We start from the raw sequence: 140,949 nt of genomic DNA, 5'->3' as shown, positions 1-140,949 counted from the left end.
TGGACCCAGGTGGGCTATGACTGAAAACACCCCCTGAATAAACAGCTGTAAGAACTCGAGAGCCTACACCTGACCATGGGTTAAATATATAAACGACCTCAATGAACCACAGGTGAGTTAACGTTCTTAAATTTAAACCTTAGGGCCTGCACCTGGATGTGTCCTAGGAGGGTCCCTCCTCAGCACACAGCCCCAGAAGATCCCGACCTGCAGGCAATGCCACTCAGAAACACCTCGCTGAGTACCCAGAGCCCCGCACACGCCTCCTGGTTGCCAGTCCTTCATCGAAAGCAGAGCAAATGAACACAACTTTTTGGGGGAGCGTGGGGGGGGGGTCGGTCTCATTAAAAAAACCCCACGCAATCTCGCAGCATCAGAAATCCTTCATTCCCGCCACTGGCTTGTGTTTCAGAACAAGCAAGCCAAGCAAATCCGCAAGTTCCACGTAAAACAGAAGCCCGGCAGCTCCCAAGTTCCGCGAGTCCGCGGCGCGGCCCGAGGTGAGGGACAAACCCCGCGGGGACAGCTCCGCCCGCGGGCTCCAGGCGGGGCGCGCCTCTGCCCCGCACGCGGCACGAGACAAAATAACAATCAAAATAATAAAAGAGGGCGGCAGCGGCACGATCCGCCCGGCAGCAAACCCCACCCGCGCCCACCCCCGCCGGGGTCTCAGCCTGCCAGACCGCGCAAATCCGGGCGGGGGCACCGAGGGAGGGACCCCGGAGCCCCGCACAGTCCCGGCCGTGCCCCGGGCCGCCCCCGCGGGAGGCAGCGGGAGGAGCCGGCCCCGCCGAGCCGCGCTGCGGATGGGGCAGAGCCCCTCGGGACCCCCCTCCCGCCGCCCGGAGCCGCTCCCTCGGCTCGGCGCTCCGCCCGCCCGCGGCCGCGTCTCTCCCGCCGCCGGAGCGGCAGGGCGCGCCGGGACAAACTTTCGCATCCCTCCTTCGCCGGGCGGGCTCCCCCGCGCCGGGCGGGTCCCCGCCGGTACCTGCCGGGGCTGCTGCGGCGGGGAGGGTGGGCGGCCCTGGGCGCTGCTCCTCCCGCGGGCCGGCGGCCCATGCGCCCGGGGCAGGGCGAGGGGCCGCCCTGCACACCCGGCTGCGGCTCCGGCTCCAGCGCCGCCGCTCCGCGCCGCCGCCACAACTCACTCTCCCGTCGCCAGGACAACGACCGCCCGCCCCCTCCGCCGAGCCCCCTCCTTCCCGGCAAACGCCGCGCCCACGTGGGGCCGGCACGCCAATGGATGGGCGGGGATGCGGCCGGCGGAGGCGAGGGGGGCCGTGCTCCGGGCGGCGGGAGCGCCCGCACAGCCCGCACAGCCCGCACAGCCCGCACAGCCCGCACAGCCCGCACAGCCCGCACAGCCCGCACCCTGCGTGCTGGGCTCATGTCATGCCAAGCCAAGCTGGGCCACGCCACGCCAAGCTCTGGGCTCCGGACCGGGCTGACAGCGCACGACCTTGACTAGAGAAGCAGCCACCGGCACCCTTTGGCTCTCCTGCGTCACCTGCCCCAAGAAAGAAGAGGCGATGTCGCTAGCGGAGCGGTGCGGGCAGGCTTTGGGACACATCAGGTCATGTCCCCTGTCTGCCCAGCCCGCTATCCTACATCCCATCCCACGCCTTGGGATGTAGGAGCATCGCTGCAAGGCCAGTACAAAGAAACAGGCACACAGACCTGGGGGATGCCAGTCAGGAGAAGCCACAAGGCCCTGTTGCACATACAGTATTATTAATGCAATATATTGTTGGTACCAAACACATCTCAATTAGGTATGTATTCCAAAAAAAACCGGTATGAACCCTCTCATTAGTGCAAATCCTTGTGTTGGACCCTGAGATTAGCTCAGCTGGTTGGAGCATGGTGTTAACAACACCAAGGTTGTGAGTTTAATCCTGTACAGGCCAATCACAAGTTGGACTTCAATGATCCTTGTGAGTCTCTTCTAACTCAGAATATTCTGTGAAATTACTTGGAGCAGGTCCACTCTGCTCTGGAGCCTCGCAGGCTTTAACAACCCAGGGCTAATAAGCCACACTGGGTGGAAGTTAATTCCTTACAGACCCTCTTTGGCAGCTCAAAAACAGTTCTGGAAATTACATGTACCCACACTCCAGAAGGTTCTGCAGAAGCCACCTGCAGTCCAGTATGACTCTCTGGCCTGTGGTGGTTTCGGTGCCAGCATGGGCCTGTGCCCCAGCAGACCTCAAGCAGCCACATATTCCCTTGGTCATTCCCATATCTGTGCTAACCTGGCCCCCACAACTTCTGTGGAGAAGTAAAAGAAGCACTACCAAATATCAGGACAGATGAGAAGTAAATGGGGTTTATATAGAAAGATTTAGCCTCAAACTGAAATACACTTTTTTACAGCAGGAGTACTGTAACACACTGTGTTTAGAGCAGAATTGTTACCATCAAAGTCAAGGCTGGTTGGAGGCCACAGAAACAGGTGGTGTTGAGGGGACTTTGGATTTCTGAAGGCAATCAGCTGGTCATGGTTCACTGCCTGCTCTGGCTACAGTCCAAGACACCCAGGATGGCCACTGCCAACCACTTTTTGGGAGTGGCCAGCGTGACGGGAAACGGTTCCTGTTCCTCAGGAGTTTATATTCAGGAGCAGTATCACCCTTCATCCTTCCTATCCTCGCACCAGTCCAGGTTTTCAAGGCATTTCCCTCATTTTCTGCTTAAACTCCCTAGTTAGTCCTATATGTGACTCCTTCTGTGGCACCTCATTCTTGAGCAAAGAAAAATCAATTCATTCCCAAATAAAATTATGGCTACAGTGTCACCTTGCTTTTAGCTTGATACTCAAGGCTGTTGATTTAGCAGAGCTACAGCTTTCCGCCCAATATTCAGTACATCTGCTGACATGGAACACCAGTAAACAAAATTTACATCTCATTTAGATCATTCTTTAGTTCTGTACTTTAAGTGTTAAAGAATGTGGCCTCTGTAAAAAATAGCCTATAAACTTAGGTTGCCTGAGGTTTTGTTTAAGCTTACCTGGAAACACAAGATGTCACAAGTGTCTGGGCTGCTGTGGCTCTTGGGACCTTTAAGGACAACGTGTCTTGCAGGAGGCTTCACCACCATGCTCAGCCTTGCCTGTGCTCCACGGCCTTTGCAAGCATTTGGTGCACTTGCTGAATGCCATCTCCTGTGGAAGATGAAATTTGTATCAATGTGTGATTCAGCTGCCACTTTTTGTGTAGATATTTCTCATGCAGACAACAAGAATGAAAAATTAAGCCAAACTGGTTCCTTGGTGAAATTCAGTTGGTGTTCTGGTATGGTAAGAGACGGTCTATAATACGTTAGTAAGAAACTCTGCTTCTACTGTAACATTTTTTATGTTTAGAAAATCTTCTTTTAAAATATGTGGCTAGAGGTAGAAAAGAAGATTAGAACAGCCTAGTCTGTGATAAAGGAAAATTTCAATTCAATGGGACTGCTGTAAAGGCCCTTATTTATTTTTCTCAGCAGTTGCATTTTGCCTTTCACTCCTTTGCCTGCAGCTTTAGTTGTTGTGGAGGTTTTCTTCTGTAAATTCTTCAAAGTGATAGATTTTCCCTTTGAAAGAACGCTCGACTGTAGAGAACTACAGAAGTGTAACCTTTTTTATTTTTTCCTGTGCACATGTGATGGTTTGAGCTTTGAAAAGATGTGTGTACTGCCACCTCTTTTGTTAATTTGCATACCAAGAGCCTGAAAATTTGCATTACTGGTTTCATACTCTCCAACTGAAAGGCAAGGACAGTGATCTCCTACTATTCCCAGTTAAAGGTCATCTGAAAAACTTGTTTCTCTAGCTCAGACTAGTGAGACATTCAGCATTTTATCAATCAAAGAAGCACAAGGCATATTTTTATTGATTAAATGTTGTGGTTGTAGCAAGGACCACTAACATACAAGGTGTTGCACATGTGTGCCCTCACCAGTGCTTACAATCTAGACAGATAAAAGGCAAGAGAAATGTCCTAGTTAGGACAGCTGAAACCAGTTCATCACTGGATGGGTGTAACCCAAAACTGTGTATTCTGTAGCCTTCCATGCCATTTCCCAGAAACTCTTATCAAGGAACCTCCCCCCCCCTACCCTGAGGGAGGTACTGAGCATTCCTGCCTGAACTGGAGAATATATAATCTTGGAGTCTTGGGACCTTTTTAACCACTTGTGGGATCCAGAGGAAGACTGCAGATCACCGCTCTCACCCAGACTGCAACAGCACTCTCAACTGGACTGCAACCACCACTTTTCAACCAGACTGCAACAGCACTCTCACCAACAGGCTTTCCCCTCTCCTTTTCCTTTGGACTCAGGGGGCCCAAAGAACACCACTCTGTTCATGCCCCAGGGTGCTGGGTTATATATTTGGGTTTTGTGGGTTAAAACCAATTGTTTGTCTGTATAATCGTACTTATTGTATTATTTTATTAAATTGTTATTCAGACTTATAATCTCTCTTTTGAGTTGAGTTCATTTCCCCTGCTGGTTTACCTTTAAACCAGCACAAGAAAATAAACCCCAACATTTTAATCTCTGTTTTAGAAACAGAAAGCTATGGCACAGAGCTGATGAGAGGAATTTGCCAAGATTGCACCTCTCAACTAACATCAGCATCTAAACCACAAGCTATTCCCCTTCTTCTTGGTTCTTATCCTTTTGATGTGTTCCAGCCTGTTAGATAGGTAAAAGTATCTCAGCATGGACAGCAGGATCTGGCCCAGTGCAGTTTAATTACCACAAGGCTATTAAAATGCTGTGAAAGCTATGATGCCATAATCTCACACTTTGCCATAAGCATTTGAAAATATGAGGCTTCCTTTGCAAGTGCCTTTTCCTCTGACACTCCAAAATGTCACAGAAAGTTCAGTTCTAAAACATTAAAAGATGCCTAAAAATACTGAATATTCATATTCTTAAGGAACCAGTTTTTATTGTATGTGAAAAATGTTTCATAATTAGAAAACAAAACATTCACGAAGAGCTACATGCAATTCATCATCTAAAGAATTTAAATCATTTAATTTCAGAAAATTCAGCTTTGATCCTAAGACTGTAAGAGTCAACATTTCCTGAGGTGTTTTCACAGCCTTTTCAGGACAATCTTGAATTCATTTGTTGGTGTGTCTGCTGCAGGGTCTGGTAAAACATTCTGTTACAAAACTGATGGTTGCAATGGTAGGAGTGTTAAGAGAGAAGAAAAACAGGGATGGTAAACTAAAATAGCAAAGCTTTCATTAATTTTTCAGGCTCTGTTATGTACCTTTTAGCTTTTGGCTGTAGCTAATCAATTTGAATGTTCATATGAGTTCTGACTTTAGGCAGTGAATTCTTAAAAATGTCTTATTTTGCGTTTTTAAGATGTTATTGTGTAATGCATGTGCATTAACAAAAGTTGTTGCTTTTGGGGATAGAATGCATCTTTAGAATCTATTTACCTCTCTGAATTCCAATATAATCTTTGAAAGACTAACTCTTGAGATAGCTAATAGGTTTTCTTAAGGACAGCCAGATGCTGTCATTCTTCGTTATATTCTTTGGCACGAGGGGGATTGTTTTGCTTTTTAAAAATGAAAGGTTTCTTTAAAAAATCATCTAAGTTTGGAAAATGAAATCAACTGCTGATCAATTGAATGAGACAGGTATATAATGTCTTAGGTGCTGTTTCACCCATTTACCTGTCCTATGATCTGAAAACCATTAGACTAAAGAGAAAGTTCAAACACCAAAATTTAAATTACAGTTTTAAAAGAAAAAGGACAGCAATTCTATAAGAATTATGTCCCCCCTGTACTTGTTAAAGGGTGGGTACCCCTCCTTCTTTGGTAAGAAATACATGGATTCCTCACTCATGGCTCATGAGGATAGCTGGGTAGATTCAGTGACCAATCACAAGAGCATGTCTAAGCAGTGGTTTACATGAACTAAGAATTTACTTCACAGTGCCTTATATTTTAGTTAAAATATTCTGAAACAACCAATTGTTGTTACCGTTATCTGGCATCTCCATCATCCTCAGAGCTGTCACTCTGTATTTCCATGGTTGGAATATGTACCTCTTCAAAGTAGGATGCATCCTCCAAGGCTTGTACCCATGGACAGCCAGCATCCTCCATGGTCACTCATTATTACAATGAAGCACCTTTGTCAGCATCAAGTTGGGATTTTGGTGAGCCACTGTCCCAAAACACTACCAGTGTTCCCATACAGCTGAAGCAACCTGCTCTCCTTTAACCAGTATGGATGTTCCCTCAGGATATCAGATTTTTTTTAATAAGGGGCATCATTCTATACTGTGATTCTGTCAAGTAGTTACTTTGCATCATGGCACCAAAATCTTGGAATTGGCTTGTGTAGTAGGAAGAAGCAATTTGATCACACTTGTTTAATCCTTGCTTTGGTAAGGGGGGCTCAGGGCAGGCCTCAGTTGTTTGTCTTCACTCCCAAGGTCTTCCCTGAACATCTGCCAGATGTGGTGGCATTCCTAAAATTCTCTCTGCTGTTTGTGTCTCCTTGGCCTCTGAAGCCTGGCTGCCTAATTGGAAACAAACCCTTCCCCGGGCTGCCAAAGGAAGTGGGATGTATGAACCCTCACACCGTGCTGGCCTCAGCCTGCAACTGGTGTGTAACAGGAGGATTCCTGCTTGGCAGCAGGGACACCACTAATATGGACACCTTCACAGGGCAAAGTGGTTATTATGTGTTATTCTGTGCAAAGTCCATCTAAGAGAAGCCAACCTGACCTGTTGTTACACATTTGTGCAGGTTTTGGCTGGGGTAGAGTTAATTTTCTTCACAGTAGCTGGCGTGGGGCCGTGTTTTGGATTCATGCTGAACACAGGGCTGATCATGTAGAGGTGTTTTTGTTGTTGTTGAGCAGGGCTTGCACAGAGCCAAGGCCTTTGCTGCTCCTTGTACTGCCATGCTGGCAAGGAATTTGAGGGTGCTTGGGAGGCTGGGAGGAGATACAGCTAGCACACGTGACCCCAAGTGACCAAAGAGATGTCCAGACCATGTGAAATCATGCTCAGTATATAGCGGGGGGAAGAAGGAGGAAGAGAGGGATGTTTGGAATGACGGTGTTTATCTTCCCAAGTAACTGTTGCACATGGTGCACTGCTCTCCGGGAGATGGCTGAACACCTGCCTGCCCATGGGAAGCAGTGAGTTAATTCCTTGGTTTGCTTTGCTTGTGAGTGTGGCTTTCGCTTTTCCTGTTAAACTGTCTTTATCTCAACCCAAGAGTTTTCCAGATTTTACCCTTCCGATTCTCTCCTCGATCCTCTTGGTGAGCGAGTGGCTGTGTGGGGTTGGGTGAAACCACGACAGCCCTTTTTCACCTCACGATTTTCAAGATTTGAGATCTTTTTTTTTTTGCTTGAATAGGACACCTTGAGAGTGTCTCAGGAGAGCTACATTCGAAGGAGTTCTCCAAAACATTTTCTATGTCTTCTTTTATCTGAGAGAAATGTGTCTTACAAGTTAGTCATGTACACTGCAGAAGGCTGTAAAAGACTGCGTATAAACATGTTTAATGAAGCTGAATACTGCAAGCATAAGCAGCAAAAACATTTTGTTTACTTAACATTTATACACAGTCAAGTGAAAGCTTGTTAAGTTTGGTTGGCTAAGCTTGTTTTCAAAAGGGACCTAGAAGGCTGAAAAAGTTGAATAAATCAACATATGCATAACAACACAATCATTCATATTAGCATTCTAGTTAAGTCAATGATTAATTCTCCTTTGAGGATGAAGTGCTGGTAAAACAACTCTAGTCTAATATCTAGTAACAATATTACAATCAAGTCAAAATTCCAGATTATATCAACACATGCTTATGTAACACAGGAGAAACTTTCAGAGCTAAAGTTTAAAGAGAAATCTGAATAACCATATGCTCATTTGAGTATTTAAATATAGACTGAAACTAGCTAGTCTCCACAACTGGCTTGTAGATATCTGCTCTGTCTGCAAATAAAGAGGCCACTAGAGTTTTCTACTGGCTTTAAATGGCTGAACTGGAAGAGCAGGATAATGTCATAGCAGCAGCAGAAAGGACAAGGTCTGAAATACATTGGCTGTTGTCAAAAATAAATATGAACTCCAGAAGGAAGATGAGAGACACTGCAATGGTACCTTTTTAGAAACATGATTAGCTGCTCTGTCTTGGACAACCAGGATACCAAGAATGTTGTAACTGAATGTTGAATAGATTGGTGGGGGTTTTCCCTGCTGATAAAGAGTTCCCCATCCTATTTGTCAGTAAAAATTGCAGTAACACAAAGCATTGCCCAGCTGGGGGCTGTAGGAACAGCACTGGAGAGAAAACTGAAACCTTCTGCTGCAGATTGGTCTTTTCACTCTGAAAAAGAAGACAGGAAACGGAGCCTTTCCTCTTGGAGACAGTGAAAGATAGTGTGGGATGCCCCATGTGGATTAAGAGGGAGATCCTGAATGCCTGAAAAAAGCAGTTCTCTACAGATATTAGTCAATGGCAACAGCAAAGAGGGAATATCTTATCAGGCCTGGAGAATGGGACTTCCAATATCCAAACCAAGAAGCTGAGGTGGCAACCCTTATTTCCTTGCTCTAAGTCTGTCCTTAGTGTGTACTCCAGGGTCTCAAAAAGGCTGTTGCCTTACCTCCCTTAGGCTCATTAGCAGTTCTTACCCTCCCTTCTCTCCAGTATTCTTTACAGGGGAAAAGAAGTTACTGGGAATGACCATGGGCAATCTTCTGGCTACAGAGATGGAATGAAAACAGAAGCAGCTGAGTTCATTGGGTGATCTAGTGGTTCCAGATAGAAGTTGGTGGGCGAAGAGATTCTCTGCCTGGATAAAGCCCTGAGAAACCTGATCTGATCTCATGGCTGACCTTGCTTGGAGCAGAAGGTTGGACTAGAGATCTTCTGAGGTCATTCTAACCTGAATTATCCTATCATACTGTGAATCTGCTGTACAGAAACCAGCACAGATGCTGAGATAGGGAAGATGGTTCCCATTTAGAGAACAAATGGTGCATTTTGAAAAGATTGTTTTATGCCAGTTATTTTACAGTCTGGTGACATAAACCTGATAGAGGAACTTCTGTTTCCTAATATAACCCTATGGAGAGAGCAGTATGAATCTTTTGGCATGGATGCAGTCCTACAAGATTCAGCTGAATATAACCAGGACCACATTTTAATTGGGAGAGCAGAGAATAGAAGATTAAAAACATTGCTAAGAAGTTTTTTACATTAACTTTCTTAATATGAAAAAGATTCTTTAAAAAATGGGCATTTGCAACCTCATGTTATCTGTACATCAACGGAAAATACATTTGCCTTGATTCTAAGGTAAGTTTATATGGTTACAAAGATCTTTATGAACAGGTGAGGTAAGAGAAGGAGGGATAGAGGTTGTGAGTTCACATTTTCCCTTTAATATTTTCCACTTCTATAATCTCTTTTATCTAAGGATTTCAAAGCACTCTACGGACATTAATGAATTAAGACTCACAGCAGTCCTGAGAGAAAAGGTAATGGTTTAAAGATTGAAATTCAAAGAGATGAATGGATATAAATGGGAAATAGCATTCCTAAAATATCAAATAGTATTCAGACCATATGGAAAATCCCCTATTTGCCTCTTTCTTTCTATCCTATGTGCCTTCAAGGCAATTCACAGTACTGGAAAAGATGGTAAGAAGTGTTTACAACTGTTTACATACAGACAGTTTGGATTCAGTGACAGCAGTGGTAGCAGAAATAAACAGGGAATAGATCAGATAGCAAAAAAAAAAAGGGTTGTTTTGAACATGTTAAACTTAATTTTGGTCTATAGAGGTAACAGATTTTATAGAATACTTTTGCATTGAAATGGATTTTCTTCACAAATTACAACGTTCAAGACTGTATGAAATCACTAAACAAGACAGTAGATTTGGAGAAAGGCTCTCCTGCTCAGAAACCCAGTCTCTGAACACAGAGGCCACAGCAGAGGGAAGGAGTCTTGGGGCTGACTGGAATGCACAGTGTACAGAACATTAAAATGCACTTACCTCTTTAACAACCAGCTGAATTCCTGGGCCTTTGATAACCTGACAGGTTTCATATTAAATAATTCTATTGATAGTTGGCAGAATTCATCCCAAAGGATGCAATATCATGTGCAATGATAAAAACAGCATCTTTCAGAGAGCAAGCAAAGTCTTCAATGCACAGGGATACAGCATTTAGGAGGTCTGTGAAGTCTTGCAACTTTTCTTCCCCTTTTATGTTTCCATTGGTCACAGATACACTTTCCTCTCAAACACATTTGTACTTCTCCAAGCTGTAAAAATTCATAAGCAGGATCCAAGGGCAAAGTGCCTTGTATCTTCCAAGGAGAATATGTGCTGTAATCATGTAATGAGAGATCTCTCTTGAATGTACAGCTTTCATTCAAGGGAATAGTCAACAATCATGTTAAGGGTATGTAATTTCCTAACTCAGAAGTCCTTGCTGTCCTGGGGCATTAGGAAATGAACCACTTTGCAAATCCATTTTATTTCCAAGTTGTTTTTTTTGATTCATACTCTGAACAAAGCAAGAAACTGAGAAGTGTCTGCTTACAGAGAAAATAGTTTCACATCAATCAAGAAAACGTGCAATTACAAGTGGAAGCTCATTTCACACTCTATAAAAAGCAAACAAGACCTCAGTTATAATACATGCATATTAGCCTTTATTTACAATTATAATAATCAAGCTTCAAGATAAAAATCTAGGAGCAAGTTTTCTTTCCTGTTGGAGGACACTATTCCAAGTGTTCAAGTATAGGAGCTCCTGAGTCACTTTGGCCAGCAGCCATTTGGTGCAGCATCATTTAAAGGCCATCCTCCCCTGTGCTTGGTGCTGCAGCCTATTTCCACCTCTGCAGAGAGAGTATGGCAAGCTCAAAAGATGTCCAACCCCTAAATCAACATCATTATGCAGATAAACCAGGAATAGCAGTACTGTAGCAAGCCAGCTCCATCTATCCCTCTAAAACTACTCTAAAGTCTCAGAAAGTAAAAGCAGATGTACCAAGCCACGCCAAACCCCAGTTTTGTTCAACATCCTATCACTAACAGAGCTCAGCAACCAAAGTCTGAGAGAAGATATAACAAACCAAGCACAGTTATATTTATGGACTGTATAGTCCCAGCTTGCAGCAATTTGTGGCTCATAGCCTTGTTCTTGTATTAGAAGAGAGAGTAAATGAATACTCCCAAATCTTCTTCTGAAAATAAACAGCTGGGCATCATAGGCACTCAGGCATCCCACACAATTTCCTCATCTCTTTCCATTAAGATAAGTAAAACTGTATGAATTCCCAGAGGGTTGTAAGGAGAAGACAAAACAAGACCCTTCTCATTGATGCCCAGTGAAAGGACAGGAAGAAATGGGCGCAAAGTGAAATACAGGAAATTCTGTTTAAATATTTTTAAAGTCTTGGTTTGGTTTTGGGCTTTTTTTTTGTGGGTTTGTTGGTTGGGGTTTTTGAACTTTAAAGGTGATCAAATGCTGGAGCAGGTTGCTGAGAGAGGTTGTGTAGTCTCTATCCTTGGAGAAAATCCTGGAGAACCTGCTGTGGCTGACTGGTTGAGCAGGAGGCTAAATTAGATGAACTCCAGAGATGCCTTCCAACCTCAGCTACTTTGTGATTGTGTGAAATAAAAGCAGCAGTGTGTTGCAAAATATCCAGACTCAAAGGATTTATACTGTTTCTGTCTTGAAGCAAAACTTGAAACTTCAACTTCTACAGCCCAAACTCTTGTATTCTGTATGAAAAACTGCTGTTAGGCCAGAAAGGCACATACACTTAATCATTCTCCATATCTTCACACTTAAGACATTCCCTCAACAGTTATCCAGTATATTTATCTTTAGTTGTCTTGTATGAGCAGATAACCATCTTTGAAATAGGGACTGTTTCAGCAAAAACTTATCTTTTTTTTAAACCTTTTGGGTAGCAGGTGCTTATGCAGTAGAAGTTCATCATCAACAGAACCCGAATTTTTCATCTACAAAATACAAGCAAAAACTTGAACTAACAGTTTTAATGACTGGTAATGAATATAAGGTCAAAACAGTCTCTCTGGTCCTGCACCATATGGATTGTAGGTAGGCAAAAGAACACATTGCATCTTATAGAGAAGGGAAGAAATTGAAGCATTTGAAAAGTCTGCAAAATGCAAGCTCCCAAACTGGAGTCATCACAAAAATCTTGTCTTGGATTTGCCTGTATTACTGGCTCAGAGTTCTGTCATAATTTAATTATTTCCATGCCCCTACTAAGTACTAATTCAAATACTGGTTCTAAAATACAACTGATACTAAAAGTTCCTCTCCTGTCTTGGGTGCCCCAAGCTGGCCAGGCAAACTCAAGAAAGCAAGAATAAGGCTGAGCTTAGAATTCCAGTGGTTCTTTTTCCAAGGAGAGGCATTCAGTGTCTCAGTGAGGGTTGCAGCTTGGCCACTGGATAACTGTGTGACTCTTCAATGGCACATACAAATAACAGCAATTTCAGATGCACATAAAAGACAGTTTTAATCAGATTTACAAAAATCCTATGAGGAATAAAGGAAATGTGTTTATTCCCAAGACAGGTTAGCAGGATATTTTCTTCTTGTTCACTTCTACTGTTGTCAAATCCACCTGCTGTGGTCTCTCCCTAGTTTGTAAACTGTAAAACTGTCAACGATTGCTTGTTATCACATCTCATCCTATTTAAACACCATACCATCAAATTTTCATTTCAGTTAACAGGAACTGTCTCTGTTTGCAAGTACTCAGTCCCACAAAATTAAAACTAATTTTAATCAGTTCAAGCAGTTATAGAAAATTAAAATCCATCCCAACCTTAACCAAAATTTACTTGAGTGCCAGACAAACATAATGCCTTTATTTTATACTGGCAGTCCTAACCTGGGACACTTTTAAACACATATTTTTAGGGGAAAGAGGAGGCGGGGGAAGGACAGTTGCAGATGAACCACAGCTGAGAAGTCTGCACCTAAAACACCTTTGTATGTAAAACAGTTGTTACCAAAACTGCTGAATGAACCAGGCAAGAAAGAGTGTGAGAAAGAGCAGGAGCCAGAGCATGAGCTGGCCCTGCCTCTCTGCAGTGCTGGGCTGCTGTGGATGGGCCAAAATAGGCATCAATTTGGTGGCAACATACACCTCAGCTGACCATCTTTTATAAACTGTTAGAATAAAGCTGACCATGAGCAGAAACAAAGCCTAAACAACCAATATCTAAGGTAACCACAACTGGATGGTGTTTATTTTGGCTAAGTTCTGCTTTACATTCAATATCTCCTAGACTTTTTGAAGCAATGAATTTTTTTTTTCTTTTTAAGGTTGCAATAAAATTAATACCAATTAAAGGTCCCTATATTTCTTTGGTAGTTTCACCTGAAACCTAGCTGCTAGGATAAATTTCCTAAGGCAATTGCATGCAAAGAACAGGTGCTTGAAAACAAAAAGAAGGGTCCATACCTTAAATCTCTGGATTAATCACGTAAATACACACATGCTTGCCTTTCCCACTTCCCAACTTAATTTGTTAATTTATTTTTTGTTTAATTTTATTACTTTTTCTCTCTGAGTGGGGAAAGAAGGAGTGAAGCAAGGAATGTTATGACCATTGACCTGAGACAGTCTCCTGGAAATAATCTAACAGCAGGGAACAGCAAGTCCTTTTCAAAACCAATGAAGCAAGAAAATGCTGTTGACCAAGCTATTGGGAGAGATTTGAGGGAGGAGAGGGGGGAAAATTATGGAAAAGAAGGAAGAGAAAGGATACAACTATGCCTTAGACCCATATTTACTATTTCCTTTAAAAGAAAACCACACATTTTCAAGGCCATCATTTTTATGCTACCTCTGTCATAACTAAACCTTGTTCCAAAAAGATGCAGTTTTTAGTGGCCACCAGATGCCATGATTAGGTTATGACTGCAGGAGTTTTGCTCACAGCATGTGGTGATATACAGCCTTGGATTTTCCTTGGATGTCTCTCCTTATAATGCCCTATGGTAGCTTGGAAAGACAAGACAGTATTTCCATAATGTCTGTTTATGTCCTTCTTCGGGGACTCTATGTTTTCTCACTGTCTGAGACTTAAGAATTCTCAAATCTTCACATATTTATTTAAATGCATTTTAAATGAGAATAAATAATAGGAAAACAAACAAACCAACCATATTCCCTGTCCTAATGAGACCAGCAGCAGCCAGCACTGCAGGACCACTTCCACTGTGAAATTATGGCCTTAGAGAGGCCCTGAGGGCAAGGAGGACCTTGCTTAGATACATTTTGTGTGTGTTACTTCAAGATGCTACTGCCAGTTCCAGTTGAGTCAAGCACCACAGCAAACTTGGCCCTAGGAACAGATAGTGTAGATTTTAACTATTTGTTTTCTACTGATGCTTTTTCTCTACAAACTCCCTTTTGTTTCAGGATTACACTGGGCAATATTGATATATTGCTGGATCCGCACCTAATGGTAGTTAAAAACATAATAAAGTGCCTAGATAAGCTCTCAAATAAACAATATTCACCATCTTAAGTAAGTTAGGAAAGACTGTAGATTATAGTTGTGTGAGAGAAACTTCCACTCAAGATTTGGGGGTTGTGTTTAATGATCTTTGGTTCTTTTTGCTGATCCTTCATTCCTTTTGTGCATGTGCACAGGCACATGGAGTAGTTTCTTAATGAAATACAAACCCCTCAATGTTAACTCATCTTTTGAGTTAATCCATTTATGATGAAAGCCAAGAGACTGAAATTATTATTGTTGGGGGCTGACAGCAGTGGACTTGACTTTCCTCATTCCTCATAATTTTCCCCACATCAAGCCCACTAATCAAAACTGTATCATAAACAAAGGGAGGTTACTGTTTGTGGGTGTTAGAAAAATTCAAAACTGAAGCTGTGTATGAACTCTGGCTTTTATTTATGGCATTTTTTGGTGAAACAGATGGTATTCTCCCACCACATGATAAAAGAAAGTGGAATCCTGCTCTAAACTTTCAGAAATCATCTATTCTTATTGCTCAGATATGTGGAGCCACTATTCACACAGAGCAACTTTGTGAACGAGTTAGCACATATTTACATTTTTAACCATGATATCACACTTCAGGATTCTTTCTTTATGGACAAATTCCCTGGTAATTTCAAGAAGCAAAAACATAAACAAAGCAGGCAGGTTTTAAGAACTTTGTATAGTCATCTATAAAAGAAACTTCCTCTACTGTATCAAAGGCAGATGATCTGCAGAAGCACCAACACTAATGTGCAAAAAAAAAATAAAATAAATCTGAACTATTGATGAAATAATGAAGATACTTTTTCACATATTATGGTATCAAATAAATAGCCAAGAAAACGTTATGAAAGAATACAGAAAAAGGCTAAACAAAAAAGCCACATACCACCTTTTGGGATGAAAGCAAGCATGTGTAATGGGAGCCCAAAAGGTAATATATTCAGAAAGCTGTAAGTGCTGAAAATGAAGGCTTAGAATGAAAGCAGATCTTCGGCCATAACTCTACTGTCACTAACAGAAAGCTATAATCTTTTTTTCCTATGTTCTCATTATTATCCAAGCACTAAGTGTCAGTTAAGAAGATGTAAGAGAGCAGGAATTTTCAGTGGGGTGGAAATTTTTCATTGCCTGTTTTTTTATATAAAGGAATGTTACAATTTTGTCATGGCTTTTAACTAATCTTTGGTTTACTGCTGCTGTGACAACCTCTTAAGGAGGTAGAATGTGCAATGGAATGATACTGTTACACTCTAATAGACTGAAAGTACTTTTTTTTTAACCCAAAATAGTGGTTTTGATATTAACACTGGAGAGGTTGAAGCCCATATCTGTGATGAAATTGTGAAAAAAACAGAAGCAGATTTATTAGCAAGCAGGAAGGGACACCAGGTCAAGCTTCTGATACCTTTTTTGTTGTATTTTGAGGGCTGGTAGATAAAATGCAACTGCCTGGAGTCAAAGAATTAATTTGTTTTACAAATTTTCTTATTAGTACCAGAAAGAATATGGTATTTTTACCTAATTATTTTACAGAAGAGAAAATGGAAGCGATGCAAAGGGAAATGATTTATGAAAAAGGTTCTCTTCATCCACAATCTGTCACTCTTTCATAATATAGCTCCTGTAAGTATAGTCTCAGTGGAGTTTGCAGCACAGTTTAAGGAATAAAATATTAATCAGAGCAAGAAAGAAAACAAAATATATCTATGAGTTAGCAGTCAATCTCAACCTGCTGTTTGTTTCACTTCATAACTGGATGTTTATAAGGTTTCAGAGTTGAGGTAGACTATGGATTTGAGTGGAATACCTGAATTTTGAATTGACTCACCCTCCAGAGAAGAAGCATGAAGAAATTTGGATTCACTGTATTCACTCAGTTCCTCCTGGAGTGAAAAGACTCTTTGGGTGCAATTTCTAGTATGTGTACAACATTTTATTCTCTTTAAAAAGAACTCATGGGAATGATAAATGTATATATTGAGGCACTTTAATTTAAATAGCATTCATTCACTGCTTCCATGAGACATAAATGTAGCTGACCAGACAGGGATAAAATATCTCTCCCTATCCTAGACAGATCATCATGGGTAGGCTTCGTGAATGAAGATTTAGAATCCTAGACAGATAAAAAACTGAGTTTACACAAAAAATTTGCAGCTCAAAATATATCATATGCTGCTTGTTTAAACAAGCAGCACTCACACAAGAAAAATTACACTACACGTCTCGGAGAGAAAGTGATTTAAAAATATCATCAGTACAGTTTCAGCTAAGCTAACAGCTGATTGTACCATTGATCAGTCTTACACAGGGCTGTGGGTTGGGGGTTTTTTAACAGTAAAATGAAGAAGTAAAGTTTAGGATTCAAAGTGTTCTCATCCCAAAGAGTTTCTGTGCTCTCCACTCTGAGGTAATCAGGCAATAAAACCCTTCGGTCACCCACAAGGAAAGCATTCAAAACTGCAGTCATGCATCTGTGCTTTTGGGTATTGTCTTCTAGTTCCTCAATTTCACACTTTGCTAGAAGCACAGTAACAGCAAGTTTCAATTACCCACATCTCAAACACTTACCAATATTGATGAGCCTGAACTGCAGCAATTTCAACCCACACTTCTGATATGGAGACAGTCTCCTTTTGAATTTTCTAACGCTGTCTGGGTATCATTATTTTGAACATAGCTTGCTGCATCCTAAAGAGACATAATAAAGCAGGAATATGGCAACAGACACATTACTAATTACAAATCATGCAAGTGTGGTAGCTTTTCCTAGAAAAGAAAAAGCATTTCTTCCTTTAACCTTAGAAGAAATGAAATACATCCCCTGCTGCCATAAGCAATGACAGAAAGCAACATTTTAAAATATTAAGTGGTTGTTCTATTTATTCATACCCATGGAAATTACACGCTAGCTTGCCATGTGCACAAATGGATTCACATCCATAAATTGCAAGTAATTCAGTAAAGTTTACTGCAGTACAGCTAACTCATTTGGGGGGCCTGTCAGTTCTGTTAGCATCACCCCCATGGCCTCAATAGGAAATGGGTATCAGTCCAAAGGATCATCTAAGGAAGCACAGTCGTGTAAAGTATTACTACAGCAATCCCTCAGTTGATACAGCAGCAGCTAACTAGTGCAGACTTCCACCCTGGAGCTATTTCTATCTGAATACAGCTCTGAGTTATTACAGCCTGAGTTAAACTCGCTCTTATCTCACCCAGAAATAGCTTAGTGACTGAGAATCCCAAGTCCAGGACTAACTTTTCTGTTACTTTACAGTCAGGAAAAAATAATAGCCATATTCAGTCTTTAATGGTCATCTATTCTCTCCCATATTCCCCCTTACTCCAGGAAAACAAAGAAATGTTGAAACATGTCTGCTGCTGGAGTTCACTCAACATTTCTGTAATTATCCCTGCTGAGAAACTCATTTTAGAGAGGGCTGGGTTTTTTCCTCAGAGAAGGGAAAACAGATTAATTCCTTGGCAACAAGATTCTAATTAATCAAAAATGTGGCTCTATTCATACTCAGATTCTTCATTACAATAAAATATCAGATGTTTACTGCTGAAATTATAGTCTTGATTCAATGCAAAATCAGGTGGCTCTTAAGATTTAATTATAAAAATAAAAATTAGTTTTATTGTCTCTGCATGAGTGTTTATCTCGATCTGTGATTCACTGATTATGGAGAGAAATGACTTAACATTAGGCAGGACTTTCTGCAAACAACTGGAGAAACATGTTTATCTCCAACCCAATAATCTGTCGATCACCCTGGGAAACCATTCCCATACTGATATGGGAGCAGAGAACTGGCCTTGTACTGCCTCAGATTCATTCCAGCAATTATGGGAAGGAAAGCAAAATTTTCAAGAGCAATCTGGCCTGTGTATAAAGACCACTCAGGCACTCACACTCCACCAAGGTCATTGCAGAGAGGTTTGCTTTTCAGGGCACACAAGTTTCCATCGTATCCTTTCCGACATAAGCAGCAGCTTTCCATGCCAAGACCCATCCATCACCCACTGCATTTTCTTTGGGAGCACATCTCTCTCCTGTTTAGCTCACAGAATAGGGAGCTTTTGTTTTTTCATGACTGAATGAACCTGACCCTGCCACTTGAGTCCACCCAAATCTGCCCTTCAAACCAAAACATGATTCTGATTTTGATTCATGTATTTAATTGCTTAAAACTGTCTGTCAATGCTACTTTGTGCATCCTGTAAATTCTAAAGGAAAAATATTGAACCTTACCTGATAGTGTCTCTCTTTGATCATGTTTTCAGATGAAATCCAGATGTTGAGAAGTGAACTAAGAATCAGCAGTGGTGCTGGCTTTTCTAGTCTTCCATGTGGTGCATCTGGTGAATGGGGAACAGAGATGTGTTTGAACCTTGCTTTTTCCTCCCCACTCCAGATTAAAAAATCCAAGAATTTACCTTTTTTTAAAGTAAAGATAATTATTTAAATAGACTAAGAAAGGAATGCATATCTGCCTAAATGCATAAAGGGGGCATATTCTTGCTCCCACAAGCTCAAGAGAGGGTGAAAAGCTGAGCTTTTAATATACTCAATAAGTTTCTCCCTCACCCCATCCAGGCCTCTGATTTCGATAAAACTAATTTAAAAAAAATTAAAGGTAGCACCTTCTTCCCCTCAGGATTTTTAAAGTCTACACTATCTTCTAGAATTAAGTAGCTTCCTCTGCTCCATCCCACAAAATTCATCTGGAAATCCTCCCTAGTAAGACAGTTGAATTTCCTCTCTACACAGGGACATTTGAACTTGTCTGTCCTATCTCCTCTTGGCATGGCCTTAACCACAGTAGAATACTCCCAATTCTTCTGTTGAAGCTCTTTCACTTGTAGAGCATAATGGACTTTTTATTGGGACAGAGAAAGAAAGACATTGCAATTGAAAACTGGGGGCAGCCACATGCCATTCTGGCCTTACATCAAACAATGTACAGGTATTTTGTGTGAAACACTGGAGGCACAGGAGCATCTTCTCACAGATGAAGGTGCTGTAACAGATTTTAATTCTTTTGCACTCTTTGGCCCAATAAATGTTGGCTTATCTATAATGCAGAAAATTTAAAATAATTCCAGGCATAGCCAGAGGCAGCTGTTTTTGTGCAGTCTGCAATCAACTGAATTGAGCAAGGATTTTAGAAAATCTAAGCCCAGTTTTGAAATAATGAGCACCCTAATTGCTGAAAAATCTATCATTGTGTATTTTGTGGTTGTGAACAGCATATCAAAACAGAGTCCTTGTTTCGGCTGATGCTCCTGGATGCTACTGTAACAAGAGACAAGAGACAGCAAAAGCAAACAGGTGTAAAAACCAACTGGTTGTTGCCCCAGCCTAGAGACAAACCTTCACCCTCAGTCTCGGGATGTGCTGGGTGCAGGTTCACACTTCACACCACAAAGTGTGGTATCACTTCACACCACAAAGTTCTCCAAAGAGGAGCTTCCCTTTCTTAAACTATCAGCAAGGAGCCCATCTCTTGCTGGTCAGGATGCACAGCAAGCTTCCCTCAGGATAAATGGTCCTTGAAAAAGGTGCCTGTGTGACTGCTAACAGCCCATTAGACCTCATCTCAGCAGTGCAGCCCGCCAAGTGGCTTTCCAGGCCCCTGTCATTTTAATGGACAACTCTCAGTTGGAGCTAAACACTGTATCAGTCCCTGCAGGGGGAAAAGGAGCAAATGCTGCACATAGTGTACACCTGACTGACAGGCCACAGTCTGGAGTGCAGCCAGGAGGGTATTCACAGTGAAAACCCCAGTTCATCATAATCTTCACTGGATGCAGAATTTTCCCATGTCAGATTATTCAGAAGAAAAAAAGGCTCTTTGTTAGAGTGCCACACATTTTCCTGCATTCTCCAAGGGGGAAAAAAACAAAACCGAACAAGATAGCTAAGAAATGAATATTCAAATGCATTTAAGTTGGGTTTTTTCCCCCTTTGTATCTCCACAAGAAAATATCCTCAGAGAATTATAATTTCTGTGAGGCTGCCAAGCAGAGCAAACCGGATTTTATTTTGATGGGCACACCACAGTGTGTATTTATCATCCTCTGTGCCTTCTTGGAGCACAAGTATTACTGCATTGCACCGTCTATGCCAACAACCTCATCTGGAATATTATAATGCCCAGAGAGCACCCTAAATGTATTTGTCTAGTTATTAGCTTTAATTGCCAGGCTTTCAGCAGGAATACAGTGAAAAGGTAATAAACACAAGTTTCCTTTAATAATAGAGGACTGTAAGTTATTTTCTCACACAGTTCTATATTAATGTATATTTGATGACATGCTTTTTTCCAATAAAAATATTTCAAAAGTGTGAAACGTGGCTTTAATATCAAAAAAAAAAGAAACACCCTTTAAAACCTGATGTTAACACAATTTTTTATTTCTCTTGACTTTTGTGGTATTTTTATCAAAACCTTCACTGCAAGGCTTTGGTAAATGACATTTTACAGTCATTTTAAGTAAGAAAACTTGTTCATTAATCACAACACGAAGCTAAACTTATTTTAACAATACAAATTACAAATAGGTTTTGAAAAACAGCACTTGAAATATTTTGTCTACAAAAAACTATTCAGTTATTTTATAAACTGAAACTCTCAGGAGCCCTTTCCTTGGGGGTGGGGTGTCTTTGAAAAGTCTATGAAACTTAAAGGTCAAGTTAGTCATTCTTCTTGCTTGCTCTCTTGTCCTCACTCACATCTGCCAGTTCTCTTTGGCAGCTCGACTGTCATTAGAATTTAAAGCACAAAGTATTTCATATTAATAAGACAAAGCTTTGCAAAAATTCTCAGTCCTCTTGTAGGTTAGAATCACTTTCTAGCAGCAGCCTAAGAGGCTTCCAAGCAGAGTGTAAGCTCTGCTGGGATTTTAACTGGAACAACACAGATTAGAATTTATGAGTAAAACCCTCCTGACCATCTTCTGTTTGCAAGAGTGGACAAATGTGTCAGCACTTGCTGTGCCAGCAAATGATACCTTGGTAGATTTATGCAGCAAGAGATTCAGTGAGAAAGTTATAATGAACCTCTGAGCATATTTAAGGAAAAGCAACTGCCAGAGATTAAGCCAAAGATAATTACTGTTGACATGTTTAATCCCTTTGTAGCAGATGAAATAATTCAGTTTGTTTGAGATGCTACATGCAGAATACAGAGGAGTGTTTCAATATAGGAGATGGCAGGTGCAAGTAAAGTCTGTTTCAGATGTTGTGGGCTTTGTGGTGGATTTACTGAACTCAAGCGGCATTTTTGTAGGGGAAAAAAGAAAAAGGTTATCTGTGCAGTGCTGAACAAATCTCTCTACACACAAAAGACGTGGACTACTAGCCAACAGACAGAAAAGTCTGTTTTCAACTCATAAAAGGATTTTGTGTTTAATTGCACACAGAAGAAGCTCAGAATCCCCTATTCCCTTTATATCATTATACTGCATGACATTTCCAAGAAGTAAGGAATTTTTATTACCCATTTCACAATGTGGAATCCACAGCACAGACAAGCTAAGAGTCTGCCTTTCCTATGGACTTATTACAAGGAAGACTGGTGTTGCTGGAACAGAGAGATTTCTTTGAACAATTTTTCCTGCCCTCTCTAGGCCTTGCTTGCCATGGAAGTGACAAGTGTGTGTTGTTTATACTTATAGACTGTGAAAATATGTGATGTTTATACTTGTTAGCTGTGTGTCTAATTATAAGGTTTGAGAACATAATATGTTTATAGAAAGAAAACCTTGAGAAACTAGAGATAAAGGTACACCTGCAGATTTAGGAAAACCTCTAAAAGCAGATTAATTAGAAAGAGCTTTTTATGCCAAGAATGATTTCAGGTCGCATGGACAGAGCTTCAGATCCAATAAACTGAGGGCATGAGACACATGCACAAACTGAGCTATCCAATCGTCTTGTTGTGAGCATGTACCCTGAGCAAACTAAACTGTATCAAAGGTAACTGATTGAAATAATAAATTGGACATTTTGCCTGATCACATGCATGTGTTCCTAAAGCTCTCCATCAACAGACTGGAAACAGGGCATGTGGTGCTGAATACCTTTGAAAAAAGCAGAAGGTCATTCAGGCGTAATCCTTTCAGCTGGGAACATGGTAGAAAGCAGGAAAGAGGAATGCTGAGTCCTTGTTTAATGTGTTCACCTGTACATCACAAACTTAGAGCTAATTACAATGTGCACTCACGTCCCAGTGCGGGTGCCTGTCATGTCCTTGTCACTGTGGTACTTGGCAGCCAGCAAGAACACACCTCTTGTGGATGGGATTACCCAGAGCAAGCTTAAGAGAGTTGATGTGAAACAAATGAGATATCAGAAGCTAGAGCAAGAGAACCTAAAAGCAAGAAGTCCCCTAAGATGAAAAGGTGGCCCAAGTTAGAAAGGCAGAGCTGGAGAGCAGGTTTAAAGCAAGACACGTGAAGAGCAAACTCAAAGAAACAGCTTTCAAATATGATACAGTACAAACATTCAGGAAAAGGAGAACTACACTGACATGGAGAAAAATCTTCAAATAGAAAATACTATTAACGTTCTCAAACTATATTAATTCCTGATGTAAATCCTCTGAAACCAGTCAGTTTACAGTAGAGGAAGATATCTTGATGTGAATGCAACATTATTCCAACTCGATGAGTTATGCCAAACAATTCAACATGAGAATATTGAGAATCTATTCAGTTGAGCCAGAGGAGTGAAGTATGTCTGTGCAATGTCAGTGTAGTCTGCTTAGTTAATCCCACAATGCAGAGTATTCTGCTATTGACATGCCATTTAAAATTGCATGTGCCATTTCTCAGTTAGAGCACTGAGGGAGGAAGGAATTGGTCTAAGAATCTGCAGTTTGAACAAACATTAACTTTTGAATGTGTCTGTGTAGTAGGAATCCTTTTGAATAAAAAAATTAGATGCTGCTTGTTGATAAGAACCTAATGAAATCACATCTTAAGAAAAATGCTTCAAAAGCTGCTTTAAGAATCCACACTGGATTCCACTACAAATACGTGACAGAATAAATACAAAATAAATGAAGCATTTTCAGTAGCACAATCACTTGGGGAAATAAGATCTTCCAAAGGCTCCTGCAAATAACAATATAATATCAAGCCCTTTTTTTTACACATAAAACATTTGGGTTGGGAATTAACTTCTTTTGTTGCATAGTCCTTCCAAGTTTTTGGTTGAACAGTAATATTAGATACTACCTAATGATATCACATGTGCTCAACCCATATTCAACAGTAACCTCTGTGATAGCACAGCAGAGCTTGTGACATTACCTATAATAACACCGCCTGATGCCCTCAAAGTAGCCCTAAAAAAGCACCTCTTTTCAGCAGATCCCAGCTGAAAATGAACCACCACAGCCCCTCCCAACTGCTTGGTTCATACACAAGCGCTACTGATACTTCTCATCTCTTAGACATTTATCCTCATCTTTATTGCTCCTGCCTCATCCTCTGAGCATTCATTTTCTCATCTTCCTTTCAATCATCAGTAAAAGGCAGTGCAGGGAGAATATCTAACACATAAAGCTTGGGCTGATGGGCACTGACACTTGCAGAGTAGATGCCTGTAAGACCAAGGCATACAATGTGCAATGGATCTGCAAGTTCTGTAGAAGTGCTGTTGTTTTCCTTATGTGTATATATATATACACATATATATACACATATATACATATATATTTATAAACAATGCGGGTTCTGTCACTGTTGTAAGAATTTTTTTTTCAGGAATAGAGTTGACCCCATATTTTAGCTGAGCTGTGAACTTCAGTGAGTTGGGTGGAAAGCATACAAAGTAATAAAAAAAGAATATAAATAATAAAGAATAAAAAATCTAATCCTCTAGTTCAAGGACATGAAGCAAGCAGGCTTTTGCTCCAACCTACCCTTCAGATTTGGATCATGAAATAACTCTGTGAAAGACCTGTCTGTATGTTTCTCCTTGGCAAGTAGAGTTCCTCTTAATTTCTCAAAAATATTGATTCATTTAAATGGCCATGAGTCTCAACTCTTAGTAGAGATAGCTCATCTCTGAAATGTTGAAACAACAAAATCTACAGTACACTAAAATATACCTGTGAAATGTTTGACTACAAAGAGTAGAATGCATTTGAAGTAGAAACATGCTCTTTACTGAGTACTCTAAACTCTTAGCTCTAGATGCTTAGCACCATTGCTAAGAAAGTGCCCTGTGTTTGATCTTGAATAAACACACATTTCTGGGCTGTTATCTTCTTTTTCTAATAATTCATCTTAGCAGAAAGAATATACCTACAGAAGTGAAGCACCCTAAATACTACATCTCTATTTCTCTTTGTACCATGCTATTAATATTCTTGCAGTGTAGTTTGTGGTGCATGCATTAAGTTTTAATTAGCATTCTCTGAAATTAGCATGCCTGAAAAAGGCATTTGTTTGTTTAGGAATCCAGGTTTCCATAATGTTTTGGTTTTGTTTCCTTCCCAGCCTTTGCCTCAGTTTGACCAGCTGATTTAATTTGCCTAATTTTAAAAGACAATGTAACAACTGAAAGCAAATAAACTCAAGTTAAATTGAATCAGCCTGTTCAATAATATGCCTTAATATGATTTAATTTTATGCAGACTAATGAATACAAAATTATGTAGGGCTGGCGCAAAGCACTCCACAGGGCCTTCTGGAGCAGGGACTGCCACCTCCTGATCCCTGTGCCCTGCACAGAGCACGGCTCCCTCACCCAGATTTGGGGCTGCCACTTATTTCTCCCCCATCACTTCTCCCAGCACACCAGTTCCTAGGCTGGCACATGGCAGCAGTGATTCCTTTGGGTTCCTGCATGCAACTAAGGCTGTGTATGTCAGCTGTGGAGCTGATCTCACTGACCACCTGGGCCATGCAGCTGCCCAGAGAAGCTGTGGATGCCCCATCCATGGGAATGTTCAAGGCCAAGCTGGATGAAGCATGGAGAAAACTGGTCTGCTGGAAGGTGTCCCTGCCAATGACAGTGGAACTGGATGATCTTTAAGGTCCCTTCCAACCCAAACCACTCTATGATTCTATGACTACATGTTGCTGTCTGCAGAGATAACAGATGGCAAAAATACCTGAGATCACTTTTAGACATTGTTTTTTCAGTCTGCCACATCATTTATTTGCCATCATTTCCCTACTACTTCCCTATTTAATCTTTGAAAAGTTTGGGGTTTTTTTAAAATCATTTAAAAGCCATTTAGTGCTGCTATACCCTGTACAAAATCACGTCTCCAGGATGCAGGACCACCGCCTCCCTAAGATCTTGCTTTACGGTGAACTTGGCTCCGGCTGCTGCAAGAGAGGAGCCCCAAAGAGAAGATACAAGGACTGCCTGAAACAACATCTCAGCCTTGGCCATATGGACCACCATAACTGGTCTGCTCTGGCCTCCAATCGGGAGGCCTGCAGACACACCATCTCTAACGCTGCTGATGCCTTTGAGAACGCAGCAGGATCACTCTCGAGGAGAAAAGACAATGCAGAAAGAATCGTGCCCTGCTGAACACACCACCTAAGGAGTCTTTCTGCTGTGCCTTTTGCAATCAGACATGTCTGTCTCGTATTGGCCTCATAAGCCACCAGCGTGCCTGTAACAAACGTGGACAGAGCCTTCCTAAATCCTCGTTCACAAAGCCCGGCCATGGTGATGATGACCCTGCACAAAATTACTCGTGTCATTTTGCTGGGTAAATAATATGACGTGAACACAGCCCGCAAGCACATCTCCAGGAGGAGCAGCAGACTGTCTTACAGAGGAGTAAATGAAGTGTGACCTCTAGTGAACTTGAGTGCTTATACCACTTCTGCAAGAGGCAGAGCCTGAAGTTATCTTCACACTCTGCAAAAGTTTACTCATAGCTCTGAAATTAAGGTAGATTTTTGTTGCAGCATAACCCAGAATGAAGACGAGGACAAAAAAGGATAATTATAAACCAAATTACTGCAGAATTTTGAACTGACTGGAGAGATTAACATTACAGAAGCATCTGAATAAGGGAAAAACTGTGGTTTCTGATTACTACCTTCTATTTCTGAAACTACTCTGCCTCCTTTTCATTTTTATTTAATACAATAATTTCATTATCTATACTTAAAATATATTGAATATTTAACGCAATCTACGGAGAGATTTCTGAAGTATTTTGGGGTCTGCTTATGTCATGAACTTGTTGACTAGAAGTACATACCTGCTGAATTCTGCAGTTTCTCCTAGATACCCATCAGACATTAGAATTAAGGTATAGTAAAAGAAGGGTGTCTATTGCCTTTAAAATTGACTTGAATAAAAGAAACGTTACAAGAAAACATGAGAATTGAAAGTGACCCCATGCAATAAACAGCAGCACTGACCACGATTGCCACAAGCAGTGTTTCAATAATGGAACTGGATGCTGAACTCGAGGCACTTCCCTGCAAAGCTCCTGCTGGCAGCCATGGAGTACAAATTCACAATTCCAGTCCTAGAGAGAGTAGTTACAAACTAGTTCCTTGAGGAAAGCAGCCTAAAATAGTCTGAACACTCAGACAGCAGGGCATGAAGTTACAGCAAGTTCAGTTTTCAGAAGGCTGTACAAACCACAGAAAGTTTTCAATACACCTACCAGCAGTGATTTTTGGGGTTTTTTTAACTTTACAACAGATTATGCTCAGAAATACAATGACTGTATATCTCAGAGATCCCAGACTGGCCGAGGTCAGAAGGAACCTCTGGAGGGCACCTTGTCCAACCCTCTGCTTGAGCAGGGCCACCTAAAGCCCCTTGCTCAGGACCATCTGGACAGCTTTTGAATATCTCTAAGGATGGAGATTCCACCACCTCCCTGGGTACTCTGTAAGTGATCTTATACATGGAATTACCTAATAAGAATGATTTCAGTAAAATTCTCTATGTATTTTGGCTTTATGTGAGCCATTAATTACAATTCCTCTTGACAGAAGTACAGCATCACATCCATGAAGCAAATGAGCACAAGATGCTGAACTTTACTGCCTTGTGATCTCACTAAAACCAATCCATTACTGACAACGTGTTCATACTAGAAATAAAACTCAGAGTAGAGCATGCAAAGCAAACCAGATTAGTGCTTTCTTTAGAACAGTTCATCACTAATGCTGTGACTGGAAGAGGAAAATGTCTATGGGCAGAGAAGGAGGGATGCTTAACTAGAATGCAGGCACTGGAAGCACTTAATTTTACATATTCTACACTTATTTACCACCTCATCGTTCCTTTGATTTGACCAAATCACTAGGATATGTCACACATTCTCTTTAATCCACTTGATGATGCTTCAAGTAACTCTTTAGCTGAACCAGCAGAGATAAAATTACCTATCACTCTCCAACACTGATTTCTGGCATCAGGTGGTGTCTTGATTCAGCACAATACTTGAAACCAGCAAACATCCCAGACAAGGATGATCACACAAGAGCCTTCAAGGTTAGACATTAAAAGACCTGCTATTAACTTGCTACAGGTGCCTTTGCTTGCCATGTCAGGGTCATACGATTTTTAATCCTTGTGCTTTTTTCTCTAGAAGGTACCTTAGCAGAGAATGGAATCATTGTTTCTTATGCCCAGGGCTGCAGAGAGCAACTCGAGCAAGAGCAAAGGAAAACACAAATACAAATACTACAAATACTTTAAATTGATGGCTGCAACAGAGCACACCCTTGACAGCTCCACATAATTCCCTAATCTCAAAAAGGCAAAGGCAGTATCATGCTAAGGAGGATCACAAAAGAGGCACACAAGTTACTAAAAGAAAAATTATTTCAATAATGGTAATAATGGTAGCAATTCTTTTAATCTCTGCTTTAAAATGTCTGATACTCTCAAAATGACCAGCTTTTAAGGCTAAATTTGAGACCAGGAAATATCTCCCCTGAACAAAGGTCACAAGAGATACTGTGGTGTTTGAACAGAGATAATGGCTTCTTGATTAGGGGATAGAGGTAATTTTCAAAGCTCAGCATAAATGAAATAAGTAATCAGGTGATACTTGAATGTAAAAGCCTGATTATTTTTTCCAGTTTGATTTTTGAAACATGTTGAATGCATTTTCTCCTCATTTAAGTAACTCAAATTCCATGCACGTTGCATGTGGTCATCCCTGGGGAAAAAAAAAAAGGAAAGATAACACATTATTTTTTTAGCATTTGTAATTGTACTTGGTATTTATAATTGTAATTAGTATGTATAATTGTAATTAGTATGCATAATTGTAATTCTTGTAAGTCACACAGCAGCTCTGGGTTACCAGGACACAACAATCACACCTTCTAGGGTGTCCTTTACATAAAGAAGCCAGTGCACAATCAGTGCAATTGGATCAAAGCACAAACAAGGGAAAAGAGCAAATGACCACTCAAATCCTACTCCTCCCTTTTTAAGGTGGGGCATGTATGCCCTGCCAGAGAATAAAACTTGGCTGCTACATGGCTGGTGATGCCAAGGAGTGAAGGTCACTCAGGGTCTTTTTTTTTTTCCTGAGTTTACAAGCTTTCAGATTTTCCTTTCAGAAAATTACACAGTTGCATTTAAAGGTTTGCCTTTATGCAATCCCAGCTCTGGTAAAAAGAACACCCAAGGCGAGGCGGGTTTGCATCCTAAACGCCTGCCTGCAGAGCAGGGGTGTTGTAACCCCTGTGATAAGGACAAAGGGGACCTTATCACTGCCTACAAGTCCCTGAAAGGAGGTCGGAGCCAGGTGGGGGTCGGGGTCTTCCAGGCAACAGGTGAGAGGAGGACGAGAGGACATAGTCTTAATCTGTGCCAGGGGAGGTTTAGGTTGGACAGTAGGAGGAATTTATTTACAGAAAGGGTGATTAGGTATATTGGAACGGGCTGCCCAGGGAGGTGGTGGAGTCACAGTTCCTGCAGTTGTTAAAGGAGGGACTGGACGTGACACCCAGTGCCACGGTCTGGTTGACACGGTGCTGTTGGGTCACAGGTTGGACTCGGTGATCTCAGAGGTCTTTTCCAACCTAAATGATTCTGTGACAGGCGGCACCAGACGGCTGCGGACCTTCATCCTGGGCACACTAATGCCTCTTGCCCAGAGGCTATCGCAAGCGCTCCCACCCACCGCGAGCCCCGCAATCGCTCAGCTATTCACATTTTTGTCCCCCCTTCTTGCTGAGCGAGGAGTGCAGGGGCGCGGCCGTCGGGGGGGCCCAGCCGGGAGCCTCCGGACAGGGGCGCGGCCACCATCAATGTATGGTGTTTCGAACACAGTGTGCGGGGTGTTTCGAACACGGCGTGCGGAGTGTTTCAAACGCGGCGTGTTAAACCACGGCGTGTTTCGAGGGGCGCGGCAACCGCGGGGGCCCCGCGGGCGGCACCCCGTGAGGGGGCGCGCGGCCGGCGGGGGAGGCGCGAGGGGCGCGCGCGGAGCCCGCGCGGGGCGCGCGGCCCCTGACGGACGGGGACCGGGCGAGGCGGCGGCGGGTAAATGGGCTCCGCTAAACCGCCTGGCGCCCCTCACGCCCGGGCCCGCCCGCTGGGCCCCGCGACCCTGCCGGCCGTTGGGGCGGGCGGGAGACAGGGAACCCGCCAAAGCCCCAGCCCGAGCCCCGCCGGCGCTCGCCCAGCGGCGGGAGGCGGGAGGAGGAGGAGGAGAAGGGAGGGAGGGAGCGGCCACGGCGGCGCCGCGCTCCCATTGGCCGCTTGGGGCGCAGCGCCGCGCGCTGATTGGCTGCCCCACCCGCCCCACCCGCCCGCGGCGGCTCCGCGCGGTGAATTCAAACCGGGCTCCGGGAGCGGCCCCGCGGCGCGGGCGGCGGCAGCGGCAGCGCCGCTCCCGTGGGCCGTCGGCGCTGCCGGCCCGTGGGGTGCGCGGCGGGAGCACAGGGCGGCGTGAGCGGCACCTTCCGGGTGTTCGAACGGGCTCCCGGGCGGGGCCCATGGGCGGCGCTGGGCCGGGCCGGGCCGGGCGGGGCGGGGCGGGGCCGAGCCGTTGGGCGGCGGGCGCGCGCGGGCTGGGGCGGAAGGCGACGGGACGAGCCCGGGGGCAGCGGGAGCCGACCCGGCACCGCCTCCCCCGCCATGCAACGCCTCCCTGCAGAGCCGGCAGGACCTGCGATGCGGAGCGGCGCGGCAGGACCGGCGGGTGTCGCCTGCTGAGGCGGCGGGAGGATGCGGCCGGCGGGCGGGGAGATGGGCACCGGCGACAAGGTAATTCCCAAGTCCCGGACGCCTTCCCCGGCGGCGGTGACAGCCCCGGTGTCCGTGCTCGGACCCTCGGGGGGCGAAGCCGCCTCAGCCCGAGCGATCGCGCGTAGAAACCGCGGGACGGCAGAAACCGGGCGCGTGTTACCTTCGCTTTAATCCTTGTCCGTAACGAAAGTTCCTAAAACTTCACCTCTGACGACCTTTATCCACCGAGTCCCTAAGGAGCACCATTTCTTCCCGGTTCCCCTCTCCTTTTCTTTTTTTCCTTGATGAGAGCTGTGTGGAGGAGCAGGTACGATAAGCAGGTCACGTCCGTCTTCAGCGTTCAGCGGTGCTGTGACAGGGAAGTTGCCGCTGGAAGAAGGTCCCGCGGAAGTGGGGCAGCGCTGGGCTGAGCCCGCTTCCCGTGCGGGTCCGGGCTTGCGAGCCCGCCGGGAACCCCGGGAACCTCCCTGAGGTGGGCTCTAGGAGCTCCAAAGAGCCCCGGGAACTCCAGAGCCCCCTGAGCCAGTCCTTGAGGGCTCCAGAGCGCGGACCGCGCATGCGCGAATGTACGGCGCCAAAAGCAAAGGGGTTCCAGCAGGGAAACCACACGAGGAAGTGGATCGGTTCCTGGTCCCACAGATCCTTCACTCTCTCCCTCTTCTCCGCCTTTATTCCCTCCTCTCTTGTTTTCTCTAGGCAAGCGCCGCAATCATATTCCACCCCTTACTCCGCACCGATTTTGGAGCTTGTTAAAGTTCGTTGTTAAAGTTCTTTGTAAAAGTTAAGGGCTTGTTAGCCAACACTTCTGTGGCTCTATAGTGGGCTGGCTGCCGGAGTTAAGGCGGCTTTATAATAAAGGATGAATTCCCTGACACATACGCTGATGTCTGTTCAGCCCAACAAGAATTTATAAGGAACATCACACCCACTGAAAATGTGTTTCAGCAGTTCTTTCATAGCTCTGCTATGCATTAACATTCGTTCTGACTGTATTTGCCCCAGAGGGAAAGAAAAGGAAAATTACCTAAGGAATAAATGCCACAGGCCCCGAGCCTTAAGCTCCAGGCACAGAAATGGTTTTCAGGGACAGGGCTTGTTGGTTCAGAGCAGGATTGGAACCATTGCACAAAAAATGCAATGGTCTCTGTGCCCCCTTTGGCTACTATTGATCAATGGATTGTTGGTTTTTAATCTCACCGTTGTTCTCTTTTTTGGTGTACAGGAAAATGAGCCTTCTGAGCCACACAGAAATGTACTGAAAACCCCTTTGAAACAAGCAGCTACCTCACAGGTGGTACTGACAGAGAGACAGCCTGACTGTCAGCCACTAACCACACCCCCAAAACCTAAGGAAACCTCTCCAGCAGAGCCATGGACACCTACTTCCAACTTGAAAATGCTGATTAGTGCGGCCAGTCCTGAGATTAGGAGCAGAGAACAGAAAAAGCAACTGTCAAACAGTTCAACTGAGGTTCTACAGGTGAAACACTGTTTGCAGGTATTTTTTTTTTCAAGTTAGCTGAAGGCTGTTTATTCAGTTTAAAAAGTTGTACATTGATGTAACAAAACTTTTTTTAAGTTTTGATTTTGGAGCATTTACCAAATATAAGTAAGGATATTGACTAGTTACATACAACAGGTAATGTTCTGGTTTAATTTCACAGCTGAGGACAAAGGGAGAACACTGGGCCTTTAACAGTGCTAACAATGAAGCTGTTAAATATCTGTGTTTACATATTGTCAAAAATCTCAAATTCTCTTTTTCTCATTCCCATGTAGGAGCACTTATTGGGAGATGAATATGAAAAATCTCAGCCAAGTCGCAAAGAGAAAAGCCTGGGGTTGCTGTGTCATAAATTCTTAGCTCGATACCCCGATTACCCCAGCGCGGCACAGAAAAGTTACATCTGCCTGGACGAAGTCACTGAAGAGCTCCGTAAGTTGCTGTACATGCTGCTAAAGATTTCTTCGTGCAAGTGTGCCAGTAACTTGCCGTTTGTGTTAGTTCGTTTTTGCTCCATAAAATGTTGAATGCTTACTGTATTCTCTCAAACTTATTTAAATCCAGTTTTAAACTCCTCATTCTTAGAACAATCTTTTTAAAATGCTAAAGTTTCTTCAATGAACCGAACTGAGAAACTCTGAATTCTGTTTCATATTAAACATCTACATTATTGCTGATACCATGAGTAATCAGTTGCAATTTTTTGGATCTAGAGATGATGGCTAAGATTAGTGGTTGGGATTTGGCAGCAGGAATTTGCATTTCTCAAACTGAATCCACAACTTCCTGTCCAACCATGACATCAAAGCAAGAAACTATTTTCTGCCTTTGATGATGCAATATAAAAACAGTGATATAAAATGAGAAAGTTAAATTATCAATGATTTTCAGAGACTCTAAGTTGCCAACATCAAGCTGAAGCTTTTGTAAGCTAAAAAGCTATGCAGTTACAGTATTCTACAGATTACAAACTGGTAATAGTTATAAAAATTTTAAAGCACTCTGATTTGTATTTTTTTGTACTTTGTACAAAAGAACATCTCTTTTAGAAAATGCCTACTCAAAACCAAGAATTTAACAGAAAAAAGAGAAAAGGACAGTGTGTTAGTTTCCAAGGTTATTTAAGGGGACAATCTAAAATCAATACAATGAATAATTAAAAATGCTCTGGTTTTTTTTAAAGCTGGATTCAAACCCATCTAATGGCTCTTCTGGCAACAGTAAGTTTTATTTCTTAAGGAATGCTGTAAGCCAAGTACGACTGTGGAGCAGCAAGTCTTTCCATATCTGAAGCAAGAATTATTTTCCTTGCTGGCAAGATCTATGAGGGCTATTTCCAGAAACTTTTCTAACAAGGAATTGGCAAAAATGGTTTAGAAGTGTATTAAGAGAGAAGGAAGGATAGGGACCTGTTGCAGGTAAATGTGTGATAAACATATTTCGTGTAGTAGAGGTGTCATGTTCATCTCTTCCTTTCCCAGATGTTGAACGCAGGCGCATCTACGATATTGTGAATGTGCTGGAGAGCCTGCACATGGTGAGCCGCCTGGCCAGAAACAGATATGTTTGGCACGGGAGACATAACCTCCCCCAGACCCTGCAGGCTCTGAAAAAAGTTGGAGAAGAGAACAAATACATACAGCAAATTCAGATGATCAAGAAAAGAGAGTACGAGCATGAATTTGATCCTGACGGTGAAAGGAATGAAGAAACGGCAAGTTCTCTTGGCTCAAGTGAACAGTCAGAAATGTCTTTTGTTGAGCTCCCAGGAGTGGAATTTCGTGCTGGTAATAATTCTCTATAGTGCCAAGAATAATATGTGTTTGTAAGGATAAATATCCATGAACTTTGAAAAAACATTTGTTGGCCTTTTTTTTCGGAGATGGTACTGCCCCAAAGGCACCACAGCTGTTTGTGGGGAGAAAAAGTGCTCTGCACTCTTTCACTTGTCTTATTCATTCAATTCTTGCACATGTAGTTTGTTTTTACAGGGCAAGAACAAGGGAGCATCAGGTGAAACTATCAAATATACCAACATACAATCCCAAAATACACCAAATGTATCAAATATACCAAAATACAAACAATTACCATTGAATTGTTATAAAGCCAGAAGTTACTATGGAATGTTATAGAAACAAAAAGCATAAATTAATTTTTTTTAATTTAGGTTTGAGTCATGGAAGAAATTTTAATTAAGGGTCGAGCGTCTTTAAGAGTACAAGTTGTCAGACAATAGGAAATGTATATGGGGGGTACATCACACTCTCTTCTGCTTAGTTAGACTTGGTATGCACCCAGTTATCTGGCTCTTGTCATGATTCTGGAGTTCACATTGGCCCTGTCTAGTCACTGTGTTGTTTGTTCTTGTAATTATTATTACTGACAAATTTTTTCAGTGTTTTAGAAATGTTTGTAGCTGGTGTGTCACTTAATACTTTAATCTTTTCTCCTGTCTGCTGCAGCATCAGTAAATGGCAGGAAATACAAATCTTTACGAGTGATGAGTCAGAAATTTGTGATGCTGTTTCTTGTTTCAACACCTCAAATAGTGAGCCTTGAAGTTGCTGCTAAAATCTTGATTGGAGAAGACCAGTTAGAAGACTTAGATAAAAGCAAGTTTAAAAGTAAGTAAATATAAAGCTTAAACTAAGTGAATGATTCCAGTATTAGTTCATATAACGTAAAATACTGTCATATTTTTCCTACCACAAATATATTTGAGCCTCCAAAAACTCACTAAACACCTTGTGCTGTTTATAAGAGGGACCCACTTGTATAGTCACTGATACCTAATGCCCACAAGAGGAAAAGTCCATTAAATTTTCTCTCCTGAAGTAATACCACAAGGCTCCTCATTGGTAACAATTTCTTTCCTCAAGAGACCTGTCAGAAGGTTTTCAGCATCATTTCACCAAAGATGCCCTACAATTATTCAAATCTATGTTCTGGTCATATAACTAACTTGGTGGAAATATAAAGAGATTCTGTAAAAGTCCTGCTAGTAGCTTAAATGTCAGAGGAAGTGAAACCAAAAGCTCTAACTGCCAGTTATTTCTTCATTCTTTTATCCTGCTCTCAGTTCCCTACACACTTCCTCTCCATTCAAATGGAAAGGTACTTCTAGGTCTAGGTCTGTACATGTATAATAATTAAAATAATTAAAAATGTGCCTGCTTTTGAAGGATCAAGAATTAATTGTGGATTTCATTAAAAATTAGACCCTTCCTTGATTATTTTTTTTTTGCTGGAATTGTATCTATGTAAAAAGTGATCCTCACTGATTTGAGTTCATAATTTCTTTTTCACTCCCTCCTGGCAACACAGAGAGGATGGATGGTTAGTCAGTGGGGTTTTTTGTTTGTTTTCAGTCTTCCTCCATAAAGCCTGTCTCACAATAAAAGCATTTTCAGGCCATTCCAGCCATGTGCCTGTATTTCAGGTATCACATATTTTACCATGTTCTTGGTTACAAAGCACAGTCCCAAGTTCCATAACTTGCTAGACTTTTAAATTTTCAGTAGCAGAAGCTTAGGCCTAAGCCCATTCACTTTACTTTCTAGAAATCCCTTGTAATTTGACTTCAGCCTAAAACTTTTCCCTAATAGCTTAACCTAGAGACAGTGAAGAACATGCAGGATGATTATCCTGTTGGATTTTAGTCTTTCTGCCCTCCAGTTCCCACATTTGCCATTGCATGTGTGTACCTCCCTTTTAATCTACTTATTTTTACTGCAGAATTTGTATAGATTTGATCATTGCACAGGAAAATGTTTTTTTTTTCCTGTATTTAGCATAATAAACTTTGCAGCATTTTCTTTTCCAGATCTATATCTAGGTCATTCTATTTTACATGTAAACTTTGTATCACAATATGTTATTTCATTGTATAAATACCTGTTCCACAAAATTGTTTTCACAAAAAAAATTATAAAGCTTTTTCCTTTTAGCCACCCTTTTTCATCTCATATATACTAACCTGTTAATTGGAATTGCCTTACTTTACATCTATTTATTTTTACTTCATTTCAGCCAAAATTAGGAGACTTTATGACATAGCAAATGTTCTCAGCAGCCTTAAGCTTATCAAGAAAGTTCATGTTACAGAGGAGAGAGGTAGAAAACCAGCATTCAAGTGGACAGGACCTGAGGTCTTGCCAAACATTCAGGGTAGGTGTATGTGTAATTTCCTTTTGTTCTGCTGATGATTTTTGATTTTTTCTTTTTTTTCTCTATTAGAATTTCTAGATCAAAAGACAGAATAACTAAGCAGAAAGTCTTTTACTAGTCACATCTCTGTCCTTAGTCCTTAACAGCACAGCACACCAGTATCTATTTCCACAAAGTAGATGTTCTCATACTGAGACTCTTGAATTCCATGTTTGCTGCTGCTAGTACTTCAGGAATTATAAGCCAGGCTCAAATAATTGCTTTTAATTACTGAATCTGCATATTATATATATTTTTTCTCCTTTTTTCCTGCATTTTAGATACAAAACTTGAAGCAACTTCTATAACCTGTTCCCCACCTGTTTCAGAATCTGTCCCTTCCAAAGAGCACTGCTCAAAAAACCTTTTTCCTTCAAAAGGAAAGCAAAACTTCACTCGGCATTCATCTCTAATAAAGTTAGTTAAGAGTATAGAAAATGACAGAAGAAAGATCCAGTCTGCTCCAACCAGCCCAGTTAAAATGAGTACAAGTACGTATCTTTTTGTAAGTTTGTTTTTAAGTCAGATCCAGTCTTGCATTAAATATGTGGGCTTGCTTTGTTGTGGAAACTCTGCTTTGGGCTATCCTCTCTAAACAGTTCTTCTATATTCCAGAAAATTGGCAGAAAATTACCTATCAATGTTCATGTTCTTGTTAAGGATCCTCTCTGGGGGCTTTAAAATTCATCCAATTGATCAAGTCAAGTCTGGTCTGCAGTTTGAGGATAATAGGTCTTAGTGCTTTGCTGTTGAATGTGTTTGCTACATTAAATAAAGAAGTCTCCTCAAATTAAAGTTAAATTTTAACTTCTACATTTGATGTACTAACAGTTTTGATTTGGTTTTCCTCTTCCCACCAGGTACTTATCAAAATTTACCAGTTTTCCCAAGTACAATAACTCAGCTTCCAGCAATCGCTAAACCGCAGCTGGAAGGACAATCCAAGTAAGTTTGCCCAAGTGTTAAGGTGAGAAGCTTTAGGATGGCACTGGCCATTAAGCTAAAGTTATGCTCAGTTTGAGTGGGGCAATAGTCTGCAAAAACAGCTAACCATTGGTACTGCAGGCTATTCATTCACTTACTTTCTGTTCAGTGGATTGAGAAGTACAAGTTCACGTTAAGTCTTTGTACTACAGAAAATAATTTGTCAGGGCATTCATTTCTGCCTGAAGGAATTAAAATGTTTGGGCTTTTTTTTTGTTTGTTTTGCTTAAGGACAGCAGAGGAGATGCAAATGAAATGTGTCCTGTCCTCACCTGAGGCAGTCCCCAAGCCTGAACCCCCTCAGCAGCCAACTCCCAGCCAGCCCCTGGGGGTCTGCCCTGCAAGCCACAGCTCAGTCTCACCAGTAATCCTACCTCATCCTCACTCTGGGATGTCATATGCAATATATCTGCATCCTTCTCAAGCCCACACTGTGACAACCTACAGCCCAGGTTTCATGTTGCAGCCTCTACCATGTGCTAATGTAACTGGAATTAAGAGTAATAATTCAAAAGTATTAAATAAAATAACCACTGAGGAAGGGGACAATCAGATCGCTACAGCTGAGTCAACAAAGCCTTTGGCAGCTGAAGAAAGACCAGAGATTAAATCAGAAGCTTCATCACAGAGGTGCCTTAAAAGATCACAAGCATTACAAGAGAATAATTTAATTAAAAGGCATAGAGGTGATGAGGAGAGCCTTGGTACTTCTTTGGTAAGTTAAATTAGTTTTAAAATGCCATTTTAGAGCTTAATGATGTTGCCACCTACTCATTTTCAAAGTGATTTAGAAGCCTGCCAGTGTGTGTAGGTGTTTTTAATAACATTATGTTTGAAGAGATGATGTTCATTTGTTCTACTTGCTGATGTTGGAGGGCTTGGTTTTGGCTCTAAGAACATGTGTCAAAGTGTACAGATGTTAGTCAAAACGACTCCCAAAACATGTCAAGACTTTACCTATTTATATTTTACCTATTTATACCTATTTTTCCTGATTAGGTCAGATCGAGAGTGGGGTTGGAAGGTCCCTTCTAACCCAAACCATTCTAGTACTCCATGAACTTGCTGGCACCCATTCTTGGCTTTAGAGGTGTTAGGAGGGAAAGTGGACACATAAAAGTCACTGGACAGGGAACATCCCCAAATCCTAATGCCTTCTAAATATTTCCACCCAATGTTGTGCACTGTTGGGTTGCTGTAAGCACAATAAAGTAGCACATTAAGAGAATAAGAGGTTCAGACAAATTTGATGCATATTGAGAAACTGGGGCTGGATTGCTTTCTACTCCTTGGTTGCTGAAAGTTTTAGGACCTCTGTAAATTATAACCCTGCTGTAAATTGTGCTTCTGAAACAGTCATCGTACGTTGTCACCATGTTGTGACAACATGTGATGTCAAACATCCACCAGCTGGGAAGGAGAAAGAAGGGATAACCTGGACCTGGTTATCTTAGTGATCAGAAATTTTTATTGCACAAACTTGGGATCAGGAGAAAGGAGAAAGCTTGCTTTCCAATTTTAAAAAATGTATAAATATCATTGTATGGCTGTAATTGAGAATGTTAAGCCTTACAATATCTGCCTTTCTTTTGGTGTGTACTTTTTTAAAGGGAAAATCCACTAAAAATGAAAAACCACCTTCTAATAATTCACAAGTGAATCATGAAATGGATAATGTCCAGGAAGATAAACAGAAGGAAACAGAAACATTAGATCAAAATGTGGATCAAAACATGGCAAGTTGCTGTGACCAATGTAAAAAGGAAAATATTCCAGAAGATGAGGATAAAAGCAAAACTAAACAAGACATACCTGTAGCATTTGCCATTCCTACTCCCGAGGTAAGCTTTGTCAGACACCACAGGAGATCTTGCCATTCCTAGGAAAACACCATTTGGAGTCTTTGCAAAAGAAACAAAACTATAACAAACTATACCTACATAGATTGTCTTTGGATGGAATCTTTTTAGAGTGCTTTAAAACTATTTTGTAGGAATGTAGAACTTCTGTTTCTGCATTAGCACACAAATAAGAGGACATAAAGTGGCTTTCAGGCTTCAATTGGAATGAAGATCACCCTAAGACTGAGGCTGAGAGCAATGTTGAGATCCCTCACCTCCCCAGTCCTTTGTTTGCACAGGCTTTGAAACAGAATCCCACAAAACTCTCTCCTTATCAGTAAAATCCAGTATTCTGCAGTTCAGACTTAACTGCTGAGGAGAACCTGAATAAAGAGCAGTTGACCAAAACGTGTAAATGCAAAAGGTTTGTCTTCCAATATATCTTGGATTGTGTTTTTCATAAAACAATGAGCTGATATGATGACTAATGAGTCCAGTAATTTCTTCTAGAAAAAAGTATTCAGTGTCAGGGTTTCTCTTTCGTCTTGTCTAATTGCATTGTGTTAATCCCAGGCGGATTTTTAGTTAATCACTGAGGATATCAGCTGGAAATGGAGCCAGCTGACTTGTATGTGGTCTTTTAAGAGCATGTCCTTGAGTTAGTTGTGTCTCGTTTCAGACAAAAGGTAGCAGGAGCATGGAATACAGGATCCTGGGGATGTGGAGGATAGAGAATAAGAACAGGGCAAGGGAGATGCAGCTTAGGAGAACATATTTGGGTTTTGTTTGTTACATGTTTGAGCTAAAGGTGTGTCGTCTTTTTCTTTGTCAGACTTTTTTTCCCTCTGGTTATCTTATTCCTCTTACTCACTGCACCCATGGCACAAAGGCAGACTGCTCCAATAAAGAGAAAGCTGGGATGTGTTCCTTACAGCACCCTACCTACAGCTCACCCATTACTGGTGAGTGTTTAATAAAACAGGCATAGACTTGTCTGGTTTAAGGAATTGCGGGCCAGATTCTTCCTACTGAGTTAATGAAGTCACAGCACAATGTCCTGAGCCTCAGTTCTTGATCCCCTTCAACACTCGATGTTTCTGTTTCAGGTGTCATTCCAATGACAGCCTCAGAGCTGAAAACAGTTAACATTCCTGCTTTTCATATAACACCCTTGAACATTATGCTGTCACCAAATTCCATAGCTGCTGCACCTGTACTGAGCAACTCCTGTCTCAATTCAAACAATGCCAGCTCTGCCCAAAATCCAAGTTCTTCAGCTCTGAACTTTATGCTGCAACACATAGGACTATTACCTGCTGGTGTGCAGGTTCCTGCAAATCCTGTTCTTCAGCACGTGCCGGTCTCTTCCCAAGCAGAAAACACCAGCCATAGCTCAGGAAACATGAACGTGCAAGAAGGGAAGGTAAGTACAAATATATTGCACCTTGGCCTTGGTGGGTTGAGTGGGAAGTACAGTGCAGCAATTCCTTTACGGCAGGTAAAGTTTTTAAATAAACATTTTCTTTTGATCTTTAGAAATCAGCAGTGCCCAAAAAGAGCTAGCAGTGAAGGCCAGCCTAAGTACGATAGAACTGAGAGGTTAGCAAGGAAGATAAGTCACTTATTTGTTGTGGAAGTGGAGCCACCTGGAAGATGACAAGATGTGAAGAGACAACTGTTTTAGAGGGAGGATTTTGCATAGATCTGAAATTATGCTTATCAAAAAATTGTCCCTTTGTTACTTTATCTTCTTGTTACTTGCCTAATATTCGCAAGTTCTTGTGTTTAATATTAGCTTTTTTTTTTTTTTTAATAGGATAGGATTGTAAAGGACTTTAAAGAATACTTTTTTCTTCCAGGAAGTTTTCCTGTATATTTTGTTTAATACTGTATTGCCTAATATCTGTTTATATTAAAAAAAAAGTTAGGAGGGGATTAGAAAAATCCCCTTATTGGAAAAATAACCCTTTTATTTACTTTATTTATATATATTTATATCAAGGAATACAGGTAAATTCTTTGTAAAAAGTTGTTAAGTTTTTAAATTTTGGGGGGGGAAAGAGTTTGCTAACATCCTGCAGAAACCTAGAGCTAGAATTCACCTTTATTCCCCTTAAATGAAAGTAACTTTTTCTCTTCAGCCTTCTGCTCCAAAGGAACCTCAGGAGCCTCAGGCAGTTACAGAAAGCTTTTTCCGCACACCAGGAGGCCCAAATTCTGGATCTTCGCTGTCTACAAACTCAGATGGTACCGAGAGAATCTCTCAAGGAACTCTTTATATTCCTCAACGAAAACTTGAAGTTTTGGAAGACTAATTTTGGGATATGGAATTGCTGAATGTGTTAACGGGCATAATTACTGCTAACACACTGCACACGTCTGGCATTGTCCAAAATACATTTTGGACATGTATTGGCAAAACCTCAATGCTGGAATAGCCTTAATTAATGCTTTAGAAATAAAATTGACTCTTAGTGAGAGTTAATACCTAATGAATTTTTCCAAAAGGCTTACCTGAAGTATTTTAACAACAAAGTTATGTATCTAGTGGGGGGTTTTTTGTGTGTGTGTGTTGATTTTCTTCTATGCAAAGTAAGCTGAAATTGTCTTTGTACAGAAAGGTACAGTCTATCAGTCAGTACCTATTTTGCACCAAAAAAAAAGTACTGTGAGTGTGTACATATTTTATGTCTTAACAAAAAGGCCATAGTTAAAATGTTTTGCTTCTATGTTTAATAATGCTCTTTTGTAAAGTTAGTAAAAAAAGCAAAAATCTCCCCAAATTTTCTTAATCGATTTTTATATAAGTTAAGAATTATTTATACTGTATTTTTAAATCAATTTGTTCAGATTAAACTTACATAAAACCCTGCATTGACTTTTTCTGTTTGATCAAATTAGATTACCTGAGTTAAGTAATACATTTTATATTCACCGGCAAAGAATCTTCATTCTTTTTTTGCCAAATAAGGGCATCTCTGTGTTCTGAAGGAAGGGGAAAATGGAATTTCATCAGAAAGGGACTTAAATAACTTGATGTAGCTTCTGAACTCTTGTCACAAGATATTATAGCTCCTAACAACAATAGTTAGAGGAAAACGTAGTTATGAAGTAAGGGATTCTGAGTATCTTTATGGAAAGTGTCCAAATGTCAAAAAAATTTCAAACAAGTTAAGTTAGACCATTTAATTTAAATGATTAATTTAAATTTAAATACATACAGCACCTCTTCTACACTGAAGGAAGAAAGATGAAGACTCCTCCCTCAGTTCACACTCAGATAACAAGGAATAACTAACAGATTAAATCAAAGTACAATGTATCTGCTTTTCCAGGTCAAATGTGCCTGGCAGACCAAATTGGGACAGGAGAAATGGTAGCAAAGCCTAAGATTCAGTCTTGGACTGAGGTAAAAAACCAGTCAAAACAGCTAACACAGTAAAACTATCTGGGCTGCTTTTTAATAATGCAAAATTATAATACAAAATAGACCTGACAGAATACGATCACTATGGAAATACTAAATGAGGGGGAGAAAAGAATAAAAGCTGCAAGATGGAGGAATTCTCACTGCAGCAGAGAGCAGATTTTTCTTCTCCAAAGGGATAACTGATTGATCTTCCTTACACCTGCTATTGACTTCATTCTAGAAATAAAAAGGCAAAGGTTTTAGAAACTTGCATTACTCATAGGAAACAAACTCCAAACCTTTCATTTTCAGACACCACATTTGACAGACTGATGAAACTACAGTAATGAGGGCTGGTGAAAGGGTCTCACAAATGGCTGTACCTGAAAAGCCGAGCATACATTCTGACATGCTGTCCAGCGTCCCCTGCCTCCTGTGACTACAGGTGCTTTTTCGCTGGGACCTTTCCTTTTGATTGTTCGTTTTGCAAGCTGAAAAGCTGCTCAAAGGGCCCCTTTTTCCACCTGCCTCACCTCCCTTTGAAGGTGGCCTGAGCACCTGGTGTCCTCCTGGAAAGTTCCTCTACTCCTCAGACTTGCTTTGCTTTTGATTCACTGAGTTCCACTTCTCTGAGCAGGGCTTCTTAATCCCTGCCTTTGATTTACATCTTTGACCCAGTTCATGCATGTGCAGCTCCAGTTGCATGTTTCAAGCCTGTTCTTCCAATCCCAGGTCCTGCTAATCACAGTTGAGCAGGAATTATATGAAATGCCAACTGCTCCTTGGAGCTATTAAGACCCTCTAAACAACGCACTTCCTCACAGGGGCACACAGTAGTACAGAAACTAAGCAACACCCAACACCAGGAAAACTAAAGGTTGTTCAACTGCATTTTCCCCCTTAAATCCTCTGCCAAATTCAAAGGGAAAAGACATATTTTGGGGGCAAAATCTTTCTCTGCAGATTTCCCTGCAGTTGGTTACGGTGCAAATCCATCCAAGGACACGATATATAAAACATGAGTGAAGGTTACAGAAGGTTCAGCACTCTCAAATGTTAGGGATCCCAACATGAATCACCAAGGGTGCAAAGCTTTTCAGAAGCTTCTCAGTGCTTCCCATGCACTCCAATAGTGAACTCAGTCCTGCCTCAACCCCTCCTCGCTGCCTTCTTAAAAGAAACCTTCCTCACTGTCATGGTTTGAAATTGGCCCCCCTGAGAGGCTGGGGGGCTCAGAGGTGTTTGGGTGCCAGGGCAGTGTTCCCTGGAGAGCCAGTCACCACTCCTGTTGTGTGCTTCTGCTCAAAATCATATATACACAGCACGGGAAGCTGTTGGCAGTCTCTGTTTTGCTGTTGGTGTCTGCTGTGTCTAGGTGTAGGAGGCCACGAGGGAGAAACTGGTTACTTCTCAGCCTGAAAAGGCTCTTCCTGGACTAAAGTTAAAGGGAGGGGCTTGAAAGGACTGGCAGAAATGTAATATATATGTATATAGTTGCTTTTAGTTTGTAAGTATATTTATTTGTGTAAATAAATGTATATACTTCCCCTTCCCCCTAGAGAAGCCTCTGGCCTGAAAGTTTCTCTCCGGTGTTAGGATAAATTGTGGGAAGGGGTGGGGGGAAGCCTGGAAATTGGATTTTTAGATTTCTAATTAGATTTCTAATTAGATTTCTAATTAGATTTTTAGATTTCTAATGTGGCTCAAACTGCCACAATCCCACACACACTGCACTGTCCCCTCTGCATTTGGAATTATCTGACACAGGCAGAAGAGTCCAATTAACTACCCAGGGGGAATGACCAAAAAGGGATGGACTCTGGCTCTCCTGCTTAGGAAAATACAGTCCTTCAACTTTACACCAAGGATCTGTCTCTGCATTATAAAATCCTTGCCTGACTCAAAAGCAAATGGATTTATAGGCTCCTAAGAGTTTGCACAGCAGCCTGAGCAAACAGACCCCTAAAATCCTAAAGTCTGTGATGTGGATTTGGTATTTAATTTCCTTACACTCCCATGAAATTCCCTGAGAATTTTGGCTTCAGAGTTCTGGTGTTTAACCCCTGGGCTGTAAAGGGCTTGGCCCTTTCACACGCAGTGAAGTCCATGATGCCAAACAAAGTTGCTAAATTCAGGCATCCCAATAGAAAATAAGAATTGGCATCTAAAGCTTTAAAGCCTGTAAAATAAAACCTTGTAAAAAGTGAATTTTAAGTGCTTCATACTTTATTGCTCACCTCTCTAACACATCTGTAGCATCATCCATTTCCAAGGGACTGATCAGGCATGGCAAATATAACTGCAGTTATCAGACAGACTAAATATTATACATATTAACAAACCATCTTAATGCCTAAAAACAGTAAAAAAATGAAAGATTACAGCGAAAAGCATAATTCCCTGTATCCTAGAAGGCAAACTAGTTGTATCTATCAAATCGTGAACTACAGAATTAAATGCTTTTTGGGTTACAAATGTTGTGTTCCAGGGGGTGCTGCAAACAGGTTTTGATTTATTATTATTTTTAACAATTTAATATTGGCAATGTGACCATTAATAACTAAATCCTCATTTCAAAGGACTGTTATTTCATGATTCACATTTAAGCAATGCAGGAGAGTAACTATAAAACTTTAATCTTTATTTCTGATCTGTTAGGCTGCAGTCAGGAATGTCCTTTAGGTGTAATCCAAGGGGCTGCATTGTTGTCCACCTACTCACAAGTGGACATGGGGGAACAAAATGCCAGGCTTTTGTCAGAGGTTATTTTCAGCTTGGTGATAGCAATGGCATTGCTCAGATCCCTGAAACTCTCATTCCCCTCCCCTCCCAGCTTATAGGGCTGACAGTGGTGGTCACTGCATTTAAGGAGGGCAGGGCCCCTCCTGTTCCAGCTCTTGGAGACCGAAGGGAAGAGGAGACACTCCAAGCACCTCTGGTAAGTTGTGCCCAGCGGGTTCTGCCAAGACTGTCTGATACAAGGGTTTGGGCAATTTTTTCCTAATAGGTGGTTGCTTAACAAAGAAAAATGTGCAGGCATAGTACAGAAACATGATTCCTGCAGAGCTGAGAGCAGTATTTTAGGTTTGGAGTAGCCACCTCATAAGAGATTCTTCTGGACTTTTCAGCCTGGGGAGTAGCTACTGGTGTTGCAAGAACAGAGTTGTGGGGATCCTCGTTACAGACACTCATTTTGACTATGAAAGGCTGGATAACAGAAGTTTCAGAAGTGCTTAAAAATTGTGTTTCAAAGCTACCGAATTATTTTTCCACAAACGATTTTAAAAAGCATATGTACAAAGCATATAAATTTGGGTGCTTTCATGACTTCTCAGTTAATAGGATTTTAGAAGTAAAAAAACAAAAACAGCATCCCCCAAAACTTCAAAATATTTAATATTAGTGACCAGCTGGTTTTATATCAAATAGGAAGAAAATTTCTATGCAGACTTGGAAGAAAATGGCTAGATAACTGGATGCAGGATGAAAGAATTATTCCCACATCATCACTCAAGCATTACAAGAGAGTGTGATTGGTCAAGTCTTCAGAAAAGCCCCAATAATTCAAATAAATAAATACATGTTTTTCCTTTGAAATAATTTTACCCTTAGGTAGAAAGCTTTTCAAAGAATAGGGCTTGTATGTGGATAAAATAATTCTGTGTCTTAATCATCACAGTGCTATTTCAAAGTAGGTAATAGCTTTACTTGGCACTTAAAAGACTTAGTGCACAGAAAAGGATTTAGAGAAGGATCTCATAGAATGAAAAGTGAAAGCTGATAGCCCAGGATTAGGTCTGAAAAAAGGAATGGGACATTTGTACAGCAGGATGCAGCTTTCCACAGCCACATGGATCAAACTGAACTCTAAGCACATATTTACAAATATGTGAGTGTGGGGTGTCACTGGTTTTTAAGTCAGAATGAAGTACCTTGTCCTACTTGTAGGATGAATGAAGTACCTTGTCAGGATACCATATTTTTTGGAGATGCAAACTTAAATTTCTGCAAAATTGTACATCAAGGAAGTTTCAAAAGAAATGTGGCATCCCTATGCTAGAAAATAATAGATAATTTGGAAGAACAGAGATGAAAGCAATGGGAAACTATCAGCTACACACAACACATGCCTCATATCATGCCAGTTAAAATCTTTTGTTTCAAAAGGAGTGTGTAACTTAGGGTGACCAGTGTCAATGCAAAATCAATTTTTACTTTCTGGTGTCAGTGTCGGAATTCCCACCCCTTGATTTCTATGTGTTGCTTTACTGCAGAAATGAAGGGAAAATGCTAATTGTTATGAGATCATGGTGGAAGCTCAAGGTATGACACCTAACTAATAAACTTAAAATTTACCTGTATCCAAAGTCCACTGAATGAATCAGAAGAAATAAGAGTATAAACAATACCACATCTTCATTAAAAGAGCTCAACTTTCAAACACAAATGTTTCCTCTGTTGTGAATCTGTCCTGCTGAGAGAGAACTCATTCTGCAAGGGATTGGATTTCGACAGAAACACCTTCAGGCTGTTCGAGATGCAGTGGCAGGAACTGTGCAGACCAACAGAGAGAGATAAAACTTCCCCATGAGTGTTAGTTGCAGTGAAAGAGAGAAACTAGAGCAGCATTTTATTGCTACTGTATAAAGGAAGAGATATATCGTTCCCCCCCCAGTGCTCGTGGGGGCATAGCACTGAGGATGTCAAATGAGTCACTGGTGGTCACAGGACAGGTCACAGCAAAGCTGTGATTAGATACCAGAGTGAAGTCCTGGTTGCATTGGCATCTCCCACAGACTTCAGTGGGGAAAAGAATTTCAAATGCAGCCTTAATACTTGTATTTCAGTGTAGACAGGGATATTTGGATTTGATACCATTACTGCTTATTCATTAGGTAAGGCATTGGTATTCTTTGAGACTAGACCAAGCATGTAGCTGAGACTAAAATGGAGAGAGATGGAAGGCATATCCTACCCACCAGTCCCCATTCAGCAATTCTGCTACCAGTGCTCACAAAGACCAATATTTCCCATTCTGTTTATCCCCTTCAAAGCCATCCTGTAGCATATGTGGCACCAGAGATAATCCTCCCAGCCACATAGTACACAACTTCTGCAGCCCATTCAGATAAGGCCTGAGCTCCAGTCTGTCAAATACATGAGCATGTAAAAGGGAAAACCTTGTGTTTAGAATGGAAGCACCAAAACTACTTTCAAGACTTTTTTCACCTGCAGCACTGTCTGGCACTTGCACTGCATTTTACTCCTCTACACAACTGCATCAGGCCAGTACTGTGTCCACCACCCACTGAGATCAGTGGATCTAAATATATTTTGGGGTTATATTCTTATCAATAGCACTTTGATTAGAGTAAGACACTCTGTGACAGTGATGTGACACCTAGATTTGTACAGTATGACTAACAGCCCAAAAGAAGACGGTTCACAATGTTTTCATGCCTGTGCAGAGCACACAAACACTTCAAAGGCTCCCTTGCTCCAAGTCTGGCCCATACAGCTGTGATATAAGCTCTAAATAACGGGAGGCACGTATCCCTGGCTGCCTATCTCGTGTATAAATTCTACTCCATATAGTAACTGCATTTTGAGGAACAATACAAGCTGCTGAATAGTAACAGAGCAAGTTCAAGAACACTCTTCCAGTTTGACAGTACCGTGAGTGCCTACGTGTTGCAGTACTAACACTCAAAAGTTTATTTAATAATAAATAAACACATTTATTACATTCAGGATGAGTCCACTCTACTTCCCACTAGATCACCAGAATATAAGCACCATGTGGTGAGCAGACACTGCAAGTTAATCAGATTAAGACAACTAAATTCAGGGAATTTCAAGGGGATTTAGATACTGACATCTAATGAAATTATGTGAAGTGAAGATTTTGGGTATATTTTTTTCTGATAACAAGTGGGAGACTGAGTTCTATTTGCACATTGTGAAGATGGAGATTTATCCACCATTTATAATTTAGACGAGTAGAAAACACTGAATGCCATGTACCTTGTGGACTTTATTTGCACAGGCACCATCCACAGGGATGGCACTGCAGTTCAGTGTCCAGAGAGATGGTCAAAGCAAGGACAGGACCTGCCCTGGTACCTCACCCAGCTGTTACTCCAGCCAGCACAGACATCGTGGCACACATGGCTGTTCTTCCCCTGGCATCCTTGTAGTTTTACTGTGACTTCTTCTTCCTCCTACAGCTTCCCATCAGGTGATGCCAAGAAAACATGGAAAATGTGTATGCATGCCCAGTCATGTTACTATAATTAGCCTCAGGGACAATGGTTCTTCTGAGAGCTCTAACCATGGCCCCTGACAGCACAAGGTTCACTATCACACATTATCAGACTTTTTAAGAGATTATTTTCCCCCCTTCAGCTAATGATGTAATTGGAGCTACTTTCCAACAACTATCCCATTGCCAAAGACAGAGATTCTTGGTGTGCCTTTGAGGGGAACTAACACAGCACAAATAGCTTTACAGAGACCAGAGGTACAAACCTCCCTGGCAGCTACCAGTGCTGCCTCAGCTGGGAAGGGATTCCACTGGCAACCTGATTTGAAAGGGAACACAAAAATCTCATTTTAATTTTCAAGAAAGTGTCACAAGACTGATTGTTATGCCCAGTCTCTCTTCCTTCTTTTAAAATGCTTGAAGCATCACTTGAACTATTTTCATAAGAGAAAATGGCACCAACATGAAAGTACTTTAAAAATAGAAGAAAATATAGAATGGTGGAATAAGATTCTATTTACATGAAAGATTTCTCTCTGTGCCTTTATCTCACATTTAAAATAAATGAAAAAAGAATTTAGCAGTGCTGTTCAGTAAAGGCTTCACTGAGTGAGAGGGATCAAATCCACTATATGTTTCTTGCATGCAATTAGTTTTGTTTCTTATTTCATCTACATTAGGTTTATGCTTCTTACTCATTACACCAGATAAACAGAATTAGAGGAAAGATGAGTTTTCTTTTCCTTTTTGCATCATTACTGTTTTGGAACTGCCACAGCAGTCCATGAGCAGCCTCCCAAGAGAGCTGAGAGGGTCTGGAAGAGATTAACAATGGTGCTGCTGTGTTACAGCAAAGGATGGGCTGACTGAGCTGGGGAGGGTGTTCAGCTGAGCACAAATCAGCCTCACAAAGAGGAGGGGAGACTGGACCCTGCATGAGGATGACAGGTGTGCTGTCTACTACAGGCACCAGTCACAATAGTGACTATTTAATTACATGGGGTTAAAGAGATACTAATCATTGCTGTGCTAAAGCAGAGAGGTTTAGATGTGCTGGTACCTGCACTGTTATCAAACACTGACTGTAAAACCTGCTCACATTGCCATGTCTCCAGTGCTGTGGCTTCAGTGTGTGCACACACTCTCATGCCACTTTCCTTTTGCTGGACAGATTCTTATACCATTGTAGGATTTTTGGTGTTAGTTGTCAGAAAGAATTCCCTTCAGGCTGCAGAGCTGGCATGTAGACATTGTTCATTTCATTCTGAAATTCAGAAGACTACAGAACAGAAGTCACTATGGTGATGATAAGCAGGGGACATTAGTGTCCAGTGTGAATATATAGTGAAATATTAGTCTAATATGCAAGTAATTGAAAATACTGGCTTATGTGACATCACCACTGTGACTTACAACACTCTAAACTCCCCTCTATCTCTCACTTGATCTTAGAAGAAAATTCTCAGGTGGCAGACCTGATTCAGTGTTCAAAACCCTTTTCTTAGTTGAAAGTATCTTATGGTGAATTTAATCAAACACAAATAGCACAAGCAGGCTTCAAAATAACTATAATAAGAAGGTGACTGGTTTTCCAAGAAGGAGAAGGAAGGTCTGTGCCAGGAGCTTGATAATATGATGTGCAGGTGACAAGATGACATCCCAGTCTTTCCAGAAACGATGACTCAAACAAGAAAACAGAAGGGCAGCCTGAGGGCTGGGCTTGTTTCTGATGTGTGATAGCACAATCATCAGGAAGGGCACTGAGCCATCAGGCCACCTGAGCTGGGCTCCTGCCCCTCACAGTGCCCTCCTGTGACCTTGGCCAAGTCACTTCAACAGTCACTGCAACAGCAACCAACAGCAACCACTGCTCTTCTTTTCCCTTATGTTTACATTTCAAAACAATTGAAAAAGAAAGAAAGAAACCTACCTTAGGAACCTATGTATTATTACCTTGCCATGGCTGTGCAGCACAGGGACCTTGCAGCTGGGGACCTTCTGAATTCTCATGAGAAATTCAGAAAAGCAACAAACAACTTGTTTCTATTGATGTGTCCTCTTAAAGTGCCCTTGTTAAATTTCAAGGTGGAATTATCCAGGTATGAATTGTATAAAAAAATATCATACTGGCAAAGAATGTGTGACCAAGGCAGCTTATGGGGTACTGGATGAAGTAGCACTTGCTTTGGAGAGGTATAACTAGTCTACCTGTTAACAGAGAGTCAAGGTAGGAAGCTGTTCTGTAGAAAATTTAATGCCAAATACTGACCAGACTTTTGCTTCACTCCAGTAAAGCTCCAAAGTATTTGCTAGCCTCCATTAAAATTTGCCTCAAAAACCAGATCAACACACACTAAGCAAAAACTGAGGGGAAAAGGCTACACTGGGGTACAGAGGAGGGCAGGACTAAAAGTAAATGGCTATTTGATGGAAAATAAATCCTAGATCCACTTCTCCAGAAGAAATTTCAGTGGTATTAGCACTTTTTCACTGATACACCTCACAATCATTTCACGTATTTACCATCACAATATACTAAGCTAAGGAATAGCCTTATTTACAAGAGAAGGTCACACAGGACAGAGGATTTGGACTGTCCATGCCCCTAAAGCACCAGGGTAGCTCCTTCACCCATGGGTAGTACATTGCAAGTATGCAAGAGCAATTGACTGGAGAGGGGGGGAAATACAATAACTTTTTAAAAAAAATCAAGCTGTTCTGTTTAAAATAATTCACTTTGCAATTTGATTTTCTAGGTTACCTCTCAGAGACAGGGATGCCAAACTGGGGGGGTGGAGCCAAATGTGGTGCCTGTGAAAAGACCGTGTACCACGCTGAGGAAATCCAGTGCAATGGAAGGAGCTTCCACAAGTCCTGCTTCCTCTGCAGTAAGCCGGGCTACACTGGTTCAACTTCACAACATCCCCATAGTCCTGTATAAATGTTGCATCAATTCTAGTACATTTGCTTTTGTATTACTTTGCAGGCAGTTTTCTAGCCCTTTACCCCAAGCAATCTGCATCTTGGGCTCCTGGCTTTTCTCTTTCCAAGCATTAGATGGCTTCTGTTAGGGACACTCAAGTGCTGCAGGATCATGGTATCGTGGCCCACCTCCAAGATACCCTTCCCCTCTGTCCCACAATTTGGCATATTACAGGTTTGCTTCAAGTTAAAAAGCCCAGCAGAACTAAACAAACACTCATCAGACAGAAGGATGTCTTATTAGGTTGTTAGAGGAGATTACTTTGACAGTGAGTCCTTACATTAATCCATTTTGCACAGAAAAGCTGGAAGACAGCAACCCGGGGGCATCAAAACCTCCAACCAACACTCTGTACTTACCTTAGTCTCTTCCCCCCCATATTTCATGTAGTTCACTTTCACTTGCTCTTTCCCTCCCACACTCCACTGTGATGTTTGGCAGATGGCTTCCAGAAATCTTGTTTTCTCTGCAGATGAGCTAGCACTTAAAAAATCAGAGAGAAGGTATCAATTCAGCTCTGTTTGCCCTTTGTGGAGGGCAATTTACTAAGAACTAAAAGTAGATGAAGAGTTTATTTTGCAGACAATGCTTGAGATTCAGTACCTTTGTAGGATGAATTCCATTGAAGCCACTGAATCCAATTTTTCACCCTCTTTTCCCAGATGGAAAGAGACTTCTTATTTGAGGCATGAGGCTATAACACACTTAGCTGACATGGTGCAGTCAATGCAGAACAAGTTCAAAGGACACACTGGAGTTTACTTGGCTTTCTCCAAGTGCCCTGCAATTGATGCCTAAAAGGCAGAATAAGAAAGAATTCCTTCAAAAGCTTTTCAGTTATATGACAACTTTCAGCCAATTCTTACAGAAAGGTAAAAGAAAACATCTCAGTCTCAACTAGTGCCTTCTTATTGCTTCCATGTGCTGCTTATAACAATTAATACTAAATATCAGAGAAACTAATAAAAATAAGCATCTGTCCTAACAGAACATAGTTAATAATATTTATCAAGTTTAAATTTCATTCTTAGTAAAAGTGATTTTTTTTTTAAATGATAAACATGATAAACATGATAAACAATATATATATGTTACATTCTGACAACAGTTTGGTTTGTTTTGGTGGCTTTTTTGGTTGGTTGGTTGGTTGTGTATTTTGTTGTGGATTTTTTATTTTACTTTATCTTCCCCTTGTGGTTGTAAGTCTGAGCTAACCTATTAATAGGTTAGATACCAAAAAAAGTATTCCCATAAGAAATATGTTTAAGGTCAAAAAGTAAAGACGCATCTAAGCCCAGCTGGCATATGAGAGGTATGTTAATTGGCTTTACTTTTACCATGATTCACACACACTATTCAGCAGCTCTGGATGCCTCAGGATCATGTATCACATTCATGGGCTTTTCTATGAACCAATTATAGGATTTCATTTCTTGACAGAAGGAAACCAATCCTCCCCAATGTAACCTCAGGTACAGAAAGAGTTAACCTGTTTAGCTGAGCTTTTCTATATTTCAATATTAAAAATATTTCAAATATATAATATATTTTACATAATATTTGACCAGACAAAACAGATCCGTAGTTTTCAACCAAAGAGTTCAATTTCAGCAAAATTATAAACAATTCAAAGCAATCTGTTAACACAGGAAGAATCAGACAAGCTAAACTATAAATCACACTCTCTTCGCTCCGTAGTTTTGCCCTACAAACATTATGAGAGAGAAACCTCTTTCCAACAATCTCTACTTCCCATGCTGCTCTTTACCTGCAGATTGTTGTTTCCCTGTCAGGTTTTACTCAAACTGCAGCTGTGAGGGACATTTGGCAGGATCTCACACTGTCAACCTGAGTCTCCTCGGTGCCAGAGGGTGACCAGGATCTGTTGGCAGATGACAGGTCTCAAAGTTATTTCAACAATAGCACTTCAAGGGCTTCTGCTCCATCTGTTGTGGTGAATTGATACTCTATCCCTGAGGTACCAGAAATAGAAACACTTTATCTGCTGCTAGAGTTTCCATCGGCCCTTAACTCCCCCTTAGCAAACTTAATTACTATCTCCAAGCAGAAGAGACTGTCGCAGGAGGAGATCAGATTCACACATTTACAGAAGCCCTTCATTTTATCTCTATTAACTATAAAGGTCTTTGCAAAACATTTTCCTCTCTATGCAGCACAGGGAGGAGGAAAGCCAAAGATAAGCAGAGGGCTGGGTACACATAAGTAGTACTTTATGCAGTCTGGTCTAGCAGAAGGTGTCTCTGTCCGTGGCAGGGGGTTGATCTTTAAAGTCCCTTCCAACCCAAACCATTCCAGGTATTCTATAATTAAAGCTGCAGAGATTCCAGTATTGGCTTAAATTACCTGAGGTGGATGAATTTGACCAACAGGAGGATACTTAAAATAAACAGATGGGCAAGGGACTAATCAAGCCCTCAGCTGGCTCCTCTAGAGCTTGCACTTCCAGCCACTTTCAATACTTCTGCATTTCACACCTTTCTGGTGCATACATGAACTAAGTAACTTGATTTTCCAAGCTATCCACAGTTCATGCATGACTGGTATGCCCTCTGCAGGACATGTACTTGCTCAAAGGAAGCTGGAGAGAAGGCTTTAGCTTTTTTTTCTTTTGCCTCTATCAACCACTGTTGACTTCGTAAGAAGTGTTGAAATATTAATTTTTTAGCATCCTAGAAAATCGTGGTTTTCTACAGGCTCTCTGAATTGAGAGCTTCTTCCTCTCTCAATGGGGTGGAGGTTTTCTCACACCAAGTTCCCAGAGTGGAACAAGCAGCTGACAAGCAGCTGAGGAGTGTAGCTACTGGATTTTTCTCCATTCATTATTGTCCCATTTCTGTGCATAAGCACCAAGGGGATCCACTCATCCAGTAACAGAATTTAAACTCTAAACACTGACCAGGTTTCAGATAAGCAAAGAACTGTGAGAGAGTAATTGAGCTTCCATGCCCACTCCATGAAAATAGCCACGCTTGGAGCTCATCTCAGCAACACCAGTTAGCTCTGGGTGTGCCTTGTATTTCTCAAAACATAGATACTCACTTACCAAGATCCCCAAATAAGCAGCTGTTAGCACTCAGTAGCTTCTAGTCTGTCCAAGTTGAGGCTTGGCTTAAAGTAGTGCTGCAGAGGACATAACTTGTATTCCCTGGTGAAAGCTGGGCATTCCTATGGCATCTTCAGTCCAAAAGTCTCTCAGATCTTTCCTAGTGAGCCAAGCCAAGCCGTATTTCTCTGTAACAAACACGACTTGTAAGAGGTCTCTGTTTTGGGAACGGCTTTAGTCATACTCCTGTCATCCCAGAGGAAGTCTAATGGAGCTGAGATTTACTTCCTTTGCCTTGGTGCCACAGCTTGAACAAACAAATAATATTAAAAAACCCCCAAACCAACATATCCTACCTGACTCTGGACATGGTAATATATTATAGCCTCTTTTAGAAACAAACGTCATCAAAATAGCTTGGGCTGAGCTGAGAAAGCCACCACAGACTCAGAAAGAATATTTTGAAAGGTCCAGATGCTCAGTGGAATCAACACCCCTGCAATCTCCTTTCCCCCCTTTTTTAAGGTTTGGGAGTTTAGGATGGTTATCTCGAATCCATCTTAACATCACAGATCTAGCCAATTATTTCCCTGGGGCTACAGTATAACTTCAGAGAGGCAAAAGAGGAACATGTTGTGTGCACACACCTATTTTAGGAACAGCCCAGTCAAGTTTTACACTGACCAACTCCTTTTCCTATATTTTTAAAGGTAAACAAAACATAACCACTAAACGTAACTACTCTGAATCACATGAATTCAACTTTGAAAACACAAATGTTGATAGATGCCTCTCTCTGCCTGTATCCAGTGGCCTGCAGGAAAGCTCTGGACAGCACCACAGTGGCAGCTCACGAATCCGAAATCTACTGCAAAACCTGTTACGGGAGAAAATACGGTCCCAAGGGTGTTGGCTTTGGGCAGGGGGCTGGATGCCTCAGCACTGACACTGGTGACCACCTGGGCTTGAACCTGCAACAGTGAGTCAAACCCCGCTGACAGCACCTTTCTCTGGTCCTACTTGTCTCTTAGCAGGGTATTTTAGACATTTTCTTCTGTTTCCATAACAACATCCAGCGTAAGTAGCAGATCAGACTTTCCTACACCCTTTCCTTCCTGGGACACAGTAATTTACCAGTTTTTAATGATGCTCAGTCTCTTTAAGCCTTCTTTACAAATTATTTTCTCCTTCAATAGGCAATTATTGTGCAGAAGTAGCCTTTATATGCCACCACAGCTGTAAATATCCACTGCAATTGTATGCTGCCATTTGTAGCACAGTGGTAAAGTCACATTCACTGTAGAAAACGAGAAAATATATTTTTTTTTTCCTGTCAGAGGCTAAAATCCAGTTTGGTTTTACTCTTAGAGAAATAATCACACTACCACATACTGCTAGCTCTCCTCTCAGTGGGGGAAATAACATTTCTAAATCCTTCCTGTGGCTTTAATAACACTCACAAACACACTGAGAATGTGTTTGAACAAAGGAATTCTAATGGGATACCATCTTCCAAAAACGCATAATTAGCTCTGACAATACATTTTTACAGGATTTTTTTTTTACGACTCTCAAAGCTGCACATTTCCAAATCAGCAATGCTTCCTCCTGGTATAACTATAAGGAAACCAATTAACCAATATGCCGTGTAGGGAATAAAAGCTTAAACAATGTATTCAAATGTGGCTCCTTGTGCCATATGAAGCCATTATTAGCAGAGTTCTGCATCAAAAACTGTCACATCCTGTAGATATAATGACCTGTTGCAGTCCAACAGTCCAGTAATTCAGAAATCATTCTGTGAAAGGTTTTAAGCATAAACTCATAATACACAATGTCCAGAAACACAAAGCAAAGCTACTTTTCTGACATGCTTTTGACCCTGGCCCAGGTAAAAACCCCAATTCCCTTGTCCAAATGTTTCACTGCCTAATGAAACATCTGTATGCAAAAATACGTGTTTTTATTTTCTACTCATTGAGTAACAGCAGACAGCCAGTTATAAAGGAGAGTGGTCTTCTGCTTGTATTTTCACTCTTGCTTTTCCATAAAACAAAGTTGTTTTTTACTTTCACTTTTCATTAAATGCAATCTTTTCTGCATTTGGCTGCTGTCAACTCTATGCACTCAGCCCAGAACAGGCAACATCAGAGCTTACAGTACCAGCTTTTCCATCACACAACACAGAATTCACTAGAATACTTTGATTTTCCCCTTTTTTATCCCCAGTTTGCACATCAGAGAACGGCAATTCAGTATTTTTCATCCCTTACCAAAAAAAACATTAAATACCTTTTCTAAGGTAGGTAACATTTGAAGTGGCATTTAAAAAGCACTGAAACCTTGTGTTTTAGGGGGTCACCAAAGCCTGCTCGCCCTTCTACACCAACTAATGCTTCAAAGTTTGCCAAAAAGATGGTAGATGTGGATAAATGTCCCCGTTGTGGCAAATCAGTGTATGCTGCAGAGAAGATCATGGGAGGAGGAAAAGTAAGTAGTTACTTCAGCACTAGAAACAAAACACAGTTTTATAATGGTGATAAACTGTAGCTAATAGGTCCTTGATCATTTAAATTTTCATTCCTAGTCTCGATGAAGAAAACATGAAGCAGCAAATTGCTTGAGGGGGATGTACTTTCAGGTCTAAAATCATGTGCCTTTTGTAAACCTTCTCCAACTTTTCCCTTCTTATTGATGTCTGAAGAACAACCCCTGACTACTGTACAGCCTGGCTCTTCCTCCACCTTTGGGGGATATTTATAAACATTTATTTGCAGTGGCAATTACAGATACATTAAAGAGATCCTGTAACTAGAAAAACAGAAGCCTTTCTCAAATGACATGCAAAGCTCTCTGCTCAAGGAACTCTCACTAGAATATGATCTCTGCACACTGAAGAAGTGCCCAAAATAAGGGCACTCCCTGCTCCCTGCTTTTTACTAGATCTCCATTAATAACTGTGCATCAATAACAAAGTCACTTGGTAACTCTTGACATGGCACAATAATGTAACTGAAATAAGACCAACCTGGAATGATTAAAAACGGAAGCCACGAGATCAACAAAAAGATTTTAACCTTTTCACACTGTAAAAAGTAGTAGTTCTTCATTTCTTGTACCTGTGCACTTTCTGTAATGTACAATGCATTGTCTCCATCTCCTCAGCCTTGGCACAAGATGTGTTTCCGCTGCGCTATCTGTGGGAAGAGTTTAGAGTCCACGAATGTTACAGACAAAGACGGAGAGCTCTACTGTAAAGGTGAGAGTTCCAGAGAGCTCAGCTGGGTTACTCAGTCAGTCTAAAATTAGTCTCTTTAGACCTAGGAAAACCAACTTCAGGAAATTTAATTTTATCTTTTTTTTAACAACTTTCTGAAAGCAAAGCAAAGAGCCGTGGTAACATCGCAATTGCAGCTTATACTACTAACATTTAAAGTTTAATGCTGTAATTTTTCTACAAATATCTCTCAGATCTTTTAACAGAACATTGGCCATCTCTGCTGGGCAGGCTCTTGTACCTGCACCATCTCACTCACTAAAATAAAAAATCCACATAGATACAGATCTGCAGAGGTCATCTGGAATTCCTGACAATTAAAGATACTTCCACTGTATTGGCAGCACAGAAGATAATGCATTGATGCTAAATTATACATCTAGATGTTCTCAAATTCTGAAAGTTCACAGACTTCACTTGACTCTCAGAAACACCTTATGGGGGAAAAACATGCCAAGGTTTTATATCCCAAGCTAAACTTTATAGAGAGCCCTAAAGAAGAATATTGAAGTTCTGTGACTTTGGGTACAGTTTGTCAGCCACAAGTGATCAAATCACCACATCAGGAGAAACATGCTGACCATTACTACTCCCTTAGCAGAGCTGTGATAAAAAACTATGCACACACTTACCAATACACAGTTCAAATGGAATGGCTTAAAAGCTCATCAATAGTTTCAGAACTATGCTCCAGTTCTTTTACCTCCTGGAAAACTACTGACTCATTACTCAGCCTGAATTACTCACCAGACCAAGTTTTACCCAGTATTTTCAGACAGGAAAGTAGCTTTAATGAAAACAGTTAGTTTCCTAATTTTTTTGAGATCACCAGATGTGACTTTTGTGTAATTCAAATATGTGATTTCAGTTTCACTACTAAAACCTGCCAACACTTGTAGGAAATAAGCTATTTCACATTTCCTTCCTTTTATTAACTTAAATTTGGTAGTGATCTAAAAACTAAAACCAAAAGACATTTGCCCCTACCTGGGAACATTTAGAATTCAAAAACATTTATCCTCCCCTCCTTCTTTTGCAGTTTGCTATGCAAAAAATTTCGGTCCCAAAGGAATTGGGTTTGGTGGCCTCACTCAAGTGGAAAAGAAAGAATGTGAATGAGAAGAAATGAATGCAACAGTCTCTAACTGATGTTGATGCCACCAAGTCATAGTAAAACATTAAACATCATATATTGCTAAGAACATAGGGCATTTGGGCAAGATTTTCTACCTTGCAGGAAGAATTTGTGAGCTTATATCTTAAATTCTTAGATTAGATCAAAAAGGTACAGTGATAAAAGAAGGTTCATGTCTGTTTTACAGTAAACAAAGACAAAAAACCCTTGTGTAATATTATTGCTTCTTAAACTAGTATTTAGCACATTTTAGACTGGAGTTTCAGATTCAGCTCAGTGTCCCATAGAGATACCTTATGGAGTGCAGGGTCTGAGTGTTCGAGTTAGACTGTATTTTCCTTTGCCCACCACGTTACTCTATTCCTACCAATCTCCTAGATGTGTTTTGAACGTGTTGGCATTTTGTGCTGTGACAAGGTAGAGGTTATTCACTTTGAGACAATTAAAAAGGGTTTGAAATTCTTTCTATCAAAGAAAAACAAAACTTTCCTAGAATGCAATGTTGTAAGTTTGGTTACTGTCTGTTTTCAAGCTACAATAAAGTACTTACTGCTTCACATTATTTCCATTTGAATTTGCTTGTGCTTTTACATTCTACAATGTTGCAGATTTCAAGATAAATGAAATCTCCCATTTCTTTACTACAAGAATGGTGTTTCATCGCACTACTTGACTCTTATGTTGTCAGTTCTAGATGGCATTTAATTTTCTGACCTTGCCCTCTTTCCCTGTTGGTTTTCATTGCTACCAACTCTGACTTCCATTCACACCACAGTGTCCAAATGGCCCTTCTGAACTGCCACTGTAGCCTTTTCTTGGCCGACATCAGCCATTAAAGATCTGTGCATGCAGCTGGGAATAATTCCCTCTTTTTATTTACATTGCTATTTTTCATCATGAACTTACCCATTTTCATACACTAACAGGGCATATACGTGGAAAACATAAGGCAGAGTCAGGCTTTCTCTTATGGTTTTGTGCCTGCTTGCTCTTAAAAACCTCACTGGTCACATGCCCCTTGAATCTATTTCAGTATGCAAAAATACACTTAGAAGTATGAAAGCTCTATTTTATTACATGTAAACCTTTCAAATACAAAGACTTAATGGAGGTTTTCACAGCATAAGAAACAAAATTACAATATAACCATAACATGAAGTTTTAAAATATGAACATTCACTTTAATTTTCAAATGTAATTGTCTTCTTATCTGCAAGGATAAAGCAGAGGGTACCAATGTGGTTTTGAAATTCTGCCTGCCCTAAAAACTTACTATTAAAAAATATATTCTTAGTGTCCTCTCATCACATAAAATTTTAAATAGTTTCAGCTCAAACTACATATACACACAGACACACAATGACTGTTCCATATACAAACCTGCTGTAGCTTATGCAAGATGAAGTTTAAGATTTGAAACAATAATAAAACCAAGCAACTTCAGAAGAATTTGGAAAAATTAACAAAATATACAGTTTTATTTAGCTTTCAGCTCAACCATTTTAGAAATTAAGCAAAACTTCACACAGAATGAACATTTTTCTCCTTTACCAGATGAAAAACATTGTATTGCTTGGTCCAGTCAATTATGTTGGGTTTGAACACACCAAAGCAACTGCACTGAAAAAAGTCTGCAAGATTCTGGAAGCATCCAAGACTGAAAAGGAGAAAAATATGCATTAATAAACCTAAAAAAGAAGACTGCAAGCATCAAAACTACACATTCACCACAAGACAGTACTTCAGATATAAACTTGTCAGTTTTAAAATTGTGGAGTTGGGTTTTTTTAATTAAACAGTTCTCTATTGAGCATTATTCCTTTGCTGAACTTTTACAACCTGTTTTACGTTAACAAATGAGAGTAGATGAAGTTGAACTCAACTGTTTAAAAGTTAGTCCTTAGTAAGATCCCATCTGTTAACACACAAGGAAACAAAGAAACAGGGAAACCTTGGTACCAATTTCTCTAAATACTACAAGAGAAGTTGTAAAGGGGCCAGTTCATGTGTTAGTTCTCTTTCTGATCCTACACAACAGACAGAGAGACTGATGAACAAATTAAAGGACAGCTCCCCCTCACTCCAAAATAGTGTCTACTGATTAGTGCTATGGACTGATTTTGGCACATCTTTTTCCTGTGCACACAGTCATGCACAAAAAAACCCACAGGTCTTGTGCTGGTTGTTTGTTTCCTAGAGAAAAGGAAGTTCCCAGTAAGGAAAACAAAGTCCACTTCCTCCTCTTAGCACAACTCTTAACAGGCATGACCAGCACATCATATTTTTGCATTTATAAAGCAGTGAAGCAAATCACTTCAAATACTCTGTTAATCAATACCCACTTGTATGGAGTTCTCCTGAGTGAAACAGGATGCTTAGAAGATTTTCTCTGTATCAGGAGATTCATTCTTTCATGAGAGGTCAGCCCCAAGAATGCAATCTTAGTGAAAGGAAAATGTAAGTAATGGTTACAACATGAACACCACAAATCAAAATTCTGGTGATGCAAAAAGATACTAATGAGAAAGGAGGTTGGCCATATCTAACTAATAACTAACCTCTGCTATAACTGATGACTGAGAAGTATGTTTTTAAATGTCACTTAGGCTAAAACAGAGCCCAGCAAGCTGTAACATGAATGCTTCCACTGACAAGGCAAGCTTAATTGGGTTGTCTATAAAGACTGCACTTCCACACATGTCTGCAGAAGTCTAAGATCCATCACAGCTAGGTACCAATCTCCTCAGATTTTGTCTATATTCTACCACACAAAAGGCAGAAAAAGATCCCGTGAAAAAAGGCCAAAATACTTGAGTAAAAAAGAAGTGCATATTAGAGATTCAACAATAACTTTTCCCTTTTCTTGACTCTGTGTTTTCTTTCACTGAGTTTCAACAATGAACTTAGATTTCTTTTCTGCATTTTTCCTTACCTATTCCATTTTTAAATTTTTTAATCAACACGAATCTTATAAACCCTCATAAATGGCTGCAAGGGACCTTCACCGAAGGACACACTAAATATCACAAAGCAGTACATTTGGAAATGACTGTGTAGGAAACACAGTAGTTAACTGTAAACATCCTTCCTAGATCCTGTTTTTTTTCCCCTAGCACAATATCTCAGTGACTTGGATACTGCAGGAATCTAGCAGTACACATTTCAATTGTGGAGTTGGTTTTTTTTTTATTAAACAAGATGTAAGACAAGTCTTTAGCTCAGTGTGCTTAACACATATTTCAGTGACATCTTTCCTAAAAGCTGCTAAATGAGCTGTTTCCCAGATGTTTTAGGACAGCTTTTCTTTCTTTGCATAGCCAAGCTCTCTCTGAGAAAAACATAAACAAGAAATTTGACAAGATAAAATCCAGGTTATGTACTTTTATTGTTGCAATGTGTCTAATGACACACTGTTGAGCTCTGCCACTGAATTTTAAACTCAGGACTAATTGTGCTATTGAACTTTCGTGTCATTTTTGGGGCACTAATACCGGTTCTATTTGTCAAATACATTTGTTTTCTTTAAATACTTTTTATAGGTTTGGAATTTTTGATGAGTAGTAAACCCAGAACTCAGCTGTAGGAATGATCTGCAGACTGTGATCCTGCTTTTAACAGGGTGCATTGAAGTACTGCCCTGAGATTTAAGAGAAGCTCCTTGCTGTGACAGAAGCCAGGCAAGGAAAGCAGACACAAGGTTTTCATGGGAGCAAATCATCTGGGGAAAAGTTCTGAGCATAAACTGAGGGAAAATAGTACCTGATAAAGCTGAACAGTGAGCCACAAGGAGGCCCAAACAGTGTGGAAACAGGCAACTGCAGAGATGTAGGAAACCCAGGGAGAGCAGTACATGACCTGTGTGAAGTATGTCCATGCTCCATCCTGGTGGTAACTTGTTGGACAATGGTTGGACCAATCTGAGAAGACATACAACCAGTTAACTATGTTTTTAAGCCCTTAAGAACTGAACAAGGATTATTTGCACAAAATGAATATTACATAGCAACGGGCTCTAGAAATACCGTGTTTAATGTATCCCATTCCCACTTAAAAGCACCCACATAGATACATGACTGCTTGTTATTCTGGCTGCATAATCTTTACATTCTGAGTTCATAATCCACAGAAAGAACATTCAAGGCACTGCCTAAGCACTTTTTACATTATATTGAAGTGTCATAATCTCCCATTGTCAAAACTTCTGGAATTTTGCTTCGTGCTTATCTGTAACTTTTAGGACAAGAATTTATCATTTCTCTTAAACACCATCATCAACAAAAGGAGACTTGATGGTGACAATTCCAAGAAAGCAGTATTCTACCACTATCAAACAGACATAAACTGGGATGTCCAATTCCTGCAAATTTCTTACAAGCTAATTAAGTCTAACACATACATATTTAATGTATTAGAAAAACCCCCGAACTACAAGGAAAGTACTCTTTTTTCTCTTCTCTGTATCAGTAGAGCAATAAAGAGGTTTTCTTCCCACATTCCTTCACATACAGGAAATGGAGAAAATAACATGCTTTTTTCATACACAAGATCCCCACCCAAACACAGGAACACTAACTCATGTTCACACAAGTGACCTGTGTCCTCCACTGCCATGGTTGGTTCATTGCACTCTATGTTGAATATTGCCTCATATCAACATAATGTGAAGCAGTATGAAATAAAATTAACTCCCTCTGCTTTTTTATTTAAAAGGTTAGTGCTGTGGTAATTCACCCTCAGGAATTACATTTTAATGTTTCTCCTCTCCCCTCTAAGAAATTTCCTAATTTTTAAAAGTAACAGTTCAGATCTGTTAATGAGATATACAGTTCTCTTCTCTTCAAAGTTATGACTACATTAAAACCAAAAAGAAATGCTTCCAGGTATTCAATACAGATATTTCCAAATAACAAAATCAATAAAGCTTTTGTAATAATGTATTTACAAACTTATTTTCTATTACAGTAAAGGGCATCCAGCTTAGAACCTGTAACCTTCCTCCACATGGCTTCTCTATTTCACCTCTAACAAAAATTCTTCCTGCTATTTCATTTTCCAATGGACATCCCACTAGAGTTGTATCTTATTATGTTTGTGTTGAGCAAGAACTATGATATTTGAGCAAAGACTCAGACATGATGTATTGTCACTTATTTACACAATAATGCCACTGCTGAAATATGGCATCACTTGTGCAGGTACAGTTACACTTGCTGGAAACAAAATGCTGAAAAATAAAGACCAGACACACCTGTACTTGAAAAGTAAAGTAAAATAAATTCATGGATACATACACAGAAGAGTTCCATAGAGCAGCCAGACACCTGTCATTGTTAGGAAAGTCAGGAACAACAGGTAATAACAATGGTTCCCAATACCTGAAATTAAGGCAAGGAAAAAAATAAAAAAAAAAAAGTTTGACAATTCAAAATTCAGCAGTATTTGCATTTCCCCTGAAGTTAAATAGGAATAAAAAGCAAGTCAAAACCATTTCTTGTTATTACCTCTGCCATCCACAAGAGAGCTTGACAAGGTTGATCTCTCTCTCAACTTTCTCCAGTAAGCCACTCCAATTTATACAATAGAATTAGTTTTGATAAAGTCAACCAGGATTTGTGTCTTCTTCAGAGCATGCCTTCAGCTGTTTTAGCTAGATGAGGATTAATTATGCAACCACAACTCTCCTCCATGCACAGTAAAATTGTCTCATATTGCTGAAAAGTCTATTCAATTTGATTGTTTGACCTCGTGTGCTTCAAAATTGCAAACATACACAAAACCACCCCAGACCTCTGTCAGAGAAACTGTTACATGAAGATATAAAAATATCTTTATTTAAATTACAATCATATCGCTCAGAGCCTCCAGACAATGCATCAGAAGGATGTCCTACCACCTTGTAAATGGCAAACACCATAAAAATATTTCCAAGGATTTAATATTACAAAAAAAAGCTACTAAAAAAAAAAAAAGCTAAAAATATATTGTTACAGATGAAAAGGTCTGACCTTAATATCTTGAGCATCACCAGTAATGAGCCAGGAAGGAAGAAAGAGGGCAAGAGGAAAGAACACAAGAGCATGAATAACGCCCTGCTGGGTTATCTCAGGGGTCCAGCTGCTCCTCTCACAACTGTCTCTAACAGTGAAGGAGGCAATGGAAGGTTGGGAGGACACCCAAGCCTGGCCAATTTCTGGAGTTCACCCTCCTCATCCACAGCTACTGCTTTAAAATGTCAGTGTGCGCACACTTGGCTAGTTCTTTCAGTATCTACTTTTGCACACATTGTCCAAAAAGTCAGTCTAACCCCTTTCTGAACCTCCTGACTCTGTCTGTATCTGCAAACCCTTACAGCAGCAAGCTCCAAAATTTCACTGCCTGCCATGTAAAGACAGGACTAATTTTAAATCCCTAGTTTTAGTATGATGTGCTTGTTGAGTAAGAGTTCTGCATTCACTTTAGCCACCATCTTCATATTTTTTCTCTTTCTTTCTTAACATCTCAATCATATCCCCTGTTCCTTCTTCTTTCAAAAGAAAGAGTTCCAGACTTTGTGGTTTTTATTCTTATGGTGACTACTCTATCCCTTTAATAGACTTTCTCTCATCTAACTAATTTCCCTCTGGCACCTACCAGAGCCCTTCAGTATCAACTGCATATTCTTGTGTCATGTGAGCTCTCTCTCTTTAAGGAGATAAATGTTACTTCTGCAACTTTTAAAACATGTGGCATTTGCAAATTTGATAAAACACACACTCTCACCTATGCACTGGCCAGTCCACAGAGAATGCTGGTCGTATCTGGCTACACATGCTTGGCAAGCAAGGCAATGCACAGATCTCAAAGGCTTCCTTACCTAGTTGAGGATGAAGGAAAAGAATACACTCATAGCAGAAGCATCTGTTTTGCTCAAAGTTTAAAGCATCATCTTATAGGTTGGGCACATTTTGCACAATTACTGTGTAACAGACCTCACAACAGAACATAGATGAGAGCCATACATCTTAAATTTACATTAAAAAAGAGATGGAAACAGTTGTGGGTTTTTTTTAAGATTACAGTCCAATCATCTCATATCATCTCTTGTCACTGTAAAAGATATAAAGAAATCCAAACAATACAGAAAAAAAGCCTTGTGTAACATTCAAATGACAATCAGAGAGGAAAATGCTTTTTACAGCAGCACTGAGTATAATGCAGGTTCCCAAAAAAAAAAATACCAAAGGCCCACTTACGAGACACGATGTGCAGAATGTTCTGAAGTCCAAGCAACCTGCTTCTGCAAGACCTACAATGTTCTGAAAGACAAAGTATTTTGGGCTTGCATTTGGATCACATTTTCATAGGTGCTGTGAAGCTTTTTACATTGTGACTTTTGCCATTTTTAAGTATTTTGAGTGCCAAGCACTGACAGAACTTCCTATTTAAAAAGGTCCACAAGAAAACACAAACCAGTAAAAATTAATGCAGCTTCACCAATACAAGATTACACAGAAAAGTATCTCTATGTTGCCAAAATTAATAAATAATGTGAACTAAATATTCTTTAAAGTGAGATGGTGTTTACATATAAGACAACTCTCATACAGTCAGCCAGACTTCAGGGAGATGAGGAGAGGTATGACTTATTCACACTGCTCTCCTACAGTTCTCCATGCTCATCTCTCTTTTTAGCCACAAACAACTGGAGCAGAAACCATACAGAATTTCCATTTTTAAGTGAAGTTCTATGTGAATTTATATCAGAGATAACATCAGCAGGTCTGTAAGATGTTTGGCCAAGCTCATACTTCAATGAAAAAAGATAGAGGCACAGAAATCGTAGCAGGATGATGAAGATAAGGAAACAAGCAGTAGGAGGAGAAATTATCTCGCTAAAAACTCTTAAAGGAAGAATATTGCACTGCTCTCAAGTTTACCAAAGCTGCACATAATGCCAAACAAATCAACCAGAAGTACATACATACTGCACCAAGTTACAGCCCTTCCATTTGCCAAAATCACCTACCTCTTTTCTTTCTTCTTCTGAAGTCTTTATATATCCAGGATCAGTACTCCAAGTTTTATAGAAATAATAAAGAAGACCCATCATGCTGAACATGACAGTGATTTCAAGAATTATATTTGTTATATGTAATTGTCAGGTTAAGGAATATATTCTTATACCACGTATCACCACTCTTTGTCAAACAAACAAAATATTCTAAAATTAGTTTATGTTATTTTACAAGCAACACGCAAAAAAGAAAAAAATTATCTTCACCCTTATAGCTGGATCTTCTCTGTCCTTCAGAGGCCATCATATCAGAGAAGTTGAGTATCTGTCCAGTTTGAGTGCTGGAGAAGATTTTTACAACTGTATAAATTTAAATCACAATATGGTTCCCTGTCATCCTCCCTACCAGAGTGCAGACTTTTGCCTTTCAATGTTCAACAGATACAAAATGAATTTGATTTCTTTTTTCCCTCCGAAGCTTCTCTATTTTATTTAAACAACTAGTCAGACATGCAGAGTTATAAAGCTTCCAGCAGCTTTGAGATTTGTTTGACTGCTGCACACACCCCTAAGTCATCAAACACTCAGTCTTACCTTCTGTTCATTTCAGCCAAAAGCAGTTAAATATACTCAGTCAGAAGAATGTAATAAAGCCATCCTGAAACTATTTTTGTCACTCAAAAAAACCCAAGCACACACTGCTAAATACTTCTGAAGGACATTAGGAACATAACTTTTATTCTATGGACTACAACCATCAGGCAAAAGGGGGAGAAAAACATGCCAAGATTAACTGTCTCTATACAGCAACAGGGGAACGTGGAGTGGGACAAGTTTCTTACCAATTAAATTCATGCACCCAGCTTGAGAGCTCGGGCTGCTAAGAACAGTCCCTGATGCTCCCAAGGAGCAGGCAGAGAGCCCAAGCCTGAAAAGCATCTCCAGTGACCCCTGTCACTCTACAAACTGTACTGCAAATAGCCCTTAAAAATCCAGCGCTGCAACCTCCAGGTTGCTTTGTCTTATGAACTAATGCCACTGCAAACAGTTCTAATTAAAATCAAGACGATAAATTATGAAATATTGGCACCATATATTACCAGCTGCTTGTTACAATGCAGGGTGCAGTTGCAGAAGTCAAATGATGGCACATTTCTTGTGGATACTGCTGGTCTATTTGCATTGCTATTGGTTTTTTGGAGCTGATTGAAATTCTGGATTTTCATTCAGTCCAGAGGAACAGTTTGACAGACAAATACAGGTAACTAAAATCCTGAAAACGTTTATAATACTCAGATCTGTGACCAGTTTCAGAAGGAAAACACATTAACAAGAAAAAGGGTTGGATAGTGAAATGGAAAACTGTCCACTGACCCACCTCACCAAGCCATGGTTAGACCTTCAAGGACACTGCTGTGCTTACTATCTTCAGCAAAGTGCCTGACTCAAATCCCTATCACTGGAATTATTTTTTTCCCCTTTTCATTTAGATGACACCAAGAAAACCTTAAAACTTCACAACAGAGCACTGAGTAACACAATTTTCATTTAGACAACCATGTGTGTATCCCCAGCAGGAATATACTTGATCAGTTCATCGAAGTTAATCCTGGTAATTCTATTATGGACATCTTAACTGGGAACAGTACAAAAGAAAATGCCATTTAAAGGCTGAACTAAAAATTAATTAAAACTGTGTAGCAATATATTATAGCTGGTTTAGTAAAACATTATTTACAGTTCTAAGTATCTTCCTAAATGCCTTCCCACAAAACTTTACCAATAAGTACATGTCCCCCGTGTAACAAAAGAGCAAGGCACTGAAAAGAGTGCAAACTACTAAAATGTTTTTGTACTCAACAGTGAAAAGCCTCTTCAGAGAAAGCAAATGAGAGGTAGAAATGAATCCACTGTATACTAAGGATTCAGAGTGAATAAAGACAAACAGGAGACTGGATGATCTATTTTACAGGAACACAAAGAAATTTGATCCTTTTTGGGGGTGTGTGTGGAGGGTGTTGTTTTTAAAGGCAGAAGCATGAACACCACTGTCAAATCCTTGTCATTTTAGAAAGACCAGTTGCTTTTAAAATTATTATTAATGCATGTGTTATCCAGTTATACCACATGCCAAAATACATACTGTATGAGAGGCTCAATGAGGAAGATTAAGAAGTCACATGGAGATGCTAACAGAAACAACTGGATTTATAACTGACATCTTCATTTTGATTTTCCAATAACATATGAAATAGTTCAGATTATAAAAAAACCAAAAATCTGCTAAAGACAAAAGAAGGTACACATTCTTAATCCATATATAACTTTAAATTAAAGTCGAAGTTACTCTGTCCCTCTCCAATGGAAGTAAACCAATCTTACCAGACATTAACAGTCACGTGGAATTATCTGGAACTGCTCATTAGTTTGCATGACCAGGTTTAGATTTACAAGGAACTACAGGGACAGTTCTATTGCATTTCCTCAGTATAAAGGATATCGGGCAGGAACCAGAAAAACCAGGTCATGGACATCCAAAAAACTGAACTTAGCAGAAATGCTGTGGGAAGATACCTTAGATTCTTGAGCCCCACGAGTTGCCTGAAAGAATATTAAAATAAAAAAAATAATATTTTTCAAAATATATTTAAAACACAAGTCCATAGAATATAAATCATCTGGTTTGTTATTGTAAAAACTTCACGCACGTGGTATATTTCAAGTCTCTCAAAGCAATCAAGAACTGTCACTCAAAAGGATTCTTTATCCAGACGGACAGGGGGTTATCAACGCAAAACCAGACCTACTAAGTGCTCTGTTCCAGCCTAATATTATATATGAGAAGTGTTGTAGCACTGGGGGAGAAGTACAGTCTCTGTCTACTTGCACACAGACAGCTTTGCCACATCAATGAATACTGACTGTTGCAGGAACTGTTGGAGAAAGCAGGAAAAGTACAAACCAGCTCAGGATAACACTGGGAGCTCTGGGGAGGCAGAAGGAGAGGGAATGGCTCACTAAAACCTATTCTCTGCCAAAATATAGCAGGAAAAGGTTGTGATAAAACACATTTCTGAGCACTGTGAATAGACATCTCAGTGTCTGCCAGATGCAAACCATCAATAACACTCTTTAACATTAAAATTAGCTAACAGACTGGGGTTTTTTAATCTTTCCGTGACAGGAAACTACTACTGTGTACACCTAAAGACATTCAATTTCTATGGTCATTCATTCTAAAAAGTACATATATTTAGATTCTTCACACACTCCGCAACCGTTTTTCGGGACGTATCTTCTAAGCTATGTGAAACTAAAGTTTGAAAATATATCATGTCTCTGACAATTAAATACACATACAGAGAGAAAAAAGCCACAAACCTGACAAACAGTGTCATTCCAAATAGCAGGCAGAGAAGCAAACATCCTTTCAAAAGCCAAGAATCAGAACTTAAGTTCACGACGTATCCTATGGCCCACATGAATGTCAAGGAAGATGCCAACATCAGGAAGAGCTGTTAAAATTATTATTGTGAAAATATTCAAGTTATTGTTTTATTGTTATTGTATTATTGTTAAAGTATTCAATCAGACTTACTTAAAAGTGTTCACTTCATGTAATAACAGATGCTGAAAGACTCAAGATAGAGAAGACAAGGTGACACATCAAAAGCAGAGGAGGAGGAATGACACAAAAAAACCCCACTCGAAACACTGCTATGTGCTTTTAAAGAATATTTTTTGTGCATCCAATTTCAGAAATCTCAGAAGTTGCTTGTTAGAATAGAGTTAATTTGCGTATCACTCTAAACACAGCATGTTGTAGTTTTATTTCCATTAGTTATCACTTGGGAAATTACCTCATATTTCTCTACTATTTTCAGCAACCTGTTATTTTTCCTGCTTCTCATTCTTCCTTCCTCTTTCATCATATAAACCATGAAGTGATTCTGACTTTGATAAGCAAGGTCAAGCGGTGTCTCTCCCTTTAAGAACAGAAGTAGTTATTTATTTATGCACTTAACACATAAATACTTTCCTTTTTAACAGAAGCAAGAAATTAATATAGTTAAAACAAGAATAACTGGGCAGTTACTTCCCAGTCCCACCTCCCCCCTCTTATTCTTTAAGGCAAAGTAAGCTAAACTCAGGGTTTTAATATGCTTAATTCAGTGCTTTGCAATTCTGAAAACTGACACTGGCAAACAGATTGCACCCATTTGAGTTATCTGCTGGACTGCCTCCAGTAACATATTTACATAGTCATGAGAATTGATACTTTCAACATTTATACTTCTCACTATCAGTTTTTACAAATATTAAGAGGAAGACTTTCATATGTGACCAACTCAGGCATTGCCAAACACTAGCTTCCACATGTATTTTGAAGTCTTTGTGAGTCTGACTGGACACTAAGGAACTGCTACTTTTTAAAATCTGCCAAAGGTCATCAGTCTCCATGACAACGTTCTGAAGTAGAAAGCAGCCAAATCAAGAAATGAAGAAACGAAACAAACCCCCAAGAAAATGAAAGGATGCTGAGGGAACACAAGGCTTGGCTGTTCATTAAAGAAATGTTGCAAAGAACCCCTGCATTCTTTGAGTCACACCTCAAGGAAGGCGCTAAGTCCTTTCCGCGAAGTCTAAGAACATCTGCTCTTAGCCACCTCCTGCTGCAGCTGACATCCAATGTGAAGAGGGCTCAGATTTTTCTTTACATTTATTTTACACATTTATGCCACATGGGATGAAATATCATGAAAGAAATTATACCTTGACATTTTTTATGTCGAGGCTGGCACCAGCTTCCAGCAACAGATCCACTGCACTGATATTTCCCGATGATATTGCCCAGTGCAGTGCAGTATTCTTTTGAACATTGTCTACAGCATTGAGAGAGGGGTTAAACTTTAAGAGAAACCTCGTGGGTTCCGGTCTAGATGAAAATAAAGTATAACAGTTAACGAACAGAAGAGAATCTAAGCTGGAAATGAAACTTTTGAACGCCCTATAAAAAAATCAGTAAACCAACAGGAGATATGCAACACCTCGTCTCAGAACAAGTTCATCAACAAGAGTTCCAAGTTTAGAATTCAGGACCCACCTTGAAGGTTTTGCTCCAGATTATGTAATTTTACCTTTTTAACAAATATGAGGTCTATAACACAGATTGTATCTTCTACAACGCCATGTGTAAGCTTATATCTCCACATTTAATTTGTTCTAAATGCATTTCACCATTTATTTTCATTTTGGGGAAAGCACAGTACGGCTGCAGATGATTCAGCCACAAACCTAAACTTCTTCTGGAAATTCTTTTGACTTTGCTATATCCAACGAGCTACTTCCTAACTCCTGATCTCTGAAATACTGGATATTTTAGTACAAATGACAGTGAAAGGAATGCCAGTTGAAAAAAAGAACCGTAAGAAAAAATTCGCCTCTCTGCTTCTTGGGTACAATAAAATAGACCCTTCTCAGTTATTCACTACTTACCCAATGGCTTTTTGTGCTGTTAACATTAAAGGTGTTTGTCCATTGAAGTCTGTTGTGTCTATGTTCTAAGAATAAGAAAAAAACAACAAGCAAGTGATTATCAGTAATTTCAGGAAACAGTGAGGTGGTCAGATTTGGAGCTATACAACTGGTTTAGCTTCACGAATGAAAAGAAAATGGAAAGAAACCAAATTACATAAGCCAAGAAGCCAACACTTCTTTAAACATTTTTCTTCCCTCTACAAGTCTTGCATGTCGTTCCTTCCAGAATATTCTGAGTTTCTGCTAAGGACACTTTTAAGGGAGAGTCTCCACAAAGGATATTTCCAAGTGAATCATGTTAACCATCTTCCTTGTGTAAACAGAATACATAACAGAATGTCCAAGTACATAAAACAGGTTTATTAAAACAAGAAAAGATTGGTTGGTTACGTATCTCAAAACATAAACACTTCACTTGTATTACCTAATTTTCTTCCTTCTTAACAATGAAGGTTTCCTTGTTCCCTGCTTCCACCTATCATTACATTAGAACAGATTTACTTAAAAGAAATTATTAAATACTCGGATTTTTTCAGCTGAAGATAGGTGAACTAACAGCTTTATTAAGTCTGTGATACACATCACTATACCTACACTCCAGAAGGCATTTATTCTACCAAAGAGAACTCTATAAGAAAGAAAATAAACTTAGAAAATCTTTAAATCCTAACACTCAATGTTTCTAAGAAACAGTCTTGATCATATAAGAACTCTTCTCTCATTTTTATTAGAAAACTGTTACACTTGTCATTAATTCTGATTATTTCAGATGTAAGTTGGGAGATATCAACTACCATGGATACAATATAAAATTAAAGAAAACACAGAAATTAATAAAAATTCAGACCTAGTCTGATGATCTATTCTGCATACTTCAATTGATGGACAATTCCATGGATGACTAGTTACAACACTGTAATCAAATCATAAATACTTCATGACGTATATCCATCATATACTTTTTGTTCTCAGGTTTAAATGTTTAGTTCTTTTGTTCTCATGTGTAAATGCCAGTTGTCATTTACACAGCACCACAAATCTGCATAGCCTTAGCAATGCTCTTTAAATACTCTGAAATGTAGGTGAATCTGGACATGTGGGGATGACAGGAACAAGGAGGACTATTAAAAAAAAGTTTTTTAAATATATATTAAAAAAATCTAAGTTTATCTGAACTTATAACACAGAAAAAAAGTTATAAAACACCTGCTTTTCATGTAGAAAACAAACCAGCTAATTCTGAAAGGTATCCTACACACAGACAGCTACTCACAAGTAGAACACAACAACTGGGACATCACCAACATACCTGGCCTTTTGATATGAGGTAAGCTATGATGGGCATGTGTTGGAAGAGCACTGCTAAATGAATGCTACTGAATCCTTCCCCATCAATAAGACTGGGATCCGCTCCACATTTCAACAATAATATGACCATGGGTAGGTGTCCTTGTCTACAACGATATATGAAATGAAACTATAGAGATGATGAAAAAAATGGGTATTTTAATGAAAGCATTGCCCTAATAATTCTCACAGAGACCCCACAAAAAACCAATTTTCTTTCAGATTCTCATGCTTTTATTCAGGAAAATACTTAAGCTACAAGTTTGTATCAGGAAATTTATATTAAATATACACCTTAATAAATCAGCCTAGGGCAAACTGTTAATTTAGAATACAGTGGTTATTCTACAGTAATCTCTCCTGTAAGCAGTCATCCAAGCATCCAACTCTGGCAGAAGACTGATAGTCCAGAAGAAAGCACTGATCTTCCAATGTGAGAACTGGCACTCAGAGGAGTTATCCCAGAATAATTATTTAAGGTTATGTTTTCTCCAGACAAGCAGTGCTTTGTTCTTTGTACCACACAAAATGCTACTATAGCTTTTAATATTAACAGATTTACACTTGCAAGCAACATACCTAATGGCCCAGTGAAGGGGAGTAGAATTCAAATCTCCACCCAGCTGATCCACTATCGCACCTTTGGAAATATAATATCTGTGTAATAACAACACAATAAGATTAAGAACATAATAAGATATAATAAATATATACTAATGATAACATAGCTCTAGTAATGTGGCAGTAGCTTACAATAAAAAAAAATCACTAGAGAAGAAAATCGACAAAAGTTTTTACGGTAAAGGACACTTTTCAAGAAAATGTTTGAGAAAAAATACAGTCATTAGCAAGGTGCTTATAAAATCAGCTGTCATGTTTGTTAAACAAACCAAACCCAGGAAAATGATTTCATGTACTACATGATTTCACATATAAAGAAACCAGGCTATCTTCACATTGCAGCGACATTTCCACAAAGGTTATTGGGTTAAAGTTTGAATTTCATGCTTTTCTTCTCAAGCAGCAGGTTCCTTTGTTTTCAAGTACAAAAGCAACAAAGAGATTATAAGTAACAGTGGCAGAATACTTGTGTTACTTTCACAGGGACTCTTGAACTTACTTAACCAGCTCCTGTCTGTTGTTTATTGCTGCCCAGTGAAGAAGAGTCACATTTTCTTTGTCTGGTTGTCGAACATCATATCCTGCTTCTACCAGTTCTCTGCATCGCTCTAGCATTCCATATCTTGAATGAGAAAAAAACCCATCAATTTATTTAACATTTGTTAAATATCCTCCAGTTTGGAGACAGCCACATTCTAAAGAAAGAATAAATCTCTGTGAGCATCACCCAGCAGTTCCTACTTGCGCAAATTCCACATTGCAATCAATGGAAGTCTTGCAAAAAGAGCTGGGCTCTTAACAAACCTTCTACTTAACAAACTTGCTTGAAATGAAATACCTTTGTTTATGATGAAAACATTTACAACAGTAGCTGTAAATGATCTTCCTTCACAGAATCACAGAATATGTCGAGTTGGAAGGGACCCACAAGGATCATCGAGTCCAGCTCTTAGCCCTACACAAGGAGCATCCCCAAGAGTCAGACCATGTGCCCCAGAGCATGATTAAAACTTCTTCCACTACAGGGAGAAAATGAAACTGAAAATGTTTCCTCTGTAAGAATATCCAGACTGGCTCACATTTGAGGACACTCCCATCTATTTCACCACTTGGCACACTCAGAATGTGTACTTACTGTGTAGCCTTGACAATATCACAGGTGCTGGGGTCTTCAACAATGGGATATGGTCCTGGTAAACCTTTATCCCCGTGGGTGCTGTGATTGTTGTGCATGTGAGGTCGATGAGGTCCATGGCAATGGCCTTTACACTGTCAGTTAACAAAGTATTTATCAGCCATTATTATTTATGGGTTCTACACCACATACACAGCAGTTCTGCCACACCAGAAATCACAGTCCACGGCCTTAGGAAAGGCTTTAAACGCGCTCGGGAGCCACAGCGCCACCCACACAGCCTGAAACCACACGCGATGGAACAGAAGAGGCACAGGCAGGGCAGGACACGGGCCGCTTGTTGCCGGGAGCCCTCGCCAGACACCCCCCGGCAGCCCTGCGGGGACCGCACGGCCGTCCCGCTCCGGCCCTCGGCGGCCGCGCTCCGCACCCACCGCCCGGGCAGCGCCGGCCCCTCCACCCCGCTCCCGGCCCGGCACTGTCCCCGGGCTCCCCGCTCCCGGCCCGGCACTGTCCCCGGGCTCCCCGCTCCCGGCCCGGCACTGTCCCCGGGCTCCCCGCTCCCGGCCCGGCACTGTCCCCGGGCTCCCCGCTCCCGGCCCGGCACTGTCCCCGGGCTCCCCGCTCCCGGCCCGGCACTGTCCCCGGGCTCCCCGCTCCCGGCCCGGCACTGTCCCCGGGCTCCCCGCTCCCGGCCCGGCACTGTCCCCGGGCTCCCCGCTCCCGGCCTGGCACTGTCCCCGGGCTCCCCGCTCACCGCCGGGCCGCTGCCCGCCATCCCCGCGCCCGCCGCAGCTTCCTGCTCCCGCTTCCTGGGACGGCTCCGGGGCGGGGCCCGCGCCGGGCACACACGGCCCGGGCGGGGCGGGACCGGCGCCGTGCGGGCGAGTGCGGGAGACTCGAGTCTGACCCCCCCGGCCGTGCAGGGAATGGCGGGGAAGCTGCCCCTGACGTTCCCCGGCTGTGCGGGGAACTGTCTCTGACGAGCCGCCGCTTCGGCTCGCGCGGGCAGATCAGCGGCTTCCAGCTTTCTTCGGTTGTGCCTGAAAAATGGTTCCTTCCCCTTTTGCAGGGCAGCCACACGGAAAAACTCTTTCAGTTTCGCACAGTATACCCCTCAAGGTCGGGGACAAGAAGCCTTTTCTGCCGGCGAAACTGCGGCAGTTGTGCCTCAGCAGCTGGAAGGGATCCCCTGGGGAAGGGTCTGGAGCGCGATTCTGATGAGGAGCGGCTTAGGGAGCTGGGGGGGCTCAGCCTGGAGGAAAGACCTTCTCGCTCTCTATAACTCCTTGAAAGGAGTAGTGCCACCACTTTGCTGGCATGGTTCCCTCAAGGATTCAGGGCCATTTGGAAGTCATACTTACAGCCCCCAGCCGAGCTCCGATGTCCCCTCATGACAACCAGGATGAGGGAGGAGCCGCCATTACGGGACAAGCCGTGAGTGGGAGCAGTCACCCCCTAAATAAACGGCGATAACCTGGGAAAACACCCACAGGTGTCAAACATCCACAACCTTCCCGGATGATGTGGGACCTGGTAGCCCTCAGAGCGACTCCATCTCCTCTGCCCTGAGAAGTCCCCCCCCTGCGTCGGGTGCGGTGATCACCAGCTCTCGATGGCGCTGGGTGTGGGCAGAGAGGGACAGGACAGTCTGTGGGGACCTGGGGACCTCCCGCTCCTGGGGGAAACGTGTGAATTAGCAGTTACCCGAAAAGGGAAAATTATAACGCCCAGCTCAGCCCCCTGCTTACGTCGGACTCAGGACTCTCGCAATCCCCTGAGGGTGGGGTCCTGGCTGGAAGGATCGTGGCTCCTGCCAAGCCTTCAGGTAGAGGCTTGGATAGGCATTCAGGGTCGGCAACTCGCAAAAAAGGGAAGAAAAATGAAAAAGCAGATGCATCTCTGAAAAAACCCCAAATCCTTATTTTGGGAGCACAGGGCAGTAGGCAGAAAGTGGCACAGGCTTGTTCTGGCACCTCACCACTGGACCTGGGCTGGCACCTGGGTGCTTTGCCTAAAAATTGGATTTTAGATTTCTAATGTAGCTCAAACTGCCACACCTGGCCATGTGCATCTTCAAGGATGAGCAAGTTCTGCTATTGATACCCGCAGCTCCAAGGGAGCAGGGAGACCTGTCCACAGGGTCTTGTTTGTCCGGAGTCCAGCAGGTCTCACTGAGGCTCCCAGAGAGACAGATGCTTACAGAAGAAGTAAGATGCTCAGAGGACTGTAGGATTTTGGAAGGATGGAGGATCGTATAGGAAGGGAGGTTTCTGGAAAGATGCAAGCTTTTAAAGGGAAAGGAAGCTCTCAGAAAGAAGGAGGATCTCCAGCAGAGGGAGATTCTTGGCTGGATGGAGGATCTCTGATGGAATGATTTCCTTGGAAGGGCAGAGGCTCTCCAAGGGATGAGGACTCTTGGTGGGAGCAGCCTCCCAGAGGGATGGAGGCTCCGAGGAGCTGGAGGAACTGGACAAGCTGTGGCAGGGCAGGTGGCCTCGCTTCACCAGCTCCTGCAGTTCCACCCACAATTGGTTCCACCAGTGTGTGGGGACACCTCTGTGATGTTACAGAACTGTGGGTGGGGACACCTATGTGATGTCAGAAACCCCATCCTGGTCCTCATGGCAGCACAAATGGAGGTGCTGGCTACTGCAAAATCTGAGGGTGGAATGGTGAGATCTTTGCAAGATTTAGTGAAGGCTTTGTAGGAAAAACCAGAAAAGGAATGCTCATAGGGATCTGTTAGATGGGAAGCAGTTTGGAGGGAGAGGGAGATGAATCCATTGCTGCAATTGGCCCTTCAGGAGGTGATGGAGAAAGATGAATCTCTGGGAAAGCAGCTGGAAAGAAAAAAATCCAACTGCCATAAGGTCACCTGGCTTATGTGTTATGGGAAGGCAGTGCATGTTCTTTTTGAGGATTTTAGTTGGAGTTTTGATCACGTCCCTCACAGAATCCTTTTGGAGAAGGCATCCAGCTTTGAGATGAGCAGGTACAGGGTGTGCTGGGTGAAGAACTGGCTGCTGTATTGCTTTTTGGTGGGATACTTTCTTCATAGTAGCTGGCACAGCCCTGGGTTTGGATTCAGGATGGGATAACAGCTGGATGGTTTGGTTGTTGCTGAGCAGCACTTGGCCTCCTCAAGGACTCTTCAGTGTCCCATGGGACAAGCCGTGTCCCATGCTCTGCCAGCGAGGCAGTGACAACATCCTCCTTCTCCTCCTCATGACTGTGTCCTACTTGGCCGAGAATGTTCCATCCAGTCTGTTCCAGAGGGGCCTCGAGTACCCACAGGGAGCCCCTTTCTCCCCCATGGAGCCCTGGTGAGCACTGGGGTGAGGCAGGGCCATGTTATGACACAGGTGTCCTCTCCCACAGGACTGACATCACTACACAAGAAGTGCCACCACCCCCTGGCTCCCAGTGTGGTCATGATGGGCCGTGTTGGAGCCATGAGCGATGGCAGCATCCTCCTCTCCTTGTTTGTCCTGCTGCTGGCCACTGCAGCTGTCTGGCTGGCCATCGGCCACTGGCAACAGCGGGTGCTGGGGACACCGAAGAACCCAGGGAGCCAGGCCAGGCCAGTTTCTGATTTGAGCCCCGAGTACATCCCCTGTGGCTGTGGCCCCAGCTGCACCTCCTGCATGGCAGTGGCCCAGGAGCTGCAGGATTTGGTCATGTTGGTGTGGGTTGGGAATGGGATGTCTTTCCCACTGGATTCTGAGGTGTGGCAGATGTTGTGGGAGAACCTGGAGGAGTTGGTGGAGCGAGGCCACCTGCCCTGCTGCAGCTCGTCCAGCTCCACCAAGAGCCCCCATTCCTCCAAGAGCCAGCTCCCATGGAGAACCTCTGTCCTTCCAAGAGCCCTCATCCGTCGGCAAGCCTCCGTCTTTTCAATATCCTCATTCCTGCCAAGAACTCGATTCCGTAAGAGATACTCCATCCTTACAAGAAGACCATGCCATAGGAGAGCCTTCATCCCTCTGAAAGCCTCCATTCCTTCCAAGAGCCTGCATTCCTCTGAGAGCTTCCACCTTCCAAGAGCCTGCATTCCTTCCCCAGGCCTCCGTTCCCCTGAGAGCGGGCACCTTTCAAGAGCTTCCACTAGTTCCACAAGGTTCCAGTCCTCTGAGAGCCTCACTTCTTCCCAGCCTTCAGCCCTACAAGAGCTTCAGTGAGAACTGCCAGACTCCAGATGGAGTGATTTGAGTAAGTCTTGGTGTCAGTTTTTGGGGTTTGGGGGTCAGTTTCTGGTCATTTTTGGGGGTGATTTTGTATCATTTTGGGTCAGTTTTGGTTTTTTTTTTTTTCATTTTTAGGTCAGATTTTGGGCCAATTGGGAGTTAGTTTTTGGGGTGATTTGGGCCAGTTTTGTGTCAGTTCTGGATCAATTTTTGGGGTGAATTGGATCAGGTTTTGTGTCATTTTTTGGGGTAATTTTGGGTGAGTTTCTGGCCATTTTTTGAGGAGATTTGTTTGAGTTTCTGGTCATTTTTTGGGGTGATTTGGGTGAGTTTTGGGTCATTTTTTGGTGTAATTTTGGGTAAGTTTCTGGTCATGTTTTGGAGTGATTTGGCTGACTTTTGTGTCATTTTTTGGGGAGATTTGGGTGAGTTCTGGGTAATTTTTTGGGGAAATTTTGGGTCAGTTTTGGGTCATTTCTGGGGAAGATTTGGGTGAGTTTTGGGGTCATTTTTTGGGGAGATTTGTGTGAATTTCTGGCCATTTTTGGGATAATTTTGGGTCAGTTTCTGGTCATTGTTTGGAGAGATTTGGGTGAGTTCTCGGTCATTTTTTGGGGTAATTTTGGGTCACTTTCTGGTCATTTTTGGGGGAGATTTGGGTGAATTTCTGGCCATTTTTGGGGAAGATTTGGGTGAGTTTTGGGTCATTTTTTGGGGAGATTTGGGTGAGTTTCTGGTCATTTTTTGGGGAGATTTGGGTGAGTTCTGGGCCATTTTTGGGGGCAATTTTGGGTCAGTTTCTGGTCATTTTTTGGGGTGATTTGTGTTAATTTTGTGTCATTTTTTTGGGTGATTTGAGTCAATTTCTGGTCATTTTTGGAGGTAGGTTTGAGTCAGTTTCTGGTCTTTTTTTGGGAAGATTTGGGTGAGTGTTGGATATTTTTTGGGGGAGATTTGGGTCAGTTTCTGGTCATTTTTTGTAGGAGATTTGAATAAGTTTTTGACCATTTTTTGGGGAGATTTGGGTCAGTTTCTGGTCATTTTGGGGGGAGATTTGGGTGAGTTTTGGGTCATTTTTTTGGGTGATTTTTTATCAGTTTCTGGTCATTTTCTGGGGAGATTTGGGTCAGTTTGGAGTAATTTTTTGGGGTGATTTGAGTCTGTTTTGGACCATTTTTTAGGGAGATTTTTGTAAGTTTTTGGGTCATTTTTTGGAGAGATTTGGGTCAGTTTGGTGTCATTTTCTGGGGTGATTTGGGTCAGTTTTGGGGTCATTTTCTAGGGAGATTTGGGTCAATTTCTGGTCATTTTTGGGGGAGATTTGGATCAATTTCTGGTCATTTTTTGGGGTGATTTTGGTCAGTGTTGGGCCTTTTTTGGGGGGTTATTTTTTGTCAGTTTCTGGTCCTTTTTTGGGGAGATTTGAGTGAGTTTTTGATCATTTTTTTAGGGTTATTTTTTGTCAGTTCCTGGTCATTTTTGGGGGAGATTTGGGTGAGTTTCTGGTCATTTTTTGGGGTGATTTAGGATAGTTTTGGGTCATTTTTTGGTGGTATTTTCTGTCAGCTTCTGCTCATGTTTTGGGGACAATAGGTTGAGTTTTTGGGGTTTTTCTGGTGCTATTTCGGTCAGTTCCTGGTCATTTTGGGGGGTTATTTTTTTTCAGTTTCTGGTCATTTTTTGGGGAGATTTTTTTCAGTTTTCTGATCATTTTTTGGGGTGATTAGTGTCAGTTTCTGGTCAGTTTTTGGGGTGATTTTGCTCAGTTTCTGGTCTTTTTTGGGGTGATTTAGTTGAGTTTCTGGTAATTTTTTGGGGGACAATTGAGTCAATTTTGGACCATTTTTTGGAGAGATTTTGGTCAGTTTCTGGCCATTTTCTGGGGGACATTTGGGTGAGTTTTGAGGTCATTTTTTGGGGTGATTTGAGTCAGTTTCTGGTTCTTTTTTGGGGAGATTTTGGTACATTTTTGGTGGTTTTTTTGAGTGATTTGAGTCTATTTCTGGTCATTTTTGGGGGAGTTTTGGATGAGTTTTTGGTTATTTTGTGGGGAGATTTTTGTCAGCTTTGTGTCAGTTTTGGGGGTTATTTTTTGTCAGTTTCTGGTCTTTTTTAGTGGAGATTTTTGTTTATTTTGTGTCATTTTTTTGGGGTGATTTGAGTCAATTTCTGGCCATTTTTGGGGGTAATTTGCATCAATTTCTGGTCATTTTTTGGGGGAGATTTGGGTGAGTTTTGGGTCATTTTTTGGGGAGATTTGTTTCAGTTTCTGGTCATTTTTGGGGGAGATTTTGGGTCATTTTCTGATCATTTTTTGAGGAGATTTTGGGTCATTTTTTGGTCATTGTTTGGAGAGATTTGGGTGAGTTTTTGCACCTTTTTTGGGGTGATTTGGCTGACTTTTGGGTCATTTTTTGGAGTAATTTTCGGTCAATTTCTGGTCATTTTTTGGGGAGATTAGTGTGAGTTTTGGGTCTATTTTTGGGGAGATTTGTTTGAATTTTTCATCATTTTTGGGGGGAGATTTGTGTCAGTTATGGGTCATTTTTTGGGGAATTGGGGTGAGTTTTGCGTCATTTTTTGGGGAGATTTGAGTCAGTTTTTGAGTCATTTTTTGGGGAGATTTGGGTGAGTTTTGGATAAAATTTTGGGGTGATTTGGGTGAGTTTTGGGGTTATTTTTTTGGGTGATTTGGGTGAGTTTCTGGTCATTTTTTGGGGTGATTTTGTGTCATTTTGGGTCAGTTTCGGGGGGGCTTTCATTTTTTGGGTCAGATTTTGGGCCAATTTGGGGGGTTTTTTTGGGTGATTTGGGCCAGTTTTGTGTCAGTTCTGGATCAATTTTGGGGGTGAATTTGATCAGGTTTTAGGTCAGTTTTGGGGCTGATTTGGGTCAGTTTCTGGTCAGTTTTTGGGGTGGTTTCAATCAGTTTCTGGTCATTTTTTTGGGTGATTTGTGTGAGTTGTACGTGAGTTTTGGGGGAGATTTGGGTCATTTTTGGGTCATTTTTTGGGGAGATTTGGGTGGGTTTCTTGTCCTTTTTTGGGGTAATTTTGTGTCAATTCAGGTCAGTTTTGGGGAGTTTTTTTGCATTTTTTGGCTCAGATTTTGGGCCAATTTGGAGTTAGTTTTTGGGGTGATTTGGTCCAGTTCTGTGTCAGTTGTGGATCAGTTTTGGGGGTGAATTGGATCAGTTTTGGGGGTGATTTGAGTCAGTTTTTGGAGGGTTTTTGCAGGTTTTGGGGTGATTTGGGCTGGTTTGGGGTCAGGTTTTAGAGTGTTTCGGGTCAGTTTTGGGTCAGTTTTTGGGGTGATTTGGGTCAGTTTATGATCACTTTTTGGGATGATTTGGGTGAGTTTTGGAGTCATTTTCTGGGGTGATTTTTGTGAGTTTCTGATCATCTTTTGGGGAGATTTGGGTCAGTTTTGGGTCATTTTTTGGGGAGATTTGTGCAAGTTTCTGGTCATTTTGGGGGTGATTTGGGTCGGTTTTGGGTCATTTTTGGTGGTGATTTTGGTCAGTTTCTGGTCATTTTTTGGGGTGATTTGGGTCAGTTTTGACAAGTGAATGAAATGACAAGTGAAATGAAAGAGAAAAACAACTCTTCTTGGGCACCCCGTTTCCTCCCCGCCCTCCGCCCCCTAACTTGGGGGTCCCCCCTAAAGTGTGAGAAGGGGACCCCAAAAGGTGGGCGGGGGAAGGCCGGGGAGCGGAAAAGGCAGTGGAGGGGGTGCCGCGAAATGTGAGAGGGGGGCCCCGGCGGAGCGGGCGAGGCGCGGGCAGTGAGAGAGAAGGAAGGCGGGCGGCGTGGAGGGGGGCAAACAAGATGGCGACGGCGGCGCATGCGCAGTCGTAAGCGAGACGCCGGCGATCACGTGGTAAGTGAGGGCGGGCGGGCGAGGGGAAGCGACGACGCATGCGCAGTGGCTCTTGTGCCGCTGCAGCGCTCCCCGCTCGACTTGAGGGCCGGTTCCGGCGGCACGGCGGGAGCTGCGGTCTCCCGTCTCTCCCGGGGTGTGCGCGGGGGGAATAACGTGAAGATTTTTGGGGGAAAGCGCAGAAACTGGCGAGGGTCGTTCTCCGGGTAAACCGGGGCACCGGAAGTAGAGAGCGGCCGGGCTGTTTTCGAGGGGGCACCACCCAAACCGGAAGTGCTGCGAGGCCGCCCCAAAACAAAGATGGCGGCGCCATGACCGGAAGTCCTTCAAGGCCCTTTACAAAGATGGCGGCCCCGGCCCGGAAGTTCGCCCCGAGGCCACACTCAAGACGGCGCCGCCAGGACCGGAACTTAGCCCAGGCCACACTCAAGACGGCGGCGAGAGGCCCCCTCGCCTCAGAGAGGCGTTTATCCTGTTGCCTGACCTCCGCCCCGACCCGGACCCCCGCCCCGCGCCCACAGCGCCGTCTCGCCGCGCCGCTTCCCGCTGTGGAGACGGGGCGGGGCGCTCGGCGGCGCCGGGCGCGGGCGGCAGGTTCGCGGGCGGCGGCAGGCACCGGCGCGGGCAGCCCCCTCTCGGCGCCGCTGCGCAGGCGCAGGCGCGGGACCCCAGGCAGTCGCCGCCCGCCCGCCCCGCCCCGCTCCGCCCCGCTCCGCTCCGCTCCGGTCTCGGTCGGTCCCGCCGTGCCCCAGAGATGCTGTCGGGGCTGCGCCGCCGCCTCCCCCCCCCGGAAGCGACCCACGGCGGCAGATCCGACGTCGGGCTCTGCAGGAGATCGTCGCCGGGGTAAGCGGGGGCCCGGCGGGGGGGCGGCGGCGGCAGCTCTTCTGCCGCGGCCAGCGGGGCCTGCAGGCAGGGGAAGCGACAGGCAGGTTTCTCGCCTCTGTGGAGACACTCGCACCTGCGTGCCGCCACCAGGAGAAGGGGCGGCGAGAGCGGCAGGCGGCAGGGCCGGGCTCGGATGTGCCCTGGCATCGCACCCCCCCGCGGGGAGGGTCTGTGCCGCCTCAGGGACAGACGAAGCGGATCTTGCAGAACCCCTTTGTTCGCTCGTTGAGCTCGCAAGAGACACGAGGGGCATGAAATCCCAGGGCAGCTGCGCCTGCCGGAGGGGTTGCAGGGAGAAGCAGCTGGGGGGGGGTTTGCTCTCAGCCCCTTTACCACCTTCCCCTCGGTTCCCTGGGACTCCAGGGAATCCCAGCTCCCCTTGGCTTCTCCGGGGGCCTCGCGGCAGGGTTTCGAAGTGTGGCCCTGAGATTTTCTGGCCTTGGAACTGATGGCTGTTTCGGGGCACGTCTCACCGGGCAGTCTCTCTTTTAACGCTTACCGGGGCAGGAGAATTGCGGGGGAAGAAAGCAAAGGAAGCCCAGAGCCTGGAGTAGGCAGGCCCGGGCCTCTGGCGAGCCCAGGCCTTGCTGCTCGGTGCCGATTGTGCCCGGGGCTTGTTCCTCACCGTTCGGTTCCAAATGAGAGGGGAGCAAGAGGCAGAACAGCTGCTGCTGCTGCTGCTGCTGCTGCTGCTGCTGCTGGGGCTGAACTGTCTGCGGTGCCCGGGGGCCGGGCAGGACTTGGCCCCGATACCTGCATTGCTCTGCAGCGGCCAGGGAGGGGTCCCAAAAGTCATCCCCCGCCTGCTGTGCTGCACAGCAGGGGCTGGCTGGGCCGGTTCCCGGCCGGGGGAGCCCGGGGGAGGCCGTGCTGGGGCTGAGGGGCTGCTGCTCTCTGGGCCTCTCGGGGTTTGCCTTGGAATCCCAAAGCCTGGGCCTGCACGGGGGGGAGGAGGCAAAGGGGACTGTAAATTGGTCTGTTGTGGAGTGTTTTGGGGCCGAGTTAATGCTCTTGGCTTGTTGTGTGTCAGTTCCCAGCCTCCGTCAGGGCTTCCCGGGGAGCGTTGCTGCTGCCGCCGCCGCCGCCGCCGGGAGAGAGAAGTCCTTTGGGAAGCCGGGATAAAAACAGCAACTCTGTGAATTGCTCAGCTTTTCCTAGGGAAGGGCAGGTTTTAGGGAAGAAAGGCCCGTCCTCGCGAAAGGCGCCGCGGGTCTCGCAAGGGGGGGGCGCGGCTGCAGTGCCGTTCCCGGCCGTGTCCGCCAGGCGGCGACCGCGAGGCAGCGCCCGGCGGTCGGGGCGGGCCGGGAAGCGGAGAGCGGGAGTGTTTTGGCACTGCCGGGCTTCTCCGAGCTTAAATCCGGAGCCGGAGCTTTTTGTGGGACTGCACAGCGCAGCTGCCTGTGGGAATGACCCGGCTATTGCTCGGTGTACTCCTAACGACAGTGTCTTTTACTCCGTGTTCCCAGGCTGCCTCTTTCCCTTCGGTCGCCGTGGGTGTGCCGGACGCCTCTGGCAGGACTAACCCTGTGGCTTTTATGTCCAGCGTGCTGTGCTGTGTGTGCCTGCAGGTAAGAAAAGCTGGGAGTGCAGTCCCTCTGCTTTGGTTGCTGTGTCTCTTTGGGAGTGATTTTGGAGGGGAATCCCAGAGCGATTTGGTTTGAAGGGGACCTTCAAAGGCCACCCTGTCTTCCGTGGGCAGGGGCACCTTCCACTCTCATCCCCGGTTGGATGCTGCGAGTCCCATCCTGCCTGGCCTGGAACACTTGCAGGGATCCAGGGGCAGCCTCGGCTTCCCTGTGCAGTGTGCTCTGATATCTCTCCACTGGCATCACGAAAAATGTTGTCAGCACGTTTTGTGCCATGATGGTGAGCGGGACCCGGGTGAAAATTGCGTTCTCTGAGGTGCAGAGGGAAATAATTCTCCTTTGAAGTCAAATGTATTGGGTTTGCATGAGTCTCGTCTGCTTGAATTGCTTTCTCTTCTCGGCAGTTGTTTTAAATTAAACTTTTATTTTGTGTCTCCCCCCCAGTATCCTGTCCAAGACCAAGCTACCTTTCCTCGTAGGAATGGACCGGCTGGGCTTTGGCAATCTGGCCCCTCGAAAGACTGTGTGACCTCTTCCAGTAGGGGAAGACTGAAGCAAGGGGTGCCAGGAAGAACTGGAGTTTCTGGAGAATAAAAGCTGGAAGCGTGCCCCCGAAAGTCCCCAGCCCCGGGTGGTCAGTGGTCTGACTTGCACGGACCGGTGGCCTTGGCCAGGAGCGGTCCTGCCGGCCTGTAATTTGAATTTCCTGCCCAGGCTGTAATTTGAATTTCCACTGGGTGCTGGCAAAGCCCCCCTGGGGGTGAGCCCCGGTGCCTGGCAGGAGCGGAGCGGGCTTGCGGGGCCCTCCTGGCAGGCGTTGTGTTTAAGGGAAGGGCAGGGGAGCCTTTCTGTGGCCCAGAGGAGCTGCAGTGTTCTTTCTTCCTCTCTGGAGGACTAAGAACTAAAAAAATAAAAACCAAACGAGAAAGAAAAGAAAAGAAAATGAAAAATAAAGAGAATAAAAAATTAAGGAAATAAAGAAGGAAATAGAAAAATACAAAAGAAAATTAAAGAAAAAAATAAAAGCGAGCAAACTAAGAAGGCAATAAAATAACAAGTGAAATGAAAGAGAAATACAACTCTTCTTGGGCACCCCGGGGTTTACTCCGCGTCCCGCCCTCCGCCCCGTCACTTGGGGGTCCCCCCTAAAGTGTGCGAAGGGGACCCCAAAAGGTGGGCGGGGGAACCCCAGGGAGCCGAAAAGGCAGCGGAGGGGGAGCGGCGAAATGTGAGGGAGGGCCCCGGAGAAGCGGGCGAGGCGCGCGCACTGCGAGAGCGAGGGCGGGCGGTGCGGGATCTTGCGGCGCTGGGATTAAATCTTGGCTCTCTGGGGTTCGAACTGGGGGCGAGGGGCGGTGCCCGAGCAGGACCAGCGGGGGCTGCGGCCGCTCCCGGCGCTGCCGAGGCTGCCGGGGAGGGACCGGCCTGTGCTGGGGGCACGGGGTTCGTTCCTTGGGCTCGAGGGCGGCAGCGGGAGCGGCGCTGCGGGGCGGGACGGGCGGGAGGGGCCGGGGGAGGGCGGGGAAGCCGCGGCGGGGCCCGGGGGCTGCAGCTCTGTGGCTTCCCCACTGGCTTTGCAGACATTTGCCACCTTCAGAGGAGGCACAAATCCCCGCGGAGCTGAGCGAGGGGTGCGGGGAGTGCAGCGAGCTGGGGCGGGGCTGTGACCAGGGCAGGGTGTGCGCAGTGCCCCAAAACCCGCACCCAAAACCAGCCCGGAACAGCCCCGGAGCCCAGAGCGAAGCGCCGCGGGATCGCGCCGGCCCCGCCCCTCGGCCCGCCCAGGCCCGCCCCCAAGCTCGCGCCGGCCACGCCCCTCGACCCGCCTAGGCCCGCCCCCCAGCTCGCGCCGGCCCCGCCCCCCGGCCCGCCCAGGCCCGCCCCCCGGCCCTCCCGGCCCGCCCCCAAGAAGGCCGCTGTCCCCGCAGGCCCCGCTCCCCTTGTCCCGGGAGAGCTCCCGGCCGGGCCGTGACCGCGGAGCTCCCACCCGCCCTTCCCCGGCCCCAGCAGCGCCCGCCGGGGCTGCGGCGGGAGCCGCGCGGAGGGAACGGGGGGCGGGGCCGCGCCGAGGGGCGGGGCCGGGCTGAGCGGGCGGGGCGGGGCCGCAGGGCCAGGCGGGCTGGGATTGGGCGGAGGCGCTCGAGTGCTGATTGGGCAGCGCTGCCGGCCCGCGGTATAAAGGGCCGGCGGGGCAGGTGGGGGCGGTTGTGTGTGGGGGCTGAGGGTGTGGCCCCGCTGCTGCCCGGGCTGCGGAGGGGAGAGCGCCTTGGCCGCTGGGTTTGTGCACCGGGGCAGCCGGGGGCGTTTAGGGGCGCCTTGTGCTGGGCGGTGGGGCCCGGGTAAGCCCCTTACCTGCCGGGTGCCCCCGGGGGGGGGCTGTGGCATGGCTGTGGGTCCTGTGCTCTCTGGGTGTTTCAGGGTTTGCTTTGGAATCCCAAAGCCTTTCCCCGTGCAGGGTTAGGAGGCAAAGACTGGTCTCACTTAGTTTCTTGGTGCTGCGTTAATGCTTTTTGCTCCTTTTCTGTCCAGTCGTGCCCTCCCTGGGGCTCAGCTCAGGTCCGTGCCCAGCGGCTGGTGGAGTGTGGCGAGTTGTGCTTCCTGCCGGGCGGGAGCTGCCTTGGGAAGCTGCTCTGTCCCCACGGCTGGGCCGAGCTGGGAACTTGGACAGGGAAGGGCAGGGCCCGTCCTGCCGGTGAGAATTGGGTTTGGCTGGGGGAGGATGGAATGGAGTGTGTGCCTGTTAACTCCAAGGAGAGCCAACAGCTGGGAGAGACCCCGAGCAGGTTTGGTGCCACGAGAGCAGCTTCAAAAGACCTTGAGTGTTGGAGAAATGTCCAGGAGACCTGGTTCCTCTTTTGCAAGGAGGCAGTTTGCAAGGACAGGGGTGTTGCTGTGCTCTCTAGCAAAAAAAGGTTTCCTTGCTCTCTCAGCAGGATGTCGAGTGCCACCGTGTCCCTGAGGTCACCCTTTCTGCTGTTGGGAGAGCACGAGGCGGATGGAGAGGATCCCCAGGCATCTGCAGGAACAAGGGACTTGTATGACTCCAACTTGCCTACTGCAGCTGTAGGATGGACTTGCAAGATACCATTGGGAATGTGCCAGCACTCCTGCTGGAGTTTTATTATGCTGTATTTGAACACAATGAGTAAAACTAAAGTCAGGTCTGTTCTGGAGTGTGTTACACTTGTCCTTCCCTCTGTTTATTTTCTGTTCTGGAAAGCACAGTCTTGGGTTCCTGGGCACTTCTTATTAAATGATACTATGAAAATAATTTTGTACTGAAAGGGGAAAGGAGCTGTCTGTGAAAGTTCAGATGTCCATGATAAAAGCCTTATGTGTTTTCTGTCAGCAAACTCTTAAAATACCTTAGTGTGTAGGAATGCCTGGCTTCTAAAAGTCACCAGCTGAGTCTTAGAGGCTCCTTTGAAGAGCTGTTTTCAGGCAGGCAAATTGCCCCCCGCCCAGGAGGGACTCTGTGCCTGCTCTCCCGTGGCTCCAAGGGATCTCTGGCCCTTCACGCCGGCACCGAGATTTTCTCGGGAAGGGCCTCAGATCCCCAGACCAGTCTGGGACACAGGCAAGATCCCCCTGCATTTTGGGACCAAATTGGCCCCTGGAGGGACAGTGCTGTTGGTGCCCCCCGGGTTGGGGCACCCCGAGGACTCCAGCGCGCACCGAAAGGATTATTCGGGGAGATCCTCGGGGTGCCCGGCCCTGGGGAGCTCAAAGCAAGGTCCCTGCCATGGATTCAGGCATTGCTGAGAGTATCCCAGGGGTCCCTGTCCCTGCTAGACAGGGAGCTCTCTAATGGGCTGTAATTGGGTTCTAAAAGTGGTGCTCCAAGTGCCAAACAAGTGTGGGATTGGGATTAAGAAATGAGCAGTGAGGGTGCAATTGGCTGTTTTCTCTGGAATGTGACTGTGAGAGCTGCAGGAGTGCCAGGTGTGTGTTCCAGTCCCCAGCATTTGGTTTGCACATGTCCTGCTCAGACACAAGTACAATTTCCTCAGTCCTGAACACAACAGAATGAGAATTATGGACTGGCAGTGTTAAGGTGATTGGTGTGACAGGGGTCAAACTGGGAAAACATTGGGGAATTCCTCAGTTTGTCTCTTTGCCAAACTCACCAAACCTCTGCTAGGAAGAGATTGGTTGGGAAAGTTGAGGCAGAAAGGAAATTGAAAACTGGGTCTATTGACACTGTAATTGCTGAAACTAAATGTGTCCAAGCAGCAGCTCTTGTTGTGCAGGGAATAACTCCTGTCAGCAGCAAGGCCCCCACTGAAGTGGCAGCTGCAGTTGTTCCTGTGGTGTGGGCCAGTGGAACTGCAGGAGAGTGGAAGAGGGCAGAACCTGTAGGTATTACCCCTGATGTGGGATCTCTCCAGGTAAGGCCAAGCCAGTGTCCTTTAAAATCAGAGTGCCAGACTGGATTGGTTGCAGGAACAGCTGAATTTGCTCGTGGAAGGTGAATGCAAGAAGCTGCCAAGAAAAGCAATGGCCAAGGGGATTGATTAGTGTAGGACCTGAGAGAACCCCCTGAAATGACAACCTGGAGTAGTTTGCAGCATTAGATTGCAACGATGACCTTTGCTGCATTTCCTTGAGCAAAGAAAGCCAAGAAAGCTTTGCTTTTGCAGGAGAAAATGGGGCAAGCAGGAAGGAAGAAGAGAAGCCCCGTGACTCCTCCCTGAGCCCCAGACAGCCCATGAACTGCCTTGCTGGGAATGGTGGGACGGGCTGGACTCTGCATTGCTCCCTCGGGATGTGTGGTAAGACTGTTATGGCAACTTTTTGAATAGATGGTGCAAGGGCAGCCTTTAAGCAGCTGAAGCCTTCCCTGAGGAGAGCTCTGGGTCTGCCAGATGTGTCAGAACTGTTGGAAGCATCTTTGGTGGGGAGGGCAAACAAAGGCCAAGGTGTGCAGTGACCCCCTGAGAAGGGACTTTGTGTTAATGGCATCCCTGCAAGTGAACTTTGTGGGCTGTTCCCCCTGTGGGGCAGGTGACAGTCCCAGCTGCAGTGATGTGAAGAACAGTTAAAAAAGAGCCACAAAAGCTGGAAATGCTCCTGGAGGCTCTTGGCAAAGAGAGTTTGCTGAGTTCCCCCTGACAGAAGGACAGTGATAGCTTTTGAGTGCTGGTAGATCCTTTGAGTAGGTAGCCTTGAGTGTGTCCTTGTTGCCCCAGTAGGCCTTGTCCACCTCCCCATCTCCCAGGAGATCTACATATTGAAGTTTCAAATGCTCTCCCTAACCCTTTGTTGGCTTGAGGCTCTCCCCTCAGGAACTGCAGGAACTCCTGGTGCCGCCTGGGCCGATGGATTGGACGCCCCAGCCCCTCCGTTCCTGCCCAGCCACTGGGGCCGTGTCCAGTGGTGGCACTGCCAGCCCTGCAGGTGAAGTGGGAAGGGCCTTTGCAGGTCTGGTGGGTCACATTTATAGCAGGTAAAGTTGCAGTAAAAGGACCTGGGGTCTGTTATTCTTGAGTTCAGAAAGCTCTTTTGGTTGGTGAGCAGGACAAAGTGGATCCTTCAGAGTTCCCATCCCTGTTTGTGTCTCAGCCTGTGTTAGGATTCAGGGCTGTAGCTGTTGTTGTCACTGAGGAGTCAAACTGTGCTTTAAATAATGAGACCCTGGCCTAATGGACAAGTGTCAGGTAAAAAGGGGGAATGCTCTCTGAGTGTTGAGATGTAACAAGGGCTAATCCTTTTTGCAGTGGGATGGAGCCTGGAAAGTGCACAGAGCTGAGCCCAGGGATTGAAAGGGACCAAGCAAGGGAGGTGAAGAAAGAAGGAAGAAGGGAGGTGAGGTAGCAGGCAAGCAGCACCAAGTTGCTGTGTAAGCAGGTGAGTTGTGTTGAGGTTCCTCAGGCAGGCACTGAGGACTTGGAGGGCTCCAGACAGAGCAGACCTGGGAAGGCCCTCGGTGAAGCCCCTTGGAAACCTTCTAAGGGTGGGTGTGTATGGTGATAAGTGTTGGGATTGTCCTGAATGTGGAACAGGAATGCAGGGAAGGAAAATGAACCCTCCTGTAATGCTGACCCCTCCCATCAGCTGCAGTGGAGACCCCTCCGTGTACCCTTTGGGAGCGGATTGCCAGGACCCCCGTGGGGCTGGGATCATGGCAGGGTGTTGTAAGCAAGGAATGCCTGGCTTCTAAAAGTCACCAGCTGAGTCTTAGAGGCTCCTTTGAAGAGCTGAGTTCAGGCAGCAGAATTGCCCCCCAGGAGGGACTCTGTGCCTGCTCTCCCGTGGCTCCAAGGGATCTCTGGCCCTTCACGCCGGCACCGAGATTTTCTCGGGAAGGGCCTCAGATCCCCGGACCAGTCTGGGACACAGGCAAGATCTCCCTGCAGTTTAGGACCAAATTGGCCCCCTGGAGGGACAGTGCTGTTGGTGCCCCCCGGGTTGGGGCACCCCGAGGACTCCAGCGCGCACCGAAAGGATTATTCGGGGAGATCCTCGGGGTGCCCGGCCCTGGGGAGCTCAAAGCAAGGTCCCTGCCATGGATTCAGGCATTGCTGAGAGTATCCCAGGGGTCCCTGTCCCTGCTAGACATGGAGCTCTCTAATGGGCTGTAATTGGGTTCTAAAAGTGGTGCTCCAAGTGCCAAACAAGTGTGGGATTGGGATTAAGAAATGAGCAGTGAGGGTGCAATTGGCTGTTTTCTCTGGAATGTGACTGTGAGAGCTGCAGGAGTGCCAGGTGTGTGTTCCAGTCCCCAGCATTTGGTTTGCACATGTCCTGGTCAGACACAGGTCCAACTTGCTCAGTCCTTAACCCAAGAGAGGGAGATTTAAGGACTGACACAGTTAAGGTGATTGGTGTGACAGGGGTTTAGCTTGGAAAACATTGAGTAGTCCTCAGTTTCTCTCTTTGCTAAACTCACCCAAACCTGTGCTAGGAAGAGATTGAGTGGAAAAGTTGAGGCAGAAATGCAGTTGAAAACTGGGTCTATTAAACTGTGATTGCTGAAACTGTGTCCAAGCAGCAGCTCCTGTTGTGCAGGGAATAACTCCTGTCAGCAGCAAGGCCCCCACTGAAGTGGCAGCTGCAGTTGTTCCTGTGGTGTGGGCCAGTGGAACTGCAGGAGAGTGGAAGAGGGCAGAACCTGTAGGTATTACCCCTGATGTGGGATCTCTATGGGTAAGGCCAACCCAGTATCCTTTAAAATCAGAATGCCAGACTGGATTGGTTGCAGGAACAGCTGAATTTGCTCCTCCTGGTTTGCTTGTGGAAGGTGAATGCAAGAACCTGCCAAGAAACCAATGGCCAAGGGGATTGATTAGTGTAGGACCTGAGAGAACCCCCTGAAATGACAACCTGGAGTAGTTTGCAGCATTAGATTGCAAAGATGACCTTTGCTGCATTTCCTTGAGCAAAGAAAGCCAAGAAAGCTTTGCTTTTGCAGGAGAAAATGGGGCAAGCGGGCAGGAAGAAGAGAAACCCCCTGACTCCTCCCTGAGTCCCAGACAGCCCATGAACTGCCTTGCTGGGAATGGTGGGACAGGCTGGACTCTGGATTGCTCCCTCGGGATGTGTGGTAAGACTGTTATGGCAACTTTTTGAATAGATGGTGCAAGGGCAGCCTTTAAGCAGCTGAAGCCTTCCCTGAGGAGAGCTCTGGGTCTGCCAGATGTGTCAGAACTGTTGGAAGCATCTTTGGTGGGGAGGGCAAACAAAGGCCAAGGTGTGCAGTGACCCCCTGAGAAGGGACTTTGAGTTAATGGCATCCCTGCAAGTGAACTTTGTGGGCTGTTCCCCCTGTGGGGCAGGTGATAGTCCCAGCTCCAGTTATGGGAAAAATGGTTAAAAGGGAGCCCCAAAAGCTGGAAATGCTCCTGGAGGCTCTTGGCAAAGAGAGTTTGCTGCGTTCCCCCTGACAGAAGGACAGTGATAGCTTTTGAGTGCTGGTAGATCCTTTTGATAACCTTGAGTGTGTCCTTGTTGCCCCAGTAGGCCTTGTCCACCTCTCCATCTCCCAGGAGATCTACATATTGAAGTTTCAAATGCTCTCCCTAACCCTTTGTTGGCTTGAGGCTCTCCCCTCAGGAACTGCAGGAACTCCTGGTGCCGCCTGGGCCGATGGATTGGACGCCCCAGCCCCTCCGTTCCTGCCCAGCCACTGGGGCCGTGTCCAGTGGTGGCACTGCCAGCCCTGCAGGTGAAGTGGGAAGGGCCTTTGCAGGTCTGGTGGGTCACATTTATAGCAGGTAAAGTTGCAGTAAAAGGACCTGGGGTCTGTTATTCTTGAGTTCAGAAAGCTCCTTTTGGTTGGTGAGCAGGACAAAGTGGATCCTTCAGAGTTCCCATCCGTGTTTGTGTCTCAGCCTGTGTTAGGATTCAGGGCTGTCAGTTGTTGTCACTGAGGAGTCAAACTGTGCTTTAAGTAATGGGACACTGGTAAGTGGACATGTGTCAGGAAAAAATGGGGAATGATATGTGCATGTTGAGATGTAACAAGGGCTAATCCTTTTTGCAGTGGGATGGAGCCTGGAAAGTGCACAGAGCTGAGCCCAGGGATTCAAAGGGACCAAGCAAGGGAGGTGAAGAAAGAAGGAAGAAGGGAAGTGAGGCAGCAGGCAAGCAGCACCAAGTTGCTGTGTAAGCAGGTGAGTTGTGTTGAGGTTCCTCAGGCAGGCACTGAGGACTTGGAGGGCTCCAGACAGAGCAGACCTGGGAAGGCCCTCGGTGAAGCCCCTCGGAAACCTGAAGCCCCTGGGCCTTTTGGGGAGCCTGAGCTATTGCAACCCTGGGGATGGCTTTGCTTTCCTTCTCTCCTCAGAGTAAAACTCTGTGGGGGAGTCTGTGATCTCCCTGATTTTTGTGTCATAACTGAAACTTGGAAGGAAGTTGACCTTGTGTCATTTCCCAACTGACTTGGCCGGGTTGAACCAGCAGTGCCAGATTGTTGTAGTGTGCAGGGTGTTGTTTGTGTCTGAGCAGTTTGGGGTTGATTTGCCAAGGGAGGCCGTGGAATGTTATGGTGTTTTTGTCCCAATATTTGGAGGCAGTGCCCTTGATGAGTTGATTTCTGCCTCACTCCCTGATATCTGAGTTAGGAGATGTACCAAGAACTGGTAGTTTTTGCAGTGGGATGTTCCCTAGAAAGTGCATGGAGCTGAGCCAAGGAACTTAAAGGGACTGAGCAAGCAAAGTCAAGAAAGAATGAAGAGGGGAACTGAGGCAGCAGCCAAGCAGCATCAGGCTCCTCTACAACCAGGTGAGTTGTCTTGAAGTTGATAAGGTGGTCACTGAGAACTTTGGGGGCTGCAGGCACAGGTGACCACCAGAGACCCCCGATGGAGCCCCTCAGAGACCTTATAAGGGTTTGTGTAGATGGGAACAGGTGTTGGGAATGTCCTGAATGTGCAACAGGAATGCAGGGAAGGAAAATGAGCCCTCCTGTAATGCTGACCCCTCCCATCAGCTGCAGTGGAGACCCCTCCGTGTGCCCTTTGGGAGCGGATTGCCAGGGCACCTGGAGGGCTGGGATCATGGCAGGGTGTTGTAAGCAAGGAATGCCTGGCTTCTAAACCTCACCAGCTGAGTCTTAGAGGCTCCTTTGAAGAGCTGATTTCAGGCAGCAGAATTGCCCCCCAGGAGGGACTCTGTGCCTGCTCTCCCGTGGCTCCAAGGGATCTCTGGCCCTTCACGCCGGCACCGAGATTTTCTCGGGAAGGGCCTCAGATCCCCGGACCAGTCTGGGACACAGGCAAGATCCCCCTGCATTTTGGGACCAAATTGGCCCCTGGAGGGACAGTGCTGTTGGTGCCCCCCGGGTTGGGGCACCCCGAGGACTCCAGCGCGCACCGAAAGGATTATTCGGGGAGATCCTCTGGGTGCCCGGCCCTGGGGAGCTCAAAGCAAGGTCCCTGCCATGGATTCAGGCATTGCTGAGAGTATCCCAGGGGTCCCTGTCCCTGCTAGACAGGGAGCTCTCTAATGGGCTGTAATTGGGTTCAAAAAGTGGTGCTCCAAGTGCCAAACAAGTGTGGGATTGGGATTAAGAAATGAGCAGTGAGGGTGCAATTGGCTGTTTGCTCTGGAATGTGACTGTGAGAGCTGCAGGAGTGCCAGGTGTGTGTTCCAGTCCCCAGCATTTGGTTTGCACATGTCCTGCTCAGACACAGGTCCAAGTTCCTCAGTCCTTAACCCAAGAGAGGGAGAATTAAGGACTGGCAGTGTTAAGGTGATTGGTGTGACAGGGGTTAAACTGGGAAAACATTGGGGAATTCCTGAGTTTGTCTGTTGGCCAAACTCACCCAAACCTGTGCTAGGAAGAGATGGACTGGAAAAGTTGAGGCAGAAATTAAATTGAAAACTGGGTCTATTGAAACTGTAATTGCTGAAACTAAATGTGTCCAAGCAGCAGCTCTTGTCGTGCAGGGAATAACTCCTGTCAGCAGCAAGGCCCCCACTGAAGTGGCAGCTGCAGTTGTTCCTGTGGTGTGGGCCAGTGGAACTGCAGGAGAGTGGAAGAGGGCAGAACCTGTAGGTATTACCCCTGATGTGGGATCTCTCCAGGTAAGGTCAAGCCAGTATCCTTTAAAATCAGAGTGCCAGACTGGATTGGTTGCAGGAACAGCTGAATTTGCTCCTCCTGGTTTGCTTGTAGGACATGAATGCAAGAACCTGCCAAGAAAAGCAATGGCCAAGGGGATTGATTAGTGCAGGACCTGAGAGAACCCCCTGAAATGACAACCTGGAGTAGTTTCCAGTATTGGATTGAAAAGATGGCCTTTGCTGCCTCTCCTTGATCAAAGAAAGCCGAGAAACCTTTGCTTTTGCAGGAGAAAATCTGAAAATCGGGCAGGAAGAAGAGAAGCCCCGTGACTCCTCCCTGAGCCCCAGACAGCCCATGAACTGCCTTGCTGGGAATGGTGGGACGGGCTGGACTCTGCATTGCTCCCTCGGGATGTGTGGTAAGACTGTTATGGCAACTTTTTGAATAGATGGTGCAAGGGCAGCCTTTAAGCAGCTGAAGCATTCCCTGAGGAGAGCTCTGGGTCTGCCAGATGTGTCAGAACTGTTGGAAGCATCTTTGGTGGGGAGGGCAAACAAAGGCCAAGGTGTGCAGTGACCCCCCTGAGAAGGGACTTTCAGTTAATGGCATCCCTGATGGTGAACTTTGTGGGCTGTTCCCCCTGTAGGGCAGGTGATAGTCCCAGCTACAGTTATGGGAAAAATGGTTAAAAGGGAGCCCCAAAAGCTGGAAATCCTCCTGGAGGCTCTTGGCAAAGAGAGTTTGCTGAGTTCCCCCTGACAGAAGGACAGTGATAGCTTTTGAGTGCTGGTAGATCCTTTGAATAGACAGCCTTGAGTGTGTCCTTGTTGCCCCAGTAGGCCTTGACCACCTCCCCATCTTCCAGGAGATCTACATATTGAAGTTTCAAATGCTCTCCCTAACCCTTTGTTGGCTTGAGGCTCTCCCCTCAGGAACTGCAGGAACTCCTGGTGCCGCCTGGGCCGATGGATTGGACGCCCCAGCCCCTCCGTTCCTGCCCAGCCACTGGGGCCGTGTCCAGTGGTGGCACTGCCAGCCCTGCAGGTGAAGTGGGAAGGGCCTTTGCAGGTCTGGTGGGTCACATTTATAGCAGGTAAAGTTGCAGTAAAAGGACCTGGGGTCTGTTATTCTTGAGTTCAGAAAGCTCCTTTTGGTTGGTGAGCAGGACAAAGTGGATCCTTAAGAGTTCCCATCCGTGTTTGTGTCTCAGCCTGTGTTAGGATTCAGGGCTGTCAGTTGTTGTCACTGAGGAGTCAAACTATGCTTTAAATAATGAGACCCTGGCCTGATGGCCCAGTGTTAAGAAAAAAGGTGGAATGCTCTCTGAGTGTTGAGATGTAACAAGGGCTAATCCTTTTTGCAGTGGGATGGAGCCTGGAAAGTGCACAGAGCTGAGCCCAGGGATTGAAAGGGACCAAGCAAGGGAGGTGAAGAAAGAAGGAAGAAGGGAAGTGAGGCAGCAGGCAAGCAGCACCAAGTTGCTGTGTAAGCAGGTGAGTTGTGTTGAGGTTCCTCAGGCAGGCACTGAGGACTTGGAGGGCTCCAGACAGAGCAGACCTGGGAAGGCCCTCGGTGAAGCCCCTTGGAAACCTTCTAAGGGTGGGTGTGTATGGTGATAAGTGTTGGGAAATGTCCTGAATGTGGAACAGGAATGCAAGGAAGGAAAATAAATCCTCTCCTAATGCTGCCATATCAGCTGCACTGGAGACACCTGTGTGTGCCCTTTGGGAGCTGATTGTCAAGGCACCCGGTGGGCTGGGATAATTCAATATCATAGAAATAAAAGATTGCCTGGCTTATAAAAGTTGTAAATTGAGTCTTAGAGGCTCCTTTGAAGAGCTGATTTCAGGCAGCAGAATTGCCCCCCAGGAGGGACTCTGTGCCTGCTCTCCCGTGGCTCCAAGGGATCTCTGGCCCTTCACGCCGGCACCGAGATTTTCTCGGGAAGGGCCTCAGATCCCCGGACCAGTCTGGGACACAGGCAAGATCCCCCTGCAGTTTAGGACCAAATTGGCCCCTGGAGGGACAGTGCTGTTGGTGCCCCCCGGGTTGGGGCACCCCGAGGACTCCAGCGCGCACCGAAAGGATTATTCGGGGAGATCCTCGGGGTGCCCGGCCCTGGGGAGCTCAAAGCAAGGTCCCTGCCATGGATTCAGGCATTGCTGAGAGTATCCCAGGGGTCCCTGTCCCTGCTAGACAGGGAGCTCTCTAATGGGCTGTAATTGGGTTCTAAAAGTGGTGCTCCAAGTGCCAAACAAGTGTGGGATTGGGATTAAGAAATGAGCAGTGAGGGTGCAATTGGCTGTTTTCTCTGGAATGTGACTGTAAGAGCTGCAGGAGTGCCAGGTGTGTGTTCCAGTCCCCAGCATTTGGTTTGCACATGTCCTGCTCAGACACAGGTCCAACTTGCTCAGTCCTTAACCCAAGAGAGGGAGAATGAAGGACTGGCAGTGTTAAGGTGATTGGTGTGACAGGGGTTAAACTGGGAACACATGGGGTAATTCCTGAGTCTCTCTCTTTGCCAAACTCACCCAAACCTGTGCTAGGAAGAGATGGACTGGAGTCTCTGATCTCCTGGGCAGTTGTCCTGCATGACCTGGGAGCCTCTGGGATTTGACTGGCCTGGGCAGACAGGGAGCAGTTTGTCCTGTGGAGCTGGGCTGGGTTTGTTGAGGATGCCTTGGGAGGCAGGGCTGGAGAGGCTCCTCTGTTGGCTGTAGTGGTGGAAGGTTGTAGCAGCAGGGCTGGAGCCTTCGCCCTCCTGCTCCCCCCCGTGAGCCCCGCCAGGCCCGTGCCCTTGGCAATGGAGGGCCCCCCATTGCTGAGTCAGCGGTTCCAGGGGCCAGGAGGGATGGGATCAGGATGCCGAGCTCCGCCCAGGGCCAGGGCTGCCAGTGTTCAACCATGGAGGGAACTGAAAGCACAGGGAGATGGAGGCCAAGCTGCAGCACAGGGATGGGTGAGAAAAGACCCTGGTCCTCAGGTGGAGCTTTGAATTCCCTGGAAAAATGGATCCTGTCAGATGGATCAGGCCCTTGTGGGTGCTGGAGCAGAGGCCTCTGTCATTTATGGTCACCCTGAAAGGTTGCAAGGACAGCAAGTTCTGACTGCAGGATGAGGTGGCAAACAAAGTGAAGTGGTCCAGAGAAAAGCTGAGGCTAAAATTGGTCCTGTGCCAGAGCAGCCTCGTGCAGTGCTTGTTGCTGTCCCTGAGTGTCCCATTGCAGTGGATATTTCCAAGGGTGCCTTGTGCTGGGGAGCACTGGGGCAGTTCCCTTTCCCTGGGCAGGGCAGGCAGGGCACGTTTCCCCCCTCGAGGGTGGCTCCACAGTCCCCCCCTGTGCCCTGGGAGCGTGGCAGAACACCTGGACCCACTGTCCTTGCCAGAGAGGGCACAAGGGATGGTTGGATGGGGGAGGGAATGGCTCAGGGAGTACAAGCACCATTACAATGAGTAGGGCAGCACCTGGAAAGGAAGGGGGGAGTTAATCCAGACAAAATCCAAGCACCTGCCCAAGCTGTGATATTTTTAGGAACTCAGTGGTGCTGTGCTCCCCAGGAAGTATTGCCCAGGACTAGGCAGGAGACTTCAGGCTCTGTCACCCCCAGAGCAAGTGTCCAGGGGCAGGCAGTGGGGAGGCAGCTCTGTTGTTGAGGATGGGGTTATTTTCTCTGCTTTATTTTGTCTCCAGAGATATTCTTCCCGTTAATCCAAACTGACTCCATCTCCTAACTCTCTGAAGAGGTTTTCTGCTTTTTGTGGGAGGGTAAGGTTTGGGTTCCAACTATAGAAGAGCCAACAAAATAAAGGCTTCGTGGCAAACAAATGGTGTCTCCCAAACTCTTTGTACTTCAAATAGATGCCTTTATTCTTAGTTTTTTCTTATTGGTATTCTCAAGGTACTTAATACCCTGTCTACAGTTATTTATTTTGGCTTCTCTTTTTTATTTGTTACAGAGTTGATGTGACTGACTTCTTTTTGAAATGCAGCAGTGCTCTCAAGGATATTTCCCCCCCACTCCTGGGCTTGTGCAGGGCTGTTGAGTCCGTGTGTGCCACTGTTCTTGTCCCAGGGGGACCGAGTGACATTTGGAACCAAACCTGGGGACTTGAACTCTAGGAATGTTTCTGTGTCTTTGAATTTTAAATTGCACATGAAGCAGAAATATGTTTGTGTTTTCCAGGTTATATTGTCATGAAAATAGAAATGCATCATTGGATCTTACTCCTCTGAGGGCAAACCACCAGACTGATCATTTCTTAGTCCATCAGACCCAGTGCCAGGAACTCAGAGGGCTGTTTGTGTGCAAATGTGCTGAGTGGTGGTGGCCCCCGTGAGACTGTGACCAGCTGGAAATGTGTGTGTGTGTGTGTGTGCAGAGCTGGGCTAGATCTCTTGGGATTTGGCTCCCAGATCCCCCCCAGCCTTCAGGAAAACCAGAGGCCACCGAACCCTGAGGGAAGGGAGTCCCATTTGCAGATGGGTTTGTAGATTGGGGAAAAGCTCTCCAGAACAAAGCCTGTGTTCCAAACCCCTTCAGGCCAAAGTCAAGGAGCACAAACCCTGGAGTCATCAAGTTATGAAGTTTGGTTCAAACCATTTCCTAATAAGTCAGTTTTAATGAAGTGTTAAAAGGAGAACTTAAATAAGGGTAATTTCTGATGGAGAATAATGGGAAGAAGTGGTTTAAGTTCCCTAAACATGTTTTATATCAGTCCATGGTTATTTAATTGAGCATTGTTTGGAATTTTTCTTTTTGCATTGTTCCTGGTGTGCTTTTCTCTATCTAAGGGATGTTTGGAGGTCATTTTGATTGCTTGAAGGTTTTTAATGTCAGTGCTGGATTGGGGTGGACAGTCATTGTAACATGATTTAGAGTTGGATGCATTTTATTCTGTGTACCCTGTTTGATGTCTCGTGTTCAGCGAGTGACTGGTCAGAGTTTGGCCCAAGCCTTTGTTTTTCAGGTAAAAAACCCGAAGGGGGAATTGTAGTTGCAGCTTTGCCCTTGAGCTGCAGCTGGAGCCTGGCCAAAGAACAAGGCAAAGCTCCCTGGGGAAGGAAGGGGGAGCCAGAGAAGAAAAGCAGCTGCAGCCAGAAAGGTGGGTTTGGGCGGGAGAAGAGGGGCTGTGACCCAGCAAGGGGCTCTGGAGGGCTCTGGGGTCTCTATAGGGGCTCTGGGGTCTCTATAGGGGCTCTGGGGTCTCTATAGGGGCTCTGGGGTCTCTATCGGGTCCCTGTAGGGGCTCTGGGGTCCCTATAATGGCTCTGGGGTCCCTATAATGGCTCTGGGGTCTCTGTAGGGGCTCTGGGGTCCCTCTCCTGGCTCGGGGTCCCTCTCCCTGCCGGCACAGGAGCTGCTGCCGCCCCAGCAAGAGGCAGAGGAGTCGCTGCCCAGAAGCAAGAACTCACTGAGAGCTGAACTGGGGCCGTGTGGGCAGGGCCAGAGGGGAGCAAAGGAAGGGATTTGTTGCTAAGAAAAGAAATAAAGTTTGGGTCATTTGTTGGGGAGATTTGTGTCAGTTTCTGATCATTTTGGGGGGTTATTTTTTGTGAGTTTCTGGTCATTTTTGGGGGAGATTTGCCTGACGGATCATTTTTTAGGAGAGATTTGGGTCAGTTTTGGGTCATTTTTTGGGGTTGTTTTTGGTAAGTTTCTGGTCATTCTTTGGGGAGATTTGGGTGAGTTCGGGGCATTTTTGGGGGTGATTTGGGTCAGTTTCTGGTCATTTTTTGGGGAGATTTGGCTGACTTGTGGGTGATTTATTGGGGAGATTTGGGTGAGTTTCTGGCCATTTTTTTGGGGAGATTTGGGTGAGTTTCTGGCCATTTTTGGGGGGAGATTTGGGTGAGTTTCTGACCATGTTTTTGGGGAGATTTGGGTGAGTTTCTGGCCATTTATGGGGGGAGATTTTGGTGAGTTTCTGACCATGTTTTTGGTGAGATTTGGGTGAGTTTCTGGCCATGTTTTTGGGGAGATTTGGGTGAGTTTCTGACCATTTTTTTGGGGAGATTTGGGTGAGTTTCTGGCCATTTTTTGGGGAGATTTGGGTGAGTTTCTGACCATTTTTTTGGGGAGATTTGGGTGAGTTTCTGACCATTTTTGGGGGGAGATTTGGGTGAGTTTCTGACCATTTTTGGGGGGAGATTTGGGTGAGTTTCTGACCATTTTTTTTGGGGAGGTTTTGGTGAGTTTCTGACCATGTTTTTGGGGAGATTTTGGTGAGTTTCTGACCATGTTTTTGGGGAGATTTGGGTGAGTTTCTGGCCATTTTTGGGGGGAGATTTGGGTGAGTTTCTGACCATTTTTTTGGGGAGATTTGGGTGAGTTTCTGGCCATTTATTTGGGGAGATTTGGGTGAGTTTCTGGCCATTTTTTGGGGAGATTTGGGTGAGTTTCTGGCCATGTTTTTGGGGAGATTTGGGTGAGTTTCTGACCATTTTTTTGGGGAGATTTGGGTGAGTTTCTGGCCATTTTTGGGGGAGATTTGGGTGAGTTTCTGGCCATTTTTGGGGGGAGATTTGGGTGAGTTTCTGGCCATATTTTTGGGGAGATTTGGGTGAGTTTCTGACCATTTTTGGGGGGAGATTTGGGTGAGTTTCTGTCCATGTTTTTGGGAGATTTTGGTGAGTTTCTGACCGTGTTTTTGGGGAGATTTGGGTGAGTTTCTGACCATTTTTGGGGGGAGACTTGGGTGAGTTTTTGGCTATATTTTGGGGAGATTTGGGTAAGTTTCTCACCATTTTTTTGGGGAGATTTGGGTGAGTTTTGGGTCATTATTTTGGAGCGATTTCGGTGAGTTTCTGGCCATGTTTTTGGGGAGATTTGGGTGAGTTTCTGACTATTTTTTTGGGGAGATTTTGGTGAGTTTCTGTCCATGTTTTTGGGGAGATTTGGGTGAGTTTCTGGCCATGTTTTTGGGGAGATTTGGGTGAGTTTCTGGCCATTTTTGGGGGGAGATTTGGGTGAGTTTCTGGCCATGTTTTTGGGGAGATTTGGGTGAGTTTCTGACCATTTTTTTGGGGAGATTTGGGTGAGTTTCTGACCATTTTTGGGGGGAGATTTGAGTGAGATTCTGGCCATGTTTTTGGGGAGATTTGGGTGAGTTTCTGGCCATTTTTTGGGGAGATTTGGGTGAGTTTCTGGCCATGTTTTTGGGGAGATTTGGGTGAGTTTCTGGCCATTTTTAGAGGAGATTTGGGTGAGTTTCTGGCCATTTTTTTGGGGAGATTTGGGTGAGTTTCTGACCGTTTTTGGGGGGAGATTTGGGTGAGTTTCTGACCATGTTTTAGGGGAGATTTGGGTGAGTTTCTGGCCATTTTTTGGGGAGATTTGGGTGAGTTTCTGTCCATGTTTTTGGGGAGATTTGGGTGAGTTTCTGACCATGTTTTTGGGGAGATTTGGGTGAGTTTCTGACCATGTTTTTGGGGAGATTTGGGTGAGTTTCTGGCCATTTTTTGGGGAGATTTGGGTGAGTTTCTGGCCATTTTTTGGGGAGATTTGGGTGAGTTTCTGACCATTTTTGGGGGGAGATTTGAGTGAGTTTCTGGCCATTTTTTTGGGGAGATTTGGGTGAGTTTCTGGCCATTTTTTGGGGAGATTTGGGTGAGTTTCTGGCCATGTTTTTGGGGAGATTTGGGTGAGTTTCTAGCCATTTTTGGGGGGAGATTTGGGTGAGTTTCTGGCCATTTTTGGGGGGAGATTTGGGTGAGTTTCTGGCCATGTTTTTGTGGAGATTTGGGTGAGTTTCTGGCCATTTTTTTGGGGAGATTTGGCTGAGTTTCTGGCCATTTTTAGGGGGAGATTTGGGTGAGTTTCTGGCCATGTTTTTGGGGGGATTTGGGTGAGTTTCTGGCCATTTTTGGGGGGAGATTTGGGTGAGTTTCTGGCTATATTTTTGGGGAGATTTGGGTGAGTTTCTGACCATTTTTGGGGGGGAGATTTGGGTGAGTTTCTGACCATTTTTTTTGGGAGATTTTGTTGAGTTTCTGTCCATGTTTTTGGGGAGATTTGGGTGAGTTTCTGACCATTTTTTTGGGGATATTTCAGTGAGTTTCTGACCATGTTTTTGGGGAGATTTCAGTGAGTTTCTGGCCATTTTTGGGGGGAGATTTGGGTGAGTTTCTGGCCATGTTTTTGGGGAGATTTAGGTGAGTTTCTGGCCATTTTTTGGGGAGATTTGGGTGAGTTTCTGGCCATTTTTGGGGGGAGATTTTGGAGAGTTTCTGGCCATTTTTTTGGGGAGATTTGGGTGAGATTCTGGCCATGTTTTTGGGGAGATTTGGGTGAGTTTCTGTCCATGTTTTTGGTGAGATTTGGGTGAGTTTTGGGTCATTATTTTGAAGAGATTTGGGTGAGTTTCTGGCCATGTTTTTGGGTAGATTTGGGCGAGTTTCTGGCCATTTTTGGGGGGAGATTTGGGTGAGTTTCTGGCCATGTTTTTGGGGAGATTTGGGTGAGTTTCTGGCCATGTTTTTGGGGAGATTTGGGTGAGTTACTGGCCATGTTTTTGGGGAGATTTGGGTGAGTTTCTGGCCATTTTTGGGGGGAGATTTGGGTGAGTTTCTGGCCATTTTTTGGGGAGATTTGGGTGAGTTTCTGACCATGTTTTTGGGGAGATTTGGGTGAGATTCTGGCCATTTTTGGGGGGAGATTTGGGTGAGTTTCTGGCCATTTTTTGGGGAGATTTGGGTGAGTTTCTGACCATGTTTTTGGGGAGATTTGGGTGAGTTTCTGGCCATGTTTTTGGGGAGATTTGGGTGAGTTTCTGGCCATGTTTTTGGGGAGATTTGGGTGAGTTTCTGGTCATTCTTTGGGGAGATTTGGGTGAGTTCGGGGCATTTTTGGGGGTGATTTGGGTCAGTTTCTGGTCATTTTTTGGGGAGATTTGGCTGACTTGTGGGTGATTTATTGGGGAGATTTGGGTGAGTTTCTGGCCATTTTTTTGCGGAGATTTGGGTGAGTTTCTGGCCATTTTTTTGGGGAGATTTGGGAGAGTTTCTGACCATTTTTTTGGGGAGATTTGGGTGAGTTTCTGGCCATTTTTTTGGGGAGATTTGGATGAGTTTCTGACCATTTTTGGGGGGAGATTTGGGTGAGTTTCTGGCCATGTTTTTGGGGAGATTTGGGTGAGTTTCTGACCATTTATGGGGGGAGATTTTGGTGAGTTTCTGACCATGTTTTTGGTGAGATTTGGGTGAGTTTCTGGCCATGTTTTTGGGGAGATTTGGGTGAGTTTCTGGCCATTTTTTGGGGAGATTTGGGTGAGTTTCTGGCCATGTTTTTGGGGAGATTTGGGTGAGTTTCTGGCCATGTTTTTGGGGAGATTTGGGTGAGTTTCTGGCCATTTTTTGGGGAGATTTGGGTGAGTTTCTGGCCATGTTTTTGGGGAGATTTGGGTGAGTTTCTGGCCATTTTTTGGGGAGATTTGGGTGAGTTTCTGGCCATGTTTTTGGGGAGATTTGGGTGAGTTTCTGGCCATTTTTGGGGGGAGATTTGGGTGAGTTTCTGGCCATGTTTTTGGGGAGATTTGGGTGAGTTTCTGACCGTTTTTGGGAGATTTGGGTGAGTTTCTGTCCATGTTTTTGGGAGATTTGGGTGAGTTTCTGTCCATGTTTTTGGGAGATTTTGGTGAGTTTCTGACCGTGTTTTTGGGGAGATTTGGGTGAGTTTCTGGCCATTTTTGGGGGGAGATTTGGGTGAGTTTCTGGCCATGTTTTTGGGGAGATTCGGGTGAGTTTCTGACCATTTATGGGGGGAGATTTTGGTGAGTTTCTGACCATGTTTTTGGTGAGATTTGGGTGAGTTTCTGGCCATGTTTTTGAGGAGATTTGGGTGAGTTTCTGACCATTTTTTTGGGGAGATTTGGGTGAGTTTCTGGCCATTTTTTGGGGAGATTTGGGTGAGTTTCTGACCATTTTTTTGGGGAGATTTGGGTGAGTTTGTGACCATTTTTGGGGGGAGATTTGGGTGAGTTTCTGACCATTTTTTTTGGGGAGGTTTTGGTGAGTTTCTGACCATGTTTTTGGGGAGATTTTGGTGAGTTTCTGACCATGTTTTTGGGGAGATTTGGGTGAGTTTCTGGCCATTTTTGGGGGGAGATTTGGGTGAGTTTCTGGCCATTTTTTTGGGGAGATTTGGGTGAGTTTCTGGCCATTTTTTTGGGGAGATTTGGGTGAGTTTCTGGCCATTTTTTGGGGAGATTTGGGTGAGTTTCTGGCCATGTTTTTGGGGAGATTTGGGTGAGTTTCTGACCATTTTTTTGGGGAGATTTGGGTGAGTTTCTGACCATTTTTTGGGGAGATTTGGGTGAGTTTCTGGCCATGTTTTTGGGGAGATTTGGGTGAGTTTCTGGCCATTTTTGGGGGGAGATTTGGGTGAGTTTCTGGCCATGTTTTTGGGGAGATTTGGGTGAGTTTCTGACCGTTTTTGGGAGATTTTGGTGAGTTTCTGTCCATGTTTTTGGGAGATTTGGGTGAGTTTCTGTCCATGTTTTTGGGAGATTTTGGTGAGTTTCTGACCGTGTTTTTGGGGAGATTTGGGTGAGTTTCTGGCCATTTTTGGGGGGAGATTTGGGTGAGTTTCTGGCCATGTTTTTGGGGAGATTTGGGTGAGTTTCTGACCATTTTTTGGGGAGATTTGGGTGAGTTTCTGACCATTTTTGGGGGGAGATTTGAGTGAGTTTCTGACCATGTTTTTGGGGAGATTTGGGTGAGTTTCTGGCCATTTTTTGGGGAGATTTGGGTGAGTTTCTGTCCATGTTTTTGGGTAGATTTGGGTGAGTTTCTGGCCATTTTTTTGGGGAGATTTGGATGAGTTTCTGACCATTTTTGGGGGGAGATTTGGGTGAGTTTCTGACCATGTTTTTGGGGAGATTTGGGTGAGTTTCTGGCCATTTATGGGGGGAGATTTTGTTGAGTTTCTGACCATGTTTTTGGTGAGATTTGGGTGAGTTTCTGGCCATGTTTTTGGGGAGATTTGGGTGAGTTTCTGGCCATTTTTTGGGGAGATTTGGGTGAGTTTCTGACCATTTTTTTGGGGAGATTTGGGTGAGTTTCTGGCCATTTTTTTGGGGAGATTTGGGTGAGTTTCTGGCCATTTTTTGGGGAGATTTGGGTGAGTTTCTGGCCATGTTTTTGGGGAGATTTGGGTGAGTTTCTGACCATGTTTTTGGGGAGATTTGGGTGAGTTTCTGACCATGTTTTTGGGGAGATTTGGGTGAGTTTCTGGCCATATTTTTGGGGGGAGATTTGGGTGAGTTTCTGGCCATATTTTTGGGGAGATTTGGGTGAGTTTCTGACCATTTTTGGGGGGAGATTTGAGTGAGTTTCTGGCCATTTTTTGGGGAGATTTGGGTGAGTTTCTGGCCATGTTTTTGGGGAGATTTGGGTGAGTTTCTGGCCATTTTTTGGGGAGATTTGGGTGAGTTTCTGGCCATTTTTTTGGGGAGATTTGGGTGAGTTTCTGACCATTTTTGGGGGGAGATTTGGGTGAGTTTCTGACCATGTTTTAGGGGAGATTTGGGTGAGTTTCTGACCATTTTTTGGGGAGATTTGGGTGAGTTTCTGGCCATGTTTTTGGGGAGATTTGGGTGAGTTTCTGACCATGTTTTTGGGGAGATTTGGGTGAGTTTCTGGCCATGTTTTTGGGGAGATTTGGGTGAGTTTCTGGCCATTTTTTTGGGGAGATTTGGGTGAGTTTCTGGCCATTTTTTGGGGAGATTTGGGTGAGTTTCTGGCTATATTTTTGGGGAGATTTGGGTGAGTTTCTGACCATTTTTGGGGGGGAGATTTGGGTGAGTTTCTGACCATTTTTGGGGGGGAGATTTGGGTGAGTTTCTGACCATTTTTTTTGGGAGATTTTGTTGAGTTTCTGACCATGTTTTTGGGGAGATTTGGGTGAGTTTCTGACCATGTTTTTGGGGAGATTTGGGTGAGTTTCTGGCCATGTTTTTGGGGAGATTTGGGTGAGTTTCTGGCCATGTTTTTGGGGAGATTTGGGTGAGTTTCTGTCCATGTTTTTGGGGAGATTTGGGTGAGTTTCTGGCCATTTTTGGGGGGAGATTTGGGTGAGTTTCTGGCCATGTTTTTGGGAGATTTGGGTGAGTTTCTGGCCATTTTTGGGGGGAGATTTGGGTGAGTTTCTGGTCATTTTTGGGGGGAGATTTGGGTGAGTTTCTGACCATGTTTTTGGGGAGATTTGGGTGAGTTTCTGGCCATGTTTTTGGGGAGATTTGGGTGAGTTTCTGGCCATGTTTTTGGGGAGATTTGGGTGAGTTTCTGGTCAATTTTGGGGGGAGATTTGGGTGAGTTTCTGGCTATATTTTTGGGGAGATTTGGGTGAGTTTCTGACCATTTTTGGGGGGGAGATTTGGGTGAGTTTCTGACCATTTTTTTTGGGAGATTTTGTTGAGTTTCTGTCCATGTTTTTGGGGAGATTTGGGTGAGTTTCTGTCCATGTTTTTGGGGAGATTTCAGTGAGTTTCTGGCCATTTTTTGGGGAGATTTTGGTGAGTTTCTGGCCATTTTTTGGGGAGATTTGGGTGAGTTTCTGGCCATTTTTGGGGGGAGATTTGGGTGAGTTTCTGGCTATATTTTTGGGGAGATTTGGGTGAGTTTCTGACAATTTTTGGGGGGAGATCTGTCTGAGTTTCTGACCATTTTTTTGGGGAGATTTTTGTGAGTTTCTGACCATGTTTTTGGGGAGATTTGGGTGAGTTTCTGACCATGTTTTTGGGGAGATTTGGGTGAGTTTCTGGCTATATTTTTGGGGAGATTTGGGTGAGTTTCTGGCCATGTTTTTGGGGAGATTTGGGTGAGTTTCTGGTCATTTTTGGGGGGAGATTTGGGTGAGTTTCTGGCCATGTTTTTGGGGAGATTTGGGTGAGTTTCTGGCCATGTTTTTGGGGAGATTTGGGTGAGTTTCTGGCCATTTTTGGGGGGAGATTTGGGTGAGTTTCTGACCATTTTTTTGGGGAGATTTGGGTGAGTTTCTGGCCATTTTTTGGGGAGATTTGGGTGAGTTTCTGGCCATTTTTTGGGGTGATTTGGGAGACTTTCTGGCCTTTTTTTGGGGAGATTTGGGTGAGTTTCTAGCCATTTTTGGGGGGAGATTTTGGTGAGTTTCTGGCCATGTTTTTGGGGAGATTTGGGTGAGTTTCTGACCATTTTTTTGGCGAGATTTTGGTGAGTTTCTGTCCATGTTTTTGAGAGATTTTGGTGAGTTTCTGGCCATGTTTTTGGGGAGATTTGGGTGAGTTTCTGGCTATATTTTTGGGGAGATTTGGGTAAGTTTCTGGCCATTTTTTGGGGAGATTTGGGTGAGTTTCTGGCCATTTTTTGGGGAGATTTGGGTGAGTTTCTGACCATGTTTTTGGCGAGATTTGGGTGAGTTTCTGTCCATTTTTTGGGGAGATTTGGGTGAGTTTCTGTCCATTATTTGGGGGAGATTTGGGTGAGTTTTGGGTCATTATTTTGGGGGGAGATTTGGGTGAGTTTCTGGCCATGTTTTTGGGGAGATTTGGATGAGTTTCTGGCCATTTTTTGGGGGAGATTTGGGTGAGTTTCTGTCGATTTTTGGGGGAGATTTGGGTGAGTTTCTGGCCATGTTTTTGGGGAGATTTGGGTGAGTTTCTGGCCATGTTTTTGGGGAGATTTGGGTGAGTTTCTGACCATTTTTGGGGGGAGATTTGGGTGAGTTTCTGGCTATATTTTTGGGGAGATTTGGGTGAGTTTCTGACCATTTTTGGGGGGAGATTTGGGTGAGTTTCTGACCATTTTTTTGGGGAGATTTCAGTGAGTTTCTGGCCATTTTTTTGGGGTGATTTGGGAGAGTTTCTGGCCATTTTTTGGGGAGATTTGGGTGAGTTTCTGACCATGTTTTTGGGGAGATTTTGGTGAGTTTCTGTCCATGTTTTTGGGGAGATTTTGGTGAGTTTCTGACCATGTTTTTGAGGAGATTTGGGTGAGTTGCTGGCCATGTTTTTGGGGAGATTTGGGTGAGTTTCTGACCATTTTTGGGGGGAGATTTGGGTGAGTTTCTGGCCATGTTTTTGGGGAGATTTGGGTGAGTTTCTGGCCATGTTTTTGGGGAGATTTGGGTGATTTTCTGACCATATTTTTGGGGAGATTTGGATGAGTTTCTGACCATTTTTGGAGGGCGATTTGGGTGAGTTTCTGACCATTTTTTTGGGGAGATTTTGGTGAGTTTCTGACCATTTTTTTGGAGGAGGTTTTGGTGAGTTTCTGTCCATGTTTTTGGGGAGATTTGGGTGAGTTTCTGGCCATGTTTTTGGGGAGATTTGGGTGAGTTTCTGACCATTTTTTTGGGAAGATTTGGGTGAGTTTCTGGCTATTTTTTTGGGGAGATTTTGGTGAGTTTCTGACCATGATTTGGGGAGATTTGTGTGAGTTTCTGGCCATTTTTTTGGGGAGATTTGAGTGAGTTTCTGGCCATTTTTTTGGGGAGATTTGGGTGAGTTTCTCACGATTTTTTGATGAGATTTGTGTGAGTTTCTGACCAGGTTTTTTGGGAGGTTTGGGTGAGTTTTGGGTCATTTTTTGGAGTGATTTGGGTGAGTTTCTGACCATGTTTTTGGGAGATTTGGATGAGTTTCTGGCCATTTTTTTGGGGAGATTTGGGTGAGTTTCTGGCCATTTTTTGGGGAGATTTGGGTGAGTTTCTGACCATTTTTGGGGGGGAGATTTGGGTGAGTTTCTGACCATTTTTTTTGGGAGATTTTGTTGAGTTTCTGTCCATGTTTTTGGGGAGATTTGGGTGAGTTTCTGTCCATGTTTTTGGGGAGATTTCAGTGAGTTTCTGGCCATTTTTTGGGGAGATTTTGGTGAGTTTCTGGCCATTTTTTGGGGAGATTTGGGTGAGTTTCTGGCCATTTTTGGGGGGAGATTTGGGTGAGTTTCTGGCTATATTTTTGGGGAGATTTGGGTGAGTTTCTGACCATTTTTGGGGGGAGATTTGGGTGAGTTTCTGACCATTTTTTTGGGGAGATTTCAGTGAGTTTCTGGCCATTTTTTTGGGGTGATTTGGGAGAGTTTCTGGCCATTTTTTGGGGGAGATTTTGGTGAGTTTCTGACCATGTTTTTGGGGAGATTTTGGTGAGTTTCTGTCCATGTTTTTGGGGAGATTTTGGTGAGTTTCTGACCATGTTTTTGAGGAGATTTGGGTGAGTTGCTGGCCATGTTTTTGGGGAGATTTGGGTGAGTTTCTGACCATTTTTGGGGGGAGATTTGGGTGAGTTTCTGGCCATGTTTTTGGGGAGATTTGGGTGAGTTTCTGGCCATGTTTTTGGGGAGATTTGGGTGATTTTCTGACCATATTTTTGGGGAGATTTGGATGAGTTTCTGACCATTTTTGGAGGGCGATTTGGGTGAGTTTCTGACCATTTTTTTGGGGAGATTTTGGTGAGTTTCTGACCATTTTTTTGGAGGAGGTTTTGGTGAGTTTCTGTCCATGTTTTTGGGGAGATTTGGGTGAGTTTCTGGCCATGTTTTTGGGGAGATTTGGGTGAGTTTCTGACCATTTTTTTGGGGAGATTTCAGTGAGTTTCTGGCTATTTTTTTGGGGAGATTTTGGTGAGTTTCTGACCATGATTTGGGGAGATTTGTGTGAGTTTCTGGCCATTTTTTTGGGGAGATTTGAGTGAGTTTCTGGCCATTTTTTTGGGGAGATTTGGGTGAGTTTCTCACGATTTTTTGATGAGATTTGTGTGAGTTTCTGACCAGGTTTTTTGGGAGGTTTGGGTGAGTTTTGGGTCATTTTTTGGAGTGATTTGGGTGAGTTTCTGACCATGTTTTTGGGAGATTTGGATGAGTTTCTGGCCATTTTTTTGGGGAGATTTGGGTGAGTTTCTGGCCATTTTTTGGGGAGATTTGGGTGAGTTTCTGACCATTTTTTTGGGGGGAGATTTGGGTGAGTTTCTGACCATGTTTTTGGGGAGATTTGGGTGAGTTTCTGGCCATGTTTTTGGGGAGATTTGGGTGAGTTTCTGGCCATGTTTTTGGGGAGATTTGGGTGAGTTTCTGGCCATGTTTTTGGGGAGATTTGAGTGAGTTTCTGGCCATGTTTTTGGGGAGATTTGGGTGAGTTTCTGACCATGTTTTTGGGGAGATTTTGGTGAGTTTCAGGCCATGTTTTTGGGGAGATTTGGGTGAGTTTCTGGCCATTTTTGGGGGGAGATTTGGGTGAGTTTCTGGCCATGTTTTTGGGGAAATTTGGGTGAGTTTCTGGCCATGTTTTTGGGGAAATTAGGGTGAGTTTCTGGCCATTTTTTTGGGGAGATTTTGGTGAGTTTCTGGCTATATTTTTGGGGAGATTTGGGTGAGTTTCTGACCATGTTTTTGGGGAGTTTTGGGTGAGTTTCTGGCCATTTTCGGGGGGAGATTTTGGAGAGTTTCTGGCCATTTTTGGGGGGAGATTTGGGTGAGTTTCTGAGCATTTTTGGGGAGAGATTTGGGTGAGTTTCTGGCTATATTTTTGGGGCAATTTGGGTGAGTTTCTGGCCATTTTTGGGGGGAGATTTGGGTGAGTTTCTGTCCATGTTTTTGGTGAGATTTGGGTGAGTTTTGGGTCATTATTTTGGAGAGATTTGGGTGAGTTTCTGGCCATGTTTTTGGGGAGATTTGGGCGAGTTTCTGGCCATTTTTGGGGGGAGATTTGGGTGAGTTTCTGGCCATTTTTTGGGGGGAGCTTTTGGTGAGTTTCTGTCCATGTTTTTGGGGAGATTTGGGTGAGTTTCTGACCATGTTTTTGGGGAGATTTGGGTGAGTTTCTGGCCATTTTTTTGGGGAGATTTGGGTGAGTTTCTGGCCATGTTTTTGGGGAGATTTGGGTGAGTTTCTGACCATTTTTGGGGGGAGATTTGGGTGAGTTTCTGGCCATGTTTTTGGGAGATTTGGGTGAGTTTCTGGCCTTTTTGGGGGAGATTTGGGTGAGATTCTGGCCATTTTTGGGGGGAGATTTGGGTCAGTTTCTGGCCATTTTTTGGGGAGATTTGGGTGAGTTTCTGGCCATGTTTTTGGGGAGATTTGGGTGAGTTTCTGACCATGTTTTTGGGGAGATTTGGGTGAGTTTCTGACCATGTTTTTGGGGAGATTTGGGTGAGTTTCTGGCCATGTTTTTGTGGAGATTTGGGTGAGTTTCTGGCCATGTTTTTGGGGAGATTTGGGTGAGTTTCTGGTCATTTTTCGGGGGAGATTTGGGTGAGTTTCTGGCCATTTTTTGGGGAGATTTGGGTGAGTTTCTGGCCATGTTTTTGGGGAGATTTTGGTGAGTTTCTGGTCATTCTTTGGGGAGATTTGTGTGAGTTCGGGGCATTTTTGGGGGTGATTTGGGTCAGTTTCTGGTCATTTTTTGGGGAGATTTGGCTGACTTGGGGGTGATTTATTGGGGAGATTTGGGTGAGTTTCTGGCCATTTTTTTGCGGAGATTTGGGTGAGTTTCTGGCCATTTTTTTGGGGAGATTTGGGAGAGTTTCTGACCATTTTTTTGGGGAGATTTGGGTGAGTTTCTGGCCATTTTTTTGGGGAGATTTGCATGAGTTTCTGACCATTTTTTTGGGGAGATTTGGGTGAGTTTCTGACCATGTTTTTGGGGAGATTTGGGTGAGTTTCTGGCCATTTATGGGGGGAGATTTTGGTGAGTTTCTGACCATGTTTTTGGTGAGATTTGGGTGAGTTTCTGGCCATTTTTTGGGGAGATTTGGGTGAGTTTCTGACCATTTTTTTGGGGAGATTTGGGTGAGTTTCTGACCATTTTTGGGGGGAGATTTGAGTGAGTTTCTGGCCATTTTTGGGGGGAGATTTGGGTGAGTTTCTGGCCATGTTTTTGGGGAGATTTGGGTGAGTTTCTGACCATTTTTTTGGGGAGATTTGGGTGAGTTTCTGGCCATGTTTTTGGGAGATTTGGGTGAGTTTCTGACCATTTTTTTGGGGAGATTTGGGTGAGTTTCTGGCCATTTTTAGGGGGAGATTTGGGTGAGTTTCTGTCCATGTTTTTGGGGAGATTTGGGAGAGTTTCTGGCTATTTTTGGGGGGAGATTTGGGTGAGTTTCTGGCTATATTTTTGGGGAGATTTGGGTGAGTTTCTGACCATTTTTGGGGGGGAGATTTGGGTGAGTTTCTGACCATTTTTTTTGGGAGATTTTGTTGAGTTTCTGTCCATGTTTTTGGGGAGATTTGGGTGAGTTTCTGGCCCTGTTTTTGGGGAGATTTTGGTGAGTTTCTGGCCATTTTTTGGGGAGATTTGGGTGAGTTTCTGGCCATTTTTGGGGGGAGATTTTGGAGAGTTTCTGGCCATTTTTTTGGGGAGATTTGGGTGAGATTCTGGCCATGTTTTTGGGGAGATTTGGGTGAGTTTCTGTCCATGTTTTTGGTGAGATTTGGGTGAATTTTGGGTCATTATTTTGGAGAGATTTGGGTGAGTTTCTGGCCATGTTTTTGGGGAGATTTGGGCGAGTTTCTGGCCATTTTTGGGGGGAGATTTGGGTGAGTTTCTGGCCATTTTTTTGGGGGAGGTTTTGGTGAGTTTCTTTCCATGTTTTTGGGGAGATTTGGGTGAGTTTCTGGCCATTTTTTGGGGAGATCTGGCTGAGTTTCTGACCATGATTTTGGGGAGATTTGGGTGAGTTTCTGGCCATGTTTTTGGGGAGATTTGGGTGAGTTTCTGTCCATGTTTTTGGGGAGATTTGGGTGAGTTTCTGGCCATTTTTGGGGGGAGATTTGGGTGAGTTTCTGGCCATTTTTGGGGGGAGATTTGGGTGAGTTTCTGGCCATGTTTTTGGGGAGATTTGGGTGAGTTTCTGGTCATTTTTGGGGGGAGATTTGGGTGAGTTTCTGACCATGTTTTTGGGGAGATTTGGGTGAGTTTCTGGCCATGTTTTTGGGGAGATTTGGGTGAGTTTCTGGCCATGTTTTTGGGGAGATTTGGGTGAGTTTCTGGTCATTTTTGGGGGGAGATTTGGGTCAGTTTCTGACCATGTTTTTGGGGAGATTTGGGTGAGTTTCTGGCCATGTTTTTGGGGAGATTTGGGTGAGTTTCTGGCCATTTTTGGGGGGAGATTTGGGTGAGTTTCTGTCCATGTTTTTGGGGAGATTTGGGTGAGTTTCTGGCCATGTTTTTGGGGAGATTTGGGTGAGTTTCTGACCATTTTTGGGGGGAGATTTGGGTGAGTTTCTGACCATGTTTTTGGGGAGATTTGGGTGAGTTTCTGACCATTTTTTTGGGGAGATTTCAGTGAGTTTCTGGCCATTTTTTGGGGGAGATTTGGGTGAGTTTCTGGCCATGTTTTTGGAGAGATTTTGGTGAGTTTCTGGCCATTTTTTTGGGGAGATTTCAGTGAGTTTCTGGCCATTTTTTGGGGAGAGATTTTGGAGAGTTTCTTTCCTTTTTTGGGGGGGAGATTTGGGTGAGATTCTGGCCATGTTTTTGGGGAGATTTTGGTGAGTTTCTGACCATGTTTTTGGGGAGATTTGGGTGAGTTTCTGTCCATGCTTTTGGGGAGATTTTGGTTAGTTTCTGACCATTTTTTTGGGAGGAGATTTTGGTGAGTTTCTGACCATTTTTTTGGCGAGATTTTGGTGAGTTTCTGTCCATGTTTTTGAGAGATTTTGGTGAGTTTCTGGCCATGTTTTTGGGGTGATTTGGGTGAGTTTCTGGCTATATTTTTGGGGAGATTTGGGTAAGTTTCTGGCCATTTTTTGGGGAGATTTGGGTGAGTTTCTGGCCATTTTTTGGGGAGATTTGGGTGAGTTTCTGGCCATTTTTGGGGAGAGATTTGGGTGAGTTTCTGTCCATGTTTTTGGGGAGATTTTGGTGAGTTTCTGTCCATGTTTTTGGGGAGATTTTGGTGAGTTTCTGGCCATGTTTTTGGGGAGATTTGGGTGAGTTTCTGGCCATTTTTGGGGGGAGATTTGGGTGAGTTTCTGGCCATTTTTTGGGGGAGATTTGGGTGAGTTTCTGGCCATTTTTTGGGGAGATTTGGGTGAGTTTCTGACCATGTTTTTGGGGAGATTTGGGTGAGTTTCTGGCTATATTTTTGGGGAGATTTGGGTGAGTTTCTGGCCATGTTTTTGGGGAGATTTGGGTGAGTTTCTGGTCATTTTTGGGGGGAGATTTGGGTGAGTTTCTGGCCATTTTTGGGGGGAGATTTTGGAGAGTTTCTGGCCATGTTTTTGGGGAGATTTGGGTGAGTTTCTGACCATTTTTTTGGCGAGATTTTGGTGAGTTTCTGTCCATGTTTTTGAGAGATTTTGGTGAGTTTCTGGCCATTTTTTGGGGAGATTTGGGTGAGTTTCTGGCCATTTTTTGGGGAGATTTGGGTAAGTTTCTGGCCATTTTTTGGGGAGATTTGGGTGAGTTTCTGGCCATGTTTTTGGGGAGATTTTGGTGAGTTTCTGGCCATGTTTTTGGGGAGATTTGGGTGAGTTTCTGGCCATTTTTGGGGGGAGATTTGGGTGAGTTTCTGGCTATATTTTTGGGGCGATTTGGGTGAGTTTCTGACAATTTTTGGGGGGAGATCTGTCTGAGTTTCTGACCTTTTTTTGGGGAGATTTTTGTGAGTTTCTGACCATGTTTTTGGGGAGATTTGGGTGAGTTTCTGGCCATGTTTTTGGGGAGATTTGGGTGAGTTTCTGTCCATGTTTTTGGGGAGATTTGGGTGAGTTTCTGTCCATGTTTTTGGGGAGATTTGGGTGAGTTTCTGGCTATAATTTTGGGGAGATTTGGGTGAGTTTCTGTCCATTTTTGGGGGAGATTTGGGTGAGTTTCTGGCCATTATTTGTGGGAGATTTGGGTGAGTTTCTGGCCATGTTTTTGGGGAGATTTGGGTGAGTTTCTGGCCATTTTTTGGGGGAGATTTGGGTGAGTTTCTGACCGATTTTTGGGGAGATTTGGGTGAGTTTCTGGCAATTTTTTGGGGAGATTTGGGTGAGTTTCTGGCCATTTTTTTGGGGTGATTTGGGAGAGTTTCTGGCCATTTTTTGGGGAGATTTGGTTGAGTTTCTGGCCATTTTTGGGGGGAGATTTTGGAGAGTCTCTGGCCATGTTTTTGGGGAGATTTTGGTGAGTTTCTGACCATTTTTTTGGCGAGATTTTGGTGAGTTTCTGTCCATGTTTTTGGGAGATTTTGTTGAGTTTCTGGCCATGTTTTTGGGGAGATTTGTGTGAGTTTCTGACCATTTTTGGGGGGAGATTTGGGTGAGTTTCTGGCTATATTTTTGGGGAGAATTGGGTAAGTTTCTCACCATTTTTTTGGGGAGATTTGGGTGAGTTTCTGGCCATTTTTTTGGGGGAGATTTTGGTGAGTTTCTGTCCATTTTTTGGGGAGATTTGGGTGAGTTTCCTGCTATATATTTGGGGAGATTTGGGTGAGTTTCTGTCTATGTTTTTGGGAGATTTGGGTGAGTTTCTGGCCATATTTTTGGGGAGATTTGGGTGAGTTTCTGACCATTTTTTTGGGGAGATTTGGGTGAGTTTCTGACCTTTTTTTTGGGGAGATTTTGGAGATTTTCTGTCCATGTTTTTGGGGAGATTTGGGTGAGTTTCTGGCCATTTTTTTGGGGAGGTTTGGATGAGTTTCTGACCATTTTTGGGGGGAGATTTGGGTGAGTTTCTGGCCATTTTTGGGGGGAGATTTGGGAGAGTTTCTGGCCATTTTTTTGGGGAGATTTTGGTGAGTTTCTGGCCATGTTTTTGGGGAGATTTTGGTGAGTTTCTGACCATTTTTGGGGGGAGATTTGGGTGAGTTTCTGACCATTTTTTGGGGGAGATTTGGGTGAGTTTCTGGCCATGTTTTTGGGGAGATTTGGGTGAGTTTCTGGCCAATTTTGGGGGGAGATTAGGGTGAGTTTCTGTCCATGTTTTTGGGGAGATTTGGGTGAGTTTCTGACCATGTTTTTGGGGAGATTTGGGTGAGTTTCTCACCTTTTTTTGGGGAGATTTGGGTGAGTTTCTGACCATTTTTGGGGGGAGACTTGGCTTAGTTTCTGACCATTTTTTTGGGAAGATTTGGGTGAGTTTCTGGCTATTTTTTTGGGGAGATTTTGGTGAGTTTCTGACCATGATTTGGGGAGATTTGGGTGAGTTTCTGGCCATTTTTTTGGAGAGATTTGAGTGAGTTTCTGGCCATTTTTTTGGGGAGATTTGGGTGAGTTTCTCACGATTTTTTGATGAGATTTGTGTGAGTTTCTTACCAGGTTTTTTGGGAGGTTTGGGTGCGTTTTGGGTCATTTTTTGGAGTGATTTGGGTGAGTTTCTGACCATGTTTTTGGGGAGATTTGGATGAGTTTCTGGCCATTTTTTTGGGGAGATTTGGGTGAGTTTCTGAGCAGTTTTTTGGCGAGATTTTGGTGAGTTTCTGTCCATGTTTTTGGGAGATTTTGGTGAGTTTCTGTCCATGTTTTTGGGGAGATTTGGGTAAGTTTCTTGCCTTTTTTGGGGGCAGATTTGGGTGAGTTTCTGGCCATGTTTTTGGGGAGATTTGGGTGAGTTTCTGGCCATGTTTTTGGGGAGATTTGGGTGAGTTTCTGTCCATGTTTTTGGGGAGATTTGGGTGAGTTTCTGGCCATTTTTGGGGGGAGATTTGGGTGAGTTTCTGGCCATGTTTTTGGGGAGATTTTGGTGAGTTTCAGGCCATGTTTTTGGTGAGATTTGGGTGAGTTTCTGGCCATTTTTGGGGGGAGATTTGGGTGAGTTTCTGGCCATTTTTTTGGGGAGATTTGGGTGAGTTTCTGGCTATATTTTTGGGGAGATTTGGGTGAGTTTCTGACCATGTTTTTGGGGAGTTTTGGGTGAGTTTCTGGCCATTTTCGGGGGGAGATTTTGGAGAGTTTCTGGCCATTTTTGGTGGGAGATTTGGGTGAGTTTCTGGCCATGTTTTTGGGAGATTTGGGTAAGTTTCTGGCCATTTTTGGGGGGAGATTTGGGTGAGTTTCTGACCATTTTTGGGGGGAGATTTGGGTGAGTTTCTGGCCATTTTTTTGGGAGATTTGGGTGAGTTTCTGGCCATTTTTGGGGGAGATTTGGGTGAGTTTCTGACCATGTTTTTGGGGGATTTGGGTGAGTTTCTGGCCATGTTTTTGGGGAGATTTGGGAGAGTTTCTGGCCATTTTTGGGGGGAGATTTATATGAGTATCTGGCCATATTTTGGGGAGATTTGGGAGAGATTCTGGCCATTTTTTTGGGGAGATTTGGGTGAGTTTCTGGCTATATTTTTGGGGAGATTTGGGTGAGTTTCTGGCCATTTTGGGGGGAGATTTGGGTGAGTTTCTGACCATGTTTTTGGGGGATTTGGGTGAGTTTCTGGCCATGTTTTTGGGGAGATTTGGGAGAGTTTCTGGCCATTTTTGGGGGGAGATTTGGGTGAGTTTCTGGCCATATTTTTGGGGAGATTTGGGTGAGTTTCTGGCTATATTTTTGGGGAGATTTGGGTGAGTTTCTGGCCATGTTTTTTGTGAGATTTGGGTGAGTTTCTGGCTATGTTTTTGGGGAGATTTGGGATAGTTTCTGGCCATTTTTGGGGGGAGATTTTGGAGAGTCTCTGGCCATGTTTTTGGGGAGATTTTGGTGAGTTTCTGACCATTTTTTTGGCGAGATTTTGGTGAGTTTCTGTCCATGTTTTTGGGAGATTTTGTTGAGTTTCTGGCCATGTTTTTGGGGAGATTTGTGTGAGTTTCTGACCATTTTTGGGGGGAGATTTGGGTGAGTTTCTGGCTATATTTTTGGGGAGAATTGGGTAAGTTTCTCACCATTTTTTTGGGGAGATTTGGGTGAGTTTCTGGCCATTTTTTTGGGGGAGATTTTGGTGAGTTTCTGTCCATTTTTTGGGGAGATTTGGGTGAGTTTCCTGCTATATATTTGGGGAGATTTGGGTGAGTTTCTGTCCATGTTTTTGGGAGATTTGGGTGAGTTTCTGGCCATATTTTTGGGGAGATTTGGGTGAGTTTCTGACCATTTTTTTGGGGAGATTTGGGTGAGTTTCTGACCTTTTTTTTGGGGAGATTTTGGAGATTTTCTGTCCATGTTTTTGGGGAGATTTGGGTGAGTTTCTGGCCATTTTTTTGGGGAGATTTGGATGAGTTTCTGACCATTTTTGGGGGGAGATTTGGGTGAGTTTCTGGCCATTTTTGGGGGGAGATTTGGGAGAGTTTCTGGCCATTTTTTTGGGGAGATTTTGGTGAGTTTCTGGCCATGTTTTTGGGGAGATTTTGGTGAGTTTCTGACCATTTTTGGGGGGAGATTTGGGTGAGTTTCTGACCATTTTTTGGGGGAGATTTGGGTGAGTTTCTGGCCATGTTTTTGGGGAGATTTGGGTGAGTTTCTGGCCAATTTTGGGGGGAGATTAGGGTGAGTTTCTGTCCATGTTTTTGGGGAGATTTGGGTGAGTTTCTGACCATGTTTTTGGGGAGATTTGGGTGAGTTTCTCACCTTTTTTTGGGGAGATTTGGGTGAGTTTCTGACCATTTTTGGGGGGAGACTTGGCTTAGTTTCTGACCATTTTTTTGGGAAGATTTGGGTGAGTTTCTGGCTATTTTTTTGGGGAGATTTTGGTGAGTTTCTGACCATGATTTGGGGAGATTTGGGTGAGTTTCTGGCCATTTTTTTGGAGAGATTTGAGTGAGTTTCTGGCCATTTTTTTGGGGAGATTTGGGTGAGTTTCTCACGATTTTTTGATGAGATTTGTGTGAGTTTCTTACCAGGTTTTTTGGGAGGTTTGGGTGCGTTTTGGGTCATTTTTTGGAGTGATTTGGGTGAGTTTCTGACCATGTTTTTGGGGAGATTTGGATGAGTTTCTGGCCATTTTTTTGGGGAGATTTGGGTGAGTTTCTGAGCAGTTTTTTGGCGAGATTTTGGTGAGTTTCTGTCCATGTTTTTGGGAGATTTTGGTGAGTTTCTGTCCATGTTTTTGGGGAGATTTGGGTAAGTTTCTTGCCTTTTTTGGGGGCAGATTTGGGTGAGTTTCTGGCCATGTTTTTGGGGAGATTTGGGTGAGTTTCTGGCCATGTTTTTGGGGAGATTTGGGTGAGTTTCTGTCCATGTTTTTGGGGAGATTTGGGTGAGTTTCTGGCCATTTTTGGGGGGAGATTTGGGTGAGTTTCTGGCCATGTTTTTGGGGAGATTTTGGTGAGTTTCAGGCCATGTTTTTGGTGAGATTTGGGTGAGTTTCTGGCCATTTTTGGGGGGAGATTTGGGTGAGTTTCTGGCCATTTTTTTGGGGAGATTTGGGTGAGTTTCTGGCTATATTTTTGGGGAGATTTGGGTGAGTTTCTGACCATGTTTTTGGGGAGTTTTGGGTGAGTTTCTGGCCATTTTCGGGGGGAGATTTTGGAGAGTTTCTGGCCATTTTTGGTGGGAGATTTGGGTGAGTTTCTGGCCATGTTTTTGGGAGATTTGGGTAAGTTTCTGGCCATTTTTGGGGGGAGATTTGGGTGAGTTTCTGACCATTTTTGGGGGGAGATTTGGGTGAGTTTCTGGCCATTTTTTTGGGAGATTTGGGTGAGTTTCTGGCCATTTTTGGGGGAGATTTGGGTGAGTTTCTGACCATGTTTTTGGGGGATTTGGGTGAGTTTCTGGCCATGTTTTTGGGGAGATTTGGGAGAGTTTCTGGCCATTTTTGGGGGGAGATTTATATGAGTATCTGGCCATATTTTGGGGAGATTTGGGAGAGATTCTGGCCATTTTTTTGGGGAGATTTGGGTGAGTTTCTGGCTATATTTTTGGGGAGATTTGGGTGAGTTTCTGGCCATTTTGGGGGGAGATTTGGGTGAGTTTCTGACCATGTTTTTGGGGGATTTGGGTGAGTTTCTGGCCATGTTTTTGGGGAGATTTGGGAGAGTTTCTGGCCATTTTTGGGGGGAGATTTGGGTGAGTTTCTGGCCATATTTTTGGGGAGATTTGGGTGAGTTTCTGGCTATATTTTTGGGGAGATTTGGGTGAGTTTCTGGCCATGTTTTTTGTGAGATTTGGGTGAGTTTCTGGCTATGTTTTTGGGGAGATTTGGGATAGTTTCTGACTATTTTTGGGGAGATTTGGGTGAGTTTCTGACCATTTTTGGGGGGAGATTTGGGTGAGTTTCTGGCCATTTATTCGGGGAGATTTGGGAGATTTTCTGGCCATTCTGGGCAGAGATTTGGGTGAGTTTCTGGCCATTTTTTTGGGGAGATTTGGGTGAGTTTCTGACCATTTTTTTGGGGAGGTTTTGGTGAGTTTCTGTCCATGTTTTTGGGGAGATTTGGGTGAGTTTCTGACCATTTTTGGGGGGAGATTTGGGTGAGTTTCTGGCCATTTTTTGGGGAGATTTGGGTGAGTTTCTGGCCATTTTTTGGGGGAGATTTGGGTGAGTTTCTGACCATTTTTGGGGGGAGATTTGGGTGAGTTTCTGGCCATGTTTTTGGGAGATTTGGGTAAGTTTCTGGCCATTTTTGGGGGGAGATTTGGGTGAGTTTCTGACCATTTTTGGGGGGAGATTTGGGTGAGTTTCTGGCCATTTTTTTGGGAGATTTGGGTGAGTTTCTGGCCATTTTTTGGGGGAGATTTGGGTGAGTTTCTGACCATGTTTTTGGGGGATTTGGGTGAGTTTCTGGCCATGTTTTTGGGGAGATTTGGGAGAGTTTCTGGCCATTTTTGGGGGGAGATTTATATGAGTATCTGGCCATATTTTGGGGAGATTTGGGAGAGATTCTGGCCATTTTTTTGGGGAGATTTGGGTGAGTTTCTGGCTATATTTTTGGGGAGATTTGGGTGAGTTTCTGGCCATTTTGGGGGGAGATTTGGGTGAGTTTCTGACCATGTTTTTGGGGGATTTGGGTGAGTTTCTGGCCATGTTTTTGGGGAGATTTGGGAGAGTTTCTGGCCATTTTTGGGGGGAGATTTGGGTGAGTTTCTGGCCATATTTTTGGGGAGATTTGGGTGAGTTTCTGGCTATATTTTTGGGGAGATTTGGGTGAGTTTCTGGCCATGTTTTTTGTGAGATTTGGGTGAGTTTCTGGCTATGTTTTTGGGGAGATTTGGGATAGTTTCTGACTATTTTTGGGGAGATTTGGGTGAGTTTCTGACCATTTTTGGGGGGAGATTTGGGTGAGTTTCTGGCCATTTATTCGGGGAGATTTGGGAGATTTTCTGGCCATTCTGGGCAGAGATTTGGGTGAGTTTCTGGCCATTTTTTTGGGGAGATTTGGGTGAGTTTCTGACCATTTTTTTGGGGAGGTTTTGGTGAGTTTCTGTCCATGTTTTTGGGGAGATTTGGGTGAGTTTCTGACCATTTTTGGGGGGAGATTTGGGTGAGTTTCTGGCCATTTTTGGGGGGAGATTTGGGTGAGTTTCTGGCCATGTTTTTGGGGAGATTTGGGTGAGTTTCTCACCTTTTTTTTTGGGGAGATTTGGGTGAGTTTCTGACCATTTTTTTGGGGAGGTTTTGGTGAGTTTCTGACCATTTTTGGGGGGAGATTTGGGTGAGTTTCTGACCATGTTTTTGGGGAGATTTGGGTGAGTTTCTGACCATTTTTGGGGGGAGATTTGGGTGAGTTTCTGACCATGTTTTTGGGGAGATTTGGGTGAGTTTCTGACCATTTTTGGGGGGAGACTTGGCTGAGTTTCTGACCATTTTTTTTGGGAAGATTTGGGTGAGTTTCTGGCTATTTTTTTGGGGAGATTTTGGTGAGTTTCTGGCCATCTTTTTAGGGAGATTTTGGTGTGTTTCTGACCATGTTTTTGGGGAGATTTGGGTGAGTTTCTGGCCATTTTTTGGGGATATTTGCGTGAGTTTCTGTCCATGTTTTTGGGGAGATTTGGGTGAGTTTCTGGCCATGTTTTTGGGGAGATTTGGGTGAGTTTCTGACCATGTTTTTGGGGAGATTTGGGTGAGTTTCTGGCCATGTTTTTGGGGAGATTTGGGTGAGTTTCTGGCCATGTTTTTGGGGAGATTTGGGTGAGTTTCTGGCCATTTTTGGGGGGAGATTTGGGTGAGTTTCTCGCCATTTTTGGGGGGAGATTTGGGTGAGTTTCTGGCCATGTTTTTGGGGAGATTTGGGAGAGTTTCTGGCCATTTTTGGGGGGAGATTTGGGTGAGTTTCTGGCTTTATTTTTGGGGAGATTTGGGTGACTTTCTGACCATTTTTGGGGGGAGATTTTGGTGAGTTTCTGGCCATTTTTGGGGGGAGATTTGGGTGAGTTTCTGGCCATTTTTTGGGGGAGATTTGGGTGAGTTTCTGGCCATTTTTGGGGGGAGATTTGGGTGAGTTTCTGGCCATGTTTTTGGGGAGATTTGGGTGAGTTTCTGGCCATTTTTGGGGGGAGATTTGGGTGAGTTTCTGACCATGTTTTTGGGGAGATTTGGGTGAGTTTCTGGCCATTTTTTTGGGGAGATTTGGGTGAGTTTCTGGCTATATTTTTGGGGAGATTTGGGTGAGTTTCTGACCATTTTTTTGGGGAGATTTGGGTGAGTTTCTGACAATATTTTTGGGGAGATTTGGGTGAGTTTCTGACAATGTTTTTGGGGAGGTTTTGGTGAGTTTCTGACCATGTTTTTGGGGGAGATTTGGGTGAGTTTCTGGCCATTTTTTGGGGGAGGTTTTGGTGAGTTTCTGTCCATGTTTTTGGCGAGATTTGGGTGAGTTTCTGGCCATTTTTGGGGGGAGATTTGGGTGAGTTTCTGGCCATTTTTGGGGAGATTTGGGTGAGTTTCTGACCATATTTTTGGGGAGATTTGGGTGATTTTCTGGCCATTTTTTTGGGGACATTTAGGTGAGTTTCTGGCTGTTTTTTTGGGGAGTTTTGGGTGAGTTTCTGGCCATTTTTGGGGGGAGATTTGAGTGAGTTTCTGGCCATGTTTTTGGGGAGATTTGGGTGAGTTTCTCACCATTTTTTGATGAGATTTGTGTGAGTTTTTGACCAGGTTTTTGGGGAGATTTGGGTGCGTTTTGGGTCATTTTTTGGAGTGATTTGGGTGAGTTTCTGACCACATTTTTGGGGAGATTTGGGTGAGTTTCTGTCCATTATTTGGGGAGATTTGGGTGAGTTTCTGACCATTTTTGGGGGGAGATTTGGGTGAGATTCTGACCATTTTTTTGGGGAGGTTTTGGTGAGTTTCTGACCATGTTTTTGGGGGAGATTTGGGTGAGTTTCTGGCCATTTTTTGGGGGAGGTTTTGGTGAGTTTCTGTCCATGTTTTTGGCGAGATTTGGGTGAGTTTCTGGCCATATTTGGGGGGAGATTTGGGTGAGTTTCTGGCCATTTTTGGGGAGATTTGGGTGAGTTTCTGACCATATTTTTGGGGAGATTTGGGTGATTTTCTGGCCATTTTTTTGGGGACATTTAGGTGAGTTTCTGGCTGTTTTTTTGGGGAGTTTTGGGTGAGTTTCTGGCCATTTTTGGGGGGAGATTTGAGTGAGTTTCTGGCCATGTTTTTGGGGAGATTTGGGTGAGTTTCTCACCATTTTTTGATGAGATTTGTGTGAGTTTTTGACCAGGTTTTTGGGGAGATTTGGGTGCGTTTTGGGTCATTTTTTGGAGTGATTTGGGTGAGTTTCTGACCACATTTTTGGGGAGATTTGGGTGAGTTTCTGTCCATTATTTGGGGAGATTTGGGTGAGTTTCTGACCATTTTTGGGGGGAGATTTGGGTGAGATTCTGACCATTTTTTTGGGGAGGTTTTGGTGAGTTTCTGGCCATGTTTTTGGGGAGATTTGGGTGAGTTTCTGGCCATGTTTTTGGGAGATTTTGGAGAGTTTCTGGCCATTTTTGGGGGGAGATTTGGGTGAGTTTCTGGCCATGTTTTTGGGGAGATTTGGGAGAGTTTCTGGCCATTTTTGGGGGGAGATTTGGGTGAGTTTCTGGCTTTATTTTTGGGGAGATTTGGGTGACTTTCTGACCATTTTTGGGGGGAGATTTTGGTGAGTTTCTGGCCATTTTTGGGGGGAGATTTGGGTGAGTTTCTGGCCATTTTTTGGGGGAGATTTGGGTGAGTTTCTGGCCATTTTTGGGGGGAGATTTGGGTGAGTTTCTGGCCATGTTTTTGGGGAGATTTGGGTGAGTTTCTGGCCATTTTTGGGGGGAGATTTGGGTGAGTTTCTGACCATGTTTTTGGGGAGATTTGGGTGAGTTTCTGGCCATTTTTTTGGGGAGATTTGGGTGAGTTTCTGGCTATATTTTTGGGGAGATTTGGGTGAGTTTCTGACCATTTTTTTGGGGAGATTTGGGTGAGTTTCTGACAATATTTTTGGGGAGATTTGGGTGAGTTTCTGACAATGTTTTTGGGGAGGTTTTGGTGAGTTTCTGACCATGTTTTTGGGGGAGATTTGGGTGAGTTTCTGGCCATTTTTTGGGGGAGGTTTTGGTGAGTTTCTGTCCATGTTTTTGGCGAGATTTGGGTGAGTTTCTGGCCATTTTTGGGGGGAGATTTGGGTGAGTTTCTGGCCATTTTTGGGGAGATTTGGGTGAGTTTCTGACCATATTTTTGGGGAGATTTGGGTGATTTTCTGGCCATTTTTTTGGGGACATTTAGGTGAGTTTCTGGCTGTTTTTTTGGGGAGTTTTGGGTGAGTTTCTGGCCATTTTTGGGGGGAGATTTGAGTGAGTTTCTGGCCATGTTTTTGGGGAGATTTGGGTGAGTTTCTCACCATTTTTTGATGAGATTTGTGTGAGTTTTTGACCAGGTTTTTGGGGAGATTTGGGTGCGTTTTGGGTCATTTTTTGGAGTGATTTGGGTGAGTTTCTGACCACATTTTTGGGGAGATTTGGGTGAGTTTCTGTCCATTATTTGGGGAGATTTGGGTGAGTTTCTGACCATTTTTGGGGGGAGATTTGGGTGAGATTCTGACCATTTTTTTGGGGAGGTTTTGGTGAGTTTCTGACCATGTTTTTGGGGGAGATTTGGGTGAGTTTCTGGCCATTTTTTGGGGGAGGTTTTGGTGAGTTTCTGTCCATGTTTTTGGCGAGATTTGGGTGAGTTTCTGGCCATATTTGGGGGGAGATTTGGGTGAGTTTCTGGCCATTTTTGGGGAGATTTGGGTGAGTTTCTGACCATATTTTTGGGGAGATTTGGGTGATTTTCTGGCCATTTTTTTGGGGACATTTAGGTGAGTTTCTGGCTGTTTTTTTGGGGAGTTTTGGGTGAGTTTCTGGCCATTTTTGGGGGGAGATTTGAGTGAGTTTCTGGCCATGTTTTTGGGGAGATTTGGGTGAGTTTCTCACCATTTTTTGATGAGATTTGTGTGAGTTTTTGACCAGGTTTTTGGGGAGATTTGGGTGCGTTTTGGGTCATTTTTTGGAGTGATTTGGGTGAGTTTCTGACCACATTTTTGGGGAGATTTGGGTGAGTTTCTGTCCATTATTTGGGGAGATTTGGGTGAGTTTCTGACCATTTTTGGGGGGAGATTTGGGTGAGATTCTGACCATTTTTTTGGGGAGGTTTTGGTGAGTTTCTGGCCATGTTTTTGGGGAGATTTGGGTGAGTTTCTGGCCATGTTTTTGGGAGATTTTGGAGAGTTTCTGGCCATTTTTGGGGGGAGATTTGGGTGAGTTTCTGGCCATTTTTGGGGGGAGATTTGGGTGAGTTTCTGGCCATTTTTTTGGGAGATTTGGGTGAGTTTCTGACCATTTTTGGGGGGAGATTTGGGTGAGTTTCTGGCCATTTTTTTGGGGAGATTTGGGTGAGTTTCTCACCATTTTTTGATGAGATTTGTGTGAGTTTCTGACCAGGTTTTTGGGGAGATTTGGGTGCGTTTTGGGTCATTTTTTGGAGTGATTTGGGTGAGTATCTGACCATTTTTTGGGGAGATTTGGATGAGTTTCTGTCCATTATTTGGGGAGATTTGGGTGAGTTTCTGACCATTTTTGGGGGGAGATTTGGGTGAGATTCTGACCATTTTTTTGGGGAGGTTTTGGTGAGTTTCTGGCCATGTTTTTGGGGAGATTTGGGTGAGTTTCTGGCCATGTTTTTGGGGAGATTTGGGTGAGTTTCTGGCCATTTTTTTGGGGAGATTTGGGTGAGTTTCTGGCCATGTTTTTGGGGAGATTTGGGTGAGTTTCTGGCCATGTTTTTGGGGAGATTTGGGTGAGTTTCTGGCCATTTTTTGGGGAGATTTGGGTGAGTTTCTGGCCAGTTTTTGGGGAGATTTGGGTGAGTTTCTGACCATTTTTTTGGGGAGATTTTTGTGAGTTTCTGACCATGTTTTTGGGGAGATTTGGGTGAGTTTCTGGCCATGTTTTTGGGGAGATTTGGGTGAGTTTCTGGCCATGTTTTTGGGGAGATTTGGGTGAGTTTCTGGCCATGTTTTTGGGGAGCTTTGGGTGAGTTTCTGGCCATGTTTTTGGGGAGATTTGGGTGAGTTTCTGACCATTTTTTTGGAGATTTGGGTGAGTTTCTGGCTATTTTTTTGGGGAGATTTTGGTGAGTTTCTGGCCATGTTTTTGGGGAGTTTTTTGTGAGTTTCTCTCCATGGTTTTGGGGAGATTTTGGTGAGTTTCTGACCATGTTTTTGGGGAGATTTGGGTGAGTTTCTGGCCATTTTTGGGGGGAGATTTGGGTGAGTTTCTGTCCATGTTTTTGGGGAGATTTGGGTGAGTTTCTGTCCATGTTTTTGGGGAGATTTTCGTGAGTTTCTGACCATTTTTGGGGGGAGATTTGGGTGAGTTTCTGGCCATGTTTTTGGGGGGAGATTTGGGTGAGTTTCTGACCATGTTTTGGGGAGATTTTGGTGAGTTTCTGACCATGTTTTTGGGGAGATTTGGGTGAGTTTCTGGCTATATTTTTGGGGTGATTTGGGTGAGTTTCTGACCATTTTTGGGGGGAGCTTTGGGTGAATTTCTGACCATTTTTTTGGGGAGATTTGGGTGAGTTTCTGACCATGTTTTTGGGGAGATTTGGGTGAGTTTCTGACCATTTTTTTCAGGAGATTTTGGTGAGTTTCTGACCATTTTTTTGGGGAGATTTCGGTGAGTTTCTGGCAATTTTTTTGGGGAGATTTGGGTGAGTTTCTATCCATGTTTTTGGGGAGATTTGGATGCGTTTCTGACCATGTTTTTGGGGAGATTTGGGTGAGTTTCTGTCCATTTTTTTGGGGAGATTTGGGTGAGTTTCTGGCTATTTTTTTGGGGAAATTTGGGTGAGTTTCTGGCCATGTTTTTGGGGAGATTTGGGTGAGTTTCTGGCCATGTTTTTGGGGAGATTTGGGTGAGTTTCTGGCCATGTTTTTGGGGAGATTTGGGTGAGTTTCTGGCCATTTTTTGGGGAGATTTGGGTGAGTTTCTGGCCATGTTTTTGGGGAGATTTGGGTGAGTTTCTGGCCATTTTTGGGGGGAGATTTGGGTGAGTTTCTGGCCATGTTTTTGGGGAGATTTTGGTGAGATTCTGACTATGTTTTTGGGGAGATTTGGGTGAGTTTCTGGCCATGTTTTTAGGGAGATTTTGGTGAGTTTCTGTCCAGGTTTTTGGGGAGATTTTGGTGAGTTTCTGACCATGTTTTTGGGGTGATTTGGGTGAGTTTCTGGCCATATTTGGGGGGAGATTTGGGTGAGTTTCTGGCCATTTTTTGGGGAGATTTGGGTGAGTTTCTGTCCATGTTTTTGGGGAGATTTGGGTTAGTTTCTGGCTATTTTTTTGGGGAGATTTGGATGAGTTCCTGACCATTTTTGGGGGGAGATTTGGGTGAGTTTCTGTCCATGTTTTTGGGGAGATTTGGGTGAGTTTCTGACCATTTTTGGGGGGAGATTTGGGTGAGTTTCTGACCTTTTTTTTGGGGAGCTTTGGGTGAGTTTCTGGCCATGTTTTTGGGGAGATTTGGATGAGTTTCTGACCATTTTTTTGGGGAGATTTTGGTGAGTTTTTGGCAAATTTTTTGGGGAGATTTGGGTGAGTTTCTGGCTATTTTTTGGGGGAGATTTGGGTGAGTTTCTGGCTACATTTTTGGGGAGATTTGGGTGAGTTTCTGACCATTTTTGGGGGGAGATTTGGGTGAGTTTCTGGCTAAATTTTTGGGGAGATTTGGGTGAGTTTCTGGCAATTTTTTTGGGGAGATTATGGTGAGTTTCTGGCCATGTTTTTGGGGAAATTTGGATGAGTTTCTGACTATTTTTTTGGGGAGATTTGGGTGAGTTTCTGGCTATTTTTTTTGGGAGATTTGGGTGAGTTTCTCACAATTTTTTTGGGGGGAGATTTGGGTGAGTTTCTGACCATTTTTGGGGGGAGATTTGGGTGAGTTTCTAGCCTTTTTTTTGGGGAGATTTGGGTGTTTCTGGCCATTTTTTGGGGAGATTTGGGTGAGTTTCTGACCATTTTTGGGGGGAGATTTGGGTGAGATTCTGACCATTTTTTTGGGGAGGTTTTGGTGAGTTTCTGGCCATGTTTTTGGGGAGATTTGGGTGAGTTTCTGGCCATGTTTTTGGGGAGATTTGGGTGAGTTTCTGGCCATTTTTTTGGGGAGATTTGGGTGAGTTTCTTGCCATGTTTTTGGGGAGATTTGGGTGAGTTTCTGGCCATGTTTTTGGGGAGATTTGGGTGAGTTTCTGGCCATTTTTTGGGGAGATTTGGGTGAGTTTCTGGCCAGTTTTTGGGGAGATTTGGGTGAGTTTCTGACCATTTTTTTGGGGAGATTTGGGTGAGTTTCTGACCATGTTTTTGGGGAGATTTGGGTGAGTTTCTGGCCATGTTTTTGGGGAGATTTGGGTGAGTTTCTGGCCATGTTTTTGGGGAGATTTGGGTGAGTTTCTGGCCATGTTTTTGGGGAGATTTGGGTGAGTTTCTGGCCATGTTTTTGGGGAGATTTGGGTGAGTTTCTGACCATTTTTGGGGGGAGATTTGGGTGAGTTTCTGACCATTTTTTTGGAGATTTGGGTGAGTTTCTGGCTATTTTTTTGGGGAGATTTCGGTGAGTTTCTGGCCATGTTTTTGGGGAGTTTTTTGTGAGTTTCTCTCCATGGTTTTGGGGAGATTTTGGTGAGTTTCTGACCATGTTTTTGGGGAGATTTGGGTGAGTTTCTGGCCATTTTTGGGGGGAGATTTGGGTGAGTTTCTGTCCATGTTTTTGGGGAGATTTGGGTGAGTTTCTGTCCATGTTTTTGGGGAGATTTTCGTGAGTTTCTGACCATTTTTGGGGGGAGATTTGGGTGAGTTTCTGGCCATGTTTTTGGGGGGAGATTTGGGTGAGTTTCTGACCATGTTTTGGGGAGATTTGGGTGAGTTTCTGACCATGTTTTTGGGGAGATTTGGGTGAGTTTCTGGCTATATTTTTGGGGTGATTTGGGTGAGTTTCTGACCATTTTTGGGGGGAGCTTTGGGTGAATTTCTGACCATTTTTTTGGGGAGATTTGGGTGAGTTTCTGACCATGTTTTTGGGGAGATTTGGGTGAGTTTCTGGCTATTTTTTTGGGGAGATTTGGGTGAGTTTCTGACCATTTTTTTCAGGAGATTTTGGTGAGTTTCTGACCATTTTTTTGGGGAGATTTCGGTGAGTTTCTGGCAATTTTTTTGGGGAGATTTGGGTGAGTTTCTATCCATGTTTTTGGGGAGATTTGGATGCGTTTCTGACCATGTTTTTGGGGAGATTTGGGTGAATTTCTGTCCATTTTTTTGGGGAGATTTGGGTGAGTTTCTGGCTATTTTTTTGGGGAAATTTGGGTGAGTTTCTGGCCATGTTTTTGGGGAGATTTGGGTGAGTTTCTGGCCATGTTTTTGGGGAGATTTGGGTGAGTTTCTGGCCATGTTTTTGGGGAGATTTGGGTGAGTTTCTGGCCATTTTTTGGGGAGATTTGGGTGAGTTTCTGGCCATGTTTTTGGGGAGATTTGGGTGAGTTTCTGGCCATTTTTGGGGGGAGATTTGGGTGAGTTTCTGGCCATGTTTTTGGGGAGATTTTGGTGAGATTCTGACTATGTTTTTGGGGAGATTTGGGTGAGTTTCTGGCCATGTTTTTAGGGAGATTTTGGTGAGTTTCTGTCCAGGTTTTTGGGGAGATTTTGGTGAGTTTCTGACCATGTTTTTGGGGTGATTTGGGTGAGTTTCTGGCCATATTTGGGGGGAGATTTGGGTGAGTTTCTGGCCATTTTTTGGGGAGATTTGGGTGAGTTTCTGTCCATGTTTTTGGGGATATTTGGGTGAGTTTCTGGCTATTTTTTTGGGGAGATTTGGATGAGTTTCTGACCATTTTTGGGGGGAGATTTGGGTGAGTTTCTGTCCATGTTTTTGGGGAGATTTGGGTGAGTTTCTGACCATTTTTGGGGGGAGATTTGGGTGAGTTTCTGACCTTTTTTTTGGGGAGCTTTGGGTAAGTTTCTGGCCATGTTTTTGGGGAGATTTGGATGAGTTTCTGACCATTTTTTTGGGGAGATTTGGGTGAGTTTCTGGCAAATTTTTTGGGGAGATTTGGGTGAGTTTCTGGCTATTTTTTGGGGGAGATTTGGGTGAGTTTCTGGCTACATTTTTGGGGAGATTTGGGTGAGTTTCTGACCATTTTTGGGGGGAGATTTGGGTGAGTTTCTGGCTAAATTTTTGGGGAGATTTGGGTGCGTTTCTGGCAATTTTTTTGGGGAGATTATGGTGAGTTTCTGGCCATGTTTTTGGGGAAATTTGGATGAGTTTCTGACTATTTTTTTGGAGAGATTTGGGTGAGTTTCTGGCTATTTTTTTGGGGGGAGATTTGGGTGAGTTTCTGGCCATGTTTTTGGGGAGCTTTGGGTGAGTTTCTGACCATTTTTGGGGGGAGATTTGGGTGAGTTTCTGACCATTTTTGGGGGGAGATTTGGGTGAGTTTCTAGCCATTTTTTTGGGGAGATTTGGGTGTTTCTGGCCATTTTTTGGGGAGATTTGGGTGAGTTTCTGTCCATGTTTTTGGGGAGATTTGGGTGAGTTTCTGGCAATTTTTTGGGGAGATTTGGGTGAGTTTCTGGCCATTTTTGGGGAGATTTGGGTGAGTTTCTGGCCATGTTTTTGGGGAGATTTTGGTGAGTTTCTGACCATTTTTGGGGGGAGATTTGGGTGAGTTTCTGACCATTTTTGGGGAGATTTGGGTGAGTTTCTGACCATTTTTGGGGGGAGATTTGGGTGAGTTTCTGACCATTTTTTTGGAGATTTTGGTGAGTTTCTGGCCATGTTTTTGGGGAGATTTGGGTGAGTTTCTGACCATGTTTTTGGGGAGATTTTGGTGAGTTTCTGGCCATTTTTGGGGGGAGATTTGGGTGAGTTTCTGGCCATGTTTTTGGGGAGATTTGGGTGTGTTTCTGGCCATTTTTGGGGGGAGATTTGGGTGAGTTTCTGACCATGTTTTTGGGGAGATTTGGGTGAGTTTCTGGCCATGTTTTTGGGGAGATTTGGGTGAGTTTCTGACCATTTTTGGGGGGAGATTTGGGTGAGTTTCTGGCCATTTTTTGGGGAGATTTGGGTGACTTTCTGGCCATGTTTTTGGGGAGATTTTGGTGAGTTTCTGTCCAGGTTTTTGGGAGATTTTGGTGAGTTTCTGACCATGTTTTTGGGGAGATTTGGGTGAGTTTCTGGCCATATTTGGGGGGAGATTTGGGTGAGTTTCTGACCTTTTTTTGGGGAGATTTGGGTGAGTTTCTGGCTATATTTTTGGGGGAGATTTGGGTGAGTTTCTGACTATTTTTGGGGGGAGATTTGGGTGAGTTTCTGACCATTTTTTTGGAGATTTGGGTGAGTTTCTGGTAATTTTTTTGGGGAGATTTGGATGAGTTTCTGACCATTTTTTTGGGGAAATTTGGGTGAGTTTCTGGCTATTTTTTTGGGGGAGATTTGGGTGAGTTTCTGACCATTTTTTTGGGGAGCTTTGGGTGAGTTTCTCACCATTTTTTTCAGGAGATTTTGGTGAGTTTCTGACCATGTTATTGGGGAGATTTGGGTGAGTTTCTGTCCATGTTTTTGGGGAGATTTGGGTGAGTTTCTGACCATTTTTGGGGGGAGATTTGGGTGAGTTTCTGACCTTTTTTTTGGGGAGCTTTGGGTGAGTTTCTGACCATGTTTTTGGGGAGATTTGGATGAGTTTCTGACCATTTTTTTGGGGAGATTTGGGTGAGTTTCTGGCAATTTTTTTGAGGAGATTTGGGTGAATTTCTGGCCATGTTTTTGGGGAGATTTGGGTGAGTTTCTGTCCATTTTTTTCAGGAGATTTTGGTGAGTTTCTGACCATGTTTTTGGGGAGATTTGGGTGAGTTTCTGGCTATTTTTTTGGGGAGATTTGGATGAGTTTCTGACCATTTTTTTGGGGAGATTTCGGTGAGTTTCTGGCTATTTTTTTGGGGAGATTTGGGTGAGTTTCTGACCATTTTTTTGGGGAGCTTTGGGTGAGTTTCTCACCATTTTCTTCAGGAGATTTTGGTGAGTTTCTGACCATGTTTTTGGGGAGATTTGGGTGACTTTCTGTCCATGTTTTTGGGGGAGATTTGGGTTAGTTTCTGGCTATTTTTTTGGGGAGATTTGGATGAGTTTCTGACCATTTTTTTGGGGAGATTTGGGTGAGTTTCTGACGTTTTTTTGGGGAGATTTTGGTGAGTTTCAGACCATGTTTTTGGGGAGATTTGGGTGACTTTCTGGCCATTTTTGGGGGGAGATTTGGGTGAGTTTCTGTCCATGTTTTTGGGGAGATTTGGGTGAGTTTCTGGCCATGTTTTTGGGGAGATTTTGGTGAGATTCTGATTAAGTTTTTGGGGAGATTTGGGTGACTTTCTGGCCATGTTTTTGGGGAGATTTGGGTGAGTTTCTGGCCATGTTTTTGGGGAGATTTGGGTGAGTTTCTGGCCATTTTTTGGGGAGATTTGGTTGAGTTTCTGGCCATGTTTTTGGGGAGATTTGGGTGAGTTTCTGGCCATTTTTGGGGGGAGATTTTGGTGAGTTTCTGGCCATGTTTTTGGGGAGATTTGGGTGAGTTTCTGTCCATGTTTTTGGGGAGATTTTGGTGAGATTCTGACTATGTTTTTGGGGAGATTTGGGTGAGTTTCTGGCCAAGTTTTTGGGGAGATTTGGGTGAGTTTCTGACCATTTTTGGGGGGAGATTTGGGTGAGTTTCTGGCCATGTTTTTGGGGAGATTTTGGTGAGTTTCTGTCCAGGTTTTTGGGGAGATTTGGGTGAGTTTCTGACCATGTTTTTGGGGAGATTTGGGTGAGTTTCTGGCCATTTTTGGGGGGAGATTTGGGTGAGTTTCTGGCCATGTTTTTGGGGAGATTTGGATGAGTTTCTGACCATTTTTTTGGGGAGATTTGGGTGAGTTTCTGGCAATTTTTTTGGGGAGATTTTGGTGAGTTTCTGGCTATTTTTTGGGGGAGATTTGGGTGAGTTTCTGGCTATATTTTTGGGGTAGATTTGGGTGAGTTTCTGGCTACATTTTTGGGGAGATTTGGGTGAGTTTCTGACCATTTTTGGGGGGAGATTTGGGTGAGTTTCTGGCTACATTTTTGGGGAGATTTGGGTGAGTTTCTGGCCATTTTTTTGGGGAGATTTGGGTGAGTTTCTGGCCATGTTTTTGGGGAGATTTGGGTGAGTTTCTGACCATTTTTGGGGGGAGATTTGGGTGAGTTTCTGACCATTTTTGGGGGGAGATTTGGGTGAGTTTCTGGCCTTTTTTTTGGGGAGATTTGGGTGAGTTTCTGGCCATTTTTTGGGGAGATTTGGATGAGTTTCTGTCCATGTTTTTGGGGAGATTTGGGTGAGTTTCTGGCAATTTTTTGGGGAGATTTGGGTGAGTTTCTGGCCATTTTTGGGGAGATTTTGGTGAGTTTCTGTCCATGTTTTTGGGGAGATTTTGGTGAGTTTCTGACCATGTTTTTTGGGAGATTTGGGTGAGTTTCTGGCCATATTTGGGGGGAGATTTGGGTGAGTTTCTGGCTATATTTTTGGGGGAGATTTGGGTGAGTTTCTGACCATTTTTGGGGGGAGATTTGGGTGAGTTTCTGACCATTTTTTTGGAGATTTGGGTGAGTTACTTGCTATTTTTTTGGGGAGATTTGGGTGAGTTTCTGGCCATTTTTTGGGGAGATTTGGGTGAGTTTCTGGCCATTTTTTTGGGGGAGATTTGGGTGAGTTTCTGACCATTTTTTTGGGGAGATTTTGGTGAGTTTCTGGCTATATTTTTGGGGAGATTTGGGTGAGTTTCTGACCATTTTTTTGGAAATTTGGGTGAGTTTCTGGCTATTTTTTTGGGGACATTTTGGTGAGTTTCTGGCCATGTTTTTGGGGAGTTTTTTGTGAGTTTCTCGCCATGTTTTTGAGGAGATTTTGGTGAGTTTCTGACCATGTTTTTGGGGAGATTTGGTGAGTTTCTGGCCATTTTTGGGGGGAGATTTGGGTGAGTTTCTGGCCATGTTTTTGGGGAGATTTGGGTGAGTTTCTGACCATTTTTGGGGGGAGATTTGGGTGAGTTTCTGGCTATTTTTTAGGGGAGATTTTGGTGAGTTTCTGTCCATGTTTTTGGGGAGATTTTGGTGAGTTTCTGACCAATTTTGGGGGAGATTTGGGTGAGTTTCTGGCCAATTTTTGGGGAGATTTGGGTGAGTTTCTGGCCATTTTGTGGGGAGATTTCGGTGAGTTTCTGACCATGTTTTTGGGGAGATTTGGGTGAGTTTCTGGCCATTTTTGGGGGGAGCTTTGGGTGAATTTCTGACCATTTTTGGGGGGAGATTTGGGTGAGTTTCTGACCATTTTTGGGGGGAGATTTGGGTGAGTTTCTGGCTATTTTTTTGGGGAGATTTGGGTGAGTTTCTGACCATTTTTTTCAGGAGATTTTGGTGAGTTTCTGACCATTTTTTTGGGGAGATTTGGGTGAGTTTCTGGCCATTTTTGGGGGGAGATTTGGGTGAGTTTCTGACCATTTTTTTCAGGAGATTTGGGTGAGTTTCTGACCATTTTTGGGGGGAGATTTGGGTGAGTTTCTGGCCTTTTTTTTGGGGAGATTTGGGTGAGTTTCTGGCCATTTTTTGGGGAGATTTGGGTGAGTTTCTGTCCATGTTTTTGGGGAGATTTGGGTGAGTTTCTGGCAATTTTTTGGGGAGATTTGGGTGAGTTTCTGGCCATTTTTGGGGAGATTTTGGTGAGTTTCTGGCCATGTTTTTGGGGAGATTTTGGTGAGTTTCTGACCATGTTTTTTGGGAGATTTGGGTGAGTTTCTGGCCATATTTGGGGGGAGATTTGGGTGAGTTTCTGGCTATATTTTTGGGGGAGATTTGGGTGAGTTTCTGACCATTTTTGGGGGGAGATTTGGGTGAGTTTCTGACCATTTTTTTGGAGATTTGGGTGAGTTACTTGCTATTTTTTTGGGGAGATTTGGGTGAGTTTCTGGCCATTTTTTGGGGAGATTTGGGTGAGTTTCTGGCCATGTTTTTGGGGGAGATTTGGGTGAGTTTCTGACCATTTTTTTGGGGAGATTTTGGTGAGTTTCTGGCTATATTTTTGGGGGGAGATTTGGGTGAGTTTCTGACCATTTTTGGGGGGAGATTTGGGTGAGTTTCTGACCATTTTTTTTGAAATTTGGGTGAGTTTCTGGCTATTTTTTTGGGGACATTTTGGTGAGTTTCTGGCCATGTTTTTGGGGAGTTTTTTGTGAGTTTCTCGCCATGTTTTTGAGGAGATTTTGGTGAGTTTCTGACCATGTTTTTGGGGAGATTTGGTGAGTTTCTGGCCATTTTTGGGGGGAGATTTGGGTGAGTTTCTGGCCATGTTTTTGGGGAGATTTGGGTGAGTTTCTGACCATTTTTGGGGGGAGATTTGGGTGAGTTTCTGGCTATTTTTTAGGGGAGATTTTGGTGAGTTTCTGTCCATGTTTTTGGGGAGATTTTGGTGAGTTTCTGACCAATTTTGGGGGGAGATTTGGGTGAGTTTCTGGCCATTTTTTGGGGAGATTTGGGTGAGTTTCTGGCCATTTTGTGGGGAGATTTGGGTGAGTTTCTGACCATTTTTTTCAGGAGATTTTGGTGAGTTTCTGACCATTTTTTTGGGGAGATTTCGGTGAGTTTCTGGCAATTTTTTTGGGGAGATTTGGGTGAGTTTTTGGGGAGATTTGGGTGAGTTTCTGTCCATTTTTTTGGGGAGATTTGGGTGAGTTTCTGACCATTTTTTTGGGGAGATTTGGGTGAGTTTCTGGCCATATTTTTGGGGAGATTTGGGTGAGTTTCTGGCCATGGTTTTGGGGAGATTTTGGTGAGTTTCTGGCCATTTTTTGGGGAGATTTGGGTGAGTTTCTGGCCATTTTTGGGGGGAGATTTTGGTGAGTTTCTGGCCATGCTTTTGGGGAGATTTGGGTGAGATTCTGACTATGTTTTTGGGGAGATTTGGGTGAGTTTCTGGCTATTTTTTTTGGGGAGATTTGGGTGAGTTTCTGACCATTTTTTTGGGGAGCTTTGGGTGAGTTTCTCACCATTTTTTTCAGGACATTTTGGTGAGTTTCTGACCATGTTATTGGGGAGATTTGGGTGAGTTTCTGGCCATTTTTTGGGGAGATTTGGGTGAGTTTCTGGCTATTTTTTTGGGGAGATTTGGATGAGTTTCTGGCCATTTTTGGGGGGAGATTTGGGTGAGTTTCTGGCCATGTTTTTGGGGAGATTTGGGTGAGTTTCTGACCATTTTTGGGGGGAGATTTGGGTGAGTTTCTGACCTTTTTTTTGGGGAGCTTTGGGTGAGTTTCTGGCCATTTTTTTGGGGAGATTTGGATGAGTTTCTGACCATTTTTTTGGGGAGATTTGGGTGAGTTTCTGGCAATTTTTTTGAGGAGATTTGGGTGAATTTCTGGCTATTTTTTGGGGGAGATTTGGGTGAGTTTCTCATCATTTTTTTCAGGAGATTTTGGTGAGTTTCTGACCATGTTTTTGGGGAGATTTGGGTGAGTTTCTGGCTATTTTTTTGGGGAGATTTGGATGAGTTTCTGACCATTATTTTGGGGAGATTTGGGTGGGTTTCTGACCATTTTTTTGGGGAGCTTTGGGTGAGTTTCTCACCATTTTTTTCAGGAGATTTTGGTGAGTTTCTGACCATGTTTTTAGGGAGATTTGGGTGAGTTTCTGGCCATGTTTTTGGGGGAGATTTGGGTTAGTTTCTGGCTATTTTTTTGGGGAGATTTGGATGAGTTTCTGACCATTTTTTTGGGGAGATTTCGGTGAGTTTCTGGCCATTTTTTGGGGAGATTTTGGAGAGTTTCTGGCCATGTTTTTGGGGAGATTTTGGTGAGTTTCTGTCCAGGTTTTTGGGGAGATTTTGGTGAGTTTCTGACCATGTTTTTGGGGAGATTTGGGTGAGTTTCTGGCCATATTTGGGGGGAGATTTGGGTGAGTTTCTGGCTATTTTTTTGGGGAGATTTGGATGAGTTTCTGACCATTTTTGGGGGGAGATTTGGGTGAGTTTCTGTCCATGTTTTTGGGGAGATTTTGGTGAGTTTCTGACCTTTTTTTTGGGGAGATTTGGGTGAGTTTCTGGCTATTTTTTTGGGGAGATTTGGATGAGTTTCTGACCATTTTTTTGGGGAGATTTGGGTGAGTTTCTGGCTATTTTTTTGGGGAGATTTGGGTGAGTTTCTCACCATTTTTTTGGGGAGCTTTGGGTGAGTTTCTCACCATTTTTTTCAGGAGATTTTGGTGAGTTTCTGACCATGTTTTTGGGGAGATTTGGGTGAGTTTCTGTCCATGTTTTTGGGGGAGATTTGGGTGAGTTTCTGGCTATTTTTTTGGGGAGATTTGGATGAGTTTCTGACCATTTTTTTGGGGAGATTTCGGTGAGTTTCTGGCAATTTTTTTGGGGAGATTTGGGTGAATTTCTGGCTATTTTTTGGGGGAGATTTGGGTGAGTTTCTCACCATTTTTTTCAGGAGATTT

General features: G+C 44.0%; 4 protein-coding genes and 1 long non-coding RNA gene across 9 annotated transcripts; 4 read left to right on the top strand and 1 right to left on the bottom strand.

Annotated features, from left to right (window-relative positions):
• The first annotated feature begins 30,619 nt into the window (after positions 1-30,619).
• Positions 30,620-42,162, top strand: E2F8 (E2F transcription factor 8). Of its 3 annotated transcripts, none has more exons than XM_051777249.1 (13): positions 30,620-30,810; positions 32,015-32,272; positions 32,572-32,728; positions 33,778-34,083; positions 34,762-34,923; positions 36,329-36,466; positions 36,787-36,996; positions 37,366-37,450; positions 37,721-38,204; positions 39,100-39,330; positions 40,163-40,292; positions 40,437-40,753; positions 41,472-42,162. In XM_051777249.1, the coding sequence occupies exons 1-13, from the start codon at positions 30,772-30,774 to the stop codon at positions 41,643-41,645; spliced, it is 2,691 nt and encodes an 896-aa protein (XP_051633209.1). In that variant the 5' UTR covers positions 30,620-30,771; the 3' UTR covers positions 41,646-42,162. The 3 variants fall into 3 exon arrangements, with proteins under 3 accessions (XP_051633209.1, XP_051633210.1, XP_051633208.1); XM_051777250.1 differs by having other exon boundaries at positions 32,015-32,290; positions 36,835-36,996; positions 41,472-42,161; XM_051777248.1 differs by having other exon boundaries at positions 32,015-32,290; positions 41,472-42,161.
• A 3,248-nt stretch (positions 42,163-45,410) lies between these two features.
• CSRP3 (cysteine and glycine rich protein 3) lies at positions 45,411-60,016 on the top strand. The gene is given in 7 exon segments (XM_051777252.1): positions 45,411-45,651; positions 45,654-45,677; positions 51,758-51,889; positions 55,859-56,027; positions 57,403-57,538; positions 58,214-58,307; positions 59,365-60,016. Coding segments are annotated over 7 exon segments (876 nt in total). The 3' UTR covers positions 59,445-60,016.
• ZDHHC13 (zinc finger DHHC-type palmitoyltransferase 13) lies at positions 50,108-76,986 on the bottom strand. 2 transcript variants are annotated; one of them, XR_007902715.1, is made up of 22 exons: positions 76,852-76,986; positions 76,095-76,228; positions 75,459-75,581; positions 74,918-74,995; positions 74,301-74,445; positions 72,950-73,014; positions 72,227-72,389; positions 71,314-71,439; positions 70,835-70,968; positions 69,954-70,054; positions 67,466-67,590; positions 66,693-66,755; positions 66,220-66,313; positions 64,752-64,835; positions 63,220-63,377; positions 61,803-61,900; positions 61,012-61,117; positions 55,049-55,236; positions 53,753-53,866; positions 52,588-52,778; positions 52,344-52,467; positions 50,108-50,265 (listed from the first exon to the last, which is right to left on the bottom strand). XR_007902715.1 is itself a non-coding variant. In XM_051777251.1 (17 exons), exons 1-17 carry the CDS (start codon positions 76,870-76,872, stop codon positions 60,982-60,984), a joined length of 1,848 nt encoding a protein of 615 aa, XP_051633211.1. In that variant the 5' UTR covers positions 76,873-76,986; the 3' UTR covers positions 60,615-60,981. The 2 variants fall into 2 exon arrangements, 1 of the variants encoding a protein (XP_051633211.1); XM_051777251.1 differs by lacking the exons at positions 50,108-50,265; positions 52,344-52,467; positions 52,588-52,778; positions 53,753-53,866; positions 55,049-55,236 and having other exon boundaries at positions 60,615-61,117.
• Positions 76,987-80,811: 3,825 nt separating this feature from the next.
• On the top strand, positions 80,812-83,727 carry LOC127466484 (uncharacterized). Of its 2 annotated transcripts, none has more exons than XR_007902759.1 (3): positions 80,812-81,097; positions 81,564-81,645; positions 83,706-83,727. It is a non-coding gene; the product is annotated as an uncharacterized LOC127466484 (long non-coding RNA). The 2 variants fall into 2 exon arrangements; XR_007902758.1 differs by lacking the exon at positions 83,706-83,727 and adding an exon at positions 82,515-82,536.
• A 397-nt stretch (positions 83,728-84,124) lies between these two features.
• On the top strand, positions 84,125-87,659 carry LOC127465692 (protein piccolo-like). The gene is made up of 4 exons (XM_051776200.1): positions 84,125-84,366; positions 84,461-85,006; positions 86,515-86,616; positions 87,079-87,659. The coding sequence occupies exons 1-4, from the start codon at positions 84,125-84,127 to the stop codon at positions 87,161-87,163; spliced, it is 975 nt and encodes a 324-aa protein (XP_051632160.1). The 3' UTR covers positions 87,164-87,659.
• The last annotated feature ends 53,290 nt before the right edge of the window (positions 87,660-140,949 follow it).

This window comes from Manacus candei, unplaced genomic scaffold, assembly GCF_025592945.1.
Source record: "Manacus candei isolate 608988 ecotype Guabito, Panama unplaced genomic scaffold, ASM2559294v1 h1tg000009l, whole genome shotgun sequence".
In the NCBI taxonomy this organism is placed as follows: Eukaryota; Metazoa; Chordata; class Aves; order Passeriformes; family Pipridae; genus Manacus; species Manacus candei.
Note: the sequence above shows the minus strand (reverse complement) of the source record. Positions and strands in the feature narration are given on the sequence as shown.

Excerpts from the sequence above, each read along its gene's own strand:
- E2F8 (XM_051777248.1), top strand. The coding sequence starts at position 30,772 with ATGCGGCCGGCGGGCGGGGAGATGGGCACCGGCGACAAG. Across the intron at positions 30,811-32,014 it reads AGATGGGCACCGGCGACAAG|GAAAATGAGCCTTCTGAGCC; the intron begins GTAATTCCCAAG and ends TTTGGTGTACAG. Across the intron at positions 36,997-37,365 it reads CCCAGTTAAAATGAGTACAA|GTACTTATCAAAATTTACCA; the intron begins GTACGTATCTTT and ends TCTTCCCACCAG.
- ZDHHC13 (XM_051777251.1), bottom strand. The coding sequence starts at position 76,872 with ATGGCGGGCAGCGGCCCGGCG. Across the intron at positions 76,229-76,851 it reads TGGCGGGCAGCGGCCCGGCG|TGTAAAGGCCATTGCCATGG; the intron begins GTGAGCGGGGAG and ends GTTAACTGACAG. Across the intron at positions 72,390-72,949 it reads ACAGCACAAAAAGCCATTGG|ACCGGAACCCACGAGGTTTC; the intron begins GTAAGTAGTGAA and ends ATTTTCATCTAG.
- LOC127465692 (XM_051776200.1), top strand. The coding sequence starts at position 84,125 with ATGCGCAGTCGTAAGCGAGACGCCGGCGATCACGTGGTAAGTGAGGGC. Across the intron at positions 85,007-86,514 it reads TGCAGGAGATCGTCGCCGGG|GCTGCCTCTTTCCCTTCGGT; the intron begins GTAAGCGGGGGC and ends CCGTGTTCCCAG. Across the intron at positions 86,617-87,078 it reads TGTGCTGTGTGTGCCTGCAG|TATCCTGTCCAAGACCAAGC; the intron begins GTAAGAAAAGCT and ends TCTCCCCCCCAG.